We start from the raw sequence: 128279 nt of genomic DNA on the forward strand, positions 1-128279 counted from the left end.
AGAAGACAAAATTGCAAAAGTCTATTTCTGTTCTTTTTGCAAGGGTGGTGGCAATGAGCAATATAAAGAACAATGCAACTTAGAAGGACCTTTAGTGGGGAATGGTAAACATTTCTTCTTCTTCTTCACCAAGTTATGCTTGAGAATTTGCTCAATCTTCTCTGATTTTTTCTTCTTTGATTTCATTGTTGGGTGGAGCTCTATATGCTTGTACATGGCACTTCCTCTATAATGCTGGTTGAACTTTGTGTTGTGTGAAGGTCTTTAGAATAATCTAAGTCACATTGTTCATGGGAAGTTGCAACTTCTACAAAACTCATGGCAAAACATTGATCCCAAATCTAAAATCAATGATAGAGTGAGGCAAATTTTGTCCTTCAATTATTGCTATATAGAAGAATATACCACATAAATATCATGCTTCTTGAGCTCATTCAAAACATGAGTCACAATTGTGGAGCTCATGTAGTGCCAAAGTGAGAGGCGCGGACCATACTTGAGTTCACGAGTTGAGCTCAATTTTTAATTGTAATTTAGTACAAATATTATAAACTTTAAAATTTTAAGGTTATGGCGAACCTAATAATTTAATAACTCTCTCTATATTATATAGATAAATATATTCTAAAGAACACTTCTTGTTCTAATAATTTAAATATTTACTACATGTAATGATAGGAACATTTGTTAGAACATAAAATAAAATGTTTGCAAAAAGAGAATTCTTATCACTTCTTTAAATTTGTACTCTATACTTTCTAGCTAGTAAATGTCAAGTTTGTCAGAATTAAAAAATTATTAAATTTGAAATAAGATTCTATGTAAAGCTATATAACCATTTGAAAGGAAAAAAAAATAACCATTGATGTAAGCTTATTGCATATAAAAGAAAGATTTGGTTCTTTTTAGAATACATTCTTGAGGGGTTTGTCGTAGCATACTGTCTAGAATTTATAGATTTTCATTCACACTCTTATTCGAAAAAAAAGAAATACACACAAATATCTATGGGTTCTAGTGTTGGTAATTTTAACTCTCACAATCTTTCTTCCCAGGGTTCAAGAGCTAGGAGATGCAATAACTATCCCATTACACAGAATAACCAAACCACACAAGAGAATGAAAGAGAGGATAGTGAGGATAGTGATCATGAGTTAGAGATAAATGCAATGACAGAGGGTGCAACAAATTGGGTGAAAAAGAATGCCCTCTTACTTTTTTTTAAAAAGTGCAATTTTGCCACTTTCAAGAAGTGCCCCATATGTTTTTTAGCGTTTGGTGGAAACAATGGCAATGATCAGTATGATAGTATATATGCTGTTGCGACACACTGCAACATCACGTACCCGAAAGACTATCATGAAATCTTTTTTGAGATGGTAAAGACAGAAATGGAGACACACGAGTACTATAGGTAGTATTGCGAAAAGAACACTCGAAAGCATATAAAATGAAAAGTGAAATAAAAAAGTATATTTTTATTAATTATATAAAGTATAATAAGTTTTATTGATAGAGAATAAACATCGATAATGTTGGAGAAATCTAATTAGCTCCAAAAGTTTTTTGCAACTCAGCAATAGTAAGGCTTGCTTGGTGTATATGAATATCCACTTTAGGATCCTGGTACAAGATGTTGATGAAAATGTAGTATATATGCTTGCAAGGAGCATATGCCTTCTCATGTTCCTCACGCTTCGTAAAGTCTGGACATGTGCAAGAAGGAAAGTCGTAAATAGCAATTGTGTACTCTTCACCTTCTGTTTTGACTATGTACTCCTTTGCAAGCACAATGATGTACTTCATGGAGAGAATCTCACACTCAAGTGTTTGAGCCAAGTTTATTTTAGCTTGCTTCTGTTTGGAGACAGTACCAATAAATTTAACTGCCTTATTTTTTGGTGCTGGCCTCCTGTGCATCTCTGTAGGAATAGTTCTGCTCCTCTCACTCATGTCTCCAACTCTCCTCTCAAGATTAAAACCAGATTTCTCAAGGTTTTCAATCTCATCCGAGGTGAGCGCGACCCCATTAGCAACCAGCCATTCTTTAGGTACTACATCAGGTTTAGTCACTATAGTGTTTTCAAGCCGCTTTGTATGGTTGGTGTCGGTGTTGCAACAATATAGCCAGCACCATCTTGAAAATCTTGCTTGCTTTTGTTCCCCATAGAAACATGGGGCTGGAATAGAAGAAAATTTGTCACCGCAAATCCAGGCCTAACACTTGCCCTTCGGAAGCATCCCCACACACCTTACATTCGATTTTGCTGGCATGTGTCGGATTGCCCATTACTTCGGCTCCACGCTACGGTAAGCAATTTCAACCTGTTGCGATGCACTCTCTTCATCAGCTACTTGAGGTGGCTTGGTCTGAGAGCGGTGTCTTGGAGCAGAATGGTACTCGACATTAGGCCTGTGAGAGCTTTTTGCTCCAAGGTCCATACCAACATCTTCCCCAGCAAAGGAAAAATGACGCTTTGAATGGACAATCTTCATATCACCAATAGAAGCTCGGGGAGTGTACTCTATAGATGTGCCACGGACCACTTTCTCAACTGCAATTGCCACTGTTTGGGTGGGTGGAGTTAATTTTCTCTTCATCCTATCATGTAATATCTCAATAGAAGGCCCTATTCCCATGTATCTTCCTTCCTCGAATGCCAGTGCTTTTGAAAATTGCTTTATAACACGTATCAAATCTGATAGACAGGCTTCGTATAGACTCATCTTCCCTTGCTCTGCCTCAAAGGAACACCAACTCCAATGCTTACTTTCGGAGAGATTCACAGTTGGGGTGTATGCGAGGTCCTCAAGTGGTTGATCATAATGGAAAAGGCAATATTAAGAGGTAATAAAAGGAGAAGAAAAAATATAAACCAACCTGAAAAGAGTGATGTCCCCACTGGAACATCCTAACTTCCCACCATCCTAACCATGACTCAAGTTGTGGTAGGCAACTTACGTTTGTATAGCCATATTCACGCCACCACATTTGAATCTTGTTTGCTTTTGCCTCATGCTTTTCTTTAGAAGGTGCAACCTGCCATTGTTTGCACAACTCCTTAAATATTGATTGAAACTCTGGCTTGATAAGGTGGTAGTGCTGGTTTAGGCTTTGAACCCAATGGAACTCACAAGTCCTCTCATGACCTTCCAATGGTTGACCATTCCCAAAAACTACTCGGATACCATTCTAGTTTGCACCAACCCATCTACCATGAAACCACGAAAGTTTGCAAGCTTACCAGTCTTCTTTAGGACAATATCAGAGAGGGACTTCCAAAATATTTCCTATGTTATCTAGTCTTGTACTTTAAACTCTGTTGTTGCAATTGTTAAGTTACAATGTAGCCTATGAAAACATAAATATTATAATAATTTCAATATAATGAAAATAAAAATTACCTTGGATTATACACATGAGCTCCTATGGTTGTCCAACCGGATACACGTTTCATATGGTCAAAATGTACCCATGCATTTGCAAGGTCACTAGACCCAAACATGTCCATTCGGGAGACAAGATCTACGCTAGAGGCAGGGCCCATGGTAAACATTTTGAAGACGAAGAGGCGCTCTTGCTCATTCACAACTTAGTCTGGAAACAAACTTCCATGGATGAACTCGTATGAACAGGTTTGTTTCAATTCAAGGATGGAGTCAATTTTATATTGCAACTTCCCTCTCGAGATTCACACATCCAAGATTTTATCCTAAACAATATAATGTAAGAAAATTTATTATTATAACGTATGAAAAATAACAGATGTACCTCCTTAGGCTAGTAGCAGGTTGTACTCCTCGTAGTAAATCCCGCAAGCTAACCTCGTTTAGTTGAGTCTTTTGGCAACTTGAATTGAGTAAGGTATTTGCGATAAAATCCTTGAGGATGGTCTTCTGAGCATGCTTCGGAGTTGTAGATGAGTTTCTCATAATCTCTTCCTACATAGCATCTTTGAAATGGTTGAAAGAACTCCTTTGTATCCTTTCTTGCATTGGATGCATATGTGTGCCAACATGCATTGCAACTCTTCTAGCCACTCCATCCCATGGAAGAAAGTAGTACATCTTGGCCTTGCAGATAGCACGACATAGAGGAGCATTTTTGCAGAATCAACATTTGAATCCAACAGCAATGGTGTCACAGGCTGGAAGATTGACTGTAGACCCTTCGAAAAATATAGAGTTTCTAGAGCAATCTTGATTGCATGCTTCATCCACACAATCTAAGTGCCCGCTACAATGAACTATAGATACTGTGCCTTCAAAATGTTGGAAGTGTGTGGTCTTGATCTTGCACCAATTGTGGACATCCTGCTTGATTTCCATCCCCTTCCGTTTGGAACTTGTGTTGCTGACAAGAGGTGGTAGCTCGAAGAAAATGTTGCCGTTGTAGGAGGATGGAAACTCACTCACAAGCCTATACAAAAACAAGTGCATGTTGATTGAGAGGCGTGAAAACTAGAAAGCATTGCTAACGACTTTGAATATTGCTAAAGTTGGAGCTGAAGCTGGAGCTGGAGCTAGTGAATTTGGCACCGACACTAGCATGACTTCTCCACTTGAACTAGAAGAGGACAAGACGATAACGATTGACTCTTGCTTCACATTCACTTTGGCTGGAGCTCATTTTGGCATTTTGACTGGAGATCTAAACACTTGAATCTCCTTTGACTTGGAATTTCGTAAATCCCATTGTTGTCCACCCTCACCCACACCAGAAAGAAGAAACTCTGAGTATGCAACTATATCGGTGTTGTTGCGGATCACAGCCTCTAAAGAAATAGAGCCAAGACAAAGATCAAAAAGCCGACATAAAAAACTTTCAGAAACAATACTCTAAGAGAATGAAAGAGGTGGGTGATCTTGAAAATGAAGAAGAAACCTCTCCATCTTTCTCAATAGGTTTTGGAGTTCTCTCTCTTTATGCTACTTGTAAAAATCCATAGTGAAACATAATTGAAATTTAAATAAAGTAATAAGAAGACAACGTACAAAATGAATTTAAATTCTATAGCAAATTTAACATGTTCAAGTGTGACAGTATTAATATTACTGTCATCTATTATGATGTCTGATGCATGTATATACATAGATCCAAGGAAAGATTTTCAGCACGTGAAGTTTGATAGTTAATGATGATACTAGTAATGACATTCTGCTATAACATGTTAAACCAAGAGATCCAATCTAACTATCAGCACATGTGATATATCAAGTTGTCAAATTTTAAGTGGTAGATGATAATAAATCTTGTCAAATCTTATTTTTCAATGACAGATATAATTCGTAGTACAACTCAAGTTTTATCCATAATTGTGAACACTGCTCAATGACATTTAAAGCACGTGCCTATTGTTTAGGATCTAGTACAACACAAAATAAATTTCTGGATGAGGATTCATCCATTCATAGATGGATATAGTACAACATATTTTAACATGCCTTATTTATACTCTTTAAAGTTCTTGTAACGATTCCAAAATATGTACAAAATATTGATGAGAATGCATCCTATCTAGATAATTTGTAAAATATAATATCATATCTCTAATAACAAAAATGTTGATAGGTGCTAGTTATACCATCATTAAAATATACAAAATAAAGAAGCATAATTTACATATAATAATAATGATAAGATAAAATAAGACCAAAGATATTGTGATGGTTGAGATTTAGGTTATTCGGAATGAACAGCCAGGATTAGAGATTGGTTATGGTTAGGGCAGTCATCAGGATTAGGGTTAGGGTAGCTGCCAAGATTAGGTCACTGTTTGCACCGTGAGTGGAGCGCGCAAGAGATCGAGAGATTGAGCGCATGAGCGCGAGAGATTGAGCGCACGAGCAGGAGAGTTTGAGCGCGCGAGCGGGAGAGATTGAGGGCACGAGCAGGAGAGTTTGAGCGCACGAGCGGGAGAGATTGAGTGCGCGAGCGCGAGAGTTTGAGTGTGCGAGCCGGAGAGATTTAGCACGCGAGCGGGAGAGATTGAGCGCACAAGAAATCCAGCACAATCAAGAAATCAGGGGAGGAAAGATGCCACCAAGGGTGAGTTTCGATTTGATTGCTTCCACTTCCATTTTTTTATTCCCATTTCTTCCATTTTTTCTTCTTGATTGCTTCTTTGCTGGCTGAGGTCGAGCTCGAGCCAGCCACTTCGGGCAGTTTTGCTCGCCGAGGGGCTGAGGTTATTTGAATAACCTCGGCCCCTCGGGTGGCCAAACTGCCTGAGGTCGAGCTCGGGCCCGCCACCTCAGGTAGTTTTGCTCGCTAAAGGGCCGAGGTTATTTGAATAACCTCGGCCCCTCAGGTGGCAAAACTGCCCGAGGTCAAGCTCGAGTTGGCCACCTCAGGCACTTTGGCTGCCCAAGGGGCCAAGGTTATTCAAATAACCTTGGCCCCTCTGGCCCCTAAAGTGCCCGAGCTCGACCTCAGGCACTTTAGGGGCCGGAGGGGCTGAGGTTATTTGAATAACCTCAGCCCCCTGGGCAGCCAAAGTGCCTGAGGTGGAGTCTAGGCTTACTTGATTTTTTTTTTCTCTTTAATTGTTTGAATTTCTCATTATCTTTATTTAGTTTGACTAAAAAAAATTTTTCTCTTGCAGAAAAGGAAAATTGTAACATATAAAAAAGTTGTTGGAGCCAAGAAGACATGAGAAATTCAATTCGGCACTGACAACGACATCACGATCAACATATCCATTGGCACAACAAAGACACATTTAGTTAGAGATTCACCACCTCCACCACCATCACCTCCACCATCACCACCTCCACCACTGCCATCGCCACCTCCACCACCTCCATCACCACCTCCATCACCACCATCGCCACCGCCACCACCACCATTGCCACCACCACTGCCATTATTGCCTCTACCCCCGCCACCACTGCTGCCACCACCACCATTGCCACCACCATTGCCACTATTGCTTCTGCCCCTGTCGCCACCGCCACCACCACCAACGCAAATCCCTGAAGTTGGGCAATCTAGTGGTGTTCACGATAGGGAACCTGAGGAACAACTTGGAGCTGAAAGAGTTGCAGACCTTCCTGAGAACGTGGTGGACAAGCACTTCCAAGAGACTATTATGCGGACAAGGGAAAAAGCAGTTCACCAAACACTTGAGGCGCTCAAGTGGCCAAGCCCTTGTGACTTGATCAGAGAAATCCCCCTTTGTTGTTTGCAACAAATGAATTTTGTCCGCACAGCATCCAAGTATGTCAACCCGGATATATACAGCTTGTTCAAACAGAATGGCCTTGCAACAAATATCGGTATGTTTCTAGTCTCTTTTTGCAAGCAAGGAATAATGAAGATCATTACTGTCACACCCAAGATTGTGAATAGCTAGGATCCTATTTGGAGGAGGAAGTCCCTAGAATTTGATGACATTTTTATCAGACATCCTGAGACTCGACAGCTTGCAGGGACAATGTTCCAAATTATTGATGGTAACCATTGATATGGAGCTTGGATGAAGTGTATTGACGATCATTTTCACAATGATCCTGTTTACCATATCAACGTTCTAGTCGGCCATGTCTACGCGAGGGGACCTTTGGATGTCAATAAACTTATCTTGGCCTGCCAAAAGATCAATGCGTAAATTTTATAGTTTTACCTCTAACTCCACTTTAACTTATTTTGTTGTGTTTAAATGTAGGCTTGGGCAATTTGCTGTTCAAAAACAAAACTTTGTCCATGACATTGCGCAACTTCGATTTTTGGCAGACTTGAGTGAGGATGACATCCGCCAACATTATAGTGATGATCTCACAACACTTGTTCGGCACTCACACACTCGAAATGACGGTACAACTTGGTTCAACAACCCAATCAGTTTTATGCTCACTATGTGGTGTAAGGTATGTCTTTCCCTTTTATTTTATAAAAGCCTCTTTTAATTGTTTTGGTGTTTAGCCTTTGGTGAAGGTCAAGCAAGATGCTTACGAACTTGCATATTCGGAGAAGAGTCAGGAAGAGCTCTCAACTGAGTTTGTTCAAATTGAGCACAAAATTCAACATGCAAAGTCCTCAAAGTTGAAAAAACTAATATGCATTGCAGACAATCGCAGGCCGAAGGAGTGGCTAGAGACTATAGCCGAAATTTCTTCTCATGAATGTAAGTTTTTTATCACACTTCATTTTTCTTAATTATGCATATGTTACTTTTGCAATGAACAAAACTCCAAATGACATGATTTACAATATCGCAAAATTGAAGCTTCCATATAAGCAATAGATAAAGACTCTAGAGTTCCTCAATGTCTGCTTGATGAATAGAGAGAAAGGACCGCCAAAACTATTTGACAACATGATGAGAAGGGCTGTCTACATCACACAAACTATAAGTGAAGGTGAGAAGTTCTTGGCACCACACATTGGTGACGATTCAGATGGCACATTCATGTCTTTCGACACCTACATCAACACGTCATTAGAAGGGATTGAAAAGGGGTGGCTGCCAGAGAAGTTTACAAGCACAACAACTTATGATTGCCAACATGGTCAACCTTATTTCATGCGACATGCAACTTATAGGTATAATATGATTTCTAAGACTATTTTCTAATATATATTGTTTACAGGTATCTTTGATATAGAGGCATGCCATTTGAGGCACCAGTTTGCACTCAACTTGTTGCAAAGGGTGTAACGGATGGAGGAATGTACCCAACAATATTTACAAGAGTTCCAAAGGCACGGAAAATAGAATGCCCTTGGGAGTTGGAGCTCCTAGGGAAGGAGACCTCTACACTAGATCGTGAGGAAGTTATCAATGCTAGCAACGATGGCAATGCAAGTGACGATAGAGACAAGGATGAGGAAGCTCCAGATTAAGTTCGTGTTCCACCACCAAACAGCCAGAAACAGGCTCCAATTCAACCATCAAACAACCAAGATCTGGATTAAGTTCTACTAATAAATAACGATGATCAAGTGGTTCATAGAATATCACGTCGACCTCGAGGTAAGCAAAAGTGAATTTTACAAACTAAAAGTGGTAATACACGTTTTTTGCAGCAATGACTATTTTTAGCACATGTGATCATGGGATGAGATTTGGATATACTATCACCGTGGATCCTTGGAACCTTAGGGGATAAATGAGGATAAAATAGCTACTAAGGGCTCTCTCATCAAACAATTGCCTCTTTTCCAGTTGGCTTAAGGGGAGAGAGATAAGGTGCGCTACAATTGGTATCAGAGCAAATGGCACGGGTTCGATTCCCATTTATTAGTGGCTACTTAAAAATATAATATACCCTTGAGTAAGGTATATTCCTACCTTTAAAATTTGAAATCATACATATTGGGTATCCATGCGTATGTCCTTCCTCTTGTGTGGAGTATCCATGGACGAAAGTATCCACCGTGGGACTGCAGTACGGGTGGATGACTAGTTGCCTCACATGGAATAGCTAGTCTACACAATGGAAAGATTGGTAGATTTGAAGGTGTTAGTTCCCCTTGGCTCAGTAGGGGTTGTTAGTCAATAGTCAATGAACATCTCTGAAGGGGGGGTGAGTGTAGCGTATGTGATCATGGGATGAGATTTGGATATACTATCACCGTGGATCCTTGGAACCTTGGGGATAAATGGGGATAAAATAGCCACTAAGGGCTCTTTCATCAAGCAATTTCCCCTTTTCCAGTTGGCTTACGGGGAAAAAGATAAGGTGCACTACACTGTTGGTAGTAATTTCATTCCAGCTCAACGAGATGCTCATGAAGAGGAGTTGGAGGAACTCTCATCGACAACACGCCATATGACGGTAGCACACTATTTATTACTTTTTTCATTCACTTAGCTCTTTTATAGGTCTGTCCTATGTCCCCAATAACACAATGAGGCATTATGGGTATCTTCATTGGCTCTTATAGTAGATTGTTGACATCTTTCACGGAAGACAACATCAATATGGATATACGGTGTCAATTCAACCGTTGGTGCTGAAAGATACAAAGGCCCTTGCTCCCAATTGCGGACTTCATTCTCTTCGACTTTCCAGATGATTTTTTAAATATTGATGGGAAAGTTGAGGATTGGAACTTTCTCACACCTGACCACTTGCTTGATGCATTTCTATTGTCTGAAGCACTTATGCTCGAAGCTGGCCATATCGTCTTCATCCTACCGAACGACCCCAACTGGATGTATGAGCTTATGACATGCGCAGTAGAAGTTCATTTCAAATCATTCTCTTCCAGGTGCATCATGGATCCTATTGGTGTCGATATGAGGGGCATCCAAGGGAAGCCTGAAAAGGTGAATATGTATTTTATATTTTTATCTAATTTCTAAATATTTTTATTTTCCAGGTTATGATGTGGACCTATTATGCCTTTCTGCAGAAACACACATGATGGGTTTCGTGATAGCCAACGTGCAACACCTGTTTTGCCTGGGTACGATAGTTCCACTAACATCATACCCAACCTTGTGGATGAGCAGATCCGCAACACATTTCCAGGGTATTAATTCCGAACTCCATCGGTAATGCAAGTCTTGCTTGAGCTTTATTGCCCACCAGATGGTGTTGTGATTGATTGCACAGCAGGTAGCGGTTCTATGGTGGAGGCAGCACGTGACTTTGGTAGGTCGGTGTTTGCTATTGAAGAACATCATTTCTTCAAACGCTAGCTCAAAGGATTTCGTGAGTTGCCTTCAACCTTAAGGAGGTAAATTATGTTTATTAAAATTTCAATATATAATTCTATTTTAAAGATCACAGTCACCTGGAATTTCTAGAATTGGAGGCTTTGGAAGTCTCCTTGACGATACAGAAGCCATGGCTCAACATATGCAAGGTGAATCTTCCCCACAATACCAATATAGGAGGAAGTATAAAAGAAATCATTATGTTGATGATGAGGCAAAAGAAAGTTAATTGCATCCTTATATAAAATGGAAAGCTTGTTATCTGTTAGATGTCAGTGAAAGTGTCAGATGTCAATAAAATTGTCAGATGTTAGTGTCAGTGTCAGATACTATAATTACAAATTATCATTCTCACTTGTCACCATCACTTTGTAGCGCTTGTATGTTGCCATCTCCTCCTTCAACATTTTGTAAACAATTGTATGTGATATGATAGCACCTTCTAGAACAAGGTATGTTACCTACAACTAATATCATTTTATTATATTTTTTCTTTTAATAATGACAATACTATAGTATAGTAAAGTAATTCTAGATTTTACATTCCACTGTAGGGTGGCCTAAAAACCTCATATTTTGCACTAGCCAATGCAGTGTTTCCCAAGAGGATGTTGTTCCTCACCATGAAGCAATAGTGGGTATGTGTTTGTAACTCATTCTTGAATTTATTGTACATCCACACGTGCACATTTTCCAGACCTGCCGTTGGGCAATTCCTATAGTGCTCAAGAAAAGTTTGTAAACCCATAGAGCCATTTGTCTTGTCCAAGAAAAAGTAGCATATTGGACATCAAATGTAATAGCGTTCTGTGCTTTCAAGTAGTCCCGCCATATCAAGAGCAAGATCTTGCAAAAACATGTGGCATTGCTCTTAAAGCGCTGGAGGTAATCCCTCTCTAGTAGCAAGATCCGGAATTTCACATATAAGGACCTCTAATTCAGCTTCACTAGAGCCCTCAGCAGAAAAAAGATTGTTATGTAGAGGTGAAGGTGGAATGTTGGTAGAATTTGGGGATGGAGATGGAGATTGATATGAAATGCTGGGGGGCCAAGTACGAGTAGCAATGACTTTCCTTTGAGCCATTTCAATACAAACTTCTAAGGAGCTCAAGGAGAACAAAAAACCTACAATGACTATAACATTTCTAGATAGTTTATATACTAAGTTTTAGTCTTGGGAATGAGGTTTATTTATTATAACACTGACAATACTTAGATTCTTTAAATGTCAGTCTTGGAAATGGGGCTTCATAATCATAGCTTTCTTGTAAACATAAGAGCTTCTAGAATTTTAGATTATCGTGTATACACATGCTCTATCATTATGATGAATCTTACTTTACTACACATATATTCTTTTCTACACATGCCAAATGTCTAGAGAAATAAATTGCAAGGAAATATAGACCACATTATAATAGCAGAGCACATTGGCATGCTACCATTCTCTTATGTGAGATTGCCTTTCAGTCTTGGAAATGTAGATAAAGTTGATTCTTTGATGTAATATTACTTTTGAGTCTTTCGAAAGATTTTGATTTCTTTTATCATTATTTACAAATAATTCCCGAAAACTTTTAATGAGGATTCACTGCGAAATATACCTTGGTCTTATCATATGAGAGGATTGCGATATAGGCAAGCAACAGAGTTTTTAATATGAATTAATATATAAATTACAAATGTCATGGAAAGTTTTATGGAGTAGATTTCTTGGTGCTTTCCACCGTGCTGTTCATTTCTTCATTTCTCTTGCTATAGACTGTTGTTTCAGAAGTAACAGGAACATTTTTATCAATCGTGATAAAGGTCTCTACATTCCCAAATGGGTAATAAGGACCAAGAGTGTAATATGGAGATTGTGGTAGTGAGACAAAATTAACATTCTCACATTCCTTTGCACTACAACTCTTACTCACAGATCTTGTATTTTCCTTGCTTCCCATCTTCTCAAGAACCCTAAAAAATCTTTTGAATGAAGGAATAGTATCTACAGCTGTAAAAGTATTCAAAATATTAAGTAGTCAAATCAAATATGACAGTTGTAACAATTGTCATAATAAAATAATATAGTTTTATAAAAGATAGGTTCTCATGAACTTTGTCTTTTTTAAACAATTCAATCTTATAGAAACTTTTAACTTAGATATTTATGTATTTTAATATTTTAAAGTTTGCTAGAACCTTCATTTGTTCAATTTAGATCTTCTTTGTAATATTTCTTATTGACTATGTTGACTTGAGTTGACTTGTGTTGAATTGAGCTCAACTCAACTTTAGACCATCCCTAAAGTGAGTACTAATTCCAAAAGTTGAGCAATAGATAGCATCAGTTCATACTCTCATCCTAAAGAGAGTATAGTGTAGCAATAGGAATACTCTAATGCAACACTTCTTTGGAAGGACATAAGACCTAGCAATGCTGCACCATGTGTGGGAGATTGGCTCTCTACTTCCAGCTACAACTTGGCAATCCTCTTGGATCACTTCCACGAACTAAACACAAACAACCCCTTTGCAGTCTTGAATCTCAATCTTGCCATCAAGTTTAATGGGATCTTGAATGCCTTGCTCCATCACACCAAATCCTTATCCATCTATGTTGCTAATGCAATGGCTTTATAAAGCCTCATTTAAAAAATTACACTAAAGTCCATATGGATCTAAAAGTGGCAACATAGCAACCTCACACACTATTTATGGCAGCACTTCCTAGAGGTTTGACAGTTTTAAACAAGCAACAGTTTGAATTAGATGAGTGTTGTTTGGAAGTAGAATTGGGCCAAAAACTTGCTATGATAGGCTTGTGTTCCCTAGAACATCTGGCAAAGCCAATGTTATGATAATTTTGCTCTTCATCTTAGCATCTGGTAGAACAACATTATAAGGCGTATGTGGCCTTGACCACAATAGCGACAACAACCTCCATGTCCATGACAACCTTACTGCTGCTGATAGTAGTTGGCATTGCTGTTTGACATTCATCATGCGTTGGAGCTTCTGGCTCACCACCCCAATCCGTACTATATACTGAATATACCAATCTCCACATGTACACTTTCAATTGGAATACTTGAATGCCATTCTCAGAGAAGTTTCTGAAATGTGTGAGCCTGGAGAAGAGGGAGTTGAGGTTTCCCCCAAGCATCCATCCAAAGAAATTAAACTCTTGAACATGGCCAGTGATGTTGTTACATAATTCTTGAGAGAGTTGTTATGACAGAAATGTGCAGTTGCTGCTGCTACTACTGTGATTTGTAACACCTATTTTGAAAGCCAGCAGTGCATTTATCTCCTCTGCTGATAAATTCCTAAAGCCGTGAGGAGTCTTGATTGGAAATTATACAAACATCTAGTTTGAGTTAACTTCACTATATCAACAAGATTACAGCCTTTTGAGTTTAAATAAGAACCCTAATAGCAATACCGGACTTGGAAAGCCTAAAATCGGAAACCCTTAGAAAAAGGGGGGCAAATGGCTCTTTGCGCGCCACGAATCGCTTTCCAGCTTCACAGTCCACCTAGGGTTTGTAGCAAGTTGCGAGGGAAGGAGGCCGCATCGCCGCTGCCCAAATGTATGGCGGCCAGCGGCGCAGCGCTGGGATTGATGCTGTTGCCCACTTCTGCGGCTTTTGCCGCGGCGCAGGACAATCTAGGGTTTATTCGCGAGCTCCTGTCCGAGGAACCCGCGAATGCTCTCTCACTCCCGACATGGACCATTCACGTCGCCAGTGTTGTCGAGTGGTAAGTAAGTCGAGCTCGAGAGAGAGGAAAAAAGAATCAAAGTTTGGCAAAAATCCGAAGATAAAAGCGCAAAAAAGTCATCGTTTTCGTTCTTTTTGCAAGGGTGGTGGCAATGATTCTGGTCTGGCAATATGGTGACACAAAGAACAATGCAGCTTGGAAGGGCCTTTCGTGGGGAATGGTAAGCATTTCTTCTTCTTCACCAAGTTACACTTGAGAACTTGGCCAATCTTCTCTTCTTTTTTCTTCTTAGGTTCCATTGCTGGGTGGAGCTTTATGCGCTTGCACCTGGCACTTCTTCTATAATGCCGAATCACTGGAGGTATGCTCGTCCTCTCGCAAGCCTTGTGTTCTTGTGCTAAGAGAGTTTACGAGAGGTTTTTTTCTCTTGCAGGTGTTGGTCGTAATGCAAGGTGCTCTGACGCTTGTTGGCAACATCACTCTCTGGATCGCTGCGTATAGAATCTACCAGAATAGCTCATCTTCGTCCTCGTCATAGTGGGTACGCTAACGCGGTCATTCTCTTTTGGCTCCGCTGTTGTTAATGACGACAGTGGCTGCTGCTGCAAGCTTTGAAATTCTCGCTTTGACGAGTCTTGTTCGATCCAACTCGAACCAGGATAGCTCAGCTCTCACCTTCCATCACTTCTCCAACATGCTCCCGGCATCAGCAGACAGGTTTCCACGGAAAGTGATATCCTTTCTTGCACCGGCTTCTCTCTTTTTCTCTTTGCATTGTTCGTATACGTTGGAAGGACGGAGATGTGCTTCTGCTCGGCTTTTCTTCATTTCCCTTGAGCCAGGTAAGTACTTGATGCAGCAAGTTATGGTATGGTCCTCTCGAGTTTTTCCCTCTGCTGCTAAAACTTACACTCGGATTGTCTTCCTTCCAGCCGATAAGCTCCTGCTTGTGGGGTCATCCACAAAAGCCCGCATGACGGCTTCCTTCATACACGCATATCATTACGGTGGCCATGTTCTGAGACACAGGGGTCCTACGATTGAGCGAAAGCAAGCAAAGGTGTGCTGCACGAGGCTGCTGCCACTGGCTGCGGCTAAAGCATCCTTTCTTACCCGTGTTTGTACTAGCGTACTCGTCCGTTCATGCAACAAAGTTGTCGACTGTACTGTAGGAGGCTCCAGCCAGCTTCTGTTCGCCAGGTGTGTGAGTGCTCTTTTGATTTCAACGCATACTAACACCGATCGCTGCTTCAGTTGCTGCGGATTGGATTGGACAGCAGGCAATAGATTCCTTCCTCCAAAAGCTGCTGGCAAGGATTTGCCTCCACTGTGCGAGAGAAGAAAAACTTTAGCAAGGCTGGAAGTTTAAGCGTAGAGAACGACGGCCTGTAGCAGCGTTGGCGTTGTCGGTAACGTTCCGTGGTGGCGGTGGGGGTGTCAAGGTACATCGAAAATGAAACTCGTCGCAGGCTTTAGCGTTAACGTTTTCTGGTGACACAGGCTGAAAAAGCATTTGGATCATTCTCAGAGATTGAGAACGCGACACAAGTCTTGGCAGTGAGCGTGCTTGCTATCGAAGTGTTCGTTGGAGGAGGTGAGTTTGTTTTCTATCAAAAGCATTCTTTTCTTCTGTGGTGCGATCGAAACTAACGTCGTTTCACGCGACAGGGACTGGATTTCATGCTTTCGCGTATTCATTCAAACATTTTACAAACGGTAGAGAGAAAAAAGCGGAAAAAAAATAGGTACCTAAAGCCACTTCAAAGCTGCTGCTTGGGCAAAGTCAGCTAGCTTGAGCAGCAGCAAGAAAAACCAATCGATAGAGGAAAGAAAAGGAAGAACTTTGATAAGAAAAAGAACGATTTTTCGCGAGACTGTGCTATCGAGCAGCGATGGATGGAAGAACCTTGGGTGACGAGGACAAGGTGGTGGAGTTAAACGCCTCGGCAACGTCTTGGACGCTCCACCCGGATCTCTTGAGCGAGTCGGAGAGCTCCTGGACTTTAAAAACGAGGCCTTGGATCACGGCTTGGCGGCTTTGCTTGCTGCTGGGAACGATGGCGTTGGAGGAAGAACGCGAGACTACTGGATCGTCGATGGGAGGAAGAACTATCATCTCGCAAATCTCGTCCTCCTTCCACCCCGCAATTCGCAGCCTTCCAGCCATGTCGTCGAGATATCCATGGAGCCATCGCTGCTGCTCGCTCTGGATTGGAATGGATCGATCGACTTGCGGGCTCTTAGGTCGATCTGGAAGCGCAGATGGATTGACTTGTGGCAGAGCTGCGATCGATGGATTGACTTGTGGGCTCTTGGCTCGATCTGGTAGAGCTCCGATTGATGGAATTGGGGAAGAAACCACCACTTGGGCGCCAAGATTCGCTGGAGCGATCGCTTTGGGCGAGCTCTGTGGCTTTGGATCGTCGAGCTGGGGCGCTTGGCCGCAGAGATCGCTCCAGAAATCGATGTGCTTGGGCTTCTTGGCGGCCCAGGCAGGGGCGGCCATGGTGAATCCAAGCAGAGATTCCAGAGCCACGCCCTTGGGATGATTCTTGCGACGAGACACCACATCCAAGCTCCGCCGCGGCGGCTCGGCGCTGCCCCCGCCGCCATTGCTGCTCCCGGTGCTCGAGACGCTCGGGCGAGGAGAGACCTCGGCGCTGCGCGTCCCAGCCATGGATCTAGAGATCCCCTTCTTCCTCCGGAACGCGAAATCCAAGCTCCTCATCCCCCACAGCGAGGAAGAGGAGATCTTGTCCCTGTCCCCTCCATCGCTGGATCTCCCCATTTTCATGGAGCCCATCAAGCACGAGGACGAGGAGCTCGAGTCCTCCTCGTCTAGCAACCGCGAATTGGGATCTTCCTCCTGATCGCCATGGAAGACCTCGCGCTCGAAGAAATCCGCCACATCGTTCCCGACCACCGACACCTCGCCCGATTGGACGAGTAGCACTGGGTTGCCAGCGCTGCCCGAGGATGGGATGTAGCAATTACCATACACGGGCACTAGCGGCGCCACTCTCTCCAGCGCCGCCGCCGCCATGGCCGCCGCTTGCTCGCCGCCGCTGGGCCGATCGCCCCACTTGTCACACCAGAAGCGACTGCGCCGGACCTGGGCGCACAGATCCGCGAGGGGCTGCTGGATCCGGGTGCGCAGCGAAGCCGCGGGCTCGTGCCGCCAGTCCGGGAAGCTCGATCCGGCGGGGAGGCCCTCGGTGAGGATGGCGCGGAGGTCCGGCGGGAAGAGGAGGCCGAGCTGCGATTCCAGGTGGCCGAGCTCCGTCTCGGACAGCCCGGGCTCTACTCGGACACCGCAGCGGCGGAGATGGTCCATGAGAGATCGCGCGTAGGCCGCGAAGGAGAAGCAGCATTGGCGCCTGGGGGCTGCTGGGATCTGGCGCCGCCGGCTCTGCTGCTGCTGCTGCTGGCTATGGCTGCCCATTTCGATCGATCGGACGAGAAATCTCTCCCTTTCTTCGCTTCCCTTGCTTGTTCTTGGATCAATCAATCAATCTCTTTCACCTCTTCCTCTTCGTCGCAGCTTTAAAGGATTTAGATCCACAGGGACATTCGAGCTAGAAATCATCAAACATAAATCTCTAACCACTCCAGAATCGAGTGATTGATTCTTCGCAACTCCTTACAAGAACCAAAAATTCCTCTTTTTCTCCCTCGCTACGAGCTCGAGACTATAAAGATTTGGCGAGATTTGATGATACAGCACACCACCATGGCCAGGACCACCACACTGGTGAGATTCTTTCTCCTAGGCAGGCAGGCCGCTACAACGAATCTTAAATGGGAAGCCAAAGAGAGCAAGCAAAAAGAAAAAAAAAATTCTCTTGTTCTTCGAGGAGCCCTTTGACTACGTGACAACGAGAAAGAGAAGAAACCCTTTTTGCTTGCCTCTCGCTTCGCTTTCTTCCGCGAGCCTTTTATACGCGAGAACCACTGTAGACACATTACAATAGCATTGCGATTGATAATTAGACTAGATCAGAAGAAACCATGGGAGCTATAGTTTAATCGATTCAATCAGGGAAACCCAAAAAGCAGCGGACAAGCTTCTGAGAGCCTCTGTAGTTATGCCTCGCATGACAGGGATTGATTGAGAGGGCATTGCTGTGCGGCCGTCCAGCACAAAAGAGAAGGGGCATATGTTCGTTTCAGAAGCTTGCCGTTTGGTGAGGGGATCATCCGCCTCTCTCTCAATCGCAAGAAAAAGCGAAAGAAAGGAAAAAGGTGGCGAAGTTGTTTTCGGTTGGACGATCCAAAATTGTTCGGATCCGAAAATGTTGAGTAAAATTGAAAATCTTTGGTTGACATGAGTAAAAAATCACACCAAAACTGCATGTGCATGAGTAAAATTTCATGAACACAAGTTGAACTTCACCTTGGCTCTTCAGGTTCAACTTGCTTGTACAGCTTGAACGTACATATACTGGGCGTACTGTGTCCGCGTATGCGTAATTTGGCGGTTAGAGACTCGGTCCAGTCCAGTCCAGGCCCAGTCTCCAGGTCCTTGCCAGTCAAAACGAAACAGAGGGCCGCGATTTGATTGCCAGCCGCCGACGGACGGTGGGATGGGCGTTTTAATTGCTGTGTTTCTGGTAAGATATATGGCAGGAAAATAAATGCCCTTTCGGAGGTCAGATACCAAGTTTCGAGGGAGAGTTACGCATGGATACCTCTAGAGAGGTTATGGATTTTCGTGCGCTAGCATTGAGTCCCACAATGATTGCCTTTGCATGGACCGCGGCTCTTGGCTCAGACTCCATCCAACCCACAAAGTTCCCAGCATTTGTAACCAATATCAAATGTTCTTTTAGTAATTTGTTTCAACTTCTCCTTCTTTTACTTTGCCTTGAAGCACGATGAATCAGAGAGTTTGATAGTTGCGTTGCGTGTCATCCCCCAATTCCATAATTTAGGACCTTTTGGGGAGGAGGATACATAGCTATCCAAATGTATGCGATCTATAAATCTTCTCCACTTCAGAGTCACGAGGGTGACATATGACGGTGGCAGGCAGGCATCCCCAAAACTTTTTCAAGAGATTTTTTTCTTTCGAAGCTCATGAATATTGCAAATCAGACACTGGCATGTGGTCAACCATACCTTGCCATGTGAAGTCAAAGTTTCGTTCTTCGTTTTTTCTTGCTTGGAATTTTTTGTTTTTCCTTCCAATCCATGAAGCCAGGAAAACGAGTATTAATTTCCAGGATGGATCAAGCTAGAGCAAAACAAGTGGCGCATTGAAAGTCGCAGTCTCCAATCCAGAGAGAACCATCGCTGCAATCACTCCAAAGTTTTGTTCTGGAAGCCGTCTCAGACCAAGCGAGCAAGACTCTATGGACAATCTTTCGCAGTTGTCTATCAACTTCCTGGGAAGAAAATAATGGCTTGGCCAAGAAAACAACACCGAAACTCGTGTCGTGTAACGTAAGAAGCACGGAGAGGAAAATTAAGCAAAAGGCTGAGTCACTTTCGTGGTCCCAAGTTCCAAATAATCTTCTTGGATTTACACTACTTTGCAGAACTAATGTGAACAAGTTCCAAGTTGAGAGTATTTGATTCTAAAACTATCTATTTATTTATATATATATGCTATTTTGAACTTGAAGCATGAGACCTATGAAGTTGGATTATCATTGCCGAGAAAAAAAGAAATATATTGACCGAAAAAGAAAAAACTTACCTAGAAACGAAAAATCAAGGAACAAGCACCACGTCTGTGTCTGCTGTGGTGGGATATTTTTCTCTGGCAGCAGTCATTGGTAGCAGCAGTTGGAATGGCTCCACTCCAAATTATCTTCAAAGTTCCTTTGGATTTTTGTTGTCCTCGGTTTCGTTGGATGATAACACAAACTCTTGAACATGGAACTGAGTTTAGTTCTGAAAGTAGCTAATATATCCTCCAAGCAGTCTTATGCCTCCAGATGGTAATCCAGAGATCCAAACAGATCTCATGAGCTGTATTCGATTGAATCATGAGGAAAGAGAGAAGAATAAGGAGAAAGAAAGAAGAAGAGAAAGACCTTCCACCTTGTCCAGTACCTTGAGGTAGATCCCTTTATGCCAACAGAGATGCCCCAAAAACATGCATTATATTTGGCTACGTTATGTTTATTGATAGGATGACTAACACCTTTGAATCATCAGCAAGTTCAAGGATGCAGTCATCATTTTCCTTCAGCAATTTTCCATACCCCTTCAAGAAATTATCTCCATGGTCAGTGTGCTGGTACTTGGACACATTTCCACGTTGAGTCAGCACGATGTAGTAACTTCCATCGATCTCAAATTTGGGAGTGTCTGAGACGACGAGATTGCCATTGTCTTTGCGGCCAAGTAGTAATCCTTGTTGGGAGATCTTATGCAAGTGTCCGAGTACATTTTGAAGTATTCTTCGAGACGATCAATGATGTGGAAGCTGCAAGTTAAGACAAAAGAAAGTTGAGAGACTCGAAAACATCAAATTGGAATTCTAAAGCTAGAAACTGACATATGAATATCTTGCATGAAGTCGTTCTGAAGCTTAACCCATGCATTGGCCCTGTGATCAACAACTAGTTTGTAGTTGGAATCTTGGGGCAAAGGTTTTCCTGGCTCTTGAACGCTCTCTCACACTGCAATATCCTCTTATAGAACAGCAGATTTTTAAAGAGGGGAAAGACATCTATGCCGGACAATCATAGTGACCAGTTTGGTGGTGGCATTTACGAAATGAACGGTGGTCCAGCTCAAAGCTGGCAGATTCAGGAATTTGCTTAAATCCACGTGCAAGAACACTCGATTTCCTTGCAGAGCCCCATGAACTTGCAGAGATATCATGCAAGCAGTTCTCTTGACCCCAAAAACGTAGGCTTCTATCCAACAAAATCATTATTCTTAGTATATAAACAAGATCAAAGAAGTGCCCATCCCAGCCCAGATCAATATCAGCAAATCTCATTCCGCATTTCCTCAGATGGTGAGGATCCAGGAGCAGAAGTGCTCCCGGGGAAAGAAATCTACTGTGCGAAGGCAGCACAGGGTGGTCAAAAAAACATTAGCAAGGTGTTGTAACTTGTACGAGCTGTCCGAAGGCTACAAAATGTACTCTAATGTTTGCATCGGCTCCGACTCAGAGGTCTACTACATGGTGCTTGCCAAAGATGGTGGCAAAACCCAAATCCAGGGAACTCCAACGGGCGAAGGGGACGTACTACCTTACGTTGAATTCGCGAGGCCAGCTTGTGAGGACCAACGAGAGTGATGGGAACTCTCAGACCAAGGGCGAGAGCGATGACTATGTTCTTACTGTTTACGCCGACGGGACTGCTTGGATCGGTGATGGAACCAACAAGCAGAAGATTGATCTTCCATGGGTTTAAACACTTATGGCCTTGGTTTTATGCTATGATGCTGGTTGCTTTCTGCCTGGAAGCAGGCATATCCATAAAAAATTCAGTGTTTTATGCGCTTGAGATCTTCATAAGATGTAATCGGTGGTCCAGTTTTTCTCCTTAGCTGAGATGTATAATTTTTTGTTCTTGTTTTCGTAGGTGATTTCTTGTAAATGTGGACATTTGATCGTCATAGGCGTCAATGTAAGGATTTCCACTTTCTCGACTGATCCGAGAGGCTGCTGGACCTGCGCCCAGCGATGTCACAGGCCCCGGGAAGCTCAATCCGGCGGGGAGCCCCTCGGTGAGGATGGCGCGGAGGTCCGGCGGGAAGAGGAGGCCGAGCTGCGATTCAAGGTGGCCGGGCTCCATCTCGGACAGCCCGGGCTCTACTCGGACACCGCAGCGGCGGAGATGGTCCATGAGAGATCGCGCGTAGGCCGCGAAGGAGAAGCAGCATTGGCGCCTGGGGGCTGCTGGGATCTGGCGCCGCCGGCTCTGCTGCTGCTGCTGCTGCTGGGTATGGCTGGCCATTTCGATCGATCGGACGAGAAATCTCTCGCTTTCTTCGCTTCCCTTGCTTGTTCTTGGATCAACCAATCAATCTCTTTCACCTCTTCCTCTTCGTCGCAGCTTTAAAGGATTTAGATCCACAGGGACATTCGAGCTAGAAATCATCAAACATAAATCTCTGACCACTCCAGAATCGAGTGATTGATTGACCGACCACCTTCGCAACTCCTTACAAGAACCAAAAATTCCTCTTTTTCTCCCTCGCTACGAGCTCGAGACTATAAAGATTTGGCGAGATTTGATGATACAGCACACCACCATGGCCAGGACCACCACACTGGTGAGATTCTTTCTCCTAGGCAGGCAGGCCGCTACAACGAATCTTAAATGGCACCAAATGGAAGCCAAAGAATGGCACCAAATGGAAGCAAAAAGAAAAAAAATATTCTCTTGTTCTTCGAGGAGCCTTTTGACTACGTGACAACGAGAAAGAGAAGAAACCTTTTTTCCTTGCCTCTCTCTTCGCTTTCTTCCGCGAGCCTTTTATACGCGAGAACCACTGTAGCGATTGATAATTAGACTAGATCAGAAGAAACCATGGGAGCTATAGTTTAATCGATTCAATCAGGGAAACCCAAAAAGCAGCGGACAGGCTTCTGAGAGCCTCTGTAGTTATGCCTCCCATGACAGGGATTGATTGAGAGGGCATTGCTGTGCGGCCGTCCAGCACAAAAGAGAAGGGGCATATGTTCGTCTCAGAAGCTTGCCGTTTGGTGAGGGGATCATCCGCCTGTCTCTCAATCACAAGAAAATGCGAAAGAAAGGAAAAAGGTGACGAAGTTGTTTTCGGTTGGACGATCCAAAATTGTTCGGATCTGAAAATGTTTGAGTAAAATTGAAAAGCTTTGGTTGACATGAGTAAAAAATCACGCATGTGAATGAGCAAAATTTCATTAACACAAGTTGAACTTCACTTTGGCTCTTCAGGTTCAACTTGCTTGAACGTACATATACGGTGTCCGCGTATGCGTAATTTGGCGGTTAGAGACTCGGTCCAGCCATTCTCACCAAGAAGAAGAAGGTCCTTGGCAGTCAAAATGACCGTGATTTGATTGCCTGCTGCCGACGGACGGTCGGATGGGCGTTTGAATTGCTGTGTTTCTGGTAAGATATATGGCAGGAAAATAAATGCCCGCTCGGAGGTCAGATACCAAGTCTCGAGGGAGAGAAAGGTTATGGATTTTCGTACCCTAGCATTCAATCCCACAATGATTGACTTTGCGTGGACTGCTGCTCGCTGCTCGTGGCTCGAATCGATCCATCCAGACTCCAGTTTGTTATCGTTTCTTTGAAACTTTGTGGATCGATACATTGTTCCCAGCATTTGTAACCAAATGTGCTTTGTAATTTGTTTCAACTTCTCCTTCGTTTACTTTTCCTTGAAGTCTGATGAATCAGAGAGTCTGATAGTTGCGTTGCGTGTCATCCCCAATTCCATAATTTAGGACCTTTTGGGGAGGAGGATACATAGCTCCCCTTCAAGAAATTATTCCATGATCAGTGTGCTGGTACTTGGACACATTTCTGTAGTAACTTCCATCGATCTCAAATTTGGGAGTGTCTGAGACGACGAGGTTGCCGTCGTCTTTACAGATGGCCAAGTAGTAATCCTTGTTGGGAGATCTTATGCAAGTGTCCGAGTACATTTTGAAGCATTCTTCGAGATGATCAAAGACTTTGAAGCTGAAGTCATTCTGAAGCTTAACCCATGCATTGGCCCTGTGATCAAGAACTAGTTTGTAGTTGGAAACTTGGCAGAGCGAATGCACTGATCGGGGAACATTTTCTCATTCACTCTCAGCTCAAACATTATCTTGAAAGCTCTCTCACACTGCAATATCCTCTTATAGAACACCAGGTTTTTATAGAGGGGAAAGGAATCCATGCCGGACAATCTCGACGCAGGTTTGTAATAGTGACCAGTTTGGTGGTGGGCATTTACGAAATGAACGGTGGTCGAGTTCAAAGCTGGCAGATCAGGAAATCCAAGTGCAAGAACACTCGATTTCCTTGCATGAACTTGCAGAGGTAAAGCCTCACTCTACCTTAGCCCAGATCAATATCAGTAAATCTCATTCCGCATTTCTGCACTTGTAATGGCTCAGATAGTGAGGATCCAGGAGCTCAAGGAGCTCCCTGGGAAACAAATCTACTGTGCAAAGGCAGCGGCACAGGGCAATAACAAGGTGCTGTTGCTCGAAGGCTACAAAATGTGGAGGTCTGGTGCTTGCCAAAGATGGTCGCAAATCCCAAATCCAGGGAACTCCAACGGGCGAGCCCAAGGGGACGTACTATCTTATGGTGAATCCGCGAGGTCAGCTTGTGAGGACCAACGAGAGTGATCAGAAATCTCAGACCAAGGGCGCGCGCCTGGCTCAGAGAGATGACTATGTTCTTACTGTCTACGCCGACGGGACTGCTTGGATCATTGATGGAACCAACAAGCAGAAGATTGATCTTCCATGGGTTTAAACAGTTATGGTCTTGCCTTTATGCTATGATGCTGGTTGCTTTCTGCCTGGAAGCAGGCAGATCCATAGTAACTAAATAAGAAATCCAGTGTTTTATCATGTTCAAGCACCTTTGCCACCATTGTCCAACGTTTAAGTGGATTTCTTGGTCGTTATGATAATGAATATAGATGACTACATCCTTGTTGCCATAGCTTGGAAGACAGATAAGAATCTCATCCACACCGATTCCACGTTGCTAAAGAGATCCAATGCGCAAACGTAGTGATCCAGCACAGATTCCACCCAGAAATCTCCGCTCGTCGATGTAAAACACTTCCAAGCATCGTGGAGGCTCCCATTTGTCAAACAGGAAATTGACAATCCTGGCGATCGACCGCTCGATCCCGATGCCTGTGCTGGGCATATGCGACCACCATAGCTGTCCATGCTTGTAATGACGAGCTCGATCAAAGGCTATGCTTGCGCTATATAACCAATGCCCATGACAACGACGGCGACCTCTCAGCCGAAAATGTATAGCAACTGCCAGATTCGCGGTCCCCGTCTTCGCGCGCCTCAAACAGAAACGCTTTCTCGTGGAATCTGGCGATCCCGGCGTCTGGCGGCGTGTTGTTGTGGCGGTCTCGCCATGGGGCTTTACCGATCGGTGCTCCTCGGGGGCCAATTGCCGGACAATGTCACGTTCGTCAATCTTCTAGCCGGGGGCCGTAGATCGCTGGATCGATCCACGAGCACAGATCGACTGGCGAGGAAAGACACTAAGTCAACTCCCTCCGCCAAGAAGTTCGAAGATCGCAAGAGGATCTTCAAACGCGAGCGCGAAGGTTCGTATTACCTCATGGTGAATGCGCGAGGCCTGCTTCGAGCATAAAACAACATTGATGGTTAAGCCCATAGGACATAGGCAACACTCTCAGATGTCTTATCGCTCTCCATAGTAACTAAATGAAAAATCCAGTGTTTTATGCGCTCTAGATCTGTATTCGAGCTTGGAAAACCAATGTGGTCCAATTTTTCTCCTTCGCTGATTTCGTCATTTGGCAACGCGAGGATGGATCTCCTTTTCTTTTTTCTTTTCTTCTATCCTTGGATTCCTGCACAAGCGTTTTAATCTTGTTTCTGTAGGTGATAAGAGATAAACTATGTGTTCTTGTAATGTGGACACAAATCGTTTTGATCGTCATTTTCTTCCAGGCTTCAATGTAAGAATTTGCATTTCCTCAACGTTTTTGCACAGACTGTTCGCTCCTTGAACTTGAGAAAAAAAAAGGGCGAAAAAATTGTTCCATGTACATTGTAAAACTTCAATGCCAAACCAAACAAACACCACAGTTGAAAGCTTTGACAGGATATTGGTACCGCGAGACTCTTTGTTGTCCAGGTAGAGTAGAGATCCTATTTGCATTTGCATTTATCTCCCCGGCCATTAGTTTTTTTCTTTCTGTGTGTGTCAACTTATCTTAGTTGATCGATTTGTGGTTGGGCCGTAGATGCTCCGCAAGCTCCACAGGGCCACAAGTGACAAGTACACCGATGGGGAGGAAAAAAACAACAAGAAAAAAGAAAAATCGTAAATCTTCTTCCCTGGCAATGGTGGAAGGTCCGTGACTGGTGAGACATAGCTCCTTTCGGTGAGTAGTTTCCACCCCAGAGAGGCAAGACAAGTTTTCGGGCGGGCGATTCATATCCTTGATAGGGCCATGAACCGTCAAGAAGCGCTTGGGCTTCTTGGCGGCCCAGGCAGGGGCGGCCATGGTGAATCCAAGGATGATTCTTGCGACGAGACACCACTCCAAGCTCCGCCGCTCCCGGTGCTCGAGGCCTCGGCGCTGCGAGATTCCTAGCTCCTGACTGGGAGGGAGAAGTCGGCTCCTGATCGCTGGATCTCGGACGAGGAGCTCCGAGTCCTCTTCGTGTCGCGAATATCGGGACAGCGAATTGCACTCATCTTCTCTTCCACTGTCAAAGACTACATTGCTCATGACTCACTGCAAACAGCGAAAGGCACTCGACGCACGTGTTCAATAGCGACCAAGCTTTGGTGGTGGGCATTTTCGAAAGAAATGGTGGTGCTGGCAGAGATTCAGGAATCACCTCAAATCCAAAAGCAAGAACACTGAGTTCCTTTTCCTTGCACAGACCTGATTGTAATGATAATACAAAGGCTTGCACCTTCTTTGGGGCGCGCCTACGTCTGTTGTCTTTTCTATCGAAACCTGCTCACACAGAGAGAGAGAGAGAGAGAGAGAGAGAGAGTGTGCTGCGTTGTGGCGGTCAGCAGAATCATTCTTCTTGGTATAAAAGCTCAAACGAGATCAAAAAAGTAAATCTCATTCTGCCGAGTCGAAACAATTGTGCAATTGATTTTCCATGGGCTTAATAGTTTTATGTTATGATGCTGGTTGCTTTCTGCCTGGAAGTAGGCAGATCCATAGTATCTAAATAAAAAATGCTAGTAACATCTTTGATAATTTCTCCAAAGTAAAAATGCAAAAATCTCCTTAGGGTTTCCTCGGCTCCCTTTTCTTTTGGACTGGTGCGTATCACGCAGTGGAATGTTTTTTCGTTTTCTAGCTGCCAGAGTCGTTTTGATCGTTCCAGTCTTTCAGCGTAAGAATTTGCACTTCCTCGACGTTTTTGTGCCGATTGCTGCCACGCCTGGTTTCCAGACAAGAAAAAAAAAAGGAAAGAAACAATGTTCCATCTACACCAGAGATTGAGAACACATCAATCCTGTCAAAGTTTTCTATTTCCTTCAAACTGAAAGCCACTAAAATCTCGTTACCTACAGAAGCAGCACGGGGCACGGATTGGAGCTGTGAATCAAATCGCCAAAGGTGGTGCTTGTTTGGCATGTTGGTGCGGCGAGAATCTTTGTTGTCCAGGTAGAGTAGAGATTTTATTTGCATTTGCATTTATATCCCCGACCATTAGTTCGTTTTTTTTCTCCTGTGTGTGTCAACTTATCCTAGTTGATCGATTTGTGGTTTGTTTTCTTGGACAGGGTGGGCCGTGGCAAGCTCGATAGAGACACAGTGACAGGCACACGGATGGGAAAAAAAAAAAAGAAAATAGAAAAAGAAAAAATCTAAACTTGTTCCAAAGTGGTTGCCAAATCTTCTTCCCTTGCAATGGTTTTTGCTTTTGGAGGTCCGTGACTGGTGAGCTTTCCTCTCCTCTTCCTTTCTCTTTTATGTTGGATTTGATACGATTGGCTTCTCTTTGCCAAGGTCGGGTGGCCAGTGACAGCGCAAAATTACTAGACGAACTTTGGGATGGGGAAAAGGAGAAGGAAAAGAGCGTGAAGGAATCGAAAGGATGGAACTATGGCAGAAAACTAAAGGTAAGTTAAGTTTGCTTCTTCCATTGACTATAGCTTTCTCTCACGCGTGTGCTCTACAGGGAGAAAAAATGAATACCAAAAAGCAAAACGAGAGGAAAAAACTGTTTTTGGGGACCCAGCTCATTGACCTCTTACAAACAGGCAAGTGAGGTATTTATATGTGTATTTCCGATTTTTTTCTGGTGTTTTTTTACTGAGCTTGGGGACATATACACCCCCCACTTTGGCTTCTTTTCTAAAAAAGGGCATCACATCACAGCACACGCACACACACAAGCATTCTCCATCCATCGCCTTTCTCCTTCTTGAATGTCACCAAACTGGTGTAAGTTGTGGGAGGCGAAGATCTTGCCTGGTGATTCCAAAAGCTTGTAGCGCCAGTCCCTCGCTCGAATTTGGATTGCTCTATCCGGGAAATCCTTTGTCCTTGGAGCCAAGGCGGGAGATCACACAAGCTTCAAAGGGTAAGAACTCATTGTCTCATTTCTCACTCCATACACAATCTTTCTTCGTTTTTTCTCTTTTTTCCTTGTTGTGCTTCGTCCAGGAGCGGCAGGGAGAGGAATTCAAGCTTGCAAGCTCCGAGATCTACCATGGAAGATAAAGTGGACCGGGAATGCAGTATGTGTGGCGATATTGGATTCTCGTCGGAGCTGTTCCAGTGCAAGGAATGCAACTTTAGATGGCAGCACAGGTATTCCTCCATTATTCTGCTTTGGTCATTCGATTCCAGTGACAAGATTTCTCGCAACTCACACCAAACTTGCCTTGTGTTTCCCGTCCAGCTACTGCAGCAGACTTTATCCCAACATGGAGAGTGGCAATTGGGGAGAGTGGCCGGTGTGCGACTGGTGCTTTGGAGCTCTCGGGGTAAAAGCAACACTCAAGCCAAAGCGGAGTGCCAGCATCAAGCTGAGAAGAAGCTCCAGCTCCAACTACGAAGAACAGGTGTACCAGGCACAAAAAGGATCCAAGGATGAGAACCACCATCGCTGGGATGCTCTCGATTATCTCCTGGAGGTGGCACACATGAGCTCCTTGTCTGATGGAGAGACGAGTATGAAGAGGCAGGCGTGCAGCAGCAAGAGAACTTGTGCCAGGAAATTAAGCTCTGCCTCTTCTTCTCCCAGCAGCAGCTTCAAGCGCCCCCAACAAAAGTGGGGATTTTTGAGCGAAAGGATCAAACTCGACAGCTCCAAGTTATCTCCTTCCAGCTCCAAGCCAAGTTCTCCCAAGCCGGTTTGTAATCGCAGATACAAGTTTCTATCAGATGTGTGACTAGCTTCTATCAGATCGAGGAGGGGACAGAAAAAAAAACCACAAGATTTCGCGAAGGTGGTGTTTCTGGGATCAGAGATGAAAAGCTTGCATGAGCTTGTGGGTTCTTACATAAAGATAATACTATGAAGAAGCGAGCTCGGACTTTGATGCTAAAGATCTTTGTTGGTGTGTTGGGTCTACTGGCTTACGTAAACATCTGCACAATCAATTCAATCAGGCTTGCCAGGAGCATCATATCCATTGTTTCCAAAGGGCAAGTTTGACATGGTTTTAGCACATAATGGGGGAAATTTTCTCCGCTGCTTTGTCTGACACCTTGCTAAAAGGAAAATAAAAAATCTACATCTTTTTAGTAATATACGAGCAATATCCATATCTTATGGTTCTTGCTTGCGTGAACCATTTGTGTTAAGCAACAGCTACATTGGATATAAAGTGTACGATATTTTTTAAATTTTTTTTATGGGTGGGGTGGCGTACAACACTGAAAGGAAATCCAAAAGAGTGGATCATATCATTTAGTTGGCTGGCTTCGCAATACTTTGGTAATCAAAAGAAAATGTTTGGTCTCTGAATTTTCTTTACATTTTATACTGTTATACTTTTTCATTTTTCAATTATTAATATGCTCCTTGGATTCTCGACGAATGTGGACGAGAGACGGCTGATTTGCCAAAGCTGGAAAGCTTCCTTACATCAGTGGTGTTTATCTTTGTTCCTCTGTAATAGAGCAACTTGGGCATGGGGAATCTCCTGCAGATTCAAGGTGAGTCCACCACAATCCAAAACTCATCCATTGTGCCAGTCAAGCTTCTTGCTGCGAAACGCGTTTGGAACTCGCTTCTCATCGAGATTGATCTCAAACCGGGCAAGAATGTGAGCGTTCATCGCGGCTATGGACCTCTCGAGCTGGTAGTAATCTCGACTGGATCGAATGAAAAATCTAGAAAGCTATTGAGGAGCTCGCCTCCTCTCGTGATAGAGCTAGAAGATCTAAGAAAGAGCAAAAACATTGCAATCACCGGCAAGAAAAATCACCTCCGCTTAAAGATGGAGCGAAGAACCAAGTACAAATATATAATCTAGTCAACGCTATTCTAGTCAAAGTATTTACCAAATTCTAGTCAAACGCTATGAATGCTTTCCAGGAATCTTGGAAGGAGGGGTGGCGCCGTAGCGAGGGATTTGGCCGAGAGGTTGGGGCCCGAGAGCAGCAGGGACGAACTCGTGCTCGCTCTAAACCATTGCGCGTCCGCGGGGGATCTCGAGCAGGGCAGACAAATCCACGCCAAGATCACGCAGCGCCGCCTGCGATCCAGCTCCTTCCTCACCAATCACTTGATCAAAATGTATGGCGACTGCGGCGACGCCACATCCGCGCTCGCAGTCTTCGCGCGCCTCAAGCGGAGGAACGTTTTCTCGTGGAATCTGGCGATCGCGGCGTGTGGCGGCGAGGATCTCTCCATGGGGCTTTACCGATCGATGCTCCTCGAGGGCCAATTGCCGGACAACATCACCTTCGTCAATCTTATAGCCGGACGCAGTAGATCGCTGAAAGAGGGCAAAGCCATCCATGAGCACGCGGTTGAGAGTGGATCGATCGCGGACGTGGTAGTGGCTACGGCGATGGTGAGTCTCTATGGGCGATTGGATCAAATTGCTGAGGCAAAGAAACTCTTTGATGCAATGCCGGAGAAGAACCAAGTTTCCTGGACCGCGATGATCACAGCATATGCCCGGAACGGGTATCGCAGCGAAGAATCGATCGAGCTCTACTTCCAGATGACCAGGATTCACGCGCTTGATCCCGATCGCGTGACTTTCATTGCGCTCCTCGAATCTTGCACGTCGGGATCGCTGGCGCTGCGCGATGGAGCAATGATCGAGCAAGAGATCGTCGCTCGTGGCCTTGACGGCGAACCCTCCATAGCCGTCGCGCTCGTCACAATGTTTGCTCGATGCGGAGGCATTGACAGCGCGAGGATAGCCTTTGATCGAGCTTGCCATCGCAAGAACATTGGCTTCGCGGCGTGGACGGCTATGGTAGCCGCATATGCCCAGCACGGGCATCTGGAGCTAGCGGTGGAGATTCACCGTCTCATGGCGCTCGACGGCCAGGATTGCGATTCCGTCACCTTTGTCAATCTCCTGTTTGCTTGCAGCCACGCCGGGAGGCTCCACGACGCTTGGAATTGCTTTGCATCGATGAGTGGAGATTTCTGGGTGGAATCTGTGCTGGATCACTACGTTTGCGTGGTGGATCTCCTTGGGCGATTAGGGAAGCTGGAAGAGGCTGAGGATCTAGCGACCAACATGCCATTCGAGCCTGTGGAATCGGTGTGGATGAGCTTCTTATCCGCGATTCTATGTTCTCTTGAATAGCAAGCATATTCATGCATTTCTCAACCCTTTTATTCTATATTTTGCGATCCTACGAAAACTTAGGTCAAGCGAAGCATGGTAAAGTCAAAGAGAAAGAGTCAGACGAAGCAAAGGAAGCAAAGCTATGGCAAAAACGACGTAGTAATGTGCCCATTCGACGCTGATCACGTAAGAAGATTCGAGTTAGATACCGAGTACGAGCCGAGAGGTTTGCCACCAGGTGTGTACCCATGCCCTAGGTGTGGATCTTACAAGACTCGCTTCGATCACTATAACAACCGAGATGGCGGGAACTTCAAGTATGGAAACAAAAAATCACCAATGTTCGCGTGTAAAAATGGCTGCGGCAAAAGGTTTAAGGTAACTAATCGCTACTGGGAGAAGTATGGGCCAGATGGGAAACCCACTCAAACGTCGGAAAATGGTGGTGAAGACCTGGTTGGCACAAGTTTGCCACAAATTGGAATGGTGTTGGAAAATGGTGGCGACGACTTTAGTTTGCCACAAATCGGAATCGATGACACTGCTGTTTGTGTGAGCAACACCCAATTTACACAAACTAGCATGGAGATCGACGCTGACAATGGTGACAATGGTCGTTGCATGGAAGGGACTGTAAGTTACGACGTGGAGGAGATTGATCAAGGAACAAGCGACATGCAGGAGATCACGAAAGATGACATGGAGGAGATTGATCAAGGAGCAAGCACGAAAGATGGCGAAGAGGGTTATACGTCTGTGAATGACAGTCCGATTGATTGGGATGTTGCTGGGTTTGTGAGGAAGATGCAAGAAACTTACGAGGAATACGTGAATTCTGGAGAGCTTGATCCTTGCGAGGAGCTTCTCATGCCAAAGTCTTGTAATTCCCCCGAGGTGGTCCAGATCTTCACGGGGGCCTCTGGCCATCGGGTGTTTTGTGCAATGTAAAGGAGTGTAAATTCTTGCGAAAATTAGCATTGAAAGCTAGAGAAAAGAGACTCTTAAGCTCCAGAACTTCCAGCAGTTCTAAGCCCAATAGTCCGTAATCTATATCTATACTGAGGAGCTTCTTCTTCATCCTCGTCACTCTGATCGTCATCGCCAATGTTGTTCCACTTGGAGTAGTCTATGGTGGAGTGTGCTTTGGGCTTTGAAACAGCAACGCAGCCACTTTTCTTGTTCTCAGCCTCTTCAAGTTCCTTGTGTTGTTCATTTGGAAGAACAGTGGTCGGCGAGAAGGAATGCAAGGCTTCCGCCGCTGGCGACGATGGACACTCCTCCTCGCATTCTGGAATGGGAGCGAGCGTCTGTTCGTGAAAAATCATAAACTCGTCACAAAAAAACTGGATGAAAGGCTAAAGATCTCTCTCTTTTCCCCCTATTTCTTGCGTACCATTTGTGTTCTTAAGCGGGCCTCCAGTTCCCTATACGCAGGAACTTTTGGATTGATCTCGAGAAGCCTGGTTACATCGAACAGTGCCGATTGGTACTCTTTCAAAGCAATTAGTGTTTGAGCTCGCAGCATCAAAACACTTGTGTGGTTGCAGTCCATTGCCAACACTGCTCCACATTCTTCAGCTGCCTGTATAGCAAAAAAACATAGAAAGACAAGAAAAAGAAAAAGAAAAAAAAAAGAAAAAAAAGAGGGAGACTTTAGAACTTACCTCTCTGAATCGGTGGAGCTTCAAATAACATGCAGCTCTATTGCTATAGAGAGCAATCTTGTGAGTAAATGATGTTGTTGATTCTAGCATAGCTGTGTAAAGCTCAAGGGCTTCATCAAATCGTCCATCCCTATACCTTTGATGAGCTGATTCAATCGTTTCCATGGCTGTGGCAGTAGTGGCAGCAACCACCTGCCACAACCAATCAATCGATCGATCCCAAGAGGAAGATCTGCCAAAACCCTAGACAAGAACACCAAACATTGCTCCCAATTTGAATGCTTCACCTGGGCGGGATAAAATAATAATTCTATTATTATTATTACAAACAAACGATGCCCTCTCACAGCCGTCGATCCTGGGCTCGTCGAGCCGTCAGATTCCCGCCTGGAATGACCAGTTGACGAACATGAGAGCCAAGTGCTGCTCGTCCACTCTCCACACTAGTCCACGCTCGTAGCACACTCTTTTTCCCTTGCTCGTTTGAGCGATTCCCTCTGGAAGCTCGCCATTTTCCTGTAAGAACATCAAGTTTGATGATGGTTAGCTAGAAGCTTGATAGAACGGTAGAAGCTTACCTCCCGGAGTAGTTTTGCTAGCTCGCTGTCGAGACCATAGCCGATAGTCCTCTCCCAGGATACTGTTTGAAGCTCTTCGATTTTGGTTTCCAGCATTTGTAGGCCAGCTTGGTTGGCGATCACAAATTCTGGTGTAGCCTGTGATTGATAGAATGGACAACCTTAAGAGTGGAAACTTTTCCAAGGGAAAGAAGAACTTGCCTTTAGAGAGCAGCATATAATCGCTGCGGCGTAGTGCCAGAAGAGCATCACGATAGCGTCCTTGTCAGTGAAGTTGCGAGGTATGATATCGACTCCATGACTGACACTGCATCAACAAACTATATAGGTGTCTCTTCAGCTATGAGAAAAAGATAGAACTTATCGAGAAACAGCAAGGTACGATCATAGTACCTGTAGCTTTGTAGAATCTGATGGATGAGCGAAGCTCCTTTGGATGACACGAAGGGAGCGTCAGCCGAGGAAGATCCGAGAGATGACGCAGCGAGCGAGAGAGTGATGCGTTGGACAAAGTCCATAACGTTTCGGATGTAATTGCGGGCCATCTCTGCGACGGTGTCACGAGTTCCAACCTCGTACATGAACTGGAATGCGATGGTTAGGATGGAGCGGGCGAACTTGTGGTTCTTTCGCTTGCCGCTTCTCAACTCTTCGGAATCGGATTGACGCTTGACAATGTCGTCCTGCACACTTCTTTCGTGAAAACAAGAAATGAGTTAAATGAGCTTGGACTTACCATGTCATCGCAAAGAGGAAGGACACGGAATCCTGACGACAGAAGCGGCATATCATCGGAAAGATTGGCATCGACTGGAGCAAAGATGAGTTGCGAGCAACCATCGATGTCTTCGTCTTCAATTCCACTACATAACTTTGGATAGAGAAACATAACTGTGTGAGGAGTAGTAACAAACATACTGAAAAATACCTGTAGCAGATAAATTTCCCTGGAAAGTATTGTTCCATCTTCTGCGGAATAATGTCCTTCCAAAATCACTGCCTCCAAAAACTAAAAGAGTTTCCACTCAACTTGATAGTACTAAAGAATAGTGGGCAAGTAGCTTACATCTTCCTTTGCTGTGTGAAAAAGTGGAACGTGTGCTTGCCTTTTCCCATGACTTCTGGATGCAGCATCCTGCTGGAAAAAATCCATATTGCATCCCCACTCTGACCGGTGGTCCCTTAAAAATCGTATGAGATACGAAGGATGAACATTCTGGGACCAGAAAAAGAAAAAGAAGAAAGAAAACAAAAACCAGCCAAATAGAAGTAAGAAGAAAGTAAGAAATCGCGAGTAAACGGTTATGCGTCAAATTTACCTGAAGAAGCATGGATGCCTTGGCACACAATACTCCAGCCAGACTAGACAACCTATCAGACTGAAACTTTGAAAGGCTAAAGTTTATCGTGGCATTGCAGCTGACAGCTACATTGTCCAAGCCATCGCCACCCATAGTGCACCATCCATCGTCTGGAAATCCATTTACAGCGTCATTGAAGCCTCTGTCTCAACAAGAAAAACAAAGAAGTCCCATAAAGAAAGAAAGAATGAAAAGAAACACAAAATGACAGACCTTGCCATGCGCCGGCTGAGAGATCTCAGCACGGAAGGCTGCTGACCGCCACCGACAACAATTTCGCCAATTTCCTCTTGAGCAAGATGCTTTAAGAAGCGCAGTGCCTACAGTATTGTGTATGGGATTTAGCACTTCGAAGTAAGAAAGAAAAAACTTGATTACCTTGACAGTCATCCTCTGTGCAAGGAGAGACGAGGACCTATACAAAGGACGCGTAAGAACCTCAGAGACACTAGAAGGCTGCGAAAAAAAAGAAAAGAGAAAAAGACGAAACTTTACTTTTAGATAATGCGAGTCATTAGCCAGTACCTTTAGATCCAAGTGGTCAATAATGTGTACAATGCAGCTCCCACCTTCGCAAGGACGAACCAGATAGCCACTCGTAAGCATCTCCGCGCGTACAAAGTACTGCGTGGATGGAACGTAGGATAGACATTCTGCATCACTTATGGAGCGCTCACAGACCTGTACAGCGGATAGAATTTCTTTTTCTTTCCATACAAAGAGACAAAAAGGCTGTAGTAATTACCACAAGGTTTCCATCTTCCAAGGACGTGGTCAATCTCAAGGTGCAAAAATCACGAGGAGGAGCAAGCGTCGTCGGAGCATAAAGCTTCGCAAAGAAACAAAAGTAAAACCACTCACAAAGTTAGACTTTGCTCTGTACCTGCGTGTGCATAATCTCCATTGTTGATCCATTCTCGGAAGAGCATATATGGATAACATCCGAGCGTCGGCAGTCCCAAAGCCAAGAGGTCTTATCTTTTAAAACCTCCACAATCTAGATGCCAGAGAAAAAGCCGCGCCTTATTAAACAGAGAAAAGCAAAAGAAACCCTCCACTCACTTACTCGAGTAGCCTCCAGTGCAACCAAACCCAGTGCTCTTGCTGCAATACCATCACATCCGTGTGAAATTGCTACGATGCCAAAAGAATCAGGACCAGGCTGCAAGATCCACATGAGGAACTAGAAAAAAAACTAGAAAAGATTAAAAGAACAACCTTCATCCCGAGCAACTGGATCCAGTCAACAGCAGTACCTGTGGCTTTCGCAAGAAAGTCAGCCAGCGACTGCTCTGCCAATGCCGATAATCTGGAAAAAAAACACCAGGAAAGCGACAATGAGCAACAAGCCAAACGAGGAGATATCGTGTAAAGCTAAAGAAGTACTAAAACTAACCCGACAGGACCATGGTCGAGAGAAAGATGCTGTATGTTTGGAAGTTCGGAGGTTCCAGCAATCTCGGAACTCCCCGCAGCAAGAGCGCCTCCTACCTGTAAACTTGCAAGATCAACAAAGAACACAAGAACAATACTGCATACTTGCGATGCTTCCATCGGCGGCCTCTGGCTGCTGCAATCTCCATAGAGATGCTTCCTCAGCGTGTGCTTTTGCAGTGTAAGCTGCGTGGATTGCTTCGCAAGGTGGTCATTGTTCTCCACAAGGATCTTGTTCAAAGCAGTGAGCTTGGAGTTGAGACCGTGGAGGCGGCTGGTTTCCTTCCTTTGCTTCTCTCGACATCTGCAAAGCATCAAAGAAGGAAACCAAGGAGAATAAAAACCAAGTGTCCAAGAAGAAGAGAAGAACTTTGATCTTCCTTACCGCCGGTTTTGGAACCAAACTTTGAGCTGCTTGGGGGCGATGTTTGCGAGAATGGGAGCTTCTTTCATGAGCTGCTGGCGGCGCAGAGAGCTGGGCTTGGGGCACTCATTGTAAACAAGCTCCAAGATCTCCAGCTGCTCGTTAGTGTACCGGGCGTACTTATTCTGCGGATCCATACAAACTTCTCTCGTCCCTAGAAGCCTACCTCAAGCGTCTACATTGGAGCGCTGCCATCGCCAATCGATCAAAAGGCGAGAAAAAAAAAAAGCGGAGCACGCATCGAATCGCGTCGAAAATGTGAGCGAGCACTCCTCTCAAACCCTAATCATAAGAGGAGTTTTGAATTTGTGACCACAAGCATTTGTGCCAGTGGCGCGCTCTAGTGGGACGCGTGGCAGCTCGTTGTTGGAGAGTGGGTCCCTATCGGCGGCGCCGCCAGCGGCGGAGCTTGTCGGGCGGGCAGAGGCAAAAAGACTGCGGTGTCTTGCCCGCGGCGAACGGGAGGGCGCCACGTGGCGCACGCGGCTATTGGCTGCTGGGCCATCGCATTGGCATCAATCAAACTTGAGCTTTACAACTCAGAGGACGGGCGAACAGTAATAGCAATCACCAAATTCTTGGATTGGGAATTTGGAGTGATTGGATTTTATCTATCTTCCAAGTGATTACTTATTACCTTGAAAGCGAAGCCATGAATTATGGTTAATGATTTTGGGCGATCGATCAAAAGAGAGACAAAGAAGAACAAGGTACAAAGATCAAGCGACCGGGCACGAAAAAATACCCGCTGTTTCCGTTGTTTCTTGATAGTCAAAGTTATCATTTCATGGTGGTCATGATCTCCATTTTTTTTGTTTCATGGAAAGAGAGAAAGTAAACTTCGATTCTTTGCACCGGCCGAGCAAAAAAACTCGCGGCCGATCGAATCGGAGGATGATTTTAGCATGTACATCAAAGAACAAAACCAGAAAAAACAAAAAAGCCAAAACGAAGCTCGAAAGTCGAGAGAGAGAGAGCTTTCTCTTTTTTCGTTTTTTTTTCTTCTCGTTTACCGGGTAGCCAGAAGCCAAAACGCGAAGAAGAACGATGGCGAGACCATGAGCCAAGTGAGGAACGTCATGGCGGCGGCAGTCTCGTACTTGGCGCACTGATTCCCGCAAGCTTTGAGGTCCCGATCGATGAGAACTGCGATTCCAGACGATGCACAGGCAGCAGCGAAAGTTAGAGTCGCAGTAATCTGGAAGGAAAAAAAAGAGAAAGAACGATCAAGAACAAGGAAAGATCTACGTGAACTTTTGGAAACTTTTCTTTACCCAGTCGCCGACCACGCAAAGGCTGAGAAACACGGAGTTTCGCAGGCTGGTGCGCTTGAGCAGGACGGAGAGATCCACGAGAGCGAGCGTTAAACTCCACACGAACTGTAGAACCATGGAAGCGACGAGATAGCTGCTCAAAAGAAAAGACCAAACAACCGAAGATCAAAACACTCCATCCAGCCCAAACTTCGGGAAGAACCAACTTGGAACTTTAGAGCGCTTACCAGAAGGCGGTGATGGTGGAGAAATCCTTGACGCGGATCATGACGCTGAAGGCGCAGGCGGCGAATCCAACTTGGCCGACGCGCAATGCGAGTCCTCCAACAGTGCCGGGCATGCCCTGGAGCTCCTTAATCCTCATCCGGTGCTGTGGAAGATTGGCACCCCCGCCAGGATATATCCCAAACGGATGCACCGCGGTGTGGCTAGCATCCATCGCTCGACCTGCGCGAACCAATCGCGCCGCTTGCTAGCTACCCGAGTGTGTGCCCAATACCTGGCGGGGAAGAGCGAATGGAATGCGCGCCGCCAGCGCCGGTGGAGCGATCTGTGCGTGGCGACACCCTTCACGACGAGTGCGATTCACGGCTCGAGTCCAACGCACCACGCCCTGTCGTTTACGGGTTCGAATCCGGGCAGCTTTGGAATTTTAATTGCCCTAGTATAAAACTAGAAATTTTCCTGGGCGGTTGACAGAGCTTACACATCAACGCCTTTTCTCCATGCCGGATCTTTCCTCCTCTCTTGCACTCGTTCACAGTGTAATCCAAAGGCTGCACATCGCACTCAGGGTTTTCCTCCTGGGGGACCCCAGCAAAAACCCTTCAAATCCACACCTGGAAGAAGAAAATTAAACTTTTGCAAGAAAAGTCTAGTATACCTTGGCCTGTACATTCCTGAAGCTGAGCTTCTATTGGACAATGCATGGGCAGAGCTAGCCCAGAGAAGCAACTGATTAAGCTGGAGCAACTCATGAACCGAATCGGTCGATGGAGCGAATTCCCGTCACGAATTCCTGCCGCTTGTCCTTGCATTCCAGGCCCAGCTTAGCTATGAGCATCATTTGAGCCGCTGGAGATGCAATACCAGCTGCCACAACCATGTCTATCCCGAAAATGAACCTATGATTGTTGGGCCAGCTTTAACAATGGGGATTTTCTGTCACGGCAAAAGAAGACTACTTCGAAAGCTTGAAAGTTTCAAGAGAACAACAGTAAAGCCTTCGTTAAGAGACATGATGCAAAGTCCTTTAGATCGAATGGCCTCATCTTCGCACCTTGCTCTTTTAGAATACGCACCACCTGCGAAACAGGAGGAAGAGATTTTTGCCAAACGCTTTGCCCTCCATCTCTGTATCCTCACCACAAAATTTGCCATCTGGCTGCAAATAAGCCAATGTTGTGCACAGCCGCCACTCCCGACGGCATCAGAACCCCAGCCAGGCGATGATCTCGAGCTGGCTCTCAGGGGAGATGGGTTGACAGGCCTCTCAGGCCAGGCCCAGCATCGTGGCTCCAATCCGGACCCTTGACGCTGATGATCGTGTGAGTGCACGCAGTAGAACTCCCCCAAAACATTCATACACTTTTTCCCACAACCACTTGATCATACTTACTTTGCTTATTAAATTTAATACCAAAAACAGAAAACTAAAAGGTAAAAATTAAAAACTTATCATAGAAATTCAATGTGAACACATGCCCTATATAAATTTTTCAACCCATGTTATAAGAATAAACTAAGTTATTTGGATTTATAATTAGATTTTCACCTAATTGAATATAGATTGAATGGAACAATATTCTTAATACTTTAATTATATTATTTCTTCATTTTTATTTTGTTAACTATATAAAATAATATTATTATTTTTACTTAAGACAGCTAACTAATAATTTCTTAGAAGCTCATAAGTATTTTTATGTCTCAACTTTTCCGACTAATTAAGCAAAACCCAAAACCCAAAACTCAAAATTCTGGTATAAATTGTTATTAAGTTCTTATTATTAACCCTAATATATATAAATATGTATTGATTTTCTATGAATATAAATTTCATTTAATAATATAAAAATATTTTGTTAATTAAGTTCTGGCTCCCATGACCCCCACTGCCACTCCATCACCAAACAAATTTTTAGGACCAAAAATCTTGCTCAAATTGCAGGCTAAATAATATAAAAATTAAGCATTCTAATAAAATATATAAATGTAATCTATTAAATAATTTAATAGTTTAAATGTAAAACAACTCCATATTTATTGAATAATACTGTTAATATAAAATTTATAATTTATAACATTTTTCAAAATAGTTACATTTAAATTGATAATAATAAACACATTTAGTTATCATACATATATTGATATCACTTATCTACTAACTCTTTAAACTTTAACCATAAACATAAATATTAAACCTTGAAAAATGTGCATATCAATTAACATAAAAACTTAGCTTATATACAAAAGCAAGTGATCCAAATTAAAACTAATCCGATAGCTACCAAAATCCCACTATGCTAATATTAATATACAACATTACAGCCATACATTTGAACCTCATGTCATCCCCTCCTTTTGGAATGATGGAAAACTATTAGGGTTTTTTTATGGATTTATAAATGGTGTTAATTGTTCCTAATCCCTTTGTATGAAACATTTCAATTGTTACCACATGAACAATTTCTAGAGGATCAGCTTACTAAATGTTATGTCAAACTTTATAAACTTGCAATCTAATTTGCTGCAACATATAATGTGATCCTTTCCACTAAGCAAGGAGCCCCTTAGATAAATATGTGTGGACCATACTTGAGTTCACAAGTTGAAGAGTTGAGCTTGTGAGTTGAGCTCAAATTTCAATTGTAGTTTAATAAAAATATTATAAACTTTAAAATATTAAGGTTATGGCGAACTTAATGATTTCATAACTCTCTACACATTATATAAATAAAAATGTTCTAAAGGACACTTTTTGTTCTAACATTGTATAGTCAAAGACAGACTTATTCACACATTGCTGAAATTGGAACAAGTTTTACACAAGATATTGCAAAAGAACCTCCTAAGAGAATATGTTTCTGAATGTCTGGAGAAGAGTGTCAAAGTCTTCCTTCTCCTCTACCTCTAGTGTAAGTACTCATCGTCGTATACAACTCTGTATTGATTGAGTGAATGCCTCACACTTAGTTACATTATCCTTGTTGGCATAGTAAGAAGAGAAGGCTACAAGGTGATCTTCCACTAAAATCCTCATTCTTGGCTCAAAGAAGGGGAGTTTGAGACTGTATTGCAACACATGCACTATTGGCATGGGTGGCGGAGGTGGTGGAGGTTGCTACGCTATCCTTTGTTGATTTGCAATTACTGGTTGGTACTTAGGATCTTTAGAAGTGTCTCTAAAAGTGATGGATTTGCAACTTGAGGAAAAATTTGAGATGGGGATACACTATGCTAATCTAGTAACTTGGTATCTGTAGTGGATGGTGAACCCATGCTGTCCAACAAGGTTGTGTGATAATCTAGCTCTTATTGAAGCCTAAAGAACTTTTCATAAATATGGGGAGCCAAAAGAGAACCAAGAACTAGTTACTTTTCTATACTCCTTATGCATACAAGCATGCAATATATAAAGTGTAGCAAATGCCCAGTTATGGGATAAGTTCAAAGGTAACCCCAAGCAAAAATAAACTACTTGTGAGGGTAAAATATTTGTTACACACTCTAGGACACACAAGAAAATAATAAATACCTCAACACTTTCTCTATATAACTCTATACTTAAGAAGTTGTGGAAATTACCTCCTCTTGACTAAATATTGCTTAAATAATAAAGGAATGGGCAAATTGTAAAGGGTATTCACTCACAAACACCCCTTTGAGCCTTAAGATAAGTTTATAACAAAAGACTTCATAACAAAATTAATGAAAGAATAAAATCCTTTCACACAACCTAAACAAAAAAACACCTTAGCAGAAAATATGCTCAAACTTGCAATCAAAAGCATTGAAATTTATAAGACTAGATGCAAATGAAGCTTAAGACTATGCAAAATCTTTTTTTAGAAGTAACTTTCACAAAAAACTTGAAGAAATTCCTTCACTTCTTTCAATCATGGCAAGTACTTACCTCAAAAGAAAAATTTAATAGATCTTGTAGCATAAAGCTTCTAAAATCACACCTTTGGGATTAGGAAAAAGCTCTTCACCTCTTCTATAGTTTTATGTAAAAAGAGATAGGAAATTTCATCCCAAGAAATGGCAAGAACCTTAGAAATTCCTCACGCTTGAAATAAACAAGCGTAAGAGAAAAATTGCTCCAAATCACTCCAAACTAACTCAAATCTTGTATGCAAACATTTGAAAGAAAGCCCATGAGTAGATTTAGCAAAAGAGCCCAAAAAAGACTGAAATAGTGGTGTATCCACCTTGTGATAAACTTCCAAAATTGCTACTATGTCTGTCATAGAGAAATGGAAGTTGCTTCTAAAATCTATCTAGCATCAGTGCCATTACCAAAATTGAGATTTTTCAAGAATTTACTCCAAAACCCCAAAAAGACCAAAGAACCAAGGGGAGGATTAATTAGAAAGCAATCTTCCCAATAGAGTTGCCAAATGTTGAGAGGAAAGCCTCTCAATAGTGGGGAAAACACTCTTTTATCCTTTGAAATCTTATTTAAAACATATTCTTTTATGAATTCCTTACCCTACAAAATGGGGAAGAAGGGGAATATACCCCTATGCCATAGAATTTCCTCATGCCCCTAGAATATTATTACAATAAAATATTCTAAAGAATCTCATTCAACTCTAAGCCATCTTCTAACCCATCGTGAAAAGGTTCACTGATAAAAAAGACCATCCCCACAACATAAAGAAGGCATGAAGAAAACATGGAATAAAAATCAAAAACATCATTAGCTGTAAATGATCATCAAGATTCGTCCCCACAAAATAAAGAAGACTGTCCTTAAGATGATATTGAAAATGTAAATGCTGAAATAACAAGTCATCAACAAATGATGCAGGATTCTTAAAGCTATTGCGAAGCTTTTGAATCTATGACTTAATCTTTTGAGCTTTATGAATATCGTCAAAAGAAGGTAAATCTTGCTTTGCACTTTGTAGACACTAAACATCAAAGACAACAACTACTAATGGCACAAAGTCCTTGTCTTTACAAAAAGGGCATTAGCATTAGCTATAGAATTCTTTGGGCAATAAACAATATCAAAATCATATATCTAAAACTTCAAAACCTACAGAGTAGTACAATTAACTAAATTCTTCTGTTTCAATAATGAAGTAATTATAGCATGATCACCTTTTAGTAATGTTCAAGAACTATGTAAATATGCATGAAGTTTTTTGAAACCCCAAACTGTTGCTAAACACTCATTTGTTGTGGAATAGTTCACCTCCACTAGTTGTAAAGTATGGCTAATATACAATAGGATAGTGTTGACTAGACACATTTGGGCTTTTTTGCATCAACACAGCTCTAAGACTAATATTAAAAGCATCTATATGTAAAATGAAAGGTTGGTAGTTAGAATATGCCAAAACTAGAGGAGTTGTCAATAGCTCTTTGAAATCTATAAACACTTGCTCATAGTCCATAGACCAGATGAAAGATAACATTCACAATTGCAGCAACACTTGCAACAATGCAGTACGATCAAAAAGATGATCAACAAAATGACCAAGATATTGTATCTTGCCTAGGAAGCACTACACATCATTCACAGACTTCGGAGTAAATAACTTTAGAATAGCTATAAATTTGTCAGAATCAACTTGTAAACCCTCACTCTTTGACCCAAACATGCACTTCAACTGCTTCAACTTTAATCTAATACTTTACAAACATCACGAATGTGTTCTTCCCATATCCCTTCTAAGTGGATCAAGACATCATCAATAAAATCAGCAATCACTTTCGCCACGTCGCAAAGAACCATCATTCGCTAGAAAGTTGCTGGAGCATTGTTCAAACCAAACAGCATCACCAATAACTTGTATAAACCAAAAAATATAAAAAAAAATAGTTTTAGGAATATCTTCCTTGGCTATTATCATTTGCTAGTACCAAAAAGCAAACTTTAATTTGGTGAACTAACAACTTCTCCCCAGACAATCCAAGATATCAGTAGTGTGAGGAAGAGGGTACGTATCCAAGATCATCACTTTATTTAACAGATGATAATCAATGTAAAATCCCATCAAACTTTATTACAAAATGAGGTTCACATACCCAAAGACTCTATAACTTTTAAAGAACACCATTTTCTAATATCTCTTTGACGTTTGTATGTAAATTCTTGATCTCTTTTGGTAATTGACGACAAATAAAAACCTTGATTAGACGAGCATCCCTAGTTGGAATAAAATGATGTGTTGTAATCTTGGCCCCAAACAATAACTCAAATTCAAAAAAGATTAGTATATTGCTTCATGAGCCAGTCAACTGCTACAACACAAAAACTATTCGAAGGATTGGAAGAGGGAATAGAGGAATAAAATAAAAATATAAGAGGAAGTAATAAGGAGACAAAAGTGATAGAAACAAAAGGATGAAAAGGAATAAAAGTGAGAGGAATGGAAAAAAATATAAAGAAGTATGAAATAAAAGGGAGAAGCCTCAAAATCATACTTGGCATGATTGCATTGCAATTAATCTATACTAAGAATGAGGTCAAAACCTTGACTTGACACCACCCACAATGTTTACAATTCAAGCTTGAGATCACTCACACTCACAACTAGGTCAGCCTCATCTTGTGCACATCCGTGTGTATGGCTATTGCTATACAAATGAAAATTGTTTCTACCACATGACAGAAATGTAAATGGCAATATGTGGCAATAGGCCGAGTAATACAAGATAAACTCAAACCTGTATCAACCAACATAGAGAGAATAATAGAAGACTTCTTTTTATAAAAACAAGTTTGGAAAGTAAACACTAGATGAATTAGTGCTAAGTGAACCCCTTAATGAGACTCCCAAAAAAAAGATGGAAGGGTTACTAATTTATTCACATAAAGACCCTTCATTGCTCGTGTGACATTTTGTTTCCCGAAAGTATCTCTGTGTTCAAATCTTTCACTGCAGCAACACAAATAGGACATTGTTGATGCTAATGTCTCCACCCAGAAAATGGAGGTTACTAATTTGGAAAATGCCGATAATGCCCATAAGTGTGACTGACTTCATCATATACCAGCAATAGACATCATGGCCATAATTACATCCTCACCTTTGTCCTTGAACTTGGGCAACACAGCATCAACCTCTATTAAAAGAGGACTATCTCCCACAGGAAATAAAGTTAAAAGATATGCAACAAGAAGTGAAAGAGGTGACATCTTATAACATTGTGCTTAGTGAAGAGCATCATCAAGGGTTGTTGGAGGAAATACATACACAATTCCTACAAAATCTTGACAAAGTGTTAGCCACAATATTCCTAATTTAATCTGCTCTGACATATTAAGTTCCACATGAAGCAAGAGGCTTCGTGATGATGCCTTCCAACAATTGCATCATCTTTGTCAAAGGCCATTTGAGTCTGTGATATAATTTAGTGTTCATTCCCATCACAATTGTCAGTATGTTTAAATGTGCATTTAAAGATGTTCAAAAGAAGACTCCAATCCTCATGAGTGGTTGTGCTTAAACCATTATATCATTGCATCGCTGTCCCTTGGAGACATGTGGAAAATTCAAACAAATGCCGAGCATCATACCAAAATTGATACGTGGCAATCATTATGAAGTGATCAAACCAATAGTATACATCATCCCTAAGATTCCCACAGAATAACTTTGGCCAGCTTTGAGGATTGACAACAAGAGCAGGAGGAATTGTAACACACGTTGTGAATGCTACTATCAACTAAGTTTGATTATTCAATTGCAACTATATAGCATTGAACAATTGCATCAATTGATGCTTTAGAGTCAAAGGAGGAGGAAGCTGTTGCTCTGCCATGAAAATGAATGAAAAAAAAAAAAAAAAAAAAAGAAGAAATTGAAAAAACTATAAGAAAAAGGAGATCTAGACAATGCAAAAGCTAAATCTAAAGTAGAATCCCAAATCCAAGCACTCCTCAGGGACAATCAAAGCTACCCCTCACATCCACCAACGTGAATATGTAGAATATAGAAATGGAATACGGAAATGTGTATATCAATTAGCCCAAAAACCAGATCGAAACAAATTTGATAGCTACCAAAATCCCACTATGCTCATATTAGTATACGGCATTATAGCTGTACATTTGGGCCTCACATATTTAAATATAACATAGAATAAATTTGATGAACTCAATAAAATGCTAAATATGTTTGGAGCATATTCTTTTAGATAATGGTCTCGCATTTATGGCTGAAGCATTTCACGTTTTGACATCTCAATTAGGGATACACCACACTTTTACAAGTGTTTATCATCCACAATTAGACAGTTTGGTGGAACGACTCATTCTGACCTTCAAAAGGATAATCACGAAGTACATAAACTTTCAGCATTCGGATTACGATTGTTATTTGCTATCTCTTTGGTATGCATATGTCATAAGGGTGCAGAGTTGTATTAGTGATTCACCATATAAACTTCTATATGGTCATAATCCAATACTACAAACGGAATTGAGTTTACCTTTGCAATTGCCACAAACTGCTAATGTTAAATCGTATGATCAATATTTGATGAGCATTCTTCCACTTATTTGAGCAGAGTTTGCTGAACACTTGGATCATATATAAGTGGGATAACAACAATGCTACAGCTCCCATCATTGTTCACCTTTGGAGTACAAAGTGGATGACTTGATATTAGTTTGTTCCCAATTTTGCGGTATATGGTTTATCTAAGGGGCTCTGTGCTCAGTGAAAAGAAGTGTTACAGCAAGTTGGACTGCAATTTTATGAAGTTTGGCATGATATCTAGCAAGCCAATCCTCCAGAAATTATATATGTGCAACAGTTGAAATGCTTTATACAAAGGGATCAAGAACAGTTAATTCCATCTATAGATCCACCAATCCCTCCTCCTAATGTTCCTTTAGATTCTAGCCTATCCATGAGAGAACTTTAGCGGTCTTCCATCATTCTAAGAGGTGGGGATTATGTGAGGTCTAAATGTATAGCTATGATGCCATATATTAATATTAGCATAGTGGGATTTTGGTAGTTGTCGAATTAGTTTCAATTCGGACCACTCGCTTTTGTATATAAGCTAGGGTTTTTGGGCTAATTGATATGCACATTTTTGTATTCTCTTTTCATATTCTATACACTTATACATATTCTATACACTCACAATGCAAGTTAGACAGAATAATATATTTTATTAAAAAATTATTTAAATTTTATTATAATTTTTTTTCCTACAGGAAATATAAATTTTTATTTTGGTTTAGAATACACTCATTCTAATCCTTTGGAAATAACATATATAAATATTATGAACTCTTTAATTTATATAATTTCCTAATAATATGTGAAATTTTTTTAAAAAAATTAACTTTATTTTTTATTTTTTTATTTTTTTAGAATTTAACTACTATATATTTCCAAAGTGCTAAATAATTCTCTAGTTTGACATTTAGTACTAAATAATAAGTTACAATGTAAGCATATATTTATTCTATTTAGATATAAATAATTGCTAAGTGTCATAATAAATATACAATAGTAGTTATTCAGAAAATAAATGAGCTTGTCAATATATATATTATTCACAATGAACTTTATATTACAACCCATATAAATAATATTATTTAATTTATTGATTAAGGCTAAACTGATATTGCAATAAGAGCATTTCTTTTGAAAACCTTTAAAAGTATAAATAAGTTTTTTGGATATGTAAAATATATTAAAATATTCTTTAATTTTTAAATGTCATCATTCAAGTAAGTTTCACAACTTGGCATAGGTGTCCTTTTATTATTAGTTCAGATTTTACTAGTTAACTTGATAATAACACAAATAGATAAAACTAGCAAGCTTAAAACTTCAATGCAAAATATATTAGCAAGGTCTAAACCTAATTACTGTTTAATTTCTAATCCAATAAAATGTCCTAGAGTATACTTTTTAAATATTCACGTCAGAAGTGTGTCATACATACCCCACAGGTTGGTGAGATTCATGGATTTATTATTCTCGAACAAGAGTCTAGAGGACCCACAGACCTCCAAACGAATCAGATCGGTCCACTGTGAGTTATCAAAGGCGTTTCTTGTATAAAATATTTCAGACATCCACAGACCCAGTAGGCAATGCAAGCTTTCCCGCCCACCCAGATTAGCAACAAAACCATCCAAGAAATTACAAGGACATGAAACAAACCAAATCAACAAGATCAATAGCATACAGCAACACCATTCAATCAGAAAAAGAAAGAGAAAAACATGGCACGCGAATTGTCTCTCCCCCGTACGCTAGTACGGCGGACACGAACCAGTGATTGATCCCACAGTGATCCACTCTGTTTTTTTTCTCAGGCATCAAAAGCTTGATGAGATTCCTGCAGTAGCGCCGTGGGCTTTTGGAACTGGAAGAGATCGCTGATCCCGCCCACGAACCTTTGCTGCTGGTAGTGGCGCTGATGATCCGGATCGCTGTGATAGAGCTGTAGCTGGAACGACGATTCATCCACTTTCATGGGCTTGTTGTGAGCGATCATCGAGCTCGCGACCGGCGGCGACGGCGACGACGAGGAGCAAGACCCCCACTGCTCGGAGGCTGACAGAAGAGAGAGAGCATCGCTTGTGGTGGGATGATTGATCGCCCCGGGCTCCAGCGGCGACGCCATCACGATGGATGATTTCGCGACCGGGGATGGAGATTGGGAGGAGGATGGCGGCGATGGCGATGAGGCCGCTGCGTGGCATTTGAGGAACTGGTACACGCCGTGGCTGGCGATCATGTCCTGCTTGGATTTGAGCAAGAAATTGGAGTGATTGTAGGCCGCGAGCTGATCGTATCGGCAAGAGGAAGACGAGGGCCAGTTGTTCTTGCTCACGATGAAGCTCCCATCGAGCAAATGCTGTGGAGGATTCATGAAATTCCCTGCCAGCCAATTCTCTCATCGAGATGAGTGCCAAGAAGAAAAGAAACAATCACTCACCGGAGGAGGAGAATCCCAAGATCGAGGAAGGGATCACGAATGGATCGGGCGGAGGGGGCTTCCTCCGCCGCTGGTTGTGACCCGCCAAGCGCCGCCGGCAGCTCCTCTTTCCCTCGTCGAAATACCCCAATCCATGGAACCTACGAACAGGGGATTCACAAAGATTGATCAGCGAGAGGGAGAGGCGCGCAATCCTTCGATCCGAGCTGCGAATCCACACAGACCCAACACGCCCAGATCGAGGCACTCACAGACCTACTACATTGCTGGCAGAATCGCTGCTCCTGCCCCTTGACGATGCTCTTGGGCGCCTTGGAGTGGAGCTCGCAAACGCGGTGCCGCCGGTGGTAGCCCTTGGATCCGCTCAAATCCGCGCCGCAGCCATCGACCTGGCATCTGGGCGTCGCCGCCGGCTGCGCTACGCCCCGCTGCTTCTTCCTCGTCGGCGGGCTCGCGACGATCGCAGTAGCAGCACTGGTTTCTTGCGGAGCACTCGCGGTCGGAGCTCCATTTGGCGAGTCCTCGAAGTAGATCCTCTTGCCCAGCTTGAGACCCATAGCGCTGGGCGAGCTCGAGGTGGGCGGCACGACCATCGAATTGCCCGCATTGTGCTGCTGCTCCTGCTGCTGCTGCTGCCTGGACGAATTCACCGCCGCCACCGCCGTGGCCGCGACGATCCCATCGCTCATCAAGAGGCTGGTGCTGCTATTGTCCCACCCCCAGGACGATGGAGAGGACGATGTCGGTGCCCAGCAAGCGGCCATAGCCAAGAGCTTGGTCGGGAACGAACGAACGAAAACGACGGCGCGACAGAAGGCTGGTTGACTGCCCGGTGGGAGGTTTGAACGCTCCCTACCCCATCGAAGAGCGCGTATATATACGCCGTATGGTCGCCATGATAGAAAGGTGTCAAAAAAGATTCGCTTTCAAGAAAAAAGGCGACCGGGGGTTCGAATGCGGCGAGGACCGCAGCAATCTCGACAGTCCGATCGGGGCCACGCGTGTTATTCCCGGACGTCGATCGATTGATGTGGTAATAAGGAACACGTGCCCCAAATGACCATCGCCATCCCCTGCCCAAGGAAAAGGAAAGCCTAAAGAAAAATTTGGCCATGCTTTTGGTCGGTATGTGGCTTTACGAATTAAAAGGATTGATATCGATTCTCGATCTATGATCTTGGTTTCTTCCCCTGGGGTGGGTCTCATGAAACTGATTGAAAGAAATGGCATAGCACTTGGGCTGTGTAAAATTCGCAAATCTGGCGATGGGATGGCCTTAGGGTAGGGATTGTGAGATTAGGGCATGAAAATGTGTGCCATGGTCGGTGATGGTGCCTCTTTTCAACGCGACAGGGAAATCGCCCCCGACCCCCGCTGCCCCAATCTCCAACCAATTGGGAGGAAATGGCGCGATTTGGAGCCATCCATCGATGGTGGATCCTCTTGCATTGTTTCCTGCCACTCCATGTGGTGGATTCACTGATCGCTCCCCAAGTCAATCAATTTGCCAGTGTCAGTGGGGAAGAAAGGGGGAGAGAAAGCTTTATCGCCTTTAAAAAGATTTTTGACTGTAGCGCGGGAGATGAAGTGGCGCTTTGGTGATAGTGCGACCACGTCAGCCCTAATAAAACACCGACTACGTCAGCGGGGCTAAGTGACGTGGCAGTTTGCTGACTGTGCGCGCACGTCAGCCATAGAGGTACAGCGGGGCTAGGTGACGTGGATTTCAGGGTTTGTGCAGACAATGGAGGGCCTGGAGCTGAGGCGATTGGAGCGAGGTGACTTTGACAAAGGTTTGGGGATTTTTGCGATTTTAAAAGCGCTTGAATCTGCCGATCTGGTGCTGCGATAGGATTCCTCCAGCTAATGCAGCAGCTGACCGTGGTTGGAGATGTCTCGAGGGGAATGTTTGATGGTATGATAGAGAAGAATTTCGGTCTAAACGCTTTGTTTTGATTCTAGCGAAGATGCAGCAGCTGGAAAAGCTTGGAGACTATCATAGGATTGTTGTGATCGAAGGTAAAAATACTCTCTGGAAACTTTGCAGCTTCTCCGCTTTCGATTTTTTTGTTGTGTAGATGTGAAATCCGGCCGGGTTGTGGCCACCGGTAGCATTTTTATCGAGCACAAGTTTGCTCGGAGCTGTGGAAAGGTGATCTTTCTCTTCTTCTTTCTCTTGTAAATGCTTTTCATTTCTATCAGGTGGGACATCTAGAAGATGTTGTCGTGGATGAACGTATGAGAGGGTGTCACTTAGGCCAGAGGTACTTATATTTTGCTCTATCAATCTTTGCTCAACAATCACAGCGCAGAGTGATCGAAGCTCTCACCAGTTTCGCAGAGGATGCTGGGTGTTACAAGGTACCTTGCAATCTTCTTAGAGCTTTTATCAACTGGGAATGCATATATATGCGCAGGTGATTCTCGATTGTAAGCCCGAGAACGCTGCGTTTTATGAAAAGTGCGGGTACTCCAAGAAAGAAATCCAGATGGCAAAGTACTTTTAAAGTTGGTGATCACGGCTCCATCGCTCGACCAACGACCATCTCAATCTCATCGCCTTCTTCTTCTTCGCCAACACCGGACACCCTGCGGCAGTGATCCAAGTTAAGAGCAGGTGCAAAAACGCTCAAAACGCGCAAACCTGCGGGACGTTATCTTGATCCGGCCAACGTCGAGCTTAGCGATGCGAGAGAATGCCTCGATGGAGAGATCAAACGAGTTTGCGTGACATCCGGGGCACAGGTCGACGACTCTCACCTTGACAGTGGGAGTTCTCGAACAGCCTCCGGAGCCGGACACAGCGCCTTTGCAAGTTATCTCGAAGTAAGCCCCGCACAGCGCTTTGTTTCTAAACAGGTCCTTGCTTGCTGCAGCAATGAGATTTCCCGGCGGGAACTTGCTCGTGTCGAAGCCATAGCAGGACGAGGCTGCAGTGGCTTGTGAGAACACTTTCTGGAAGAAGAAATGGAGATTCACTTACGAACGTATGGGCTGTAGAATGTTGCTTGGCCGCTTTGAGCCAGTGCTGGCGCGACTAGCACGGCGACGATGGTCGAGAGCGAGAAGAGGAGAGAATTCATGTTTGGCTGGGTCTATCTTAGGCACGACTTATAGCCCGAGAGGACTTTGGATCGAAGTCGATCACGTCTCTTATGTCACTGTGCCTTCACATGGTGTTTCTGTGCTTGGCAAGACGTGACTCGCAAAGAATTATTAAATGGAGGAAAGCTTACACAAAAAATCTCTTTTAGATCGTGTAGTGCGGGTTGACGCCGTCGAGATCTAGACCTTTGAGCTTGATCACAGACTCGATATGAGCTTTGAGCGTGTGAGCTTCCTTGAGCCTGCAAGGAAAGGAAACCATGGTTAGCGAAAGTTGACGTGAAAACCGTATATCAAACCTGGCCATCTCCGCGCGTTTCTTGGCTTGCTCCGCGATATCCGATAGCTCCCGGTATCCCATTTTATCCATGAAGCTTCCTCCTCTCTCCGGCGTCTTCTGTAGGCCATGACGTGTTCGCTGCGTTTGCGCCCATTGTAGCTCTCGCGCCTCTTTGCCGAAGTCTTTCTGCCTCGTAAACGCAATCTGGAATGGCTCTTTGGTAAGCAAAAGAATTGCAGCTCAATTTCACACGTACCTTGCGCTCCAGGACCAAGTCCCATACGTGACCGAAGAGAAAGTAGCGGATGGCAAACTTGATAATATCGAGTGGAATATAGAAGACAATGCTGAATAGCCATATCACCCCGCACCATTTCCAGCCAATCGGGTGGATTTTAGCGAAACCGAGCTGTAAATGAGCAGAGATGATGGTAGCAACCTGCGATTGCATATCAGCACGGGAATAAACAGAACTCGAGAAACAATTTACCAGTTGAGCGGCGGCGAAAGCCGCTAAGAGCAAGAAACCGGGCCTCTCTACGTATGACCAGCTCCGAGAGCGAGTAACAAAAATAAGCGCCTGGCTGACAATGCTAACTTGAAGGTAAACTGCCGAGTTCAGCTCCCTGGGCTTGCCCGAGATATCTGAGACGCCAAAGACGCGCTGAAACAAAAGCGAGCGATCAGTTGGCACTTTTCTACAAACGGAAACGGATGCATTACTTGGAAAAAATTAGTTTCCTGAACGAGGTAGAAGAACAAAACTGTTATCAATGCCAAATATGTGCCCAGTGTGATCCCGGTTGCAAAAATTTCCTTGAGCTTCCAACTATCTGGGGAAGGAGATGGCTTGACACGATCTTTGGATATAGTCATGATAGTGCCTGCACGTTGAGGATAAGTAATGCGAATAACAATGCCACTGAGTTTTTACCATCGTTTAGAATGGCAATGATCAAAACCATGAAAGGTGAGAAGTTGAACTTCCAGATTATCGAAAGCAGCGCGAATCCCAGCTACAAGAAAGAGAACCTTCAGATTTCACGAACTTGCTAGCATACAAACATGAATGACTTACCACTATACGGATAGTGATCGACACGGCATAGATCTACAGAGTACTTGAACAGTTAGAAGCGTAATCGGGAACCACAACAGATTCATACCGTATAGTTTTTCATCCTTTGGAATATTGCTCGACTTGTCAACACAGCGCTGATGATCACACTAAGACCCGGTTCTGTCAAAACAATGTCTGCTGCACTCCTTGCTGCGTCTGTGGAATCTGCAACAGCAATGCCGATATCGGCTTTTTTCAGAGCGGGAGCATCGTTAACTCCATCCCCCGTCATCCCGACAATGTGCCTTTTCTCTTGCAGTCGCTTTACGATGATGTACTTGTGCTCTGGAAAACCGTGAGTCAGAGATAAAATGCAAAAACTCTCAGTTACCTGGATAGACCCCAGCAAATCCATCAGCGTTTTCAATCAGTTCATCCATTTCCGGGCCAAGCTCCCCCTTATTTTCTCCTAGCAGCGTTTTAGAGGGATGCATATTGGTCCCCATGCCCAATCGACGACCGGTTTCAATACCAATCGCCAACTGATCGCCTGCATAACGAGAAAACGAGATGATATGCACGGCGTTGGAAATGCGCGTACCAGTAATCATCTTGACATTGACACCGAGGTTGAGCGCACGGCGGATGGTGTCAGCACTGTCATGACGAGGTGGATCAAAAAGTGGTAGCACGCCGCAAAGTGTCCATGGGCCTCCTGGAGAATCCTTGGATTCCTCAGGGACTTCCTGCGATGCCGCTGGATGACTTAAATCTGACGCCTTTTTGTTTGACGTACCTGGATAGCCACTGCAAGTGATCGCAGACCGCGCTGAGCAAGTTGCTCAACCACGGTATGGAATCTCTGGGACAATGCTTGTTTGTTGTGTACGAGAGCTAAGATCTGGCAACAAACTGGTTAAAGTGATCACATATTATAAATGGAAGAGTTTACCTGCTCGGGAGCTCCTTTGCTTGCTCGATACCATTTTCCGTTCTCTATGTAGGTAATTGCCGTTCGCTTTTCGACGGGATTGAATGGCAAGAAGTGGATCTCTTCGATGTCTTTTCGGGCCTGCATGAAAAATATTAACAAAAAAAGTTTTGTTCTGAGCTTAATCTCTGCAATTACCTCCGACGGATCACTGAGCATGCCTACAATTGCAGCATCAATAGCATCTTGACATTCTAATCTGGATGCTCTTGCTGCAAGCTTCACAACCGTGTCTTGGTCCATGTCCTTCGGAAACACCTGATATAAAATGTTTTAGATGACATCTTCTGTCTAAACATACTGTAGCCTACCTCAACAAGACTCTTGTCGACAGTAAGCTTGTTCAAAGTAAGAGTGCCCGTTTTATCACTGCAAAGGACGTCCATACCAGCCATTTCCTCTATAGCTGTCATGCGTTTTGTTATAGCTCCCTGAAAACATGCGAAACTGAATGATAAAAGCCATTCCAAAAGAGTCTTGCCTGCTGGGATAATCTGTGCGAACCAATCGCCATGGTTACCGAAAGAACCGTCGGCATAGCAATTGGTATTCCACCAATGAGAAGAACCAGTAAATTCTCCATGCCCTGACGATAAGTCTGGTGATGAGCCGCCCACATGACGATTCCCTCCACAAATATTCCCACAGCAATAGAGCAAATGCAGAAGTTTCCAATGGACGTCAGGACCTGCGTTTTCAAAACATTATAGCTTATAGTTTATGCTGTCGAAATCAATCAAGTCCTACCTTTTGAAAGTGTCCCACATTGTTTGTGCTGTCAACAAGGTGAGCCGCTTTACCCAGGAAGCTGTGAACGCCGGTGGAGATGACAACAGCGTTCATCTCTCCTACTTTGCAAGTTGATCCTGAAAGTACTTCATCTCCAGGCCTTTTCGTCACAGGTAAAGACTCGCCAGTTAAAGCAGACTAATCACAGTGAAACAAATCGTCAGGGGATAATCGCAACTTTCACGTAAGCGACCAAACCTGATCAATCTTCAAGGAATCTCCTTCGAGCAGGCGAGCATCTGCAGGGATGATGTCTCCAAGCTTTATGGCTATGATGTCACCAGGAGTTAAGAACTTCGCTTCCATTTCTTTCCATTTCCCGTCCCTTAGAGCCTGCGCATGCACGAGTGACAATCCTTGGGACAAAACAAGTCGCTAGCAGACCTTGCACTGAGGAGCCAACCGTGCCATCAAAGCAGCCGCAGCGTTTCCGGCATTGTTTTCTTCAAAGAAACTTATCGTGGAGTTCACCAAAAGAAGAATAATTATCCCAATGAAGTCTGGATAATCGGGGGGATCTCCCTGCGCACAAACGAATGAAACAGAATGAAACAATGAAACAAAGAGAAAACTTCTTACACTGCCGTCATTGAGCATGACAATAGCTATGATCGCTGCAGCTTCCATCACCCATGACAAAGGATTCCACATAAAGCCGAGGAACTTGAGAAACTTGTTTTCCTGGATTCCAAAACCATACACTATATCATGTCAAGCTACTTTGTTTATTGTAGAAAAAGAGCATGAAGATCATACCTTCGTCTCCTCTAGCTTGTTATACCCGAAAATCTTGAGCCGCTCTTCGGCCTCCTCCTCCGTGAGGCCATTCTCGGTGCACCGCAGCTGCTCGAAAACCTCCTCAACTGGAGCCCCTTTCTGGAAATCCAGCGTTAGATTCTGCAAGAAAAGGCACCAAAACGTCCTACAAGATGGTGGGTGTCGATGGCCAGGCCATTCCCGGCTCCAGCGCCTTCCATTTCTCCTTGGCGACTTCGCTCGATCGCAAGCCTGCCAAGCCTGGAATGAAAGAAAACCTCGCAAGGACTAGAAGATCAACCAGCTGGAGCCTAGCAGCTAAACCTTGTCCTGGCTCACGATCGACGGAGATCGCGACGCTCACGGCTCCGGCTCACCGCAAAACCCTAGAACCTGGGAAAAGGACAAGGTTTAGGCGCCATAAACGGCATATTCCTTGGCACGAAAATTTCGAAGAGGCAAAAATACTAGAGGTCGAGGTTTCGAAACGCGGGAACGTTTTCTAAGCACTAGGGTTTTTGGCCTTTGGGCGATGGGCGATATCAGGAGCGCGCTCCAGGTCGCCGCGGGGATTGGCGATCAGAAGCAGAAGGTCGATCAGTACAAGGCGATTCTCTCCACGATAATCGCGACGAATCATGTGGAGCACGCCATGGCCTTCGTCAATCACAGTGAGTTTTGTTGTGTGGAAGAATTCGGGAAGGTATTGAGCTCGCATTTGCTGCCGCAGTGGTCTCCGACGAGGTTCCGCTGGTAATCTCGCGCCAGGTGCTGCAAACTTTCGCGCAGGATCTTGGGAAGCTGGAAGCCGAGGCGCACAAGCAAATTGCGCAGTACGCTCTCGCGCAGATTCAACCCCGCGTTGTTTCTTTCGAAGAACAGGTTGGAGTCTTTCTTCTTTGGCCTTGAAAGTTTTTCTTTCCTATGTATCAAGTTTTTCTGTGCTGTATCTAGGTGTGCCTCATTCGAGAAAGGCTAGCGGAGCTCTATGAGATCGAAGAAGAATGGACGAAATCGGCACAAATGCTTAGCGGCATTGACTTGGACACTGGAATCCGGTTTGTATCTTGTTTGATCTTGTACTTCTTTTCTTGAGGAGATCGGGTTTAAGGTGATTGACTTTCAGTGCCGGGGACGAAAGCTACAAGCTAACAAAATGCGTGAAAATTGCTCTGCTGTACTTGGAGGTACGAGAACTATAGTTTGCACTGTGTTTTCATCCGTTTGTCCAGGATGATGATGCGACAAATGCCGAGGTGTACATAAAGAAAGCCTCTTTCATGGTGAATGGCTGCAAGGATGAAGCTGTTATTTTACAGTACAAGGTTATTTCCTTCGCTGTTTTCTTGGTATATGAGCTGACCTCCGTCCTTTATAAATATTTAGGTGTGCTATGCGCGTATTCTTGATTCAAAAAGGAAGTTCCTGGAGGCCGCACTAAGATACTACGAAATGTCGCAACTTGAAAAGAGAGAAATTGGGGGCCGGTAAGTTTTTGATTTGTATATTCTACATTGTGTGTATTTGATATTTTGGACAGCATTGTCGATGAAGAGGAACTCCAGCAAGCTCTCACAGCAGCGGTGACGTGTACTATCTTGGCTGCTGCAGGTCCTCAGAGGTCGAGAGTTCTCGCAACCCTTTACAAGGTATGCGAGCCGCTTTCTTTTTTCTTCTCAAAACTGTAAATCCATTTGTGTTTATTAGGACGAAAGGTGTTCGAAGCTAAAGATCTATCCGATTTTGCAAAAGGTGTCGTAATACTATTGTCTTGTCGTGGTTCTGATGGAAACGTCATATTTTTGTCAGGTTTACCTGGAAAGAATTCTTAGAAAACCCGAAGTCGACGCGTTCGCAGAAGAGCTGAAGCCACATCAGGTAGGTGTTCATGTTAAAAAAAAGACGAGTGCGAGTGTTTTCCTTTTTATGCTGCAGAAAGCTTTGCTTCCAGACAGTTCGACGGTTTTGGATCGAGCTATGATTGAACATAATCTTTTAAGCGCAAGCAAGCTGTACACAAACATCAGGTAAATATACTGTTTTCACTCAGGGCACTGATTGAAAAGTGTTTCCAGTTTCGAGGAGCTGGGAGCATTGCTAGGCATTGCCCCTGACAAGGTAACCAGTTCTTTTTTTGTCGCTCCTAGTGTTTGAGGTATTCGTGCAGGCTGAAAAGATTGCGGCGAGAATGATCTCGGAAGATCGTATGCGCGGATCCATTGACCAGGTTCATGTCAAGCAAACTCCTTCTTGCGTTTCTAACTCTTGTCCGATTCTAAAGGTCGAGGCTGTGATCCATTTCGACAACGACATTGAGGAGCTGCAGCAATGGGATCAACAGGTAAGCCTCTTTCCATTTACAAAACGCATAAGCGCAAGGAACTGTTATTGCAGATCGTGAGCGTTTGCCAGTCGCTCAACGACGTTCTCGACAGCATGATGAAGAAAGGAATACCCGTGGCTGTATGATCTTAGTCGTCGGAAGCAAGTAGAAATTCCTCGCACTCAGGTCGTCGTCCATTTTTCGACACTTTTTTGGTTTGTTTAAGCAAACCTGTGGGATGGTAATGAATATACCTAAAATATAGTTGAATATTTTAGGATATTCTACCATTTTACTGTTATTATTTTATTTAGATTAATTTTGTATTTATAATTTATAAATTTTCTTAAACCCTTTCTAGCATATTCTTTTTTATTCTAATAAGATTAATCTTAGTGTTTATAAATTATAAATATGCTTATAATTCTAAATTATATCTAATCAGTTAAATTAATAAGTAAGAATAACATTATTATTAACCAACGTTACAGTTTTAAAACCTACTTCCGGACGAATGCTTTTACCCTTATTCCATCGATGGATTATTTCTCGCTAGGGCAAAATAGTGCCCCCAAGCCCAGAAGGTATGCGGCTCCTCCTCCCCATCCATTTCCTCCTCCCCCTCCTCCTCCTCCTCCTCCTCCTCTCTCGCTGCCCAACGAGGCCACACAAGGGAAGAAGAAGAAGCCCGGCGCTAGAACCTGGATGAGATTCGACTCCCGTGGCGTATGCGAGCTCCTGGAATGCGATCGCCAGACGATCATGAGCCGCGCGGACATCCCAGCTCGTGATCTTCGGATCCTCGGCCCGGTTTTCTCGCATTCTTCCAACATTCTAGGTGAGCATCACTGGAGTACTTCTCTCTTTTGTTTTGATGCATCGCTTTTCCAGCTCGCGAGAAGGCCATGGTGATCAACCTGGAGTTCATCAAGGCGGTGATCACAGCCGAGGAGGTTTTCATTCTGGATCCCCGGAATTCTCTGGTGGCTCCATTCGTGGACCAACTCACGCAGCAGCTGGCTCTGGATCAGGGAGCTGGATCTTCCGGCGACGCGGTAGCAGCAGGAGCAGCAGCAGGGACGATGATCGATCCGCGAGGGCCTCTCTGGATGAGAGTGGAGGAAGAGTCTGGCGATGCGCTGCCGTTCGAGTTCCAGGTTTTGGAGAGCGCCCTCGAGTTTGTGTGTAGCTACCTGGACGCAAAGGTGACGGATCTTGAGCACATTGCCTATCCTGCTTTGGACGAGCTCACTAGAAATGTCAGCACAGGTAACCTCGAGCACGTCCGCAGCCTCAAGAGCACTCTCACTCACATCACTGCTCGAGTGCAAAAGGCAAGCAATCGCAAAGACAAAGATTTCTCTTCGACTAACAAGCTTACTCGCTCGTTTCACAGGTTCGTGATGAAGTCGAGCACTTGCTCGACGACGACGAAGACATGGCCGACATGTATCTCTCGCGCAAGATGGCTTTGCAGCAGCAGCTGGAAGCGTTGCCTCTGGACGACGAGGCCAGCAGCTTGATCATGCCCCACCCGAGCACTCGGACTGCGACCAGCGTCGCGCTGGGGACTCTGGCGGATGGCAACGACGTCGAAGATCTGGAGATGCTGCTCGAGACGTGCTTCTTGCAGATCGATGGAACTCGCAACAGGCTCGTCACTGTAAGTTGCAAGGATAGTTTTCTTTCTTCTTTCTCTTATGCCTCTCTCTGCAGCTTCGGGAGTATATCGATGACACTGAAGACTATATCAACATCCAGCTCGACAACCACAGGAACGAGATGATCCAACTCCAGCTCGTTTTGATCATTGGCGGCTTCGTGATCAGCCTAGCAACGGCAGTGGCTGGAGTTTTCGGGATGAACATACCATATGGGATCAATGACGAGAGCGCCTTCTTCATGACAACCGCAGGGACTCTCGCCGCGAGCACCATCATCTTCTTTCTCGTCTATGGCTACGCCAGATGGAAAGAGCTGCTCGCCTAAGAAGAATGAAACCAAACTACAGCGCTACGTTTGGATTTTCTTGCGGGAAAAAAGAGACCTCTCTTTCAGGACAAGATCCAGCAAGACTATCCACCTTATTTTCTCAATGATGTAAGCTAAAGGAAGAAGGATCTCACATAGAAGCCAGTTGCTGGATGTTGGTGGGATAGATGCTGGTAGTGGATCCATTCCAGAGGAAATCAGCGAGGATGTTGTAAACTTTAGCAGTGGGATAGATTTGATCCCGATAAGCATAGTGCTTTGGATCAGAACAAGAGGGAAGATTGTAAGTGCAAAAGGATGGAGGATAGTTTGTGTTGTTCTGATAATTTGGGGAGCAGGTGATTGTGTATTCAATAACACCATTGTGTTAGAGTGCTCAATTGGGGCTCTTAGGGCACTGAGCAAATTCTAGAATGCATATTGACCAATCTCTACCTTAGAATCGAGAATGCCAGTGGCACACCAATAACAAGGGTTTGATCTAGTGGAGTAGAATCTCACAGCAAGGAAATCCTCCAATAACCTAATATTTATCTAATATTTTAAACAGTTTCATTGTAATATAAGCAAGAGAATTAGGATTGACTTATCAAAGAGTCTCTAAATAAAATAGAATGCAGTAATCTTATGAGTGGACATATTTTAGAAGAAAATACATCAATGTTCGCAGTAATAATTATATTCAGAACACCGAAGCAAAGATAAATTTCCCTCCCTATGCCCGAAAATTACAAATGGATTTGTGCTACCATATTTAATAGTGTTTGGGCAAACTAAAAGCTTTATTTATTTTTCAAAAAGCTTCTTGTCTTATGCTTATCACCCAAAAAAAGGCTTATTAGAAGGTGTAAATTATGTATTAGATTATATGATTTCACTAGATATGAGTACATCAGATTCATTTTCTTGGGTTTGATTAATCAGCCACCAGATCCAACCACAAGATACCCTCAAACCATGCCTTTACAACTCCAATATTTTATAAATGACAAGAGTAATCTCTTAAATACAACACTTAACGTCATCAACAAAGCATTCTTCTACATATAGTTTAAGATATTATCACTTATTTTGCTCTATTTTCACTAGTCCAAAGTACTCCTTGTGTTTGAGTTTTATTATAAACAACTAAAGGTACCATTAATATACCAGTTTATTATACTAAGGTCATATCTATTTGCACTTTTGCCATAAGTAATCCAAGACCAAACCATCCAGTTTGTGAGTGGTTATCCTATAACCACTTTTTAGAATCTATAGCATGCCCAAGGTATAAGGAGCATTAACAGTGAGAGAAGCTAAATTATATTTGGATTTGACTGTCATAAATTTGCATGGTGCAATTGACCTGATCTCTTCTGACATTGTTTGTATTGATCCAAACTCAAAGGCTACCAAAAAAGTGGCCAATACAAATGTCAATCCATAATTATTCATTACAATATAATTAACGAGGTCTAAGTGTATGGCTATGGTGTGGTGAGTGGGATTTTGATAAAATTGGTTTTAATTTGGACAACTTGCATTTATATATAAACTAGGGTTTTTGAAGTTATATTTTTTATTTAAATTTAGCTTTTGTATTGTTTAAATCTCTTTTGTTCCTATAATTTTTTCATATCTTCTTTTTTTTTCTTTTTATCTCTAAAATTAAATAATCAAACTCAATTGATGGTCATGGTGTAACTCTTTTTACTTTTAGTGGCAATCTTTGTGTCAAACTAAATTTCTTTTGTGGAAATATTAAGAATGATATGTACTATTGGTTCAATCACTTTAAAGTGATTGACACATATCATTCTTAGTATGATGCTTGATGTTTGTACAAGTTTTCAACATCTTTAAGGGATGGTATTACAATAATATAATGATTTAAGTGCAATGATTTATGTGGATTAAAGTTTTTTTTAGATGTTTTTAAGTGCATATTTGGAGATGTTAACAATTGTAACAATGTTTTCTAACAATTGCATTGTTTCTATTAGAGGCTATGCAATTTGAAGCTTGATACTATCATTTATTTGTGACTAACTTAGATATATATTATTTTCCTCACACTACCAATCTTCTAGATAGTTTAGGAAGACATATAAGTATTTGAGAAAATTTACTCTTGACACCATTTGATTAAGGAGGCAATATCTAATAATAGTTATAAATATATTAATAAGAGCATTACGAGTCAGATAGTTAGAAGCAATAATGACATATTCATTGCTAACAATTTACTATGGCAAAAGTCTCATTAAATCAAATGCCACTAATTTAAATAGACAAAAAATTACAATTGAAACTAGTCATCATGAAGAGGAGTATACAAGCTTAGCACTAAACACAACTATGTATATATTAGATAATATCACATCACATCTTTAGTAAAAAAAAAAAGGCTTATATAACTTCTCAATCACACAATGATGTTCTATATGCCCTCATAGAATAAGAGAGTCATGATAAATATAAAGAAAGTATGGAATAAAAATTGAAGGCACCACTTGCTGCAAATAATCATCAGGATTAGTCTCTATAACATAAACAAAGTTGTACTCAAAGTAATATTAATCAGTAAGTAATACAAGATTCTCAAATCAATTCTAAGATTTTCAAATCTATGACTTAACTTTTGAGTCTTTCAAACCTCATCAAGACAAATAAATCTAGTTTTACACCTTATGGACATTAAATATTTAGTACTATTATTAGCACAAAATCCTTATTTAAAAAATCTAATAACTAGAATAATAGGCTTGTTAAGAACATAAGAAGAGAGTGAAGAAGCAAAACGAGGTTGAAAAAAAATATCAAAATCAGTTATAGAACTTTTTGGGTGATGAATAATTTTCAAGTTATTGTCAAGACCCCTGACAAGATCAAGATTGGAAAATGCAAAAAGACAAAGAGAAAAGCTAGTGGAAACAAAAAAGAGGCCTTAGACTGGCGTTGATTTAGATTGTGGAGAAATGGAACAAGGCTAACCTATATATACTATAGGTTGATGAAGCTCCACCACTCTTGGATCGAGGACGGCCTAAATATAGCTGAGGTCGAGGAGGCGCCACATCATCATCAGGAATGTGGCTCGAGACTCAGGAATCGGGAAGTGTCTCGAGAGTCAGGAATAGGGAAGTGTCTCGAGAGTCAGGAATGTGGTTTGCAGGTCAGGAATCCGGCGAGAGTCAAGAATGTGGCAAGAATTGGGGGATTCCTGATAGCACCCCCTCCTCAAGAACGAGTGGAACGAGGATGTGAACGAGAACGAAGAGGAGGATGAGATGAGCGGCAAGGGATGGGAGATGGAGAAAAAGAATGAGGACTGGGACGAAAAGGATAGCAGCGGTGGAAGTCCTGAACAAGGTCAGGAGAATGAATCAGGTTGTCCGCAGGTTCCCAAGTGCGTTCCTCAGGTCCGTAACCCTTCCAGTCCACCAGATAGTAGAGTTTAGACCGTGAAATCTTGGAATCAAGGATGTTCTGAACCTCATACTCAGACCCATCCTCGAGCTGCACTGGTGGAGGCGGAGGAATGACCCGATTTGGAATAGGACTGGGAATATAAGGCTCAAGGAGAGAGGAGTGAAAAACGGGGTGAATTTGATATGAGGAGGGAAGTGCAAGGCGATAAGTGACAGGATTAATGATGGCAGTGATAGGGAAAGGACCAAGGCATTTGAAATCAAGTTTTGGACAGGGCCTGGTGGTGGAGATATTTCGCCTGAGGAGCCAGACTTTATCCCCGATATTGTAAGGGGGACAATCCTGACGATGGACATTGGCAAATGTTTTATGAGATTCCTGAGCACGATGGAGGTGGAAGGAGATGGAGTTGTGGATATCTTGGAGGTTGGAGATAAATGCCTCAGAGCGGGGATTTGAACGAGAGGATTCAGATGGAGAAGGAAGTGAGAGATTGAATTGGGGATTTCGGCCAGAGTTTGCAAAGAAGGGGGAAACTCGAAGAGAGGAGTGAACAGAGTTGTTATAGGAGAACTCAGCAAGAGGAAGGATATCGAACCAGTTATCCTGATGATAGTTTATGAAGCACCTCAAGAATTGTTCCAACGTCTGAATCGTTCGCTCGGACTGCCCATCAGTTTGAGGATGATATGCCGAAGAGAGGTTGGCCTTCACTCCAAGCAGCTGCAAAAACCGTTGCTAGAAATGAGAGATGAACTGAGGCCCCCGATCCGAAACCACATCTGTAGGAATCCCATGAAGTCGGAAAATTTCCCTGAATACCAGTTTTGCCATGTCCTCGCCTGAAAACTCCTTGGTACATGGCAAGAAGTGCGCCATCTTTGTGAAGCGATCGACCACGACTAAAATGCTGTTGAAGCCTCCAGAACTTGGAAGATCACTCAAGAAATCCATGGAGATGGATTCCCAAGGACCTGAAGGGACCGGAAGGGAACGAAGCAAACCTGAAGGAAGGTGGCAAGGTACCTTATTCCGGGCACAAGTGTCACAGGAGGTAACAAAAGCTTTGATGTAGTCATCCATGTGAGGCCACCAAAAGTCCCGTGCAACTAGCTCATAGGTTTTCGCAATGCCGAAGTGACCAGCAGTCGGGCTATCGTGGCACGCCATCAGGACCAACCTTCGAGCATCACCTTCAGGAACGTAAAGTTGCTCCCCACGGTACAATAAACCATCTAAGAACTCAAACTCGTCAAATCGCCGGCAGTCGGGAGTCACTGGGTGTCCAGCCTGAAGATGGGGAAAAATGTCGCTAGCGAGATCATCTGATTGAAGATCGTTTCTGATTGCATCCATCAAGGAGGAGTCTTGAGGGGCCAGGGAAATTGCCATAACTTGAAGCCGATCAGGACCGAGGATAACTTGATCCTGTTGATCGAAGGCAGGATTACCAGGCCTGAGACTGAGATAGGAGCGCCTTGAAAGAGCATCAGAAAGGCCTTGAAACTTTCCAGGTCTGTACTTGATAACAAAGTCAAACCGACTTAGGAATTGTGCCCACCTTGCTTGACGACGGCTTAAAACTCGGGAAGTGGCAAAGTACTCGAGATTTTTGTGATCTTTCCAGACTGCTGTTTGATGGCTCGCCCCCTCCAAGAAACGGCGCCACTCTCCAAAGGAATCCACGATGGCAAGGAGCTCCTTGTCGTGGATTTTGTAATTGATCTCCGCAGGCTGGAATTTCCGAGAATGGAAAGCAACCGGATGAAGTTCGTGATCCACTCCGAGTTGAGACAGCATAGCACCAATGGCAAAGTCGGAGACATCAGCCTCGATGAAGAAAGGTTGTGAGGAATCAGCATGGATCAAGACAGGAGCAGAACTGAAGGCCGCCTTGAGTGTGTCGAAGGCCTGCTGGGCAGCAACAGACCAAGAGAAGGGAACATCCTTGTGAGTGAGATGTGTGAGAGGAAGGACAATGTCAGAGTAGTGATCAATGAATTTGCGGTAGAAGTTGGCGAAGCCAAGGAAAACCTGAACGTCTGACATTGATTGTGGAGGCTCCCATTCGAGAATAGTCTTGACTTTGGTAGGATCCATCGTGATACCCTCAGGAGTGACAATGTACCCAAGGAACTCCACAGACTGCTGATCAAAGGAACATTTCTCAAGCTTCGCGTATAGGCCGTGTTCTCGCAGCTTCGCTAGCACCTTGCGTACATGTTCATCATGCTCCTCCTGAGTTTTTGAGTAGATGAGGATGTCATCGAGGTAGACGATCACCATCTGATCAAGAAACTCCCGAAAAACGTCGTTCGCCATGTGTTGGAAAACTACTGGATCATTTGTCAAGCCAAATGGCATGACAGTGTACTCGAAGTGGCCATAGCGGGTTCGGAACGCAGTCTTCCATTCATCACCAGGCCGGATCCGGATCAGGTTGTATGCTCCACGGAGGTCGATCTTGGTGAAGAAGCGGGCACCGCCGAGACGTTCCAACAGGTCCGAGATCAAGGGCAGCGGATAACGGTTCCGAACAATCACCTTGTTCAAACCTCGGTAGTCGATGACTAGCCGCAAGCTCCCATCCTTCTTCTTGACAAAGAAGACAGGCACTCCAGCCGGGGACTGCGAATGCTGAATGTAGCCCGAGGCAAGGTTCTCATCCACGTACTCTTTGAGGGCCTTAAGCTCAGACGGGGATAACCCATAGATAGGCCCCCACGGAGGTGACGCTCCTTCCTGTAAATCAATGGGACAATCATAAGGCCGATGAACAGGCAGTACACTAGCTTTTTTCTTGTCAAACACATCCCTAAAATCATGATACTTCTCAGGAAGACTGACAGGAAAAACATGCAAAGCAAAAAGAAAAAGAGGTTCTTCATGAAGGAGTTCTTTCATAGTGATTGTGGAGATAGGAGGAGGTGTACGACTAAATGGAATGATGAGACGAGGATACGGTCCAGTGTAAGATGGAAGAGAGGAAAAAGAAGAGGGTGAAAACTTTATAGAGTCAGGAACAAAACCCCAATTTGAGTTTAGGGAACTTTTCCTGATTCGGACTCGATGAATAGTAGGGGAAGCCGTGGGAGAGATGAGCTGTAATTCCTTCCAACTGATTTGAGGCTGATGTAGTTGGAACCAAGGAAGACCGAGCACCACAGAGGAGGACTTGCTGTTGATGATGTTGAAGGTGATATCGGTGACGGTGGACCCGATGTGTACTTGAACGGGCAACGTTTCCCTAAGTCCAGAAGATGGAGACACAAAATGCCCGCCGATGCCTTCAACCCTCAAATCCCGTATGGTAGGAGAAAGAGGAACGTGATGTCGGGCAGCAAAGTCCGTGTCCATGAAGCAGGAAGTTGCACCCGAGTCCAGTAACGCCAGAGCCTTGAGTCCTGATTGTCCGGTGAAAGAAAGGAGACATGGGACGCGGAAGTTGCGGGAATTGGTGGTGGCTTTGATGAAAGGTGGTGAGGAGCTTGATAAAGAAGAAAAGTGATTTTTATTCGGGGAGTCCAAACAAACAGCTCCTACTCTGTTTGGATAGGGTCGTTTCCCGACTGCAATAGAGGTGGACTTTGAGGCAGAGTGAACTCGAGCAGTCGAGGAGGCTTCTTGGGACATACAGCTGCTTTGTGATTAGGATCAGCACAATAGAGGCAAAGATTATGAGATATTCGACATTGCTTCTCAGCAGGACTCAACTTCCCTCTAATGAGTCGGGGAGTACCAGAAATATCCATCGGAACCGGAGCAGTAGGTTCAGGAGTATGCCCCGAAGACTCAAGCTGGGATTCCTGAGTCTGGGACGGAAAAACAGCGGCGCGGCGACTTTCCTGACGACGTTCAAAGAGACGATTGTCACATCGAACAGCTTTGTTGATGGCATCCGACAGGTCCTTGGGATCCTCCATGGTGAGCAATAAATCCTTGACACCGTTGTTGAGGCCGAAACGAAATTGGTCAATCAGGGCCCGCTCATCCCATTGAGTGTCCAAAGCAAGGAGTTGGAACTCTGCAGCATAGATCGAGGCAGGACGAGACCCCTGAGAGAGACGTCTCATCTTTGTGGTAGCAGCCCGAACTCGATCCGTCTCGCCAAAACATGCTTCGAGCTTCTCTTTGAACAATTGAAGATCCATCAGTTCTGGAACCACGACCCCTTTCATGCTCTTCTCCAAAAGAGGAGAAAACCATGACAAAGTTGCACCTTCGAGCAACGTCCCAATCGCGCCGATTTGAGACTCAGGAGTAGGGTACCGCCGATGTTGAAGTGCGAAGATCAACTCCATCTGGTTCAGGAATCCGCAAAGCTCCGAACGCTTGCCTGAAAATTTCGCTGGGAAGCTCACCTTCGGTTCAGGAACTTTGCTGGATCCTTGAGCCGAAAGTGAAGCAAGCTCCTGCTGCATGCGAAGAAGGGTTGCCTTCAGCTCGGTATTCTCAGACTGGATTTTTGCAAGGACTTCAGCAAAGAAATCAGGATGGCTTGGAGACTCCATTGGCAAGAAGAAAGAAAAAAGGGGGAAAAAAAGGCAAAGGTAATCAAACAATCAAAACGAGCTAAATCAAAAAACGAAAAAGCACAATCTGAATCAAACTGTCAAGACCCCTGACAAGATCAAGACTGGAAAATGCAAAAAGACAAAGAGAAAAGCTAGTGGAAACAAAGAAGAGGCCTTAGACTGGCGTTGATTCAGATTGTGGAGAAATGGAACAAGGCTAACCTATATATACTATAGGTTGATGAAGCTCCACCACTCTTGGATCGAGGACGGCCTAAATATAGCTGAGGTCGAGGAGGCGCCACATCATCATCAGGAATGTGGCTCGAGACTCAGGAATCGGGAAGTGTCTTGAGAGTCAGGAATAGGGAAGTGTCTCGAGAGTCAGGAATGTGGTTTGCAGGTCAGGAATCCGGCGAGAGTCAAGAATGTGGCAAGAATTGGGGGATTCCTGACAGTTAGAAATTTAAAGCTTTGAAGCTCACCAAATAATACATTCAATTAAGTTTTTCCACTTTAATAATGAAGTGACTACAACATGATTGCCTTCTAACAATGTTTAAAACCCATGCAAGTACACATTAAACTTTTTAAAACCCTGCTAGACACTCCTCTATTGTAAAGTAGTTCACCTCTATTAATTATAATATATAACTGATATATATAGTGGGTTGATGTTAACTAAACACATTCATACTTTCTTGCATCAACAGTTCTCTAATATCAATATTAGAAACATCAATGCACAAATGAAATATTAAGTATAGTTAGGATATGCCAAATTTGGAGGAGTTATAAATACCTCTTGAGATCCATAAATGCCCATTTGTAAGCTTTAGACCATATAAAAAATGATATTCATAACTTCATTAATACTCATAATGGTGTAGTATAGTTAAAAAAATGATCAACAAAATGATTAAGGTATTACATTTTGTCAAGGAAGTATTACATATTATTTACAATTCTTTGAAATATGCTAAAGGTAATTGTCGACTTCATAGATAATCCATTGAGAAGGGGTATAGGAAAAACACATCCATATTTACAAAGTGTTGGATCAATAGTAAGAAGTTTGTTTAAAGTGAAGTAGTTAAAGTATGTATTACTCTTAAGTGTTTATCCATCATTTGTTGAAAAGCCACTAAAATATTATTTAAACTGAATAACGTCACAAAAAACTCATAAAATCCAACTTGGTAAATGAATAACTAACAAGTTCACAAGGGCATTCAAGAACGAGGCATTTTATGTTTTGACATCTTGGTTAGGGACATATCACACTTTCATAAGTTGTTATTATCCATAGATGGATGATTTGATGAAACAACTTATTTAGATATTCAAAGGGATGATCACAAGGATCATGAACTTTTAACATTCAAATTAGGATAGTTATTTGTTATATCTTTAGTATACACATATTACAAAGGTATAGAGTTTATTGAGCACTTCCCATATACAAATGGGATAATAATAGTACCACAATTCTCATTTGTAAGCAACCAAAGAGAATGATTTAAGAAACGATCTATTAAAGTTTCAAATATAAAAGCAAAGGACCCATAAACGAAAGTGCATCCCCTTTTTTATCAAATAAAAGGTTTTAGGGGTAAACGTCTTTGGGTTTGAATGGTACGGGGGGGGGTGTCCCCTCGCGAAGTTTAAACTTAGAAACTTACATTTGGTATCAGAGAAGTATCGGGTTCAACTTTATTAGTTTGTTTAGGGGAATTGCATCATATGTTAATTAACATCTAGCAGATCCAATTTGCTTTGGCTAGGCTCGACCTAAAGGGTAAAGTCTTAGGATATTTGGGGTTAAGTGTCTTTGGGTTTGAATAATACTGAGTTGGGTGACATATCGGGAAGTCTAAACTCAAGAGTTTACATCATCATTATCCAATTATAAAATATAAAGTAAATGATTTGTTTTCAATGGAAAAAATTGTATTGAGTGTTGCAACAAGTTGGACCATAGTTTCATATGTTATTCAATAGGCAAATATATATATATATATATATATATATATATATATATATATATATATATATATATATATATATATATATATATATATATATATATATAGTAGTTAAAGTGCTTTATACAAAATGATCAAAACAAGTTGTAATACCTATGAATGCCCTCCTAATGGTCCTCCAAATCTTGAACTATGCTATATATTATTATTAGCATAATGGAATTTTTATAACTATTGAATTGGTTTCAACTTGGACCATGTAGAGTTTTTAGGTTAATTGAATAAATTTCATTAAGAATTTTGGTTTAGATAAATAATAATACCTTTAATATTGTTTTAAATTTATATAACTTTTTCTAGAGAGAATATAATTATACTATATAATTTTTTATAAATATACATTCCACTAAAGTTTTGTCTAAAGAACTATTCTTTTCATATGGTGCCACTTGATCTCTTCCTGTGTAAGGGCTGCAACATAAGTAAGTATACAAGTAGGTAAGTCTTTGGGAATGTTAAAGTGACAATGTGGGGATCTAAGCATAAAGTCCTTGCTATTCATGTACCTGTGGCTTAATATAAAGGTAAACCCAAAGCACTCAGGCTGAGAACAAACCTTAAGATATATAAACCTTTATTGAAAATATCCTTAAATATGCTTGGATGTTCTAGATTAAGGAGTTTAGCCAGAGATGCAGGTACCATCAGGAAAATGAGAGAAATGAGCACTTCAACTGCAAAATCAAGAGAGCATTTTGCAAGTACACAGTAGATCCAGATCAAGAACAACTTGCAATGAGGCACTGCTTGGCCAGATTAAACACCAGAAAAGAGAGAGAAAAATTATCTCAGTATGTACTTTTTGATCCTCACGCCTTTCAAGATCATGTCTTGAAACAGGCCAAGCAATTTGCAGCTCACAGCTGTGGTGATCGTGGCAGTCACGTGGCACCCTCGAGCAAATGAACTTGGCCATTGGAAACAGTGATGCAGATCAGCACATCACATTTTTCTCTGGAGCAGAATTAAATCCTGCTTTCTCCTCGTGGTGCAGATGCCCTTTCTGGGCATTTGCTGATAGCATGGCAGGATCGTGTCCCTTTTGTGCAAAGGAACTTTGCTATAGACTTCTTGGTCTTGGTTAATATTCCCTACTTTTGTGATCCATGTGATGAGCATACATAAGGTAAACACATGTGTCCAGACTTGAAATCAGTCCACAGTCATTAACAACGATTTGGATCATAGCATTGAAATGCCTTCTTCTTTTCAAAACACTCAAGTGCATCCATTCGTGACAAATGCTACAGCCATGTCATTCCCTTATCTACTGGAATATTGAAAATGCATGATCAACATCTCCAATGCAACCATCAGTTGTAGTCCACAACGCGATATTTGCGCACGGCATGGCTTCAAATATCACTTCTGTGGGAGATGATAAATTCCATGTCAATTTTGGATCGTCCAACCGAAAATAAGTTCGCCACCTTTTTCTTTCTTTTCCATTTTCCATTAAGTGTTGTTCTGTTTCTTTCTAGTCTTTTGGATCGAAGAAGACTCGTCAAAGCAAGAATCAGCAGCCAGTGTTGTAACCCACAACAGTGGAGCAAATAAAGAGTGACAAGGACCCTCGGCGGTCAACCGTCAGAGGAACTGCCATTTACTTTGGAAACTTTTTTAAACTCATCTTTCTAGTTGCAAGAGCATTTTTCTAGAACGAACACAACAGATATTCTTGCAGAGGCCAAGCAGCAGCATGCAGTTGCAGAAACTTAAAAATGCGAACTGCCATAGCTGTGCGTCGAGTAATCACGCCAGTTGGGTTCCAAATCCAACACCCAAACGTTGTTGCGTTGCATGCACCGCTGCTAAGTACGAACCTCACAAGAACATATCATAAGAACTCTGATATGATATTAGGAGAGCAACAGGAGCACAATTATCACTTCATTTCAAGTCCCTTATTCACGAGTATGTAAACTTGGACTGCAGCTGCGCTCCTTTTCCCTGACAGCAGCAACAAGTCGTAAAAAAGAAAAACTTATCCAAAGATTATAACCTTTGAACGTTGAAGCTCAAGGGCAGCACTGAGGGAGGAGTCGTTTCACCAAGGGGATGCGGCAAGCGCAAGTGGGCAAGCGACTGCAGCACTCGGCGATTTTGGTTGGATCGCCCATAGCGTTGTTGATGCAAGTCACAATGTCCTGGAGATTGGGTAGGGAGCACTGCGCGCGAGCAAGCGTTGCAACCATGGCGAGCACCAGGAGCATGAGCAGCACAGACTTCGCAAAAGCCATGGATGGGATTCGAGAGAAAGATGGACGCAACAAAGATGAAGATATAAGAGAAGATGATGGCTTGGCTTGCTGGGATGGAGGCTTGCCGCTTATATACACCCCCGCAAATGAAATAAAACTCTCTTGTCTGTGATGTCACAGAGGGGGCCATAGATCTTCGTTCCCGGGTCAGCGTTTGTGTAAGTAACGCTTCCCCGCGTCTTACAAAACGGGCTTGGTTTTTGTTTGGCATCGCGATCAATTTCAATGCTTGCATTCACGTGTTTGCTTTCCCAACTCGACGTCGAATGTGATCGGTGGTGCAAGCGTGCAAAGATCCAGGAAGAATTTCCATGGATGCTGTCGAGCTTGTGAGGTCGTGCTCGAGCCTGGCCGCGGCAAGGGACTTGCACGATCGGATTCGCACCTCTCGCAGCCGCACGGACACTTATGTTCTCCGGAAGCTCGTCGAATTGTACGGGAAGCTCGGGGCGCTGAAAGATGCCGAGGATGTCTTTGACACCATCCAGCCCAAGGATTCTTTCTCGTGTAACTACATGATCTCGGCATATGCCCGAAACGGGAATCTTTACAAGGCGAGGATGCTGTTTGAGGAGATGCCGAAGAGGACGCTGGTGTCGTGGAGTGTGGTGTTAACGGCATATTCGCGGGCAGGGAAACTGGAAGATGCAAAGATTTTGTTCGAAATGATGCCACATTGGGATGTTATCTGCTGGACAGCTTTGCTGGAGGGATATGCCCGAACAGGGCATCTGGAGGACGCCGAGAGGATTTTCGACGAGATGCCGGAAAGAGATTCCGTGTGCTGGACGTCCATGCTTGGGGCATATGCCGAGAAGGGGCATTTACAAAAGTCTAAGAGAATGTTTGACAGCATGCCCTCCAGAGATCTCGTTGCATGGACTTGTATGCTCTCTGTATATGCTCATGCGGGAAAAGCTGACACGGCTACTGAAATCTTTGAGAGGATGCCCGAGTGGAACCTCGTTTCGTGGACATTGATGCTTTGGGCATATGCTCGGTCTGGGAATCTCCAAAAGGCAATGCAAACGTTTGACAACATGCCCGAAGCGAACTTGGTCTCTTGGAATTGCATTATCAACGCGTGTGCCGAAAGCAAGGACGTTAACAGCGCGAAGAATCTTTTTGATAGCATGCCCGTGTGGGATCTCGTCACGCTCACCTCCATGCTAACTGCATATGCTCATACTGGGCATTATAAAGATGCCATGAATCTTTTTCAAAACATGCCAGAGAAAGATCTCATATCCTGGAACACAGCCTTAGCAGCTTGCGTTGAGAACAATCAACTCGAAGAGGCGAAGTTCCTGTTTGACACAATGCCACAGTTGGACATAACTTCCTGGACTGTGGTGCTTTCGGCATATTCCTTAGCTGGGCATCTGCAAAATGCCAAGTTAATGTTCGATGCCATGCCAGTTCAGGACCTTGTCTCGTGGAACTGTCTCCTGAGCGGATATGCCGAGGGTGGTCACGTGTCACATGCGGAGAGGCTGTTCAGCCGGATCCCATGCCGCGACCTGGTAACGTGGACTGCCATGCTTGGTGCTTATTGTAGGAATTGGCGTCCCAAGAAAGTTTTGTATGTTTTTTCGCTGATGCAAATGTTTGATTTTCCAGATCAGGTGTGTTTTGCATCGGTGTTGAGCTCTTGCAGCCATTTAGGTAGAGTTTACGATGGAAGATCATATTTTGTCTCCATGGGTTTTGATTTCGGAGTGAAGGCGACAAAGCAGCATTATTGTTGCATGGTTGACTTGCTCTGTAGGACGGGATACTTGGAAGATGCTAAGAATCTTCTTGTGAACATGCCATTTACAGCCAGTGCTGTTGACTGGACGAGCTTGCTTGGGGCTTCTAAGACAGCAAGAAATTTGGAGCACGGAGTTAGGGCGGCTAAACAAGCTGTTGAGTGTGATCCTCAAGAGAGTGTACCTTATGTGTTGCTAGGAAACATAATTGAAAGTCCTAGTCTTTGAATTTTAACCCTTCTATAGCTTTATTTATTTCTTTTAAGAATATTACCTTTTCTTGAGTATTTCTAATTTATTTTTAAGTTCCATTTTTAGATATTTTAGCACTATAGTCAACCTGTCAATAGATTGCTCTTCAGCTCCAAACTCTTCGTTCGACTTGAAACATCGATCTGCCAATGATCCTGTTGAACGAGAACCTCCAGCTCTTCAAACCTGATCCATCTCTCCTGGGTAAGAGTATGCGTGATATTTGGTTCCATCCTCTTGCAGCAGCACAGCACAGGAATCCCCAATGCTTGCAACAACCTTGGTGGTGGTGATCGAAGCCACCATTGCTATTATTCCAGTTGTCCTTGCTTATTAGGAAGTTGTAGTCTAACTCCATGAACACCTGTTGCAAGCTCTTTGCTCCCCACTGGAAATCTGAGTTAATGTTCTCTTTGACAAAGATGGCAACCAGAGTCACCACTGTGTCCATCGTTAGTGTTAATAAGAAAAACATTGCTACCAATGATACTCTCCATAGAACATGTATTTTTCATTGTCTCTCCTTGAACTCTCTCCATGAAGCCAAAGACTTTGACATGATTGTCCTTACATTATGTAATTGCACCTTTTATTATTTGATTAAGTTTTTCATAAAAAATAATTTTTTGGAAAGTTTTGTACTATATTTAAATGACAGTAAGTATTTCCCTTTAAAATTCAGTATCATTATATTCTACACAAATATTATATTCTTAAGTTATTTAAATTCATTCTCAAAAGGTCTTAAATTTTTTTTATATTTTTTGTTTTTTTATAATATAAAATTTATCATAAATTTCTCTAATTAATAATGTATTTGTGAATAGTGTAATACTCAAAATCCATTAACCACCTATCTATCAAATGCTGAGTTTTTATGTAAAATATTTCTATATATGCTAGGTTGAGTTTTGATTGTAATTTCCACAAATGTGAGTGTTTGGGATATGGGAATAGGTATATTAATTGAGGTTTAACCCCTATTAATATACAAGAATGGATAGTTCTAAATGGATGGTTCAAATGTTATAGTACTATAATTAGCATATTACCTAAGCATGTAATATGTACATATATTTACAAACCTTACAATGTTTATTGAATTTAAGTTAATTGAAAATATTATTAGAAATTATTTATAATTCTATATATACAAAATCCTCTAAAATGTTTCTAACTATTGTTGTGCTTAGATTTTCTCTTCTTTTTTTTATCTTCATTGCATCCTTTTCTTTTGTGCCATCATTAATCAAAGAGTATATCACTTAAATATGTTAAAATTACTTTGTTGAATTGAGTTTTTAGTATTATTGGTCATGATATATTAATATACCCATCTTTAACTTCTATAAGATATGATTACATAGATTTTATAGTTCTCGATATTCTACTATCTTCTACTGATATAGAGTGTGATCATGACAACAATTAAAGAGATATGGATAATATACAGTGTGGTTCTTGAAGAATGTTTGAGAATTAAATTTATAAGAAAATAATGAATATGAGCTAAAGTGAATTTTAGATTGTGATAAGGAGCTTAATTATAATGAAAATAGCTTTATGATTAGTTGAAAATTTTGCAAGGTAATTGTTAATTTTTCAATATGCAATCTAATTCTTTTTCTTTGCTTTTTACTTTTTCCTAACTTTTTTTAATTTCCTTAACTAAGCCATCTTTTCAAGTTTTTAATATTTCTTTCTCATATGCAATATTTGCTTCTTCTAACATTGATCATTTATACCTCTTATAATTTTTATTCTTAGTATAGTGTTGAGTTGAGTGTTTTCTGTACTCCTCATATTATTTAAATATTAAGCATATGTGTGAAGTTGAGAATTTTATTTTTGTTTTAGTAACGGAGTCTTTGATCATTTCTAGTGTTTAATATTCCCCTATTCCAAGAATTGAATCACTTTTGCCATAGTTTCAAGTTGAGTACGTATTTTTAGTTATAAGTACCATTAAAAAAATCTAATTTATTATTACTATTAAGAAGTTTATGGGTTCCCTTGAGAGTGTGGATATTTTTATTGATTTTCCTATATCAAGTGTTGAGTTATATATTGAGGAGGTTGAGCAATGTGAATTTTTTGCTTATATTTAGGTGCTTTAAGCATTTTATGACAGGAAGTCTCCTCTTTAAGCACATATCATTATTTTTATTTCCCCATTTTCACTTTAATAAGTACTGAAATTTTCTTTTTTAATGTTTCTTTATCCACTTTTTCTTTTCCATAATGTTTATTCCTCACTTTTTCTTCTTTGTCCTGATGCTTCAAATATATTTTTCTTTTTCAGAGGGGGTAGAGGGGACAAACATGAGTTTGATTCTGATGATAGACTGAGGATAAGTGAATATGGTAGTGGAGTAAGGACAAATGACATGGATTGTGAAGTGAAGACAAACATGATGAGTCCAAATAAAACATTTTTCTTCAATGTAATAAGGCCAAAGGGATGTTATAGTGAAGTGAAACTAAATATAAATAATAACGTAAGGATAAGCACAACAAATTTGAATGAACCTAATGTTTTAAAACTTTTATTTTCTTTTGAGGAAGGGATGTAGAAGAAGAATAGAGTGAGTTCGACTTCCTATGTGTGCTACTGGACAAGGATAAAAGTCACAAATCCAAGTTAATATAGATTTTGGATATTGATTGAAGGGAAGATGTAAAAGTAGGTTCTACTTATAATCATAAATCTAAGTTAATGATAGTCTTAAAGGATCATCAATGGATATAATTAAAAACATGATGTATCATTTTTTATAATAGTGTTTTATGGACTGTAATGGCTTTTGAAGTCCTTTATTTTAATTCAAAGTTAATAGCTTTAAAATTGCTTCAAGCATTTGGTAGTTGCACATAAAATTACAATTAATTTATCAAGATTTTGTGCCATAGTTTTAGGTTTTATCTTAGTCATAACTATTAGTATGTGGGAGCTTTAAATTCTTGTAATAGTTTATAATTGCAACAGAAGCTCCAAATGTTCCACCTAATTTATCATCATCACATTTTTTATTTTCTAGAGTAAGGTTTATATATATATGTATTAGATAATATGCTAATTATAATACTATAATATATAAACTATCCATTTGAGACTGAATCTAATCCATTTATTTTGTATATAAAAAAAATTCCTAATTAATATATTTATTCCCATATTCCATAACTTTGCTAGAGACGTGCACATGATCCTCCTTGGATCCTATATGATCTCAGTAAACTCACCCAAGCAATGGAATTTGACACGTAAGGCATTGTCACTTGTCCAGAAGTGCTGCAAAGTAGGGAGAGTTTCCCAGTCGCTGGAGATGAAGTGGATTAGTTCCTGCTAACTCCCAGCAATCCCGAGTGGCTACACGCGAAGAGAACGCACAGCAGAGTTATGTCGTCAGCTCGAACTCCATCCAGAGTCATGGAGTGGAAGAGCTCGAGAGCGAATTTCCAGCAACCATCTGCCGAGTTTGAGGCAATTATCGTGTTCCAAGACTCCGCTCGGGAAGCTTGTCAAATAGCTTCTTTGCTTGCTGGAAATGCCCATTTTGAGCGTAGGCTGCCACCATAGCTTTCAAGGAGACGATGTCTTCTCGGACTTTGCAGTGGTATGGACGTCCCTACGGAAGATTGATCCACAACACCTTGTTCCTGAGCGCCATCTCCTCGAAAATCTCCCTCACCTCTCCGACAGATCCATTGGCGACGCATCTGGCGAGCATCACATTGAACGAACAGAGATTTATCTCAGGCATCGAGTCGAAGATCGCCCTCGCGGCCACGATTGGCGTGGAGAGTGAGCAAACTCGTCCATGAAACGATGTTCTTGCGGGGCATCGATTGGAAAAAAATCTACCGTGAGATCGTGGAGACCGGTGTTGGCGTAAGCCGCGAGCATCGCATCCCACGAGACGAGCGTGTGGTGTTCCATTTGATCGAAGAGCTGCTTGCATATCTCGAGAGCATTACATTCCACAACTGGACGTTCCTGCTAGGCCTCAGATCAAACGCTTTCGATACGAGTAGGCACGTAGGTGGAGATCACGACGCAACGTTTTTGTGAGGCATTTGTCAAAGATCTCTCGGGCTACTTCCAAGTTCCCGTTATGGGCAACTGTCAATAGCGTTGTCGACGAGACAACATCCGCTCCATCAAAAAATCCAACGACCATAACCGAAGTCCTTTCTGGCATCCTTCGGACTTTATCCATTTGCCCTTTCTGGGAAAATGGATATCTTGAGTCAATCGCAGTTCAAGAGACGCTACTGGGTTCTTGGATTGATCGTCTCGGGTATATGCAGTGATCATGACCGTTTTGACGAGGTTCTCCTGTTCTCTTTTTTAAAAGCATTAGAACGGTGACTTATTTTGTACAAATGTATTTTCCTCAACTATAACTTACTTGATGGCCAATTTCCCGAAGTTAGTATACCAGCTATACTTGTTCATGGTGAGCTTATCCACTGGGGAGCAAGCAGCAGCCTTGAATTGTATCACCACTAAAGTTTGGTTGTCTTTATTAAACTCACTTAACATACCACATTCTTTGGCAGCCCTTTGCAGATATTTTTTATTCTTGCTCATCAGCTCATCCTCCAACAACAGCTTTTCCATCTTCCACTGTGCACGAAACATATCCACGCCATCAGAAGCAAGCACAAGAAACCCACATCCTTGTGGTATCTCAAACTCCACAATGTCTGGAACTGGGCTCACAGCTTGTTCTTCAGCTCCAAACTTTTTGTTAGACTTGAAACATCGATCTCCCAGTGATCTTGTCATGGCAAGCTGCCATATGTGTACGCCCTGTTGAACGATAGACTTGTTAGCCGTGAGGGAACCTCCGGCTCTTCGAACCCGATCCATCTCCCCTGGGTAAGAGTGCTTGTGATCTTCCGTGAGTTTGATCCACGTTCCATCCTGTTGCAGCAGCATAGCAAATGAATCCCCGACGCTTGCAACAAAAACTTTGGTGGCGGTGATCAAAGCCACTGTTGCTGTTGTTCCACTGGTGCCCCTTCTGATTAACAAGCGCTCTAGCTCCATGAACACCTGGTGCAAGCTCTCTGCGTAGTTACCGCGATGGAAATCTCGGTTTGATGCCAAGAGGCTGCCAATCTTCTCTTTGACATAGATGGCAGCCGAGTTGCCACCATGTCCATCGTAAACGCCAATAAGCGACGCACCGCTACCAACGATACTCTCCATGGAACACGTATCTTCCATTGCCCGTCGCTGACCCTTCTCCATGAAGCCCAAAACTTTGACACGAACGTCTTCGAAGGATTCCATTGCTTTTCCCCACACCCTAAAAGCCACACTATTTAAAAGGGACTGGATGGATTAGGGCTTGTTGGCAATTTTATTTGGAGGTTTAGGGTTTTTTGGCGATGGCATTAGCGGGCTATGGCTCGGCGCTCGCGATTCCAGCGCCACGCTGCTGGAGAAGGCGCTGTGGCGGGATTGTCCACGCATCAGCGTCTCCACCACCTCCAGGTGATTCCCAGCGGCTGCGCATTCTCGAATCTCTCGGAGAAGTGAGCAGCTCTTTGATCGCATTGTCCGAGGCCATGGCGAAGGCGTCATCGGCGATACAGCAGCTAGCGCAAGCGATCCGGGACGATGCTGGCGTGGGAGTGGAATCTTACGTCTCGGATGTGGGGGATAATCGTCCCGGAATTGGTAGTGATAAGGAAACAACACTGCGATTGCCATCGCAAGATATACAAGATCGCAATACTCTTAGCCATGGCTTGGCATTCCGGCTCCAACAATCTTTCTTGCAGATGCGACTGGAAGGCCTTGGTAAGCCTTTCGAGGTATTTTTTTTTCTTTAGTTTATATTTTTTGGTTTTTTTCTCTCGAAACTAATTCATTGGCTTTTGTTTTGCAGCTTGCGGCTGAAGAATTCGTGAGTGCCTGTATTGAAGCACACCAGTCCTCGATCGCCATGGAGGAATTGCAACTGCAACTTATTCTTGCTGATGGCGCGCTCTCGGGTGTGTTTGCGATCCAAACCGATGATCCAAAGGCGAGCTATCTTATGAGCGAGGTAAATGGTAATAGTCTTTTTCTTTTTCTTGTCCGACGAGCTTTGTTGCTACAGGAAGCTCGACTTCGTGCAGCCTGGATCCGATATGTCTATGTCACAATCTCCGAAGTACCAGTACTTGTGTTAAGAAAAACCTCTTACGTGTTTTCTCTTTTTGTGTCTTGTCACAGGTTAATGCGAGACAAAATCAAACAACTGGACCGAGATCAAATGCAACAGACCCCGAAGATGACGAAACAACTGGACTGGGATCCAAATCAACAGTGAAAGATGACGATCCGTCCAACGTTTTTGTTAAGCAGGTAATCTGTTCTCTTCAAGAGCTCATCCAACGCTTTCTCTCCATTCAAGGTGATTAAGGGTGCAGTGGACGAAGGCTACAACCTTGCGAAGCTGAAGCTTGAACAGGTCGATCTCGTTCTTTTCTCTTGAGCACTAATTTTTTTACCGTGTGCTATGGATGTATGGTATCTAGGAATACTCCGGCCCGCCGCAGTCACCATCTGTTAGAACCCTGCGCCAAAGCAATTTTTTGATCCTGCTAGCTTTCGAGATCTTCTCTCGCAAGTGAGGTCTGTCTGACGACAGTGGAGTAGTAAGTAAAGAGAACTCCAATTTTTGTTTGTGCATACTAACTTGCCAGGAGCCCCATTGTCATAATCAGGGAATAGCAAAGACATCAACATCCAAGAAGGAGATATATTACCGAACAAAAGAAGTCCAAGCCTTCCAGGCAAGCTCTCTTTCGCTGGTCTAAAGGTAAACTCTGGACGATGCCCATTGCGATTCACAAAAATTTCTCTTTTAGGTGGCCATTCAGTCCATCCACAAACGTTGGCCGAATCTCTTACAGCATGGAACGCTTAGGCCAAGTTTGACAAAAAAATGGAACCTCGGTTTTCAAGGGTTTGGTGAGTTTTTTTTATCACAAGCACAAACACATGGCAAAAAGAAAGCCCGAGATTATGCCTGGGATTTTGGAGCTGTCACTGTTGGGGCTCAGACCAACCAGGGAAAAAAGGTCCAGGCCAGCCCAGAAAGCAAGAAAACAGTGTAGGCCTCTTTAAAGTCTGTGGGGGAAGCAATTTGACACTCACCCAGACACACACACACAAAAATGACAGACCCAGAAAGGGAAGGGGCATAAAAAAAATATCGAGAATATCGATTAATTTCAATGGTTTTAGAAAGCAAATTTGAAATGGATTTTCTTGTCAAGAATCAAGATGGACCCGCACAGCCTTTTTGCTGGAGCGCAATTCCGCCTCGTGCATTTTTGTTTCGTGTTGGGCGCGTCTGTATTTTGCCCCCGGCGACCCCACTCCACGCACCAGCGAGTCCTCTTTTGCGAAAAGCATGTCTCCGAGAAACCATCCCCCAATCATTTTTCCAGCCAAAATCACGTAAAAATTTCCCCCATTCCGCCTTGATCAATCAAAGGCTAACTCCACTCCTTTCTCAATCAATCCACATTTGTAAAACTTTTTACAAGGGATAGAGAGAGAGAGAGAGAGGGGGGGGGGGGCGCGTTTCTTCTATCACACTCTCTCTCTCTCTCTCTCTCTCTCCAAATTCCTATCTCTCCAATCTCCATCTCTCCATTGTTGTTGTCCTCTCATCCCCAGATTCCAGAAAACCACACTAGATCTGTACACTCACACTCCATAACCACATGAAGCAAGTACAGCATGTACACATTGCAATCCCTCCAATAAATCACAAGGAATGCAGCGCTTTGCGTTGCTGCGTACTAACGCAACAGGCAATCGCTGCCGAAAAGATGGCATCATAAATCTATGCCCATCTGGCTTGAACTGATCCACCCATGGTTCCAAAGTTCTTGTTGGTCGGACCTTGGATCTAGAGTTGCGATCTAGAGTGGACCAGCATGTCCAATCCCTGCGAAGTGGACGCCCCCTGTACGAAGAAGTGGGGCGGGATCTGGAGCAGCGAATCGAAGCTGGGCGATGCGCGCCTGGTGTAGTGATCGCTGCTGCTGCTGCTGCTGCTGCTGCTGGTGTTACCATTGGTGGTGGTGGTGGTGGCGGTGATTCCAAATCCAGGAGACGAAGAAGAAGCCACTACTGGCAGAGATGAAGATGATGCCGCGCTCGATGATCTCTGCCCGGCTGACAGAAGAGAGAGAGCACCGCCTTGCGAAGATGTGTTGCTGTTGCAAAGCGGTGGAGGAGGGGGGAGGGGAGGGAGGAGGAAGGAGGAAGAGGTGGAGGAGGACGGGGAGCAAGAGGAGGAGCTCTTGAGGAACTGGATGAGCTGCTGGTGCTGCTGGGTGATGTCGTAGAGGCTGGCGCCGTGGAGGGCCTGGTAGATCTGGGACGAGGACGAAGAGGGCGATAGGATCTTGGAGTCCTGGTGGTGGTGGTGCTGCTGCTGGTGTTGATCCGGCCAGCTGCTCAGGAACGATCCATCCAGGACGTGGCGCTGGTGGTGGTGGTCGTGTTGGATCTGGACAGTGGGCTTGTAATCCCCTGAGAGAAACACCCAAATCAGTGGGAATGGAAAAAACGATCACTCTCTCTCGTACCTGGAAAGATGCCCAGCTTCCCGGAAGAAACGATCGCCAGCCCCGACTCGATGATCTGCGTGGGCTTCCTCCGCCGCTCGTTGTGCCCCGCCAGCCTCTTCCGGCAGCTCCTCTTGCCATCGTCAAACTCCTCGAGGACATGAAACCTGGAAGAAGAAGAAGAAGAGATAGGCAACGATGAGAACAAGCGTTCTTGCCATAGCCACGCGACCTAAAACCTTGCTCTCACCGGCTACACTGCTGGCAGAACCGCTTCTCGATCCCGTCCACCACGCTCTTGGGCGTCTTGGAGTGGACCTCGCACACGCGATGCCGCCGGTGGTAGCCCTTGGATCCCCGCAAATCGGTGCCGCATCCCTCGACCTGGCACACGGGCGCTACCTGCGGCTGCGACGGCCCGCGCTGCTTCTTCCTCCCCACCATTGCCCCGCCGCCGCCGCCACGATCAGCCACGAACACCTCTCCTCCAGCTCCAGCGCCTGGAAATCCACGCTTCTCCGCGAAGCTCGGCTCCTGCCGCTGCATAATATCGCGATTCCAGCCCCCACGCGACGCGATTCGGCGATCGAGGCGCCAAGAGCACGCGCTAGAGCGCTAGATTCTGGGAGACAAGGAAGAAATCTCTCTCTTCGCGTGTCACTTCAGCCGATCAAACCCTGGATCGATGGAGTGCGCTGGGGTGGATCTCTGCGATTGGCGGAGCTCCAAGAATCCTCGCGTCCAGTGGACCGCGACGATCCATCCACCATCGCGCATTTTCTCTCTCTCCCACAGACACTCAATTATCCCGCCTCGAACAAAGGGCCGCCGCCTACACAGCTACTATATAGCCAGTCATCCTTTCAAACTTCCACAGGTCGGGGGGTCGATTCCTGTCAGCGAATGTGCCACGAGAATATTCCGCTCATTTTAAAATTTGAAGGTTCTCACACGGGTTCTCTTTTTCTGTGCGTTTGGTTCACCAAAACCGTGAGCAAAGTTTCAAGCTCGATCGCAAACTTCTTCCACTCCAGACCAGCCCGATCGCGATCGACCAAAACTGTAAAGTTTCAGGCTTGATCGCTAACTTCAGACCAGCCCAATCGCGATCGACAAAAAACTGTGACCAAAGTTTCAAGCTTGATCGCTAACTTCTTCCACTCCAGACCAGCCTGATCGTGATCGACCAAAAGTGCGACCAAAGTTCCAAGCTTGATCGCTAACTTCTTCCGCTCCAGACCAGGCCTATAGCGATCGACCGAAGCTGTGACCAATTCAAGCTTGATCGCTAACTTCTTCCGCTCCACACCAGGCCGATAGCGATCGACCAAAGCTGTGACCAAAGTTTCAAGCTTGACCGCTAACTTCTTCTGCCACTCCAGACCAGGCCGACCGCGATCGAAACCAAAAATCCAAGCTTTCGACCGTGATCAGCCACTGTAGATGCTGGAGAGGAGGAGATATGGAGCGGCATCGCCCGGCTCCGATCTTGCCAAGCTCTCGGCCACCGGCATGGCTCGCCGCTCGTCTCCCTGAGCCCGGCACGAATCCAGCAGCGCCGTCCAGACGATCGAGTCCGCCACAAACGGCATCGTCTTGCTCAGCTCCTCGGCCCGCCCGAGCTGCCCCGCGCGTCCCAGCACGCTCACCATGCACCGGAAGTGCGCCTGCTTTGGAGCCACTCCGTGATCGCCCTCCATCGCCAGGAACAATCCCCGGCCCCTCTCCACCAGCCCCTTGTGTATGCACGCCGAGAGCATGGCGATCGTCGTCACCGCGTCCGGCTTGAATCCCTCCAAGCTCATCGCCTTCCACAGCTCCACCGTCTCCTGCTGCTGCTCGCCACCATGGAGCGCGTACGCCGCGATCATGTAGTTCCACGCCACTGTATCCCACTCGGGGAGCTCCGCGAAGAGCTTCCGCGCCGCTGGGACGTCCCCGCTCTTGGCCAGCGTCGAAAGCAGCAGCGTCCACGACACGGCATTCCTCTCCGGCATGGAATCAAAGAGGAGCTTTGCCTGCTCCCAGTGCCCGTTCTGATCGTAGGCCGCCACCATCGCGTTCCAGGACACCACATTCCACTCGGGCATCCGGGCGAAGTAGTCCCAGGCCTGCGCGAGGTCGCCGTTCTGTCCATAGCCCGCCAACATCGTGTTCCAGGACACCACGTCGTGATGGGTCATGCTCTGGAACAAGCTCCGGGCTTGCTCCATATGCCCGGCTTGAGCATAGGCCGTGATCATCGCGGTTCTCGACACCAAGTTGGCCTCGGGCATCCGATCAAAAACCGATTTTGCGAGCTCCACCTCACCGCTCTGGACGTAGGCGTAGAGCAGCGACGTCCAGGAGACGATGTTCCTCCTCGGCATCCGCTCGAACACCCCCCTGGCCTCCTCGACATGCCCGTTCTGGGCATACACCGTGATCATGCTGCTCCACGAAACCACGTCCCTGTTGGGCATCGCGCGGAAGAGCTCCCGCGCCTCGTCCACCAGCCCGTACTGGCCCTTCGCCGCGATGATCACGTTCCAGGAGGTAGTTATCCTCTCGGGCATCCGGTCGAAGAGCGCCGAGGCCTCGTCGATCCGGCCGTGTGCTGCGTAGGCCTGGATCATCGTGTGCCAGGAGATGCAGTTCTTGTGCGGCATCCGATCGAAAACGTCCCTGGCCTCCTGGAGGTGGCCTCTCTGCGCGAAAGCCGAGATCATCAGGTTCCAGGACGTGGAGTTCTTGTCCGACATCGCGTCGAACAAGACTCTCGCTTGCTCCAGCTCGCCGTTTTGGATGTAGCCATTGATCATCGAGTTCCAGGACGTGGAGTTCTTCGCGGGCATCTCGTCAAACATGAGCCTGGCCTGGATCAAGCACCCGGCTTGAGCGTAGCCCGCCACCATCGCGTTCCAGGCGGCCACATCCGGCTGTGGCATCAGCTCGAAGAATCTCCTTGCCTCGTCCAGGAAGCCATTCTCGGCGAAGGCCGTGACCATCGTCGTCCAGGACACCACATCCTTCTCGGGCATCATCCTGAAGAAGACCCTCGCCTCGAGCAAATGCCCGTTCTGGGCATACGCCGCGAGAAGCGCGTTCCACGAGACAGTGTCGGGCTCCGGCATCGCCTTGAACATCACCCGCGCCTCCTGGAGATGCCCGATCTGGGCATACACCGTGATCATCGTGTTCCAGCTCACGGCATCCTTCTCGGGCATCCGATCGAAGACGTTCCTGGCGCCGTGGGGGTCGCCGTTGAGCGCGTGCGCGGAGATGAGGATGTTCCAGGAGAAGAGATTGGGTTCCGGGATGGCGTCGAAAACCCGGCGCGCATCCTCGAGGCTCCGGCACTTGCCATACATGCCGATGAGGAGATTGGCGAGGTGCTTGTTGTGGCTGTGCTCGCTGGCGCGAATGCGGGCGTGGACGCGCTTCCCGGCCTCGAGATCCTTGGAGCTGCTGCAAGATTTCACGAGCCGGACGAATTCCGCGTGCTGCGAGGCGGAATCGATCGATACCTGACCTGGCGATTTCTTCTTGGCGCCGGGATACCGCGGCCGGCGCTCAACTAGCTGCGAGGTCGCGGATCCGGTTGGGGCGGCGAGGAATCCATGGAGCATGCTGGCGCCCTCTCATGGCCGCGGCGACGAGACCCCAAGAACCCTAAAAAACAGAGGAAATAGAAAGAGATGGTTCCATGGTATGTGTTCTTGCCCAAAAGCCCTGTGTTCCTCTTGGCCAAGAACACGATGATCGCCACGATGAGGTCTCTATCCTCGCCAAGATCGTTCGGCAGTGTGGATCCAGCCACGATCTCGACGCAGGCAAGCGCATCCACGCCCGGATCCGGCGAAGCCGTCACTGCCGTGACAAGCTCCTCGCCAATCTCCTCGTGGAGATGTATGGCAAATGCGGGTGCCTGGATCACGCGAGGATGGTTTTCTCAGGGATTCGCCGCCCCAATTCCTTCTCCTGGAGCGCGATGATCGGCGCTTGCGGATCAAACGGCTGCGTGGACGAGGCCAAGAAGATCTTCGACAGCATTCCAGAGAAAGAGAGAACTGTGGCGTCGTGGAATTCGCTCGTTTTGGCCTACTGTGAGGAGGATGGGGATTTGAGCAGGGCGAAGGAGATCTGGGAAGAGATGCCCGAGAGGGATGAGAGATCATGGGGTATCATGCTTGCGGCGTATGCCCAGAGAGGGCATGTTTTGCAAGCGAAAGAGATGTTCTCGGATTTGCCACAAGATAACCTCGTCTATAAAACGATCATGATCACTGCTTATAGCCGAGCTGGGCGCGTTGATCGAGCGCTCGAGATCTTTGAATCGATTGAAGATCCCAGTAGCGTCTCTTGGACTGCTATTGTCGCTGCATTTGCCCAGAACGGGCAAATCGAACAAGCTAAAGATTTCTTCAAGAGGATGCCAGAAAAGACTCCAATCGCTTGGAACGCAATGATCTCTGGATTCTCCGATCAAGGAAACGTTGTTGAGGCGAAAGAGTTTTTTGATCGAATGCCTCGAGCGGATGTTGTCTCGTGGACAACGCTGGTGACAGCATTTGCCCATAACGGAGACTTGCTAGCAGCTCGAGAGATCTTCGGCAGAATGCCACATAAAAACGTTGCGTCGTGGAACGCGATGATCGGAGCCTACACGCAAGCCGGATCGCTCGAAAGCGCGAGAAATCTCTTCGATGGGATGCCGAAAAGGAACATCCAGTCGTGGAATGCAATGATCTCGGGGTATGCCCAACACGGGCATGTAGATCAAGCCAAGCAGCTCTTCGATCAAATGGAACGCCACACACTCGTCTCCTGGAACGCGATGCTCGCGGCTTATGCTCATGCCGGTCTCTACGAGCTCGCGGTCGAGTTCTTCCACTCGATGGCCCGCAAGAACATTGTTTCGTGGACGAGTTTGCTCAGTCTTCACGCCAACCGTGGCGACTTAAGCTCCGCGCGGGCGATCTTCGACTCGATGCCCGAGAGGAATCTCTGTTCGTGCAATGCGATGCTCGCCGGATGTGTCGCCAATGGATCTATCGGAGAGGCGAGGGAGATTTTCGAGGAGATGGCTCTCAGGAACGGGGTGTCGTGGAACACTATACTGGATGGCTACTCCAGAGCTGGAAATCTGGAAGAAACGAAGTGGATGTTTGATAGGAATCCTCGTGCTGGCGCTGCTTCGCTGGTGGCTCTGATCGAAACTTATGCTCGCCACGATCGACTCGACGACGCTCGCGACTTTGTCCAGCAGTTCATGCAAGCTGGAGAGAATTGCGTGGTGTGGACGGCCCTGGTCACGGCTTTCTCTCAGCACGGACGATTGATCCAAGCAAAAGAGCTCTTTGATCAAATCTCCGAGAAGACCATCATCTCCTGGAACGCGATGGTGGCAGCCTACGCTCAAAACGGGCATTTCCAGCGGGCAAAGAAGCTCTTTGACGAGCTTCCCGAGCGGAGTACCTCGTCCTGGAACTCGATAATCGCCGCAAACTCGACAGATGGTCGCTGGAAATTCGCTCTCGAGCTCTTCCACTCCATGACTCTGGATGGAGTCCGAGCCGACGACATAACTCTGCTGTGCGTTCTCTTCGCGTGCAGCCACTCGGGATTGCTGGGAGTTAGCAGGAACTTTTTCCACTGCATCTCTAAGGACTGGGATGCTCTCCCTACTTTGCAGCACTACCACGCCATGATAGATCTCCTTGCGCGGTCTGGTGAAGTTGGAAGATCGCAAGAGCTTGTGGAAACAATGCCTTACGTTTCGAGTTCTATTGCTTGGGCGAGTTTACTGGGATCATACAGAACTCAAGGAGGCGATCACAGGTCTCTAGCAAAGCTCGCAGCAGGGCATGTAACTAGAATAGAAGCCGGAAAGGCTGGAGCATACGTTTTACTCTCAAATACTATATTCTCTACATATAACTAAATTCACTTTTCAATTTTCCCATGGATTTCACGCATGATAGATTCTCAATACAATCAAATGCATAGTTCTAGTCCAGGTATATTCTATTCCACATTGCTGTAGCTCTAACCGCGAGGTTCAAGTCAACCGAAACTTCCCTGGTCTTGTCTCGCCGAAAAACAGATCTATAAAAACCTCACGCTTTGATATGATCGATAAACTCAAAGGGAATTTGAAACTCCACTCGAAGTTTTCTTCTCCGAGTTTTCTAGCTCCAGTCACTTTAAAGTTTTCTGCAGAAAATGGAGAGAGCAAGGATGGTTCATGTTGTGATCTTGGCCGTGCTTCTTCTGTTTCTCCATGGCGCTGCTGCTGCCAGGCCCTTCCAGTCGCCGTCAAAACCAGCATCATCTCCAGCCATTTCATTAGGATCACCAAGTAGAATCAATTGTAACGAGAGAGAAGGAAGAACACCAGCGGCAACAAAGGAAGGAAACCCAGCACATCACAACTAGAAACTATCTAGTCCTTGGAAGGCAATTCCCAAGGCCATGCTTCTCACTTCGAAAGCTAATATAACAAGTTTTTTACCTCGAGAATCAAGGTGAAGTTGCAAACAATTCCTGGCTACTATACACTTGCCAAAAGTGAGGTCTGATTTTGTTAATCCGGACGAAACTTCTTTTGCGACCGCGAACCGCAATTCTTTCGTGACATCTCATTGAGGCCCTCGAAGGAACTACAGAGAAATCAGCAGAGCCTCGTAATTGGATCCTAACCGACCAAAGACCCAAATTCATTGATCATAGACCATAGACATTATTATAATTGACCGCGGAACAACTGTAGATGCCGCAATCAAATCCGTGCCATTGACAAGCATTCAAAGTGGAGCGACATTTCCCCGCTATATAAGCCCCAAGTTTGCACAACAACCCGAAAGTGAGAGGAGAGATCAGGAATGGTTCATGCGATTGATGCTGCTACCAAGCCATTATTATCAAGGTAACATTCACTTGAAGTGTTTAGTATCGACTACTTGCTCCAGCCAATTTTTTCAGCATAACAAGGTAAGATCACACCCAGCTACAACGAAAGATAATCTGATAACAGCCTAAAGCGGTGCCAAACTTTCCATCTGATATAATCGAAATTTTCTTTGTCTCCACAAACCCGTGGATAGCTACGAGGAGGAATTTGATGGCGATGCCGCAGCGCCATGCAGCGATTTCGTGGACGAGGAGCTACGGCGCGAGATTCTCAGGTACGGCCATGTACAGGAAAGGGGACAGCTTTCTCTAGTAGATTTGTTTAGTATTAATTATTAGTGGAAATATATAATAAATTGTTATGAGTTAGGAATGTTTGGTTTGCTTAATGGTAGTTTATTATTACTTATCAATCTAATTGATCAAATAAAGTTTATAATTATAAGCATGTTTGTAATTTATAAACACAAGATTAATCTTTATTGATAGAATAAAAAAGAATATACTAAAAAGAGTTTTAAGAAATTTATAAATTATAAACATGTTTATAAATTATAAATACAAGATTAATCTAAATGAATAACAACTGTTAGATGGTAGAATATCCTAAAATATTCAAGCATATTCTAAATATATTCACTACCCTAAAGCAAACTAATTATATAATATTTAAATATATTTAAGTATATTTATTTTAGTATATCTTATCATTAATTGAGTTTATAAAATTATTTACATTCTTCTCCAAAAAGATTTAAAATTTATACTTTTTTTAAATAAAAATAACACTATTTATTTACTTACCATCAAAGGACTGAAGAACAACTGTTAACTTATTCAAGCATTTAGTGGCTTTTACTTGACGGAAGGATAAGTACACACACCATAGCCTGCAAGAACACAAGAAACCAAAGCCTCGTTCAAGCAAAACGAAGAAAAGGAGCGAGGATGGAAAACTCACTTGGATCCGAGAGGGTGAGCATCGCCGTGTTCCCAAAGTAGCAGTTCCACTTGTTCCCCCCGTGCTTGACGAAGTAGCTGTTGAACGCGTAGGAAGCATGCGATGGAAGATCATTCGGGTAGAAGCACTGCGCTCCAAACTGGATCGCAGTGCAATCCGCAAGACCCTCGCCGCAAGCGTAATTCAGCGCCACCAGCAGCGAGTTCGCATCGGCATTCGGCTTGGCGACGCACCACACCGGACCGGGACCTCCGGGTCCAATCCCGGGGTTGTTCGGGGGGCCGGGATCCGCCGCTGGAGAAGCCGGAGCCGGGGGACTCGACGCCGGAGTGGTGGTGGAGTTTGAGCTCGAGTTTGTCGCGGGAGAGCCTGTGCTTGGAGCTGCCGCTGTGGTTTTCATCAAGCCGATGTCGTAAGATAGCGTTCCATCCGGCCGGAAGATGCCGAAGTTCCTCTCGGACGTCGGCCCCGGCTTGAGGTCCTCGTTGAAGAGAGAGAAGATGTAGGCCTCGAGCGGGACGCGAGGCCGGGCCGGAGTTCCCACACCCGAGTTGACGAAGGATATGAGGTTCCTGTTGTAGTTCATGGCGTTTTGGACGCTGACACCCGGCTCGCTCACGTCCCCGACCGACGGCCACCCCGTCTCGGACACCGAGAGCTCCATGTTTGGGAAGCCGAGCTTCTCCATGGCGAAGTAGACAGCGTCCAGCTGTGCCGAGAGGAGGTTTGTGTAGACGAGGCCTGTTCGTGGATCCGCAAAGCCTCCGTTTGGAAGAAAGAGAGCGTATGGAAGCGAGATGTCGGACGGATTGTTCCTGTAGGCGAAGTAAGGATACGCGTTGATCATGAGCGGCGCTTTGGTGAGCGACAGGAACTGAAGCACGGACTTGAGCGCGGTGTCGACGACCTTGGACTTGAAAATTCCGCTGGATGGAGGAAACGAGACCGAGAGGATGCCGAGCGACTGTGGCGACGTGACTTTCACCTGGTCGTCAGCTTTGAAACCCACGAGCGCGTTGTGGAGGTTTTGCATTGCCGGGAGGAGCACGGACGCTAGCTGCTGCTCGCTCGTGGTGAGAACCTCGTTGCCGACGCTGATATACTTGATCTTCGTCTTTGGGAGGTGCTGGACGACGTTCTTGGACACCCAGGCGTTTGCGAAGCTCGGGCTTCCCAGCCTCGGGATCTCCTCGTTGGTCACACCGATCACCACCTCGACGCCGGTGTCCGAGAGCGCAGAGAGCATGGCCGAGTCTGCGTCGTAGAGCTTGAGTTTCCCAATGGACGACGACTTAAGAAGCTTGACAACTTCCCCTGGAGGAGAAAGGTTGTCAGCCAGGCTTCCATAGTTCACGCCTATGGCTGCCTCCGCTGATAGAACGAACAGGAGCGAACGATCTCAGGCTCGGCCAGGAGAAAGGAAAAAAAACAACATACCTGACGATATGCTACACGCAAACACCAGCCACAGAGCAACGAAGAGCATAGCCACCTTGTTCTTCTTCCCGATGGTTCCAATCACCATCTTCTTCTTCCTCCTCCTCGCCTTCTCGTTCTTCGCATTCACCTCGCAATGCCCCCCGAGGAGAAAAAAATGCCACCTTTGCAAAAGTAGTAGCAAAGGCTCACAACGTACGACACTGCCGCTGCCAACATCCCAGAGCCTCTTTTCTCGTCATTCTTTCTTTCCAGTAACCGGTATTAAAGTTCCAAGCTCCTCGTCTCTTGCAGCCCACAAATCTATGCTCCTTTTCGTCCAAATTTGATAGCGACACGTCGCTAAAGCTTCTCCCTCCTTTAAACCCAGAAGCTTTTCTTCCTCTTCCGCTTCGCTTTGGCAGAAAAAAGAGGAAGAAAGGCGACCGCGAAATCGACCCGACAGCGGCAGGCAGAGATCTGGCGCTTGTTCGCTGAGACACGCACCAAATTTCTGGGAAATCCGGTGACCTATCCATCGCCGAATTTATCTGTACCTGCGTTGCCGCTCACTCCATCGTCCCAGGGCATGAAAATCGTCGCCTACCAAATCGCCCAAGAGCTCGAGCCCTAGACTCAAAGGCGGGTAATTTAAACATATTTTTGGAGGGAAATTTAAAATCCACCCAACCTAAGTGGCGGGAATTTGAATGCTGTGGAGAAGCACGTAAGGCGCGGAGTTCTTGGCATCGAGGCTAAACGCTTGCCTGGCGGCGTGCTTGGCGAGATCCGGGTTTCCATGGATCTTGCAGGATCCCACCAACGTCGTCCATGAAATCCCATCTCCGGATTGCTGCTGGATCATCTCCCGGGCCCTGTGGAGCTGCCCAGATCGCCCCAGGATATCGACTAGGGCTCGTCGATGTTCCAGGGTCTCCTCGATGCTGTAGTCCGATCGCATCGATTCCAGGCAGCTGGAGCAGCGATCGATCATCCCGGCGTGGGCGCAGGCTGTGAGGACGCTGCTGAAGGTCACATCGCTGGGTTCCAATCCCTCCATTGCCATCGCCAGGAAGAGCTCCAGGCTCAAAGCATGGTGCCCATTTAGCGCGTAGACGGCGATCATCGCGTTCCACGATATGAGATCCCGCCACGGCATTTGATCGAAGAGAGCTCTCGCCGATTCGATCCGGCTGTTCTGCCCCAATCCGGCAATGAGCGCGTTCCAGGCGACGAGATCGCGGCACGGCATGGCGGCGAAGAGCGCGATCGCGGAATTGAAGTGGGCGAAATGGGCGTAGCCAGCAATCAGCGACGTCCACGACACCACATCCCAGTGTGGCATTCGATCGAAGAGCTCTTGCGCCTCGTGGAGCCTCCCGGCTTGCGCCAGCGCGGCCACCATCGCCGTGGAGAGGATCACGTCTCGGCTAGGAGAAGGGAACCCCTGATAGAGCTCGATCGATTCTTCCAAGAGTCCGATCTGGGCATACGCCGCCAGGAGCGCCGTGGTCGCCATCGCGTCGCGCTCGGGCATTCGATCCAGCAGGCTCCTCGATTCCTCCAGCTCCCCGTGCTGGGCATAGCCCGCAACGATGGTGTTCCAGGAGATTTGATCCCGCCGCGGCATCCTCTCGAACAGATCCCTCGCGCTCGCGAGATCCTGGCGCCGCGCGTAGCCGGAGATCATCGCGTTCCAGCTGACGAGATTGCGCTGTTCCATTGCATCGAAGAGAGCCCTGGCAGCAGCAAGATCACCGCTCTCGCACAACCCAGTGATCACTGCATTGCACGACACGACGCAGTGTCGTGGCATTCGATCAAACATCGCCATCGCCTCGCCGATTCGATCGTTCTGCGCATACGCCGACAGCATCGCCGTCCAGGAGATCAAATCACCATAGGGCATCTCGAAGAACACGCGCTTGGCATCTTCCAGATGCCCATTCTGGGCATATGCCGCAAGCATGGTGTTCCAGGAAACTATATTCCTCTCCGGCATCCACTCAAACACGTATCGCGCTTTCAGGATATTCCCGTAATGCCCGTGTGCCGCGACCATAGCCGTCCACGAAACGACGTCGCGAAAAACCATACGCTTGAATATGCCTAACACGGTTTCCAGATGCCCGGCATCGGCATTTGCTGCAAGGAGGGCATTCCACGCTACTAAGCTGTGCTCCGGCATCTTTTCCAAAAGAGAATCTCCCACTGCAAGATGCTTGTTCTCTACGCACCCGCAAATCATCGCGTTCCACGTGGCAACGTTCCACGCCGGCATGCCATCGAAGATTCTTCTAGCCTCGTCAAGATACCCGGCCTGGGCATATGCTCCGAGCATCGTGTTCCACGTCACCACGTCCCTCTCCTCCATCTGATCAAAGAGATCCCGGGCGTCCGCGAGCCGTCCATTTTGGATATACGCTGCCATGAGAGTGTTCCAGGAGACGAGGTTTCTCACTGGAGGAGGAATCTCTCTAAAGACACGCTCTGCGTTGCGGAGATCTCCATTTTGCGCGTAGCCGGACATCATGATGTTCCACGAGAAGGCATTGCGAGCTTGGATGCTGGAGAAGACCTCGAATGCTTGCTCCAAGCTCCCACACTTTGCGTACATTTCCACCAGGAGGTTCTTGAGCAAGAGATTGTTCGCGAGATCGCTGCGCTCCACCTGAGCGTGAACCTCTCTTCCGCCGGACAAATCCTTGCAATCCCGGCAGCGAGTTATGCGCTGCGCAAATTCCTGGAGCGCCATTGCTTTGATCACTTGGAACCAACTTTGGATCCATGACCCCTGTAACTTTCACAGGAAAAATCGTTAAGAAGCTCGCAAGTTTTAACTAACTCCTACTTCAAATAAAACTTAGAAAAAACGCTACAAACGAAGACAAAGAAGAGATAGAAACTTATCTATGAGAGTACGTAGTAAGAGATCATACTACTCGGCGTGAAAGACTGGCCCCTGTTCGATCAAGCAAAGTGAGCTGCGAAGAAAACGTAACGGAGGCAATACGTACCGAGAGGGTATATCGTTCGTATGTGTGAACTAGCTTGTCATACTTGAGCGTCCAAGCTTCCGTGAGCTTCTTCTCCTTCATCTCCGCGTCTCTCTCGAGATTGGACACCAGCTCGCTATAGTCCTGCTCCACCTTCTGTAAAAACTGCTTTTTCTCCTCCTTGAGAGCTTTCACTCTGGCGTCCACCTCCTGGATCTTCTGGCGCTGCTTCTCGGCCTTCTCACACTCCAGCTGCTGCTTGAGTTCCTTGAGCTTCGAGCTGATCCCCTTCTTCTGCTGAATCCAGTTCTCTCGCTGCTCTCTCAGCTCCTTGAAAAGCTCAAACATTGACAGATTCGAGCCTTCGTTGTTGTCGCTTGACTCGGAAGCTGGATCCAGGCAGTCGAGCCCCTCGTCGGCTGTCCGCGAAGAGGACAGAGACAGCGACGATTCAGTGAGCGTCGAGGCGATCTGGATCTCCAGCTTTTTCGGGATCCACTTTGGCATAGTCACGCCAGAAGTCGCCACCACCTCCATTGGGAACTGCTTCTGGAAGGTCGTAGACGGTCCCAGAGTGAGCAGCGTTTCATCCCCGGACAAAGCCTCGGTGGTGGTAACTCCAGACGCATTGTTTCCAAAGTGATCCTGGCATACTGTCGGCGGCCCGCATATGTCATTCGCATCTGGTGTCGACGTAGAAAACGCAGGAGCCCCGTTGACGCAGAGATCAGGCGTGCTCGAAAGGAAAGGCCTCGAGAAACCCGGAGCTAGAGCTTGAAGATGCATCGCTTCCATGACCATGCTGTCACAGTTTCCCGTCGCTGCATGGGTGCTCAGTAACTTCTTCTTGTCCTTGATCAAGCGTTCCTTGTAAACCTCCCACCACTTGCCTAGGCGTTTAGCTGTTCGTCCCGGAACTTCGGCCGCAATGCGCTTCCATTTGTTGCCGTACTTGGTCTGGAGCTTGATGACAAGCTGCTGTTCTTCGTCTGTGAGAGGCCCCTTCTTGATCCCAGGTTTGAGATAGTTCTTCCACCTTTCGTGGCACGACTTGGGATCTCGGTCGAGCGGTTCACCCATCCGCTCGGAGATGAGGTTCCAGTCGTCTGCCCCATACTGTGTCACGTAAGCGCATAGAATAGCGTCTTCCTCGGGCTGCCAGCGTTGTCTATCTTTCGTTGCGATTGACATTTTCACAAATCCTGAAAGAGTAAACAAATGCCACCATTTGTTTAGAAAAAAACATTGAGGCGTTACCTTCTCGTGCTGTCTTTTTGCAAAGGTTGACTACATCTTCAATGGAGAAAAGAACAGGAAAAAAAAAAGAGAGAAAAAAAACCTGGCCAGCAGAAAAAAGAAGAGGAAAAAAGAAACAAGGAAACTAACGTGAACTCCAGGGCACTAAGGAACAAGAACAATCAAAGTTTACAGCTATTTTACCGCGATCTTTGATACTAAGAAGAAGATGACGAAGAAACGCCATAAACGAGAAAATACTGGCCAGGTGAACTTCGATGCGGATCACATACTACTATGATCACCACTCACCGAGGAGAAAACGCAAGAAAACCACGACGAGTTTAGCTACCCGAGGACAAGACTATCGCACTTACTTCTACATCCATGGCTGGTCACGAACTTAGCGGACTGCCATAGCTCCAACTCAAGCCAAGTTCTAAGTATATACACCAACAACGCGACGCAACATTGTTACACAAAAAACGCGAGCGATTTAGCGCATAGCCGCCATGACTGAGCAAGCAAGCACAAAAAAATTTAACGACAGGCCCTGGTAAAAAAAACCCGAGGAAATTAGCGACTGAGAGACGCCATACTTTCGATTGTTTAAGGCAGGAAAAACACCATGGAAAGAAACATCAACTTTAACGAAAGGCAAGCATCTTTTCTGTTCTTTCTTCTCGACTTTAGCGAGTGAAACGAGCCATGGGAATTGAGCTCAAAAACTTAGCGACAAGCTGCCATGGATGGAGCGAAGACGCTGTGACTTAACGAAATCCAGCCATGGAACACGCCGACTTAACGAATGGAAATGTCAAATCCAGCCATGGAACGCACCGACTTAACGCGTGATAGACATGATCGGGGGGCAGGGTTAAGCAATTCTAGCGCAGCATGGCGAGATTTCACACACAGAGAGCTCTAGCGGCCGAGAGACGCCATAAGGAAATCCTTCCTCTAGCGGATTGCCACAGCCATAGAATGCAATGCAGATCCGGGGTTAGCGACACACAGACATGGCGAGCGCCGGATAATTGGAGAGATTTAGCGCAGTGGAGCCATCTCGCTACACAGATTCAGGAAGAAGAGCTTATCTGCGAAGAAGATGAATCGCCGCACCAAAAGAGACGCCACAGCCTCCAAACGCGCACAAGAACACGGTGAGTGAGGGGTAGGGTTCTCTATTTCTTTTCAGTGCGGGCAATTACCGTGGAAAATGTGGCGAATGGGCCAAGATTGTACGCGTTCGTACACTGACCACTGCTCTTGTATATTGGTGTATTCTGACCGGACGCGTGGCGGTGGCATCTAAAGGAAAGACAAGATCCATACGGAAAATCTGGTTACTTTTAAAACTTGAACTCGGTTTCCTTTGGTTAAGAACAAAGGCATTTGTTAACAGTCTCAGTTTGATTTAATATTTAAACGAAAAATCTAAAAATAAATAAGTGAATGATAATATTTAATAATAGCATCAAAAAATATAATCTTAATCTCTCTAAGAAAATAATTGAAAATTAGGTTATTAAAAATCATAGTAAAAGAGTAGCAAGCTATGGCAACAAATATGTAATTGCATATGGGTGCATTTTTTATTTACACATGTGCAGATATTTGTTTTTGGTTTTCAATTCCACACAATCCTAGTTTGATTGTTATACATCATTTCGCTACAATTATATATCACAATATGATTATGTGCATTATAACATTTGTATGCAAAATAGTATACCACATAAATAAACACTTCATGCCACATGTGCAGCCATGTCATCTCTTTTTTGATAGCAAGATTGTGCACTTAGGCTTATCTAATATGCTATACAGCACTACAATCTTTATCAATTCATTAATAACTTCATCCCATCACCTAGTGCTGGCATGGGATTTAATTCTTTTATGTCAAACCTTTGTTCTTAGTAAAGAGATTGAATGCCCTGTTGCAATATATGTAGCATTTGCAATTCTTTTTTGTTCTAGAGTAGATTAACACCTTTGCAAATGCATGTTTAATGTATTAGAAGCTCCAACATAATGATGGCATTGCCAAATTAGTGCAATTGGCGGTTGATAATAGCCAGTACATGGAGTCTCATGGCCAACATTTGATGGGTAGTACCTTTAATGCCTAATCAGCTTTGCTTCTAATTCAGTTGAATTTAGCCACACATTCTTGCCAACTTAAAAGACAAAGTAGAAGATGCTAACATGGCAATAAACTAATAAGGATTAAGAATTCGTACTTGGACATGCATGCCAATATATACATATGCATTGAATAAAAATATTTGTGAGAAACAGTTTAAGCACACATGTCTTTTAAATTTATATATTTTGCAAGCTAATACATTGTTTGACCAGGCCACCCACCCCAGGTACACCTCTCCTTAAAGAGGTGTAGTTTCCCTCAAAACATGCAAATCACAAATTATTTGCTATAATTATCCTTATCAAATATTAAAATCTTTAATTTTTATTGTTTTGATTGGTTCTAAACAAGAGAGAGAGAGAGAGAGTAAAGTCCTTTGGTATTTTTACTGTTAAAATTAAAATTAAGATTCTTTGGGATTGTAAAAGTGAACAATTGAAAATTAATATCTATATTTATAATTATATTGACTTGTATAAATGGAAAAAGAAAATATAAGTTAGATTTTCCATAAAGATCTTGTTGGAGATGCCCGTCCCAATACACAAGAGCAGTGGCCAGTGTACAATATTGGCCCATTCACCACATTTTCCACAGTAAATTGCCTGCTGACAAAAGAAAAAGAGAACCCTACTCTCTCACTGTGCTCTTGTGCACGTTTGGATCATCTCTTTTGGTGCAGCGATTCTTAAGCTTTTTCTGGTATTTTCCTGAATTGGTAGTAAATGAACGGAACATAAAAGCAAAAAGTATACAACCTGATTGTTGCCCCTCTAATTTCTTCTTGCTTGTTGGATTATTTCCCCTTCTTTCTTTCCGTCTTGTCTCTTGGATCCCTTGGAGGATGTATTTGGCTTTATAATTTCTTTGTGCAACCGGGTGCTTGCTTGATTTCGTCATCCCAGGACACTTTCATGGGCACAGCTTCCATGTGATTAAGCACTGATTTGATGGTGCTTTCCTTCCTTTTTCAACTTCAAATATAAATTCTATAATATTTATCCTTCTATTTAAGAACAAAGTGGGCCATGAAAGAAAACCTTGCAGCACATACTTTCGTATGCGACCATGACAGGATTCTCATACCAATTGATTGCACCAATTTCTAGAGAGAGAGATCACGCACTGACCTTCTGCACATTCTCATGAATTCATATATATTGTTTATACGGTCTTGTAGCACCCACCATGAAGCATGAGATTTTAAAGAAGATTGTTGTTGCATTGCTCCACGAATGAGAATTCGAGAATTTCTGAGAAGAGTGGCTAGAAGAAATTAACCACAATTTGGAACAATGATAAGAAAACTAATATGATTACAAAAAGTTTTTAAGAGCTTAAAATCTCAGCCGTTAGATTGCCAAATATCTTAGGTGCTTAATTCAATCCTTTAAAAACTATAAACAGAGTTTAAAGTAATCCAAATGGGAATCAACCTTTTTACAAGTTATAATATTCTACAAATGGTCATGAAATATTTGGAGGTGCTGGGTGATCTGTGCCTTCTCTCACTCTCTTTTTCTTTTCCTCAAGAGCTCTCTATGTGCTCACAGCTCACAGTGTTCTTAACTGTGCCGGGGAGCCTCATGTCAGTGGATGGCATCGGTGTGGTGAAGCTACCTTCTTCTTTCCAGAGGCCCGGACGAAGGCATCCACGGAGCAACACTCTGGAAATGGTGTCCAAATCCTCAAACTTTTGATCGTTCCTCGGAAGAGTTTACTTTGAGTGGAGCCCAACTTGCTCCGGGATGCCGGCGTAGAATTTCATTGCGTTGGCTTTGCCGAAGGCTTGGATCTGTGACCAGATTCCGGCCGCGATGGGCAGGCAGCTCACAGTGTCTTGTCGTTGAAAGGACCGGGCGGCAAAAACACACCATCCTGGAAAACAATTTCTAGAGTTCTTTACCCAAGCAAATGCTATATAGTGTGCGCAAAAGCGTGCCAAGGTTCCCAGGATCCTGTAGACAAACTCACCATTTGACAACTTTTAGACAAGGGCCTGGAATCTGCGCCTGGTCCCGGGCAGCGAAGACCAGGGCCTCTGACTCAGCGCGTCGGGGCTCGCAACATCCCACGGTTCCAATGCCCCGGACACAAGAGCGATCATAAGTTTCTTCACCAGGATTGGGACGAAACAAGTTTTGTCATCTCCTGCTCCCGGAAGCGGCAATGGCTCATGCGGCCGTTTGATGCGTGCCGATCATCGCTCTCCAAGGGAAGGAATTGGGGGGCGATTCCGATCGAAAAACCATCCTCGCGCGATCCAGGCTCCAAGCTGGCACGATGTCAGTAACAAGCTAAGAGTATCTCTTACTTACCAGAAGAAAGAAAAGATGAGCATGGATTCGCTGGTGTGGAACTGCTCCCTCCCAATTCCCAGTGCTCAATGCCGCACACACCAGAACGATGATTAATTGATTGTTAAGAAAACAATCAAAAAAGAAAAAGAATATGCTCAAAATGGATCAGATATTTAAACACTGGAAGGGGGACCAGAGTTGGAAAGTCTCACCGTACGACGAGAAGCAATTCCTCGAGGACTACGTAGCTACCCTGCCCCGTCCTGGGTGAGAGCTTACGATTAGAAGTCCATATCCTAGCATTTACTTCCACAGGGTCACGAATCGGCCACAGCGACCAGGGGAGTTGGTGTTTTTGGCTGCTGGCTCGGTGATGGACGCGTATCCCGTGCTAGACTCGAAGCTGGAGCAAGCGGCACGGAAGCCATGGGTTGTCTACTGCGTCTTGCTCTTCCACACGCACCTTGTGGCATTCCTCAAGTGGGAGCGCCACGCTGATGGTAGGGTGACGAGGGAAACGTGTGAGTCGGTGTATAGTTTCCACCGTAGAGATGCAAGGAAAGATATCGGGCCGGCGATTCATACCATGGTAAGCGAAGTGAATGCAACCAGATTGAAAGTTGAATCGGCTTACACCTGTATCTACTGGTATGACGAGAATAAATATCCGCCCTATGTCTGCTGAGTTTGCGGGCCCTGTACAGCCTCCCAATCGCAACGGACTGCAGAGGTTCTTGATCTCAAATCACTGGCTAGCAGCACGCTCTAGAGAAGTGGCTGAAAGTATCGAATTTTCAATCCAGTAACCATCTGAACCTGCATAAAAAAGCGCCAGTAAGCAGGAAAGAAATAGGTCGCTCTTCTTTTCGATCAAGAGAGCGGTGGATGGAACTCTCTCGTTGGCTATGCAGCGTTCCAACGCCGAGAATGGTAAGGGATACAACGGTTGCTTGTTTCGTGGAGAGCAGTCACCGTGGCCGCTTCGGTCGGGTACCATCAAGTGCTCCCCTTCTTCTATGGCTTTTTGTTCGCATGCCTCAAAACTTCATGGCATATTATTCTGTTGTATAGCTTCTGTTTTTTCATGTTTTTCGAAAACCGGTTTTTTTCTTTCCATTTGGATGCCTGCTTTCCAGTAAATTTGGGCACGAAAAAACACAATATTGCTCAAAAGGTGGTGGTTTTTGGTATGGTTGTTCTATGATGTCCGGTAGAAAGAAGAAAGAAAATGATTTTATGGTCTCCGTGGCGGCCTGTGGCGGACCGTGACTTCGTGTTGGAGAACTCGTATTTTGTCACGTCTACTGGTACCGGAACTCTGGATCAATGTCTTGTAGGAGTTGGCACCTCCGGTCTCCAAGATGTTGGAGAAAGTACGCCAGGGGGTACCGTCGGAGAGGAACCGAGCCACCGAGAGACTGTGAAAATCCAGCTCAGGGAAGTATATGGGAAGGCGCAAACATCACATGGTGTGGATCTTCTACCCCTCAGCAGCACAGCGGGCATTGGCATTCCTGCCATGGCCGAGCAAGCAAGTGCCTTGCGTGCAGCCCCAGAGAGTTGTAGACCTACCTTGTCGTGTTGACATTCTCCAGGTAGAAACTGAATTTCTTCTTCCTCGAGCTCACTTGGAATATGCTGGGCAGAGTGCCCTAGGTATAAGAGTGCCCTATCCCACATGCCCAAGCTCAAGTGCTTTCCTTTGATATATAACGGCTCGCGAAGATGATTATTGTAAGAGCGCGCCCGCTTCAAGGTGGGAGTCAGCACGGTGTTATCCCCGGAGGGGGATGATGACGTGGTTGATAATGCGGGGCACATCGCGTCAGGCGGGTAACCGAGCATCGCTATAGCTCTAGCTCTCGCCAGTGAAGGGATCACGCGCTTTTTTTTCTTATCTTTTCAACGCGCGATCCCGTTCATACTGAGGGCTAGAGTTTATGAGCAGGAGTAGGCTAATCAATGATCCAACAAAGGTAGCACAACTTTAGACATCCTAAATTTCTTCTTCAGAAAAATAGTCCAAACTTTCACCAGCGAAGACCTCTGGACTGACTCCAACTTCTGCCCCGAATGGCTCCAAGAGAAACTCGTGAGCTTGGAAGAACTCGCTTCAAAACAAGTCCATCCCCGCAAGTAAGTTTTATTGATCTAGTTTCGAGTTTGATACTAGCTCTACGATATCGAACAGGCTCTTAAACTCTACGATGAGAGAGATTGAGGGAATATTCGTGATTCCCTCTTAGGTGTCGTTTTTTATTAGTCAATAAGAGAGACGCCAAGCAGGTCCCGGGCGTAGCACCAGCAGCGGTTGGCATTCCAGAGTACATTCGTGATTTTCTATCCCGAATATGGTATTGGAGCAGGATCATGTCCCACTCTGAAAAAGAAAGATGGCACCCCCTCGATGGCAAAGATTTCCAGTCATGGAAAACTCAGATGCTATTTTACTGAATGGAAAAGGATCTCTAGAGCGTGATCTAGAGCAGCCTCAAGCCAGAGGACAATGCGGATGAGAAAAAGGAGTGGGACACCAAGAACAACAAAGCTTTAGTGGTCTTGGGACGAGGCCTCAGAAAGAAATATAGAAGCTACCTTGACATTGACAAGACGGCAAAGGAAAACTGGGATGCTGTGTGTGTGATCCTTGGTACAACAACCAGAGCAAGATTGTTGGAACTCAAAACAGCTGTAAACAAGGGGAGACAGAATCCATAAGTGATTTTGCCAGTGCTCTTGTTGACATCACCAAGCAAATCGATGCAGTTCAAATAAGGACTTTGATGAAAATGAGTTGATCACAATTTTCTTCAAGGCGCTTAAAGGACCAATGTAGGGTCGCATCATTTAAGTTCTAGTAACACTTTCAGCTAAATGGTAGCCGATCTCACAGTGTTAGAGGGTTTTCTCAAGTCAGGGCAAGTGAGCTTGAATGAGAAAGAATTGGCACTCTTCACAGGATAAAGGAATGATCTGTCACAAGGTGGGACAAACTAGGACCAACGAATGATCTGGGCAAGACCAGCAAACCAGAAAAGTTCAAGAAGAAAAAGAAGAATAATTGCTGTAACATTTGCAAGAAACCAGGGCACTGGGCACGAGATTGCACAGACGAAGAGGCCAAGAAAGCTAAGGAGGCATGAAAAGCTGAGGCAAAGAGAGTGGCAGCAAAAAAGAACAAGTCGGCCAACTTTGCTAAGACAGCAGAAAGTAATGAGGATGACAATTAGGAGGACATGGTTGACCATGGTAACTTATTCATCAAAGAACACTCTTGGTATAGAAGCAGAAGTGGTGTACCTTGATTCTGGGGCAAACAAACACATGACACACCTCAGGAAATTTTTCACCACGTTGAAGAAAGTTCCAGGAAATAAGCGAATTTTTCTTGGTGATAACTACTCATACAGTGTTGGGACAATTGACATCAAGCTGCCAATAGGACAGATTGCCAGTGTGAAAAATGCTTCAAGACACTCTTTTCAATGGGAAAGATTGTTAATTGTGATCTGGAGATCACATTCACAAAGAGGATGTGTGCAATCACAGATGTGAATGGAAAGAAGACAAGCTGATCTCTATCAACTTAATGCCAAGGTGGTGCAGCCAGTAAAAGCTCTCTTTGCTAAACCACCACAGTTTTCTCTCACGAAGTAGCTGCGGATGACTTGAAAGAAAGTGACAACGAATTTCCAGTTAGGGCACGCGCAATCACACGAGGCAGAGCTGAAGGAGCCGGTGAGGGGAATGGAAGCGGCGACCAGGATGATCCAGGAGGCAACGAGGATGGTGCAGAGAGCGTGGATGGTGCTGGAGGCGATCCAAATGGAGGTGAGGGCTTGCTCCCTGAAGCTGAGGGCTTGCTCCCTAAAGCTGAAGGCTTGCCACTCGACACAGCAGGCATTGGAACCAGTGGGAGCACTAGGATAGCAAACCCGAGGAAGACCACGGTGGTGAGCGCACTGTTGGCAAGACCAGGGCTAAAAATAGTGAGGGCAGTTTGAGACGTTCTGGCCGTGAGCGCGCACTCACAGAGGCTGGGCGTCAATACAGGGAGCAGCTGGACATAGCGGGCTTCTCGGCAAGAAACCAAGGCTGCTAGAGACCGATCAGTGACAGTGCCAATTCCTGAGACCTCTTACGATCCAGTCTTTTATTTTGCCAACTCTAGCATGGAGGAAGAAGGGGAGCAAGGCGAGAACCAGCTTCTCCTTCTCTTCAGCCGAAGACCATGGAAGAAGCTCTTGCCGGACCTGATGCGGATCAGTGGCACACTACTCATCAAGCTGAGTACAGCTCATTGAGACCTGGGATCTTGTGGAGCTGCCACCTGGGAGGAAGGTGATCAAGACCAAGTTCCTCTTGTGGCTCAAGACAAGACCTGATGGAGACACGTGCTACAAAGTCAGATTTGTTGCGAGAGGATTCTCACAAGTTGAAGGAGTCGACTTCTATGAGACCTTTTCACCAGTGGTGAAGCTCACATCAATTCATTCAACTTCTCTACGACTTAGCAGCTCACGGAGACATGCCCGTCGAGCACATGGATGTGACGACGGCGTTCCTGAATGGTGACTTGGAGGAGGAAGTCTACATTGAGCAACCAGCCGGATTTATTGCCAAAGGACGAGAGCACCTGGTGTCCAAGCTCAAGAAGGCCCTCTATGGCCTGAAGCAATTGCCTTGTGCCTGGTACGCAAAGATGAACTTGTTTCTTTTTGCCCTTGGCTTCTAGAGTCTCTCTGCAGACACTAATGTGTATATTAAGCAAGTGGTGCTGTTGGCTTTGTACGTGGACGGCTGCTTGCTCCTCAGCAAAAGCAAGAAGCTGATTCATCAACTGAAGAAAGATCTCAGCTCGAGATTCAAGATGGTGGACTTTGGGAGCATCAAGTACTGTCTTGGCATCCAAATCTTTAGTGACAGGAGGAAGAGAAATGTCTCAAAAGAAGTATATTGAGGAATTCTTCTAGAAATTCAAGCTTAGTGATGTCAACTCTGCATCAACGCCAATGGAAGTTGACATGCACCTCAGTAAGGACATGGCACCTTAGATGGAAGCAGCAAAAGCAGTGATGGAGAGGATCCCATACAGGCAGATGGTTGGCAATTTAGTCTACCTCATGGTTTGTACTAGGCCAAACATTGCCTATTCAGTGGGAGTGGTTTCGCAGTTCCTGGCAAATCCCACCCAGCTTCCAGCACTGGCAGGCAGTTAAGCATGTGTTTCATTACCTGAAGGGGACAGCCGATTATGTTTTGTGCTACACAAAACAAGAGCAGCCTCAACTCAAGCTGTGGGGATTCTCGAATGCAGACTGGGCAGGGGAAGTTGATCAGTGTAAATCAACTTCTGGCTATGTCTTCAGCCTGGGCAGCACAGCAGTTACATGGAGCAGCCAGCGACAGCCAATCGTGGCTCTCTCGAGCACAGAGGCTGAGTATATCGGGATGACCCAAGCAGCCAAGGAAATTCTTTGGCTCAGGACTCTGCTGAACGGTCTAAGCTACAAGCAAGGGGAGGCAACGGTTCTGCATTGCGACAATCAAGGAGCTATTGCCTTGACGAAGAATCCAAGATTTCATCACAGGACAACCACCAGCAGTGTTCGCGCGACACGTACAAGCTCTGGGCGTGAAGACAAGAAGTATCGCGAGCTCAACTTGAGTGGGAGTATTGAGGGAATATTCGTGATTCCCTCTTAGGTCAAGTTGACCCCGTCATGTCTGTTCAATAAGAGAGAACCCGGCAGGCCCCGGGTGTAGCGCCAGCAGCGGCTGGCATTCCAGAGTACACTTGTGATTTCCTATCCCGAATAGGTGTGAGACTCCATCACCTCCCCTCGCTGAGGTTTTGTACCAGCTTCAGAGAGCTCCAGGCACGGACCTTGTCTCGTCCGGGAGTGACTGATTCCAAAAACTTGCTGGTTTCCACCAACTCGGTAGTGTCAGATATATTAGATGACCTGGCGCTTCCTAAAGGTAAGAAAGAGTCTTGTCTTCCAAGTGACGCATTTTTTAGCTTCTGCCTTTCTTATATAAGGTCGGTTGGGGCTAGCGAAAGACAGGAGAGGGTGTCACCATGGGAGATAGAGCCATTTATTGCTCCCAATGTGACTCCCCCGGTTTCAACGAAGAGATTCACGATACTCTCTACATGCACTTTTAATTCACGGTTGGTCTAGTCAGTCGAAAGTCATACGACAATCATCTTCGTCAGATCCTACAGGCCAACCGTAATTTACATCTCACAAGTACGAGGCTGACGAGAGGGAAAACTTTCTCCTGAAGTTTCCTACAGCTCTCTATTCTGAGGGCTGAAGTAAATCCAAGATTGCCAAGCCCCGGAAAGGAGGGGCTACCATCTCATCATAAAGGCGATATGCACCAGCAGCATCTTAGGCTTCACTTATCAGCAAGCAGCATTAAGTTGCCCAGTCTACTTGTAGCCTCAACATATGATCTCTTCGAATGCTTCACGGCTTTTCGCCTTCACTAGCTTCACGGCATTTTCAGCTTCACGGCTTTTCGCATTCTCTATGGATGGGCCAGCACCGTCAAAGACAACGTCGACAAGGATCTCGAGTTGGAAGCTTCCGGCTTCAGGAAGTGTTTTCCTGGCCAGAACTGGAACCAGCAGCAGCAACAACAGCAACCAAGCAGGACGTGCACCAAAGTAAGATCTCATTCTCTATTTGAAGCGCCCGACTTTGAATCTCTTCTACTTTTCAAAGGTTCACAAACACGGTGCAATGGGACGAGCTTTGGACTTGTCCAAGTTTCGGCGATACACGCAACTCCTGGAAGAGCTGCAGCACCTGTTCGGCACTGACGAGAACCTGAACGTCCGAGTGGCAAGAAGAAAGAGTGCTAAGATGATATGCTCGATCAAACAACTCAAACAGGCTAAGTGCAAAACAACGGTCTAAGGAACTCTCAATGCGAAGGGAAACTTGTGAATAACAAAACTAACGATCTTTGAAAGTTGATGATACTTACATTCATGTTGTCAGGTTTGTGTGTCTTTCAATTTGTTCTAATTTCTTGTCAATTTTTTGAAAAACACAAGTGACGTGTTGGTGCTGCTCAACCACGATAAGAACGCTGTGTCCAAGAAGAAAAATGCTACGAGATTGGAGAGATTTTGTGTCAACGTTTTGGAGAAATTATCAGCACTTTGAGTTATGTTGTTGCTGGGCTCAATGCAAGACCTGGGAAACAACGTTTGGCACCTGCAATCTTCAGAACTTCAATCCAGCTGAAGGCGACAATGATCCAACCTCAATGAAATCAACGATCATGAAAACTCCGAAGGCAAAGGAATGTGCATAGCGTGAATTTACATGAGAGTCAACTCATATACTGTTTGTCTAACTAGGATGTTTGATGTTCAACGAAATGGAAGTTGAAGTTTAACAATGAGCTGTTTGTTCAACGAACTGGACAACACGCTTCAACCTTCCAGGTTTATGTTCTCTTTAGTGTTTCTCTAACTTCTTTTTGTTTTTGCAACGCCATGAAATTGCAACGGTGCCATAGAACAACGTTCCAGGGCCAGCTTAGATGGAAGTTTACGCTTTGGCAGTGGCAAAACCAGATGATCTATACAAAGCCCTGTGGTTTCCTTGAAAAGAAATGAATACATTTACAAAGTTGCAAACATATGTCGAGTAGTTATTGCAAAAAACACCAAAGTAGCTTGTGAGCTTCCCAGAGACGAGCGTCTGGGCGCTGTGGCAGCTACCTCTTGTAGCTGGAAGACCTCGGGCTCGTCACTTCCAAAACTTCCAAGCCGATCCCCTCTGGCGTGAGCACGAGCATCTTCGTGTCCTCCGTCCACGGCCGAGGAATTTCTTCCAGTCCAGTCGAGTGTTTTCATCCAGTCTTTGGTCCAGCCTTGCCACTAGCGTGCCTCTGGCTCCCTGGCCTTCGGGAGTAGACTCAAAAGCTCGAGCTCATCTCCGCTTTTCAGGTAATCGAGCTCGTGCCTTCAGGAGCATAACGTCTTCTGTTCGAAGTTGCAGTATCACGGGCAGTCTCGGTCTCCTTGGTGTACTGCTGGTTGGTTGTATCTCTCCACAAAACTCACAACCTTTTCCTGGATCGACTCAGGGACGTCGCCACCTTGGAGCCGAGACGCAAACGCGAGACTCTTTTCGCAGTCCCTAGAAAATGCTCCAGAACACCCGACGCCAGTTCGCCAGGATCCGGGATCGGACTGCTCCATCCAAAATGCTGGCTGCGACACGGTTAGCCTCTGGTTCTTCATAGCCGAGCTTGCTCAGGAACACTTCCAGCGGAGCCAGTAGAGACTTGTATTGAGCTCTCACGCAGTCGAGGATTGCCTCAGCCGACAATGGTGAGAGAGCTAGAGCAAACGCGGTTCAAGACGAGGAAAGGGAGGCAGTCGGCAGAGCTCCAGCACGTAGAAAACTGGCTGCAAAGTCGCAAAGCTGTTCCAGCCTGCGCGAGGAGTGTCTTGATCCTTATACCAAGCTTCCGGCGAAGTCGCAAGGTCGGAAGAAGGCCACTCGCACTGGCAGCGTTTGTCACCTCCGCTGTAGCGTCGTGGAGTGCTTTGTTAAAGACTCCTACGTAGTCTCCGGGCCTGGCTTTGGTTTCGTCCTGTGACGAGTTTAACGTAGACTAGAGCTTTTCTGCCACCAATCCATCTTTGACAAGAGACTCCATCTCCTGGAACGCGATCATCTCGGGGTATGTCCAGTGCGGCCATGGCGAGGAACCTCTGGAGCTCTTTGAGAGAATGCAGCGAGACGAGACGGTGGCACCGGCGGCTCAGACCTTCGTCGTGAAGATCAAGGCTTGCCGGGCCTTGGGCTGGCTCGAAAAGGGACAAGAGAACCACAAACAGGCTTCCAGGAGCAAGGTCGAGCTGGATCTCTTTGTGGCAAACAGCCTTTTGGACATGTACGCTAGCTTTGAACTCGAGATGTGGTCTCCTCGACGTGTGTGATCTCCGGCTACGCGCAGCTCGGCGATGGCGAGCGAGGCCTGCGCTGCTTCTTCCAAGTTCCCGAGCCTACGTTGCCGTTTTTTAAAAGCTTGCATCGCTCTCGCGATCCAGCAGAAGGGCCGGCTCGTCAAAGGCAAGGTGGCGAGGAGCGTCGCACTCGAGCGAGCGAAAGCCCGGACATCACCAGCTGGACGTGATCGCTTCCAACCTTGATCGACTTGTACGAAGCATGGCCGACCAGTGGGATCGGCATTCTAAGCTAGGTGTCTGGGTAACTTCGTGCGAGCGAAGCTAGGGCAAAATAACTACAAAGCGGCACTATAAAAAGAGAGAGAGAGAGAGAGTTATGTGGGTAGAAAATTTCCTTCTAAGGCTTACTGTTTCCAATCAGTCAATCGTCGCGACTAAGAGAAAAAGGGCAAACCTATGAACAGCGATCTTAATCGAGGGAGCCTACATTGTTCCAGGGAGCTCACAATTTCACGGCAGAGCAGGCTAGAGGGACGATTTGATCCAGGGTTTCAGGTTTTCGACAGGATGACCAACAGGAATGTGGTGTCTTGGACCGCGCTGATCCTCGGATACGCCCGAGGTGGCGATGGCGAGACAGCCCTCCAGCTCTTTCAAGTCGTGAAGAACAGTGGCATCGCTCCAAACGCTCTGATCACGTACAGCTCCGTGCTGAGAGCTTGCGGGAGCGTTGCGGCAGTGGATATCGGCAGGGCGATCATCCGAAAGGCGGGGCTGGAGCTTGAGCCAGCCTTCTCATCAGCCAGTCAAGTCCGGAAGCATGGGCGAGAGTGGTGTTTGACACAGCTCCGGTGAAAGATCTGGTAACTTGGCCGGGGGCGACGTCGGTCGAGTGCTGGAAACCTTCCACGCCATGCGCAAGGCTCGAGTTCCTCCACACCTTCCTCTTCATTCTCACGGCTTGCAGCCATGCGGGGCTCGTCGAGAAAGGAAGAACTTACTTTCAGCTCATGAAGTCTCCGGAGTTTGGGCTCTCTCCAGCGACGGAGCACTACACTTGCATGGTGGACTTGCTGGGACGAGCAAAGCGGCTGGACGACATGCCTTGCGAGCCCGACATGATGGCGTGGATGACGATCCTGGTGGCGTGAAAGCTGGAAGAGCAGCGTTTAAGGAGGTGTTGAGGTTCGATCGGGACGATGCGGCGGCGTGCGTTCTCATGGCGGGGATTTACTCCGCGGCAGGAATGCTGGCCGAGAGTTTGGAGGTGGAATCCATGAGAAGGCAGGCGAAAGCGTGCAAGAAACCCGGGCAGAGCTGCGAAGAAGTTCGTGGCCGTGGACTGAGCCACGACATCTCGGACGAGGAAAAGGTGGCGGCGATTGGATGCGCACGCCAGTTTGCAAGGACTATCACAGCGCCACGGTCGTGCTGGAAGAAGGTGGTGACGTGACGTGAGCCGGTCTCATGTCTTTGGGAATGGCCGGTGTTCCTGCGGTGATTTCTGAAGCTTTTGTATCTAGAATTCATGGAGTTCACGGATAGATCATCCCAATACACGCGTGGAAAACAGACTCGACCACTGCCAAACTTCCAAGAGCCAAGCGCTGCTTTGCCTCGATCCGCGTACCAAAACTCTCGAAAGATCCACGCCATCTCCAATAAAAATGGTAGAAGAAGCTCTGTGCAACCAAATCCCTCGTTTAGGCATGAACTGCAAAAACCATCTTTGATCCATGACACGATTAGGTTTTTAGAAAGGTGTGTCATGATCTCCTTGCATCTACTACCTTCTCTACCGTGGCCAGCTTGAGGACGTTGGCGAGCGTCTCGTAGCGCTGCTCGCGGATCATCCAGATCCGGAAGAGTGGAGGCGGCTGCTCGACAAAGCCGTCTTCGTCCACGTGATCACACGTCTCCCTCACGCTCTCTCTTGCCCAGAAGACTTGTGGCGCCTGCTCAACAAGGACGTCTTCATCCAGGTAATCTGTGTGTGTCTTGGCCGTCGAGTCTAACTCTTCAAGTGTGTGGTAGACAGTGCCAAGGAAAAGAGAGAAGCGAGCATCAACCTTCGGACGAGATCATCGACGCAGCCCGCGACTACGTGCTTGCTGATGACCGGCGCAAACGATCATACCTAGAAGATATGGGGCGAGGGCAGTATGCCTACAATAGCGTGGATGCTGCTGTGATGCCGAGGATGGCTGCCATCCTCGAGGACCCAGTCCAGTTCCGGGACTTCATCCGGAACGAGGAGGGGAAAATAGGAGGAGGAAACGGGTGGGCATTTCTGTGCCGGGACATCAAGTGCTACGAGCGACTTTGGTTTCGCTTGCTCGAGCTGGGCGTGTTTGTGTCGAATCAATATCCGGTGATGGAGCCGCCGCAGCACGATCTCTTCATGGAGTACATCTACATCGTCGACTTGGATTCCGGGACTTTCTCGGTCAGCGCCTGCCATGTTGTAAATTCGGGTACCTCCTGGAAGGTAAGCGTTTCTGGATTCCATGTCGGGAGCTTGTTCTTGTGTCTTTGTGTAGATGGGGAAGATCCCCAAGAACTGGTTTCGGCGCCTCCTAGTTCCAGTGCCCTGGATCGAGCTAGCCATTGCGTACTCGCCCGCTGTTAAGAGGATCGTCCTGGAGAGGCTCAACCGCAGTGAGAACTTTCTGTTTCGCATGGTGGTCGACAAGCTCAGCGCTCCATACCAGAGCTTCCACGAGTGTCTCAACATCCTGCAGCTCATCCAGAAGTTTTTGTTTGCCAAGAACAGTAATAATCTTTATGCCAAGGTTACTGTGAACCAGCTGGTGCGTTCACTGTCAGCAGTTGATCAGTCTCAGGCGGTAAGAAACTCTCCTCTTGAAAGTGTTTTACACAGATTCTTTGTTTTCTTACAGGTGCCACAAGAGGACAAGGATATTGAGGAAAATGATTTGGGGGAAGAGGGAAACCTTGCATTGCACACGGTCTTAGAGGTCCTGCTTTTTAGGTCGTGAAAAGTGTAATTTGATTCGTAAAATATTCTGTGATTTCTCTAATTTAGATTGCTTGGCATATATTCTAAAATAATTTGTTGTAAGTTGCTTGATTTGCTTAATTGTAGTGTTATTGAATAATCCAATTGATCAATCATATTTTGTGAGTGCTTGGAATATGGAAGAAAGGGAATATAGAAATGTGCATATTAATTAGCCCCAAAACCCTAGTTTATATACAGGAGCGAATGGTCCAGATTGAAACCAATCCAACGGTTACCAAAATCCCACTACGCTAATATTAATATACGACATCGTAATCATACACTTCGCCCTCACATCATCCCCTCCCCTCGGGATAATGGAAGACCATCAGGGTTCTCTTGAAGATGGGCCGGGATCCGGAGGAACGTTAGGAGGAGGCATCGGTGGATCTGTAGGTGGTAATAACTCCTTCTGATCCCTTTGTACGAAGTGTTTTAGCCGCTGCACATGCACAATCTTTGGAGGATTGGCCTGCTGAACGTCATGCCGAACCCCATAAACTTGTGGTCCAATTTGTCGCAACACTCGATACGGTCCTTTCCACTGCGCAAGAAACCCCTTAGATAAACCACATACCATAAGATGGGGAAAATGGACTAACACCAAATCATCCACTTTATACTCCGCAGGTGGACGATGATGGGAGTTGTAGCGCCGTTGTTGTCCCACTTGTACGCGGCCTAAGTGTTTGGCAGACTCTGCTCGGACAAGTGGAAGAATGCTCGTCAAATACTGATCCCATGATCTAGCATTGGCAGCACGTGGCAATCACGAAGGCAAACCCAGCTCCGTTGGTAATATTGGATCATGACCATATAGGAGTTTATATGGTGAAGCACCAACAGAATTCTACACCCCTGTAACATATGCATACCGAAGAGACGGCAAATAACCATCCCAATCCGAATGCTGAAAGTTCACATACTTCGCAATCATCCCTTTGAATGTCCGAATAAGCCGTTCCACCAGACCGTCTGATTGTGGATGATAAGCACTCGTGAAAGTGTGGCATATCCCTAACTGAGACATCAAAACATGAAATGCCTCAGCCATAAATGCAGAATCATTATCCGAAAGAATCCGCTCTGGACAAGAATGCTGGAACACCACTCGATTGAGGAGGAAGTATTCAACAGCAATTGCAAAGGCGCTAGCAAGAGCACCAACTTCCACCCAACGAGTCAAGTAGTCAGAAACAATAATAACATACTCATTGCCAGCAGTCGACCGTGGAAAAGGTCCCATAAGATCAAACACCACTAACTCAAACGGACAGGAAACCGTAATTGACTTCAACCATCCTTCCGCAGCATGAGGGGGAGTATTACGAGTTTGGCACCAAATGCAGCTACGCACATACCGAATAATATCACGTCGCATCTCCGGCCAATAGAAAGACCTGCGTAGCTTCTCGGTGACACGACGGTGTCCCATATGCCCATCTAGAACAGGAGAATCATGGTAGGCATGGAAAATTCGCAGAATAAACACCGAAGGCACCACCAGCTGTAAATGATCATTAGGATCCGTCCCCACAAAATAAAGAAGGCCATCGTCAAGGCGATATTGAGAATGTAAATGCCGGAAAGGCAAGTCATCATCAAGGGATGTAGGATTCTCAAACCCATCTTGAAGCCTTCGAATCCACAGCTCAATATTTTGAGCCTCACGAACCTCATCAAGAGAAGGTAGATCTTGCTCTGCACCTTGTGGACACTGAACGTCAAGGACAGCAACCGCTGACGGCACAGAATCCTCATCTAGAAAATCCACAGATGCTGGAACAACAGGTTCGTCAGAAACATGAGAAGTGAGTGGAGAAGGAAGAGGAGCTCGAGAAAGGGCATCAGCATCAGCCATAGAACTCCCTGGGCGATGAACAACATCGAAATCATATATCTGAAGCTTCAAAGCCCATCGAGCAGTACGACCAGCCAGGTTCTTCCGCTTCAATAATGAAGTAACAGCAGCATGGTCACCTTCAAGTAACGTCCGAGAACCATGTAGATAGGCATGAAGTTTCTCGAAACCCCAGACTGCTGCTAAACACTCTTTCTCCGTCGTGGAGTAGTTCATCTCCGCTAGTTGTAATGTACAGCTTATGTATGCAATGGGATGGCGCTGACCCGGCACACTCGAGCTCTCTTGCATCAACACACCTCCAAGACCAATGTCAGAAGCATCCACGCACAAAATAAAAGGTCGAGTGTAGTCAGGATATGCCAAAACCGGAGGAGTCGTCAATAGTTCTTTGAGATCCACAAACGCTCACTCACAATCCGGAGACCAGATGAAAGATGACGTTGATGACTTTAGCAACGCTCGCAATGGTGTAGTGCGATCGGAAAGATGATCCACAAAACGACCGAGATACTGCACCTTACCCAAAAAGCGCTGCACATCATTCACACACTTCGGAGTAGGGAACTTTAGAACAGCCACAAGTTTGTCAGGATCAACTTGCAAACCCTCACGAGAAATACGGTACCCAAGATAAGTTGTGTCCTTGGACCCAAACACGCACTTTGACCGCTTCAGCTTTAAACCAACGTCGTGTAGCCGATCCAACACCTTACAAACATCATGAACGTGCTCCTCCCACGTCCCCTTCGAGTGGATCAAGACATCATCAATGAAGTCAGCAGTCACCTCTGGCATATCGCAAAGAACCTCATCCATCATCCGCTGGAAAGTTGCTGGAGCATTGTTCAAACCAAACGGCATCACCAAGAACTCGTACAAACCAAATGGTGTACGAAAAGCAGTCTTAAGAATATCTTCTTCGGCCATCGGTACTTGCCAATACCCAGAAGCAAGATCTAGCTTGGTGAACCAACGACTTCGCCCCAGATGATCCAAGAGATCAGTAGTGTGAGGAAGAGGATACACATCTAAGATCGTCACTTCGTTTAATGGATGATAGTCAATGCAGAAACGAATACTCCCATCAGGCTTTGTCACAAGATGAGGTTCACATGCCCAAGGACTCTGCGACTTCTGAATAACACCCTTCTCCAGCATTTCCTTGACATTTGCTCGTAAAATCTTGATCTCCTTAGGTGACCAATGACGAACAGGAACCTTGATTGGACGAGCATCCCCGGTTGGAATCGGATGACGTGTGGCAATCTTGGCCCCAGACGATAAGTCAAATTCAAAGAGATCAGAATACTCCTTTATGAGCCGGTCAACTGCTGCAACACAAAGATCGTCGGAGAGATCGGAAAAGGGAAAAGCAGAACAAGATGGAAACACAAAAGGAAAGAGTGGGAAAACAAAAGTAATAGAAGCAGAGGTAGAAGTAGAGGGACGAAGAGGTATGGAAGTGAAAGGAATGGATGAAACATAAGGAAGTATGAGACAAGGGGGAGAAGCCTCAAAGTCACACTTGGCATGATTGCGTTGCAACCAATCCATACCAAGAATGAGGTCAAAAGCTTGACTCGGCACTACCCGCAACGACTGCAACTCAAGCTCGAGATCGCCCACATGCACAACCAGGTCCACCTCATCCTATGCACATGCATGTGTACGGCCCTTGCCATAAAGAATGAAAACTGGTTCCGCCGCACGACGCAAATGTAAACGACAACGTGTGGCAACAGGTCGAGCAATAGAAGATAAACTCAAACCTGTATCAACCAACACGGAGAGAATAATAGGAGACCTCTTGTTATAAAAACGAGCTTGGAAAGTAAACACTGGATGAACCGGTGCCGAGTGAACCCCTTGATGATACTCCCAAAAGAAAGATGGAGGGGTCACTAACTTATTCACGCAAGGTCCCTCCATTACTTGCGCGACTCCTCGTTTCCCGGATGCATCTCGGTGTCCAGACCTTCCACTGCAGCAGCACCCACGGGACGTTGCTGACGCCAAGGTCTCCACCCAGGAAATGGAGGTCGCCAATCCGGAAAACGACGGCAATGCCGATAAGTATGACCAACTTCATCACACGCCCAACAGCGAACATCACGGCCACGACCACGTCCTCGTGATTGTCCTTGGACTTGAGCAGAAGCAGCATCAACCTCCATTGGAACAAGACCATCACCCATATGATGACGTGCAGAAGGAAGTGGAAGAGGCAATGTCTCATAACGTTGTGCCAAGCGAAGAGCATCATCAAGGGTGGTAGGAGCAAGTGCATGCACAAGTCCGACAAAATCTTGACGAAGTGCTGGCCACAACATTCCTAGCTTGATCCGCTCCGACATATTTGGCTCCGCACGAAGCAAAAGACTTCGGAAACGAACGCCAAATTGCATCACCGACTCAGATGGCCCTTGGTGAAGACGATGCAATTGTTGGAAAGCATCATCACAATCATCGGCATGTCCGAAGGCGCGTTTGAAGACGTCCGGGAGAACACTCCAATCCCCACGAGTGGCTGCGCTCAAACCATTGTACCACTGCAATGCCGTCCCTTGAAGACACGTGGGAAACTCACGCAACCGTCGAGCATCATCTCAAGAATGATATGTGGCAATCACCGTGAAGTGATTAAACCAATGGTACACATCATCCCCAGGATTCCCATGAAAGAACTCCGACCGAACGCGAGGATTGGCACCAAGAGCAGGAGGAGTTGGACCACGTGCCGTGAATGTCGCCATCAATTGAGTTTGGTTGTTCAATTGCAAGCACATAGCATCAAGCAAGTGGACCAATTGCTGCTCGAGAGTCAAAGGAGGAGATTGCTGATTTGTCATGGAGACGAATGAAAAAGAAAGAGCAAAAGAAGAGAAATGACAAAAAGCTATAAGGAAATGGTAGATCTAGACAATGCAAAAAGCTAGATCTAAACCAAAATCCTAAAAGGAAAGAACAAAAAGAAGGAAATAGAAAAAGCTAAATCTAGATAATGCAAAAGCTAGATCTAAACCAAAATCCCAAATCCAAGCACTCCTCAAAGACAATCAAAAATGCCCTTGAACTCCACCAATGTGAGTGCTTGGAATATGGAAGAAAGGGAATACAGAAATGTGCATATTAATTAGCCTAAAAACCCTAGTTTATATACAGGAGTGAGTGGTCCAGATTGAAACCAATCTGACGGTTACCAAAATCCCAGTACGCTAATATTAGTATACGACATCATAACCGTACACTTGGCCCTCACAATTTATAATTTGTAAATCAAAATTAATATTATTGCTATTAGATGGTAGAATAAATAATTTGCTATGCGTCACTTGGTTTGCTTAATAGTAGTGTTATTTCTATTTATTAATCTAGTTGATCAAATAGAAGTTTATAATTATAGACATGTTTATAATTTATAAACATAAAATTAATCTTATTCCATTAGATGGTAGAATAAATTAGAATATACTAGGAAGTGTTTTAAATTTTTATAAATTATAAACATATTTATAAATTATAAATATAGGATTAATCTAAATGAATAACAACCATTAGATGGTAGAATATCCACAAGCATATTTTAGGTATATTCACTACCACCCCACTCCCTATAGAATTGCTTAAAAAAACCCAAAAGATTATACTAGAAAGTGTTTAGGAATAAAGACAAGATTAATCTAAATGAATAACAACCGTTAGATGGTAGAATATCCTAGAATATTTAAATATATTCTAGGCATATCCACTACCATCCCTAGAGAATAATATATTCCAACTTCTAAATTATTGAGCCTCTCAATCACACACTCTCTTTTATTTCTCTTTCTTTGCAAAATTCTCACTCTATCTAGAAAGGAATTCAAATTAGAATTTTTCTCAATCATAGAATATAGCTTCTAGTCAAGTTCTTGCATTTCCTTTTTCCATAATTATTCTGTTTCATCTTTGGTTTGGGGATTGTTATGATGTTTTCTAAAGTCTTAAGTATAACAAATTCAAAGATAAATATCCTAAGATTTTTAATTGATTGGAAAAAGGGTGCATTATTGTTTATGACCCTTTCTTTTTATAATTAAACCTTTATAAATAATCTTTTGAATCATTCTCTTTAATTTTGAGTAAAACCATTAACAAATATGTGGAATAGTGTTATTCCAATATGAGAGCTGCTAACAAGGTTTTCCAGAATTTAGCAATTATCAACCACATTCTCATGGAGAACTTAAGTCAATTTAATAGTTGCCAATGCCCAAAGTGGGCAAGCCACAACTCATTAAGAGGTGGTCAGTATAGCTACATTGTGGGCAAAAGCTAGTCTTCCTCCATGTCTAGTCCCTACCCATGCAAAAAGCTATTGCTTGGCATACAACTTGGAAAATATTCTATTCACCATAATATATTTGTAATTGGTTGGCAGCTAAGGATCACCAACTTTATAGAGCATCACAACATGGTTGAGTGTTAGGTGTTAGCTTTGACCACGTGGTCAGCATCAGTCAAAAGGAGCTTTTGAGGTAGTTCGGGGGTAGGTACTTTAAGAGAAGGTGTAGCATAGTTTAGGAAGACTAAATCTTTATCTTTTTTATGCCGGATCATAACATTAGTATCAAAGAGGTTGGTTGTGATGGCCAACCAAACTAAACATTAGAATTTTACTACCGATGATGGTGCGGATGGAACTGTAGAGGTTTGGACCATTCAAGATGTTGTTCATGAACTACAAACCCTTAATCAAAATTAGTAAAAGATGCAAAATGAGATGCATGACATAATGGATACCATGCATGAGTGTGTTAAGGCACTTGAGGCTAAACGTGGTGGTGTTCCAAGTAAGCTTTCCTTGGTAAATTGACTCAATATTCCAATCTTTTCTGGTGATGGTGGTGTGGACGAGTGGTTTGTTTGGCTAGCCAATATGAAAAAGTTTTTAACTGCTAGAGGAACTCAAGATGTAAAGGCTTTAGTGGCTATTCTAGTGGTTTTGCATGATGTGGGTCTTTGGAGGTGGAATTGATTTGAGGAGTCTTGTGTTGTGAATAAGAAACCACTAGTGTTTACCATGGATGAGTTTGAGGTTGCTTTTTGTTTATATTTTACCCCTCACTATGATGTGGAGAATGCTTATACAAAATTTTAACATTTTCAGCAAAGGAAAAAGATGCTTGGGGATTATATTGAGAAGCTTACTCTCTTGATTACAAGTGTTCTAGCGAATTATCCAAATCAAAATAAGTCCTACTTCATTGATGGCCTTCATAGTGAGAGCATACGGTAACACTTGCGTCATTCTTAACTTACAAAGAGTTTGGAGGAACTCTTTGATATGGCTCGTCAGCTTAACAATGACAAGCATAAATCTTGCAAGCATTTAAGGAGTCCTTTTGTCGAGAATCGTCACGATGATCACCGTGGACACAAAGATGGGAACAAACACCACAAATTAAAGTTTGTGGTGGCTACTTTAGATGCAAAGGGGTCAAAGAAGTAGAAGTTCTTTGTAAAGAATTATAAATAGGGTTGTCATTATTGTGGCAAATTTGAACATTACAAAGTTGATTGTCCACAATTGAAGAACAAAAAGGCAAACAAAAAGGCCAATCTTCTACTGATGGTAAGTTAGAAACTAAGAAGTTGCAAACTTTGCAATGTGAAAATAACAAGGATGACCATTTTGGTCAAAGGAAAAGGCTTTCGATCATTGTTCATTAACTCAACTGTGTGTGGAATAAGATGGAACTTGAGAAGCAACTTTAATGCTAGAGGGCATATTCTATGGCGGTCTAATGTGGATTTTATTGGATAATGGGAGCGATGACAATTTTATTTTTGCAAAGTTTATTGCGAAGCATAGTCTAGTGACACAAGGAGTTTTTCCATATATGGTGGAAGGTGCAATTACCTTTGCTCAACATTTCGATATTTGTGTAGAGGGGCTGGAAGTGACGGTTGGCAAAACCACACTTGTGGAGATTTTTTATTTCGCAAATATCCATTATATGGATTTCATTTTTGGGATGCCATAGTTAGTGAAAGTGGATCCGGAGATAAAGTGGAGTATTAAGCATGTCTCGTTAAAGTATAGTGGTGTTAAAGATGTATGGTTTGGAGAGAGAATTTAACTTTCTGTTGTTATGCTCTCCATTACATTTTTGAAGCAAACTTGTTGTAATAAAAAAGCACTTTCAAGTTATTTATTGTTTGTTCGTAACAAAGTATATATGGGAGAGAAGTAGTAGTATAGGATGTACTCGACGAATTTACAAGTGGATTTTTTAGAAATTATGCATATATAATAGTTGAAATGCTTCATACAAAGGGATTAAAAACAATTGAGACCACCTACAAATCCACTAATGCCTCCTTTTGATGTTCTTCCAGATCGAATCCTAGTTTGTTCACAAGAAAATTTTAATTGTTTTCCATAATACTAATGTAATAGGATTTTGGTAACCATTAAATTGGTTTTAATTTGAACCATTTGCTTCTGTATATAAATTAAAATTTTTAAGCTAAGTAATACACACATTTCTATATTCTATTTCCATATTCCATGCACTCACAATATGTTATTAAATATTTTAATTATTTAATTTTTTTATGTTGTAATTTAGTTTTATCTGGTTGTAATTCATCCATTCCCTTTCGGTATGGGTGTCTTGTGAAGACAGGTATATGTTAAACAGTTCAAAGCTGGAAGTTCAAAGCTAAAGAAATTACCAGATGCCTTTTATGATTCATAAGCTCAAATCCTATTCTATTTAAGAAGCTTGCTCTAAACTTCCATCATTTGCACCAACCTCGGCAAACTTTGCCTGGCATTTTCCAGAAGCTTGACAACTTGCGCCATTGCAGGTCTCTCGGCCGGCGATGGCTTTGTGCAGCACAGCGCGATCTTCACCACACGCATCATCTCCGCATCCACCTGAGGAGAGTGTCCCGCCGTGCTCACGTCCAGAATCTGGTCTCCAGCCTGCCAACCTTTCTCGACAATGCAGCGTTCGATCCAATCCGCGATTCTGCCGCCACTTTTGTTCTTGCTGGCTTGCTTCCCAGTGAGGAGCTCTAGAACAGTGATCCCAAATGCGTAGACGTCCGTCTTCTCGGTCAAGATCTTACTATGGCTCAGTTCTGCAAGTGACGAAACAAACATTTTAGTCCGAGAACGAAAAGAACTCTGGAAGTTCTTCTTTGTTACCTGGAGCTAAGTAGCAGCAGTGGCCTTCCAAGGTTGCAAATTCCACAAGAAGCTTTGGCCTTGAGCTGACGTCGAGGAACACCGAGTGAGGCGAGAGGCTCCCGTGGAGGATCCGCTCCGGCCTGCTGTGAAGAAATGCGAGCCCCCTCGCTGTTCCAAGGCAAATGTCATACCTCTCGTTCCATCCCAGAGCGCCAGCGTCTGGTTTCTCCCCGGGGAAGAGAACCGAAGCAAGGCTACCTTGCGGCAAATGCTGGAAGAGAACCATAGCCGACTCCTTCCCCGTGCAAATCCCCAGAACCTTTGCCACATTCTCGTGCCGGAGCCTCGACACCGCTTCCATCCGCCGCATCAGCTCGGAGTCCGAGCCCAGACCACTGCTCCTGAGAAACTTCTTCACGCTAAAAACGTTGCCACCTTGATCGCTGGCCACGAAGACGTCAGACGATGAAGAACTGGAGCTCGAAACTATCTCTTCGCCGTTCAATCGCAGCTTGTGGAACAGAACCAGATGCCAAGCCTTGAGATCTTCCTCGAGCTGGGGACGTACGTGACGCCTCCGGCGATTGAGAAAGAGGAGGACGAGGTAGGCCAGCGCGGCCGCCACGCACAGGCACAGCCCAACACCAAGGATCCAGCTCAGCGCGTACGTGGCACTCGTTAGCGACCGACAAGTCGGCAAGCCGAGCTGACGTGTCGTGCTGCATAGCTCGTTTCCCGCCAGGCTGCTCGAGTTGACGATGGCCGAGAGAGCTCCGGAGGAAGGAAACGCTCCAGAGAGCCTGTTCTCGGAGATGTTGAGGAACTCCAGCGATTGCATCGATGCCAGCGTCGCAGGGATCCCGCCCTCCAAGAGATTTCTCGAGAGATCCAGCGAGCTCAGCGTGGAGATATGTCCGAGCGAAGCCGGGATGGATCCAGTGAGCATGTTTTCGCTAAGATCGATGGACACAAGCCTGGAGCAATGCCCGATCTGCGATGGGATCCCGCCGGAGAGATAGTTGCCGCTGAGATCCAGCTCGGTGAGGAGCTGGGCTTCGCCGATCGTGGCCGGGATCTCTCCACGGAACTCGTTGGCGCCGAGCTGGAGCTCCACCAGCGCTGGAAGCTGGAAGATCGCGGCGGGGATCTCTCCCTCGATCGAGTTCTGCTGGAGCGAGAGGATTTGCAGCGATGGGCAGCTCCAATTCAGCCCGGCAATGCTCCCGGACAAGCGATTGTTGGACATGTCGAGGAAGTAGAGCTCCTCTAGCAGCGGTAGCGATCCGGGAACGTTCCCAGTGAGGCGGTTGTTCTGGATCCTCACCCTCTTGAGGCTGGCACAGCGCGCGATACCGTCGGGGATCGGCCCCTCAAACGCATTGTCGAAGAGGATGAGCTTGAAGAGGCCCCCATTGGCACAGAGCGCCGGAGGGATCAAGCCCGAGAGCGCATTGGTGGACAGGTCCACAGCCGTTAGATTCGAGGCTGTGCCCAGCCGCGGATCAACAGTCCCGGATAGCCCATTCCTCCACAGCGCTAGGGTGCGCAGCCTGGGCATGGCGGAGAAACTCACCGGCACTGGCCCCGAGAGGTTGTTCTGGAAGAGATTGACGATCTCCAGCGTTGGAATGTCGGCCAGCGATCCCGGGATGGCGCCGGAGAGCGTGTTGTTGCTGAGATCCAGCGAGATGAGGCGGCGGAGGCGGCCGAGCGACGCTGGGATCTCGCCCGAGAGGCGATTCGTGTAGAGGAAGAGGTACTCGAGCCTGGAGAGATTGGCGATGGAATCCCCTGGAATCGGCCCCGAGAGATCGTTGAAGACGAGATCGAGGTGGAGCAGCGAGTCGCGCAGCGATCCAATGCCGCGCGGGATGGATCCATTGAGCTGATTGTAGCCGAGATAGATCCATTCCAGGCGCTGGAGCCTGGAGATCTCCTCCGGGATGGAGCCGACGAGGGAATTGCCCGCTAGGGTAAGATAGCGCAGCGAGGAGAGGTTAAAGAGCTCCGCGGGAATCGAACCCTCGAGGTAGTTCCCGCCAAGATCAAGATGCTCCAGCCGCGGGGAATATCCCACCTCCCGGGGGATCGTTCCCGTGAGGGAATTTATCCAGAAATCGACGGTCTCCAGCTGTGTGAGGCCCGTAAAGAGGACGGCTGGGATCTTCTCCGAGAGCGCATTGTCACTGAGGTTGAGGTGCTTGAGCGACGAGCATTGCGCGAGCGATGGCGGGATTGGGCCCGTGAAATTGTTGTGGGCGAGATTGAGGCTCTGGAGCGCGCCCAGCGATCCAATCTCCGGGGAGATTGTGCCCGAGAGATTGCTGCTGCTGAGGTCGATGGCGATGATCACGCTGGTGCCGGGCGAGTTCGAGGAAGAGTTGCTGCGATCTTGGGCTTTTCTCCGCGGGTCGCAAGTGATCCCCAGCCAAGAGCACGGCGCCGCGGATGCCTGGGAGGACTCGATCTTCCAGCTCTCGAGCTTGTTGAGCGGGTCGAGGATGTAGCTCTTGATCCGGAGCAGCGTATCCACGTCTGGATTCGCCGCCGCGGCCGCCGCGGAGAATTGGACGAGAATCACGAGAGCAATCCCGGCAAGAACAATCGCTCTACTCTTTCGAAACTCCATCCTTTCCTCGAGAATGCAGGAAAGAAGAACCAACTGTAGAAGAGAAGCTTGTCAATCCATGAGAAAAAAACGTTTTTTTTCCCTTTTTTTTCTACGTACTCCTTTTTCTTTGCGATTGTACGAGGAAGAACGAGATCTCGCGCTGCTTCTCCTGGCCAAGACAGAGGAAGATACGCTCCCTTCGTAGCGGGCGTATAAAAGAAAAGCTCCAAAGCCCTGGCTCTTTGTAGTTCTTTGCGAAGTTCTCTCTATTTTTGTGGGTGGTCTGTCTGCGTGGAGCTCGATCCAGGCTGTTGCACGAAGGGCAAGAGAGATGGAGGAAAAAAATGAGGAAAAAAGACCCGAAAAAAGAAGAAATCGATGAGAGCAACAGCAAAAGGACGAGCGATTCCAGGACGAGATGTTGGTTCAATTCAAGAGGAAGCAAACGATAACGAAAACGAAAGGAAACTGGGTGTTTTGATGCTGGCTGGCGCTCTCCAAATTATTTCCGAGATGGAGGAGGAGAATTGACAAATGCCCAACTCGACGCGTTTCCGGGCATTTGTTTTGCGCTGTGCTGTGCTGGGATGGATGGGATGGATGCCTCAAAACCTGCAATACAAGAACACAATCGAGAAAGTCCTACACGGGACAAGGCTATAAATCGCGCTTGGATTTGGCAGAGGATCGAGCAAAAAGCCCGGCAGCGGAGATCGAATCGGATCTCGCGGTTCCCGCTGCCGATGCAGGGAACGAGGACGTGAGATTGCTCAGAGAGCGCAGCGGAGAAATGGGTTGCAGCAGTTTCCAGCAAATTATCGAGCCCACAAGGAGGAAATCGCTGGATCTTGTGGCTTGCAGCAGATGCCGCAGAGGGGCAAATGCTTTATAGCGTTGGACCTTTGTGGGCGTGGTGCTGGTCGGCGTGGCCCACGAAACATGAATGCGTAGGATTTGAAAACACCGATTCCTGTTTGTATGAGCTAAGCGAAAAAGAGGAAAGCGAGAAAAGGAAAAGCTTTGGACGCAAATGGAATTGATTGCTCACTGCAAGGCTAGCTCGACCGCTTTCACTCTCACTATTGCGCAGGGACCCCCTTGCTCTGATCATCACAATTTGACCTGCTAGAGCGATGGAGATCAAGAGAGAAGCCAGACAATGGAAGCGATAAAGCAATGATGGGATGACTCGATGATACTTCTTCTGCGATGCGCTCACAGAGCTCGAAAAAGAGCCAAGCGAGAGAGAGAGAGTGGAAAAAGCTATGATTTTTTTGAGACACGAAGATGCGGTGGAGGGGATGGATTTCTCAAAGGCTGCGCCGCTTGCTGCCGCTACGCAGTCGCACTCGCCGTTGCAGAGATTTTTGGGAAGAAAAGGAAAAAAATAAAGAAGAGGAGACCAAAACTATTGCCCGCATTCCGGAGAAATGCTCCGCTCCACTCATCTGGGTGATCCTGTGTGACCAATCATGATGATCCGGTCCAGTGGAACTTTCGCAGCCCAGAGAACTCGATCGAGAGAAAGAGATCGATCCAAAAACTCCGTTTGAAAGGCACACCACACTTGACAAAACCGATGAGAAACGATTCGCAGGAATATTCGCACGTCGGGTGGGCAAATCTGGGCCGCTGGAATTCGAACCAGGCGCGCCGTAGATAACGGTCCCAGCTGTCACGGCGGCGGGGCCGTACTGACCACACACTTGGGCGATAGGGCTCGCATCCGACGGTGGGCGTTGTCCGGCGGTGGAAAAGAGTCACCTCGGTAAAGAATCTACACTGACAGTACTGTGGTAAAAACTTCACATCGGTCATGTTATTTCGATGGCGACTAGTGGCGCGTTAAAACAAAATGCGTGCTGATAATGATAATAATGGTCGCCGCTACTTGTGGTTTTTTTTTTGGCCTGGCAGGAATCGAGCGTGCGACACCTGGCCGGCGGCTACAGAGCACAGGGTTTGAACATGGGACCGGATTCTAAAGCGGCGACTTTCCGCCATTTTGACCTCGAGACCAAAAATCTAGAAATGCCGTCAAGCAACGGAAGAAGAGGCAAATTATCTTTTCTTGTCATACATATCGCGACGAAAGTCACGGGCATCTAGAAGGTCAATCCAAGAGATCTTTTCTCTTTTGGAGTGGCATGGCGATAAGAACAAACCAACGAACAACGCTCGGAGCGAAAATGTATTAAAGTGACCAGTCAACGTAATTGACGAACCCTAGTAAACGAAATTGACTGGACTAAATCCTAGTCAGCGTCGTTGACTAGAACCAAAATCCACTCCCTCCTACTTATAGTGAGCTTATTACAGGTGGTGCGAAATAAAAGGACCGAGTCTACATACAAGCTTGGCTTGGATGGATTGATTTTTTACAGTCGCCACTCTCGGTTTTGGAAGATATCGCTCATCGGAGACATCCATCTCTTGGTGTGATAGACGCTCTCTCCGACCACCCAGCCGGGAACGTTGGCCATGATCCGGGCTTCCTCTTCCAGCTGCTTCTTACGAGCATTCGCATAGCTGCAAGAACCGAAGCTTGGAATTAGAATCGAAGTATAATTGTAGCTCGGAAAACCTTACCTTATGTCCTGCTCGGCGAGAATGTAGGGTGTGATTGCGAAGCGGCAGGCTTTCTTCTCGAGTTTGCAAAGACTGCGTAGCGAGACAGGAATTTGAGATCAGAACCAGAGAAGAAACGAAAAACTAAAGAGGAGAAAACGAGCTAGATTGCAAAGCTGCGTATTTCAGGTCAAAACCAGAGAAGAAACGAGAAACTAAGAGGAGAAAATTGCAAAAACTGCACAGCGAGTGATCAAACCCAAGAGGAGAAAAGGAGCTAGAGGAAAGAATGCGGGTAAGAATGCATACCTGCGATATCTGTTGAATTGCCCGACCTTGTA

The 128279-nt window shown here is 45.1% G+C and overlaps 24 protein-coding genes across 30 annotated transcripts in view; 9 read left to right on the forward strand and 15 right to left on the reverse strand.

Moving 5' to 3' along the window:
- Nucleotides 1-14905: 14905 nt before the first annotated feature.
- LOC112349555 lies at nt 14906-16244 on the forward strand. Of its 2 annotated transcripts, XM_024684162.1 has the most exons (6): nt 14906-15214; nt 15305-15432; nt 15501-15572; nt 15627-15814; nt 15873-15966; nt 16041-16244. In XM_024684162.1, exons 1-4 carry the CDS (start codon nt 14956-14958, stop codon nt 15657-15659), a joined length of 492 nt encoding a protein of 163 aa, XP_024539930.1. In that variant the 5' UTR covers nt 14906-14955; the 3' UTR covers nt 15660-15814; nt 15873-15966; nt 16041-16244. The 2 variants fall into 2 exon arrangements, with proteins under 2 accessions (XP_024539930.1, XP_024539922.1); XM_024684154.1 differs by having other exon boundaries at nt 15305-15572.
- A 12163-nt stretch (nt 16245-28407) lies between these two features.
- Nucleotides 28408-29585, forward strand: LOC9629139. The gene is made up of 4 exons (XM_024684411.1): nt 28408-28614; nt 28698-28844; nt 28936-29389; nt 29443-29585. The coding sequence occupies exons 2-4, from the start codon at nt 28744-28746 to the stop codon at nt 29521-29523; spliced, it is 636 nt and encodes a 211-aa protein (XP_024540179.1). The 5' UTR covers nt 28408-28614; nt 28698-28743; the 3' UTR covers nt 29524-29585.
- Nucleotides 29586-32744: 3159 nt separating this feature from the next.
- On the reverse strand, nt 32745-33713 carry LOC9629141 (mitochondrial import receptor subunit TOM34). 2 transcript variants are annotated; one of them, XM_002962258.2, is made up of 3 exons: nt 33460-33713; nt 33189-33377; nt 32745-33102 (listed from the first exon to the last, which is right to left on the reverse strand). In XM_002962258.2, exons 1-3 carry the CDS (start codon nt 33622-33624, stop codon nt 32797-32799), a joined length of 660 nt encoding a protein of 219 aa, XP_002962304.2. In that variant the 5' UTR covers nt 33625-33713; the 3' UTR covers nt 32745-32796. The 2 variants fall into 2 exon arrangements, with proteins under 2 accessions (XP_002962304.2, XP_024540697.1); XM_024684929.1 differs by having other exon boundaries at nt 32745-33138; nt 33460-33706.
- A 19-nt stretch (nt 33714-33732) lies between these two features.
- On the reverse strand, nt 33733-37523 carry LOC9647110 (homeobox-leucine zipper protein HOX32). 2 transcript variants are annotated; one of them, XM_024684918.1, is made up of 18 exons: nt 37218-37523; nt 36938-37136; nt 36795-36889; nt 36617-36707; nt 36465-36560; nt 36282-36395; nt 36144-36227; nt 35924-36079; nt 35777-35854; nt 35612-35718; nt 35357-35540; nt 35104-35253; nt 34966-35046; nt 34774-34908; nt 34431-34720; nt 34239-34344; nt 34038-34175; nt 33733-33975 (listed from the first exon to the last, which is right to left on the reverse strand). In XM_024684918.1, the coding sequence occupies exons 1-18, from the start codon at nt 37391-37393 to the stop codon at nt 33835-33837; spliced, it is 2421 nt and encodes an 806-aa protein (XP_024540686.1). In that variant the 5' UTR covers nt 37394-37523; the 3' UTR covers nt 33733-33834. The 2 variants fall into 2 exon arrangements, 1 of the variants encoding a protein (XP_024540686.1); XR_002993536.1 differs by lacking the exon at nt 33733-33975 and having other exon boundaries at nt 34074-34175; nt 34239-34357.
- Nucleotides 37524-38053: 530 nt separating this feature from the next.
- LOC9647111 (CASP-like protein 5A2) lies at nt 38054-39176 on the reverse strand. Its single transcript, XM_002962260.2, has 3 exons — nt 38758-39176; nt 38531-38663; nt 38054-38454 (listed from the first exon to the last, which is right to left on the reverse strand). Exons 1-3 carry the CDS (start codon nt 38967-38969, stop codon nt 38266-38268), a joined length of 534 nt encoding a protein of 177 aa, XP_002962306.2. The 5' UTR covers nt 38970-39176; the 3' UTR covers nt 38054-38265.
- Nucleotides 39177-48771: 9595 nt separating this feature from the next.
- On the reverse strand, nt 48772-50511 carry LOC9647112 (squamosa promoter-binding-like protein 14). Its single transcript, XM_002962261.2, has 3 exons — nt 49934-50511; nt 49679-49818; nt 48772-49620 (listed from the first exon to the last, which is right to left on the reverse strand). Exons 1-3 carry the CDS (start codon nt 50440-50442, stop codon nt 49049-49051), a joined length of 1221 nt encoding a protein of 406 aa, XP_002962307.2. The 5' UTR covers nt 50443-50511; the 3' UTR covers nt 48772-49048.
- Nucleotides 50512-51400: 889 nt separating this feature from the next.
- LOC9647113 (glucosamine 6-phosphate N-acetyltransferase) lies at nt 51401-52194 on the forward strand. Its single transcript, XM_002961765.2, has 7 exons — nt 51401-51471; nt 51531-51593; nt 51641-51697; nt 51757-51830; nt 51881-51942; nt 51991-52039; nt 52096-52194. The coding sequence occupies exons 1-7, from the start codon at nt 51423-51425 to the stop codon at nt 52183-52185; spliced, it is 444 nt and encodes a 147-aa protein (XP_002961811.2). The 5' UTR covers nt 51401-51422; the 3' UTR covers nt 52186-52194.
- On the reverse strand, nt 52041-52920 carry LOC9629142 (EG45-like domain containing protein). Its single transcript, XM_002962262.2, has 3 exons — nt 52662-52920; nt 52323-52608; nt 52041-52267 (listed from the first exon to the last, which is right to left on the reverse strand). The coding sequence occupies exons 1-3, from the start codon at nt 52759-52761 to the stop codon at nt 52195-52197; spliced, it is 459 nt and encodes a 152-aa protein (XP_002962308.2). The 5' UTR covers nt 52762-52920; the 3' UTR covers nt 52041-52194.
- An 8-nt stretch (nt 52921-52928) lies between these two features.
- On the reverse strand, nt 52929-66437 carry LOC9647114 (plasma membrane ATPase). 4 transcript variants are annotated; one of them, XM_024678374.1, is made up of 21 exons: nt 66423-66437; nt 56660-56800; nt 56483-56584; nt 56288-56425; nt 56102-56236; nt 55862-56041; nt 55596-55802; nt 55426-55545; nt 55253-55372; nt 55076-55195; nt 54920-55024; nt 54725-54869; nt 54515-54673; nt 54230-54468; nt 54142-54174; nt 53998-54079; nt 53787-53947; nt 53554-53727; nt 53320-53502; nt 53083-53267; nt 52929-53025 (listed from the first exon to the last, which is right to left on the reverse strand). In XM_024678374.1, exons 1-21 carry the CDS (start codon nt 66435-66437, stop codon nt 52929-52931), a joined length of 2841 nt encoding a protein of 946 aa, XP_024534142.1. The 4 variants fall into 4 exon arrangements, with proteins under 4 accessions (XP_024534142.1, XP_024534149.1, XP_024534154.1 ...); XM_024678381.1 differs by lacking the exons at nt 56660-56800; nt 66423-66437 and having other exon boundaries at nt 56288-56421; nt 56485-56569; XM_024678386.1 differs by lacking the exons at nt 56660-56800; nt 66423-66437 and having other exon boundaries at nt 54725-54865; nt 54916-55024; nt 56288-56421; nt 56485-56569.
- LOC9647115 (COP9 signalosome complex subunit 4) lies at nt 57157-59257 on the forward strand. Its single transcript, XM_002961766.2, has 14 exons — nt 57157-57330; nt 57390-57541; nt 57614-57717; nt 57786-57846; nt 57892-57984; nt 58046-58146; nt 58200-58308; nt 58367-58411; nt 58469-58537; nt 58595-58686; nt 58735-58777; nt 58827-58886; nt 58941-59000; nt 59054-59257. Exons 1-14 carry the CDS (start codon nt 57192-57194, stop codon nt 59126-59128), a joined length of 1203 nt encoding a protein of 400 aa, XP_002961812.1. The 5' UTR covers nt 57157-57191; the 3' UTR covers nt 59129-59257.
- LOC9629143 (magnesium transporter MRS2-4) lies at nt 59520-61354 on the forward strand. Its single transcript, XM_024683042.1, has 4 exons — nt 59520-59820; nt 59874-60316; nt 60379-60645; nt 60699-61354. The coding sequence occupies exons 1-4, from the start codon at nt 59520-59522 to the stop codon at nt 60969-60971; spliced, it is 1284 nt and encodes a 427-aa protein (XP_024538810.1). The 3' UTR covers nt 60972-61354.
- A 6414-nt stretch (nt 66438-72851) lies between the features above and the next one.
- Nucleotides 72852-73463, reverse strand: LOC112348654. Its single transcript, XM_024681590.1, has 2 exons — nt 72950-73463; nt 72852-72897 (listed from the first exon to the last, which is right to left on the reverse strand). The coding sequence occupies exons 1-2, from the start codon at nt 73441-73443 to the stop codon at nt 72852-72854; spliced, it is 540 nt and encodes a 179-aa protein (XP_024537358.1). The 5' UTR covers nt 73444-73463.
- Nucleotides 73464-73519: 56 nt separating this feature from the next.
- On the forward strand, nt 73520-75187 carry LOC112348657 (pentatricopeptide repeat-containing protein At4g02750-like). Its single transcript, XM_024681601.1, has one exon. The coding sequence runs from the start codon at nt 73520-73522 to the stop codon at nt 75185-75187; it is 1668 nt and encodes a 555-aa protein (XP_024537369.1).
- A 4432-nt stretch (nt 75188-79619) lies between these two features.
- Nucleotides 79620-80513, reverse strand: LOC9629144 (probable protein phosphatase 2C 6). The gene has a single exon (XM_002962264.2). The coding sequence runs from the start codon at nt 80511-80513 to the stop codon at nt 79620-79622; it is 894 nt and encodes a 297-aa protein (XP_002962310.2).
- An 86-nt stretch (nt 80514-80599) lies between these two features.
- Nucleotides 80600-82498, forward strand: LOC9647116. The gene is made up of 8 exons (XM_024687024.1): nt 80600-81040; nt 81115-81273; nt 81328-81381; nt 81444-81575; nt 81625-81681; nt 81749-81868; nt 81938-82032; nt 82082-82498. The coding sequence occupies exons 1-6, from the start codon at nt 80612-80614 to the stop codon at nt 81842-81844; spliced, it is 927 nt and encodes a 308-aa protein (XP_024542792.1). The 5' UTR covers nt 80600-80611; the 3' UTR covers nt 81845-81868; nt 81938-82032; nt 82082-82498.
- Nucleotides 82499-82946: 448 nt separating this feature from the next.
- LOC9629145 (squamosa promoter-binding-like protein 14) lies at nt 82947-84627 on the reverse strand. The gene is made up of 3 exons (XM_002962265.2): nt 84048-84627; nt 83819-83964; nt 82947-83762 (listed from the first exon to the last, which is right to left on the reverse strand). Exons 1-3 carry the CDS (start codon nt 84341-84343, stop codon nt 83134-83136), a joined length of 1071 nt encoding a protein of 356 aa, XP_002962311.2. The 5' UTR covers nt 84344-84627; the 3' UTR covers nt 82947-83133.
- A 240-nt stretch (nt 84628-84867) lies between these two features.
- On the reverse strand, nt 84868-86817 carry LOC112348662 (pentatricopeptide repeat-containing protein At4g02750-like). Its single transcript, XM_024681614.1, has 4 exons — nt 86653-86817; nt 85909-86484; nt 85291-85815; nt 84868-85167 (listed from the first exon to the last, which is right to left on the reverse strand). The coding sequence occupies exons 1-4, from the start codon at nt 86815-86817 to the stop codon at nt 84868-84870; spliced, it is 1566 nt and encodes a 521-aa protein (XP_024537382.1).
- Nucleotides 86818-87482: 665 nt separating this feature from the next.
- Nucleotides 87483-89720, forward strand: LOC9647118 (pentatricopeptide repeat-containing protein At4g02750). Its single transcript, XM_024681623.1, has one exon. The coding sequence runs from the start codon at nt 87483-87485 to the stop codon at nt 89718-89720; it is 2238 nt and encodes a 745-aa protein (XP_024537391.1).
- A 1644-nt stretch (nt 89721-91364) lies between these two features.
- Nucleotides 91365-93570, reverse strand: LOC9629146 (glucan endo-1,3-beta-D-glucosidase). The gene is made up of 3 exons (XM_002962267.2): nt 93087-93570; nt 91650-93020; nt 91365-91578 (listed from the first exon to the last, which is right to left on the reverse strand). The coding sequence occupies exons 1-3, from the start codon at nt 93172-93174 to the stop codon at nt 91544-91546; spliced, it is 1494 nt and encodes a 497-aa protein (XP_002962313.1). The 5' UTR covers nt 93175-93570; the 3' UTR covers nt 91365-91543.
- Nucleotides 93275-95820, reverse strand: LOC112348666 (pentatricopeptide repeat-containing protein At4g02750-like). Its single transcript, XM_024681634.1, has 3 exons — nt 95158-95820; nt 93793-95013; nt 93275-93622 (listed from the first exon to the last, which is right to left on the reverse strand). Exons 1-3 carry the CDS (start codon nt 95818-95820, stop codon nt 93275-93277), a joined length of 2232 nt encoding a protein of 743 aa, XP_024537402.1.
- A 79-nt stretch (nt 95821-95899) lies between these two features.
- Nucleotides 95900-98487, reverse strand: LOC9647120 (transcription factor AS1). Its single transcript, XM_002962269.2, has 3 exons — nt 97319-98487; nt 96083-97263; nt 95900-96027 (listed from the first exon to the last, which is right to left on the reverse strand). Exons 2-3 carry the CDS (start codon nt 97250-97252, stop codon nt 96004-96006), a joined length of 1194 nt encoding a protein of 397 aa, XP_002962315.1. The 5' UTR covers nt 97253-97263; nt 97319-98487; the 3' UTR covers nt 95900-96003.
- A 12465-nt stretch (nt 98488-110952) lies between these two features.
- On the forward strand, nt 110953-111548 carry LOC112348668 (pentatricopeptide repeat-containing protein At2g33680-like). The gene is made up of 2 exons (XM_024681648.1): nt 110953-111002; nt 111191-111548. Exons 1-2 carry the CDS (start codon nt 110953-110955, stop codon nt 111546-111548), a joined length of 408 nt encoding a protein of 135 aa, XP_024537416.1.
- Nucleotides 111549-122287: 10739 nt separating this feature from the next.
- LOC9629149 (probably inactive leucine-rich repeat receptor-like protein kinase At2g25790) lies at nt 122288-126941 on the reverse strand. Its single transcript, XM_002962270.2, has 2 exons — nt 122778-126941; nt 122288-122710 (listed from the first exon to the last, which is right to left on the reverse strand). Exons 1-2 carry the CDS (start codon nt 125386-125388, stop codon nt 122355-122357), a joined length of 2967 nt encoding a protein of 988 aa, XP_002962316.1. The 5' UTR covers nt 125389-126941; the 3' UTR covers nt 122288-122354.
- A 591-nt stretch (nt 126942-127532) lies between these two features.
- LOC9647122 (NADH dehydrogenase [ubiquinone] 1 alpha subcomplex subunit 13-B) overlaps nt 127533-128279 on the reverse strand; it is a 979-nt gene continuing 232 nt past the window's right edge. The window contains exons 1-3 of the mRNA XM_002962271.2: nt 128248-128279; nt 127960-128031; nt 127533-127899 (exon numbers count right to left, since the gene is read on the reverse strand). The exon at nt 128248-128279 is cut by the window's right edge and continues 232 nt beyond it. Coding sequence (XP_002962317.1) covers nt 127749-127899; nt 127960-128031; nt 128248-128279 — 255 coding nt within the window. The 3' untranslated portion in view covers nt 127533-127748. The remainder of the gene's footprint in view (nt 127900-127959; nt 128032-128247) is intronic.

Source organism: Selaginella moellendorffii, unplaced genomic scaffold (assembly GCF_000143415.4).
Source record: "Selaginella moellendorffii unplaced genomic scaffold, v1.0 SELMOscaffold_1, whole genome shotgun sequence".
NCBI lineage: Eukaryota > Viridiplantae > Streptophyta > Lycopodiopsida > Selaginellales > Selaginellaceae > Selaginella > Selaginella moellendorffii.

What these genes read in the sequence shown, in the direction of transcription:
- LOC112349555 (XM_024684154.1), top strand. Translation starts at nt 14,956, where the DNA reads ATGACGACAGTGGCTGCTGCTGCAAGCTTTGAAATTCTCGCTTTGACG. An exon ending in CTTCATTTCCCTTGAGCCAG is followed by an intron (nt 15,215 to 15,304) that starts GTAAGTACTTGA and finishes TCTTCCTTCCAG; the next exon opens with CCGATAAGCTCCTGCTTGTG. An exon ending in AGCCAGCTTCTGTTCGCCAG is followed by an intron (nt 15,573 to 15,626) that starts GTGTGTGAGTGC and finishes TCGCTGCTTCAG; the next exon opens with TTGCTGCGGATTGGATTGGA.
- LOC9629139 (XM_024684411.1), top strand. Translation starts at nt 28,744, where the DNA reads ATGGAAGATAAAGTGGACCGGGAATGCAGTATGTGTGGCGATATTGGA. An exon ending in AACTTTAGATGGCAGCACAG is followed by an intron (nt 28,845 to 28,935) that starts GTATTCCTCCAT and finishes TTTCCCGTCCAG; the next exon opens with CTACTGCAGCAGACTTTATC. An exon ending in AGCCAAGTTCTCCCAAGCCG is followed by an intron (nt 29,390 to 29,442) that starts GTTTGTAATCGC and finishes AGCTTCTATCAG; the next exon opens with ATCGAGGAGGGGACAGAAAA.
- LOC9629141 (XM_024684929.1), bottom strand. Translation starts at nt 33,624, where the DNA reads ATGGAAACGATTGAATCAGCTCATCAAAGGTATAGGGATGGACGATTT. An exon ending in AGCTCCACCGATTCAGAGAG is followed by an intron (nt 33,378 to 33,459) that starts GTAAGTTCTAAA and finishes TTTGCTATACAG; the next exon opens with GCAGCTGAAGAATGTGGAGC. An exon ending in CCCGCTTAAGAACACAAATG is followed by an intron (nt 33,139 to 33,188) that starts GTACGCAAGAAA and finishes CCTTTCATCCAG; the next exon opens with TTTTTTTGTGACGAGTTTAT.
- LOC9647110 (XM_024684918.1), bottom strand. Translation starts at nt 37,393, where the DNA reads ATGGATCCGCAGAATAAGTACGCCCGGTACACTAACGAGCAGCTGGAG. An exon ending in CGCCGATGGAAGCATCGCAA is followed by an intron (nt 36,890 to 36,937) that starts GTATGCAGTATT and finishes GCAAGTTTACAG; the next exon opens with GTAGGAGGCGCTCTTGCTGC. An exon ending in TTATATGCTGCTCTCTAAAG is followed by an intron (nt 34,176 to 34,238) that starts GCAAGTTCTTCT and finishes TATCAATCACAG; the next exon opens with GCTACACCAGAATTTGTGAT.
- LOC9647111 (XM_002962260.2), bottom strand. Translation starts at nt 38,969, where the DNA reads ATGGATGCTAGCCACACCGCGGTGCATCCGTTTGGGATATATCCTGGC. An exon ending in TCCACCATCACCGCCTTCTG is followed by an intron (nt 38,664 to 38,757) that starts GTAAGCGCTCTA and finishes TCTTTTGAGCAG; the next exon opens with CTATCTCGTCGCTTCCATGG. An exon ending in TTTGCGTGGTCGGCGACTGG is followed by an intron (nt 38,455 to 38,530) that starts GTAAAGAAAAGT and finishes TTTTCCTTCCAG; the next exon opens with ATTACTGCGACTCTAACTTT.
- LOC9647112 (XM_002962261.2), bottom strand. Translation starts at nt 50,442, where the DNA reads ATGGCCGCTTGCTGGGCACCGACATCGTCCTCTCCATCGTCCTGGGGG. An exon ending in TTCTGCCAGCAATGTAGTAG is followed by an intron (nt 49,819 to 49,933) that starts GTCTGTGAGTGC and finishes CCCTGTTCGTAG; the next exon opens with GTTCCATGGATTGGGGTATT. An exon ending in CTTGGGATTCTCCTCCTCCG is followed by an intron (nt 49,621 to 49,678) that starts GTGAGTGATTGT and finishes ATTGGCTGGCAG; the next exon opens with GGAATTTCATGAATCCTCCA.
- LOC9647113 (XM_002961765.2), top strand. Translation starts at nt 51,423, where the DNA reads ATGGAGGGCCTGGAGCTGAGGCGATTGGAGCGAGGTGACTTTGACAAA. An exon ending in TTGCTCGGAGCTGTGGAAAG is followed by an intron (nt 51,831 to 51,880) that starts GTGATCTTTCTC and finishes CATTTCTATCAG; the next exon opens with GTGGGACATCTAGAAGATGT. An exon ending in AGGATGCTGGGTGTTACAAG is followed by an intron (nt 52,040 to 52,095) that starts GTACCTTGCAAT and finishes ATATATGCGCAG; the next exon opens with GTGATTCTCGATTGTAAGCC.
- LOC9629142 (XM_002962262.2), bottom strand. Translation starts at nt 52,761, where the DNA reads ATGAATTCTCTCCTCTTCTCGCTCTCGACCATCGTCGCCGTGCTAGTC. An exon ending in ATTCTACAGCCCATACGTTC is followed by an intron (nt 52,609 to 52,661) that starts GTAAGTGAATCT and finishes AAGCCACTGCAG; the next exon opens with CCTCGTCCTGCTATGGCTTC. An exon ending in ATCAAGATAACGTCCCGCAG is followed by an intron (nt 52,268 to 52,322) that starts GTTTGCGCGTTT and finishes TCACTGCCGCAG; the next exon opens with GGTGTCCGGTGTTGGCGAAG.
- LOC9647115 (XM_002961766.2), top strand. Translation starts at nt 57,192, where the DNA reads ATGGGCGATATCAGGAGCGCGCTCCAGGTCGCCGCGGGGATTGGCGAT. An exon ending in TTGTTTCTTTCGAAGAACAG is followed by an intron (nt 57,542 to 57,613) that starts GTTGGAGTCTTT and finishes TGCTGTATCTAG; the next exon opens with GTGTGCCTCATTCGAGAAAG. An exon ending in AAGAGCTGAAGCCACATCAG is followed by an intron (nt 58,538 to 58,594) that starts GTAGGTGTTCAT and finishes TTTATGCTGCAG; the next exon opens with AAAGCTTTGCTTCCAGACAG.
- LOC9629143 (XM_024683042.1), top strand. Translation starts at nt 59,520, where the DNA reads ATGGATTATTTCTCGCTAGGGCAAAATAGTGCCCCCAAGCCCAGAAGG. An exon ending in GCATTCTTCCAACATTCTAG is followed by an intron (nt 59,821 to 59,873) that starts GTGAGCATCACT and finishes TCGCTTTTCCAG; the next exon opens with CTCGCGAGAAGGCCATGGTG. An exon ending in CTCGCAACAGGCTCGTCACT is followed by an intron (nt 60,646 to 60,698) that starts GTAAGTTGCAAG and finishes CTCTCTCTGCAG; the next exon opens with CTTCGGGAGTATATCGATGA.
- LOC9647114 (XM_024678374.1), bottom strand. An exon ending in ATGTGGGACACTTTCAAAAG is followed by an intron (nt 55,803 to 55,861) that starts GTAGGACTTGAT and finishes TTGAAAACGCAG; the next exon opens with GTCCTGACGTCCATTGGAAA. An exon ending in ATTTGCTGGGGTCTATCCAG is followed by an intron (nt 54,469 to 54,514) that starts GTAACTGAGAGT and finishes ACGGTTTTCCAG; the next exon opens with AGCACAAGTACATCATCGTA.
- LOC112348654 (XM_024681590.1), bottom strand. Translation starts at nt 73,443, where the DNA reads ATGCAAGCATTGAAATTGATCGCGATGCCAAACAAAAACCAAGCCCGT. An exon ending in TTGAGCTTCAACGTTCAAAG is followed by an intron (nt 72,898 to 72,949) that starts GTTATAATCTTT and finishes TGCTGCTGTCAG; the next exon opens with GGAAAAGGAGCGCAGCTGCA.
- LOC112348657 (XM_024681601.1), top strand. Translation starts at nt 73,520, where the DNA reads ATGGATGCTGTCGAGCTTGTGAGGTCGTGCTCGAGCCTGGCCGCGGCA.
- LOC9629144 (XM_002962264.2), bottom strand. Translation starts at nt 80,513, where the DNA reads ATGGAATCCTTCGAAGACGTTCGTGTCAAAGTTTTGGGCTTCATGGAG.
- LOC9647116 (XM_024687024.1), top strand. Translation starts at nt 80,612, where the DNA reads ATGGCATTAGCGGGCTATGGCTCGGCGCTCGCGATTCCAGCGCCACGC. An exon ending in CGAGCTATCTTATGAGCGAG is followed by an intron (nt 81,274 to 81,327) that starts GTAAATGGTAAT and finishes TTGTTGCTACAG; the next exon opens with GAAGCTCGACTTCGTGCAGC. An exon ending in TCTATGTCACAATCTCCGAA is followed by an intron (nt 81,382 to 81,443) that starts GTACCAGTACTT and finishes GTCTTGTCACAG; the next exon opens with GTTAATGCGAGACAAAATCA.
- LOC9629145 (XM_002962265.2), bottom strand. Translation starts at nt 84,343, where the DNA reads ATGCAGCGGCAGGAGCCGAGCTTCGCGGAGAAGCGTGGATTTCCAGGC. An exon ending in TTCTGCCAGCAGTGTAGCCG is followed by an intron (nt 83,965 to 84,047) that starts GTGAGAGCAAGG and finishes TTCTTCTTCCAG; the next exon opens with GTTTCATGTCCTCGAGGAGT. An exon ending in GAAGCTGGGCATCTTTCCAG is followed by an intron (nt 83,763 to 83,818) that starts GTACGAGAGAGA and finishes TGTTTCTCTCAG; the next exon opens with GGGATTACAAGCCCACTGTC.
- LOC112348662 (XM_024681614.1), bottom strand. Translation starts at nt 86,817, where the DNA reads ATGCCCGAGAAGGATGTGGTGTCCTGGACGACGATGGTCACGGCCTTC. An exon ending in AGAACGGCGACCTCGCGCAG is followed by an intron (nt 85,816 to 85,908) that starts GCCTGGGACTAC and finishes CACTGGGAGCAG; the next exon opens with GCAAAGCTCCTCTTTGATTC. An exon ending in TGCCGGTGGCCGAGAGCTTG is followed by an intron (nt 85,168 to 85,290) that starts GCAAGATCGGAG and finishes CTGGAGTGGCAG; the next exon opens with AAGAAGTTAGCGGTCAAGCT.
- LOC9647118 (XM_024681623.1), top strand. Translation starts at nt 87,483, where the DNA reads ATGGTATGTGTTCTTGCCCAAAAGCCCTGTGTTCCTCTTGGCCAAGAA.
- LOC9629146 (XM_002962267.2), bottom strand. Translation starts at nt 93,174, where the DNA reads ATGGTGATTGGAACCATCGGGAAGAAGAACAAGGTGGCTATGCTCTTC. An exon ending in TGCGTGTAGCATATCGTCAG is followed by an intron (nt 93,021 to 93,086) that starts GTATGTTGTTTT and finishes TCGTTCTATCAG; the next exon opens with CGGAGGCAGCCATAGGCGTG. An exon ending in GCTCACCCTCTCGGATCCAA is followed by an intron (nt 91,579 to 91,649) that starts GTGAGTTTTCCA and finishes GTGTTCTTGCAG; the next exon opens with GCTATGGTGTGTGTACTTAT.
- LOC112348666 (XM_024681634.1), bottom strand. Translation starts at nt 95,820, where the DNA reads ATGGCGCTCCAGGAATTTGCGCAGCGCATAACTCGCTGCCGGGATTGC. An exon ending in TAGGCATATTCAAGCGTATG is followed by an intron (nt 95,014 to 95,157) that starts GTTTTTCGCGAC and finishes GCATATGCCCAG; the next exon opens with AATGGGCATCTGGAAGATGC. An exon ending in CCAAGAACTCCGCGCCTTAC is followed by an intron (nt 93,623 to 93,792) that starts GTGCTTCTCCAC and finishes GCGGCAACGCAG; the next exon opens with GTACAGATAAATTCGGCGAT.
- LOC9647120 (XM_002962269.2), bottom strand. Translation starts at nt 97,252, where the DNA reads ATGTCAATCGCAACGAAAGATAGACAACGCTGGCAGCCCGAGGAAGAC. An exon ending in ACGAACGATATACCCTCTCG is followed by an intron (nt 96,028 to 96,082) that starts GTACGTATTGCC and finishes TTGATCGAACAG; the next exon opens with GGGCCAGTCTTTCACGCCGA.
- LOC112348668 (XM_024681648.1), top strand. Translation starts at nt 110,953, where the DNA reads ATGGCCGACCAGTGGGATCGGCATTCTAAGCTAGGTGTCTGGGTAACT. An exon ending in CTAGGTGTCTGGGTAACTTC is followed by an intron (nt 111,003 to 111,190) that starts GTGCGAGCGAAG and finishes ACATTGTTCCAG; the next exon opens with GGAGCTCACAATTTCACGGC.
- LOC9629149 (XM_002962270.2), bottom strand. Translation starts at nt 125,388, where the DNA reads ATGGAGTTTCGAAAGAGTAGAGCGATTGTTCTTGCCGGGATTGCTCTC. An exon ending in CTGCTGCTACTTAGCTCCAG is followed by an intron (nt 122,711 to 122,777) that starts GTAACAAAGAAG and finishes CGTCACTTGCAG; the next exon opens with AACTGAGCCATAGTAAGATC.